Here is a 144179-nt window from a genome sequence, read left to right as displayed (position 1 = left end):
AAAAATGTACTTTCATTTATTTAGTAAATATTTTTTTAACTCTTATTTTTCTTAACTCCATTGTTGGTTAAGGGCTTGTAAGTAAGCATTTCACGGTAAGGTCTACACCGGTTGTATTCAGTGCATGTGACAAATAACTTTTGATTTGATGTTTTGCACTGAGACAGTTGACATAATAAGTTGTGAAGTTGTGTGACAGTGTCTTCTGAGTGTGTGAAAAATAAGGAACTGTGTAACGTGCCTGGGACATTTTTTCTCCCATCAGCTTCCATCACCTGAGTTCCCACTTGTGGACAGAGGATGGTGGACCACACAACGTGTGTATCACACGAGTGGTCAACTTGTCTATCAATATACCCAGTCAGCTTGTCTGTCAAACGTGCAGTTAGCCACTCTCTCACTACAAGCCGCAGGTCTCTTCTCTTTCAGGCCAAGACAAGGCCCATCTGAAAGGGGGGATTAAAACCCAACAGAAGTTCAGCCCTTAATCCTGTTTAATTACAGGTCCATTTGTTTAACAGCTGATTGACAGCGTCCATGCAAATGCAGCTTCTCTTGACAACCACGCGGCTCATTGTGTGAATGCTAACTAGAGCGGTGCTTAAGAGAAGTAGCCCTGTGTGTGCAGAGAGCACAATAACACCGGGGTGAGGAGGAAGAGAATGTCTTCACACTCGTGGAGGGGGTCGTTACCACTAGAGTGGGGGAGCCGTGAATTGATCAGCCTTCAATGGCCACTGAGAGCACTGCGAACATTCCTCTTGGTGAGTGGAGGAGGAACCCAAGCAGCCCCACAGCCAGGTCCACCATTCAACAGGGCCAGTCCAGCATGGTCTGGCTCACTAGTCGTGCCACTAATGAGGAGTCATAAATAACTCTAAAATAACTGAACCTTTTAACTATGTCCAGCCAGGTGATGTCGTTACGGATTTGTTTTAAACTTTGACATTATATATGTTTTAATGTCTGTGAACATGTAACAATTTGACATGTTTGACATTTATTCTAAATGTAAGATAGCATAAATTTGAAGATAACTAACATAAGGACAGTTGACATGCTGGTTGATGTATCTCCAGTTATCTCTAGATTACCATTAACCTTTACTGCCTTTCTTATATAGTATATTGTGCAGGTATATTCCTGATTTTAGGATGAATTATTAGTTCCCCATATGAACTCGATGTCTAGTTCAGAGCCAAAGAAAATGCCTGCTGAGAAAAGGTGGAAGTGATGACTTGAGATTCAACATCATCCTATATCCTGCTTATGGAACTAAGAACAGAGATCTGTAAAAGCCATCGCTGATGATGCTGTTGGTACTCTACATCCCTATGTAAAAGCCCACTCACTGTTGCTTCAGTGTACATAAGGACACAAGGTGATGTTAATAGAGTCAAAGACACAATCATCAAGTCCAAACTTCCACCTCATTCAGTAGCCATGCTCTGCATCATCAGGGATGATGACTCTTCCAAACAGACAGGGTTGTTTCCAGTCTGTTGTGTCTGGCACAGGCTGGCTGACTCTCCAATCGAGTCTACCATCTGCAGTGACAGTGCTCATTTCTCCCATTATTTATTTATACAGTGGATGATAGAGTTGACTGAATATTGCACAAACTGGAAATGTTTTGTGTGGACGGGTCAGAATGGTCTAAATTATGAATTCAAACTAAACTGTTTATCTTGTCCCCTTTGTGATGGAAAGCATGTATTGTGCTGTGTTTGTAAAACAACTACAGTATAATGGAAAGGGCTCCAATGAGAACATACCTTATCACAAACAGTACCTGGTTAGTGGAGAGGAAGGATGAGGACAGAGGTTAAAGATGTGCTGCTGTGTTATTCTTGTCACGTTGTAACTTGTAGCTAGCATTTATATTAAAACTTGCTTTGTTGCTGTGTTAGTGCTGCTGCCAGCCCATTGGGCACTTCATGTTATTTCAATGCGGATAATTGGGAAATATTTGGTTGAGACGTTGATCAATGAGATTACAACCTATTTTCAACACTCAAAATGACAGCCAATAGTTAGTTGAATTTCCAATGTGTAATCACTATGCTTTCATCCATCTAAAAGCACAACTAAATTCCAATGAAAACGATGTCTGATTTTTGGTTTAGTTGTCACCCAAATGTCTGTCACTGCACTTCCAACCATTTAAAAGCACAGCAAAGTTCAAATGGGAGAACAATGTCAGATATTTTGTTTATTTATACAACAGATTAATACATTCTTCTATCACTGTGCTTCATCTGATAGCAGAACCAAATTACCTGGATTGCAGTTGAGATTACATTAATTAAAAGTACAAGGTGCAAGTGATCAATGCCGTTCGAAATTCTGTGTAGATTATTACAGCAGTTGTGAAGATCTCCACAGACCTGCAACGACATATACATGCTATTTTGATCATGCATGATTACATAAGCAGACATTTATATTTACAGTAACCTCAATGTGGCCATGGATGTGTTACTCATTTTAAGGTTGAAAGTTACATTAGCCTTAACTTTAGGCTATTTGTTGTATTTCAAAAATGATATTGAATTGTGTTTGGTTGTCAATGCAACCAAATATCCACATTGGAATAAGATGTATCTGCTGCTTGGATAGTTCCATTTGTGCCACTGACTCTGGCCAATTAGAGCTTGAAATCCTAGGAATATTGTATTGTCTATTTTTTGTTGAATTAAAACAATAGCTGTTGATGACTTTGCAAATGCTATTTGGCCTAAATAGTATCATTGATGGTGAGTGAAAGTATGGTTACATTTCATTTACTCTGTTAAACCTACCCTTCGGATTGATTCTATAGCAACAGCGAATTTATTTCGTTTTTAAGTGGAGAACTCTCAACAATCCTTCTCATGATAACACGTTGGTAAAAGCCAGTGTCATAGCTAAGCAAGGCTGGGCTTGGTTAAAACCCTGGATGGGAGACCAAATGGTAGCTGTAGATAAATCAATTATCCAGTAGGAAGTGCTGCTCTGCATATTGTTTTATTTTTTCTGATAGCGGATTTAACATTTAAACTCTGACGTTGTTTTAAAGGTACAAATTCAACATCTTTTATACATGGTTTGTTTATGTTGAAATTTGGTTACCACGATGACATAATCCTGTGGTTGAAATTTCACCCTCAAAACAACAGTTGATGACTTTTTTCAAATCTAATGTATTTTCCAAGTAAATTCCACGTCAAAATACGTTGACAAGTTAAAACAGTGTTTATTCAACCATTTTTTGCCCAGTGGGAGGGCTCTTCCTCTTATTGGTTGCAGTATGTATTCACATACTTCCCTCCCAATACATTGGGTATAAATTAATTAATCAAAATTGAGTTTTTCCTTTGTTTAATATTTTCCTTTTTTTTTATATACAATGAACCTTTATTTAACTAGACAAGTCAGTTAAGAACAAATTCTTATGTTCAAGCAAGCCTGGATCATATTGTGCAACAGCTGATGAAACTAACACCGTAAAAGTGTGAAACATTTTGATCAGTGTTATTTCCTGATAGTTGCTGGTTGAAAATACAATCAACACAGGACCTTCTAATCGGCAGGTTTCCATGGACAGGAGTTTCAGCTTTCCATGGTGACATCACCATGCGGTAAATGAGTTCATAGACAAATAACAAAGAGTTACAAACCTCTCTGCAAATAACAGCTAGTTTTCAGTTTCCCCTCCCCACTCACACAGTCAAGGCAAAATTCTAGCTTGAGAAATAGTTTTTTGCTAAAAAGCTATTTTTGTCCATTTTATTGGAAATCTATTACAGTAAGGTACTTAATTGTTACCCAGAAATGATTTGATATTGATATAAAAATTGCTTCATTGGGCCTTTAAATTAGGGAGAGCTAGTCTGGCAGAATCTGGTCGATATGGCATATGTACTGTATAATTTTATGAGGAACTTTTAAATATGATCAAGCTCACAGTGATGATTGGACTAGCAATAATCATTGTACGTCAAAAATATTACCCCAAAATATCACACCTCCTAAATCAGTTATCTTCAAAGAGATACTGTATTATTGATCTTGCTACAGTAGTCCATTACTGTCAAGTATATTTGTAGCCCTTGGCAGTTTTAAAAGTATTTGAATACAGAAAGCAGGTGTCTTCTCTCCCTGGGACAATAGACCTGTATGCCATGTGACAGTAGAGGCTGCCAGTGGTATTTTAAGGCCTCATTAGTGGGATTCTTGTTTTAGCTCCTCCTTTTAGCTGTATCTCCCACCTGGTATGGGACTGATTTATGGCATAAGGAGCCCTGTCTGAAACCCAGCTGAAACCGGCTGTGCTTTAGTACTCTCTTATATTTATCTTGGATGTTTTATCTCAAACAATGTGTGGACTTCAAAGCCAACTCACAGGAAAAAACATCCCTTGGAGCCACAGCTTAAAGATTAACCAGTTTCCTGTGTCTGTGCGGTTTTTCAGACGGTAAGATTGCATGATACAGTGGCGGTTATCTCGATGACCAGCTACAAATTTACATTTGGCACCGGACAAAGATTCCTGCTAAATGACAAAAAATAGAAAACAAGTTTCAAAGTACATTTCTCTCAGGAAACCAAGCATTTGGACCTCATCTATTGCCAGTTCGATAGGAAGCCTCCCAAAGTGGTTAGTGTCTGTGTTTCTGTGTCACAGAGTGATGGCTTTGGCTAGAACAGTGCTGACCTATGGCCTCGACTGCACCTCTACTCTTAAGGTGTTAAGGTGAGCCATATCATGCAGCATGTGTGAAGCTGTGCCACATAAAGTTAATCCACAAATGGAACAGCACAACTCAGCAATGCTACAGTACTGTATATGACTTTTAACGGCTAGAGGGTAAGTGTCAGAAAGCAGGTTTCTTAATCCTGCTATGACATCTTTAGCACCATATAGAGTGAGTCTGAGAAGGCGGTGGGCATTGATGTAGCTGTGAGTGACAGTCCCTGCTGGATCCGGGGACACAGTGTGTGACAAGACAGTACTCTTTTTACCCAGCAGCTGTCCTCACAGGGGTACATGTCATTCTGGGGGTATAGGGATGAGGTCTCTGCTGCCCCCAGCATCCCCTCAGTGACAATCTGGTACTCTGCCTGCATGCCTGACAAGGATATAAATCAATCACACAATCATGCAAAGGAATATTGTTAGAAAGGAACACCCCTTGTGATGTTAAATATCAGACACCTCACATCTCTATTAGTTTATCTGGTTGTCAGCAGAAATGTTGTCTGGATCAGTCTTTCACTGGGCAAAATTGTTTAATGGTTAGACAACTTGGTTGTAAAATGTATGAATAAAAACTATTTTCCAATACAGTAACCAGGCCCCATGGCATGTTGTTATGGTGTTATGTTCCATAAATACATTCTTAAGTAAAGTTCCTGAGCATTAAATTGCATATGTGCCATGCTCGCACCCCAGGTCACACCTCCCTACATTTTAGTGCTTCTCTCTTTTGACAAACTAGCTGTCACCTCACCACAAAGATCAGTGCCTCTGTCGGTCACCCCTTCCTGTTGCTCTCCACCCGTTGGTGATTCCAGCATCCTTTGGGAGCTGCTTTTTCTGCTCTCCTCTCATTTTTTTCCTTCATCCTATTCACGTGAGCAGAGATGTTCTTTATGGCTTTTGTTTGGAGAAGCTGGGCTAACCTGTTGTGGTGGAGGACCACCTGCCACCACACATTCTCAGGTTTCCAGAGCTCCCAGTGACTAGGAGAGGGGGGGCAGTGGAGGGGTGGAGGACAGACCTGTCCCAGGGTGCCTCCCCCACATCCATCACTGTCTGACGGACAGAGCTGGACTTCCTCCTTTCCCTCCCATGTAGTACATCAGCCTGGTTTCATCCTGAGCTCATTTTTCACACCCCACAGAGCTGGGGAGGTGCGGGCACTGAGTTTGTGAATGGAGTGCCTTCCCTGGATGAGTGGCTGTCGTCAGCTGCTTCTGACCAGAGGTCGCTTCCTCTGCCTCATTTCTGAGTGGCTGACTGATCTTTATTTGAGGAGTAACAAAGAGATACTGGCTTTAATGAACTCTCAGACCTGGCCTCCAAAGGCATGAGGTCAGTGGAAACATCAAAGCTCCTTCAATAGACTTTAGAACCACCACTGGAACATACACAATGAGTCAGTCATTCCATGATTATCTACAGTTGACTTTATTCATGGTTCAATATTTTAAACTATTATAAATTTGGTGACAGAACTAAATGATGTATTATTATTCCACTAAATTGCTCAGAAACTATTCATGTCCATGGATATAATAAAGGCTTAAAGGCACAGGTAATGGATTTTGACAGAATGTATTTTATTGCCAATGCCTTTATCCTTCAAGTATACCCTGTAATCAAAGTGTGATATGTATTAATCCACTGCACTGTGTGACAATCAATGGTAATTCATCTTTTAACTATCAAAGCCTGCATTTGTGGGGGGATGGAAAAGCCACTGGATGAAAGGTTAAAGGGTTAGGGTTGCAGAGGGAGGGTATATTATGGGAAACTTTTGAAGTTTACCAGTAAACTACCAGAATTTTGGTAACTTTCAAGAATTGTATGTAATTTATCACAAGACATGTAGTGGCCCTTTTGGGTACTTCAGATAATCACAGGTCTGTAATTATCTCTGGCCCACTGTGTGGCCTTATCATATGTAAAACAGATTTTTTTTATATAAAATAGAATGACAAAGCTGTAAAACATTATCCTAAATATAAACCATCAGCTTAGTGAATATCATTGATGTTTAATATGAGGGTTTCAGCATGAAATATCCTTTATATATTTTTTACACACTTTTATTTATTTTATTTATGTCAATATGTCTTTGACGTAAATGTTTTGGCACCAAACCGGTAGCAGTTGTGAAAAAAGTAAATAGTTTGAAGAATTGCAGAGTTAACTGAAAAAAATGCCATTGTTGATTAAATGCTTTTTTTTTATTCATTAGGCTATTTTCTCTTGAACCATATGGTCTATCCACCTGAAACTCATGGACAATATGGACACATACATAAAAATGTATAGTACATATGAATACATTTTTGAAAAAGTTATTCAAGTATAAATGACAAAGTTACGATAGCCATTTAATTACAAAAATTGCTGAAGATTCTGGTAACTTTGGTAAATTACCGGTAGCTTTCCAACCTATGTATAGTTCAAAGAACTAGCTGCTATGTGTGAAAAACAGTTCCACAATTAATAAAGTCCAAACAATATCACATTTGGCTTTAAGTAGTCACACCTGCTATTGAAAATTACAGTACCAGCAAAAAGCAAGCAGAGAGAAAATGATCTGAGATCATTAAACTCCCTGACTGGCGTTCCTCTAGGTGAAGCCTCGAACACCAAACTTTCCAGCCTGTCACTCCATTAGCCACCATATTACTCCCCTCTCCCCTCCTTCAACAGTTCCCTCTATCCCCCAACAACCAAAACCCCCTTGCTAAAGCCTTTTAAGCTCCAACCATTTTAATAAAGTAGAGGGTTTCAATAGACTGCCTCCTTTTTGGGATATGTGAATGGACAAACATCTGGGACTGATCATGATCCCGTAGAGCAAGCCTCTCCACAGTGCAGAGTTGGGAAGTTTTCATATATCACCAGGCTATCTCCACTCAGCTCTCTTCTGCAAAAACCAAACAGGCCTCTCAACCACGCAGATGTATTACTCATTTTTAGCATTTGGGTGTGTGGGGAGTGGGGCTGTAGATGGGGCTCACCAGTTAACAAATGGCCAGGATAAAGAATGGGCACTTGACACCAGCCTCAGTGCATTAGTCAGCCCGGCTAATTGTGCCAGCCTCCTGCCAACCAAGACTGTCTCCATCTGGCCTCTACTAACATTCCTCACTCTACAGGAGTCTGCCCTGCCCTGGCTGGCTGTATCTCCGTAACTATTACATCCTCTACCTTGGCCTGAGAAACACTCACTCCTTTCTTCTCTCTCCCATGCTGCTTAACTGGTCATTTATATCTCCATCTGTGTCTCATCTCTCATCTAACCCAATGGGTTTACCTTACCCTACCCCACCTCTCTGATTCCAACACTGGCTACTTCCATCTCCAACCGATGGAGGAGGACACGCGTCATTAGCTTCCTGAAGAATAGCACTGATTTATATGGATATAAAAATAATAATGAAAACTTGGATGTTGATGAAAGGAGTTCCTGGATGTGAATGTGGGATACAATGTGTCTTTGTTGAGTCAAAATTCAAACAGTATGTCATCCAAACTAAAAAGAAAACATGCATTGGGAGGAATGTTTTGCAAACCTTCATTTTCAAGTTTCATGTTGATACACATTCATAAGCTATACGCTACCTTCATTTCTGTTCAGGCAGGTTCAGGTCGATCCCAGGATTCCTCCCCTAACATTTTTTCCTGCCATTGGAAATGTAATTCAAACAGACGTGGTTGTCTACACCCCCAATCAGCTCCCCACTCACCAAGCTTTTCTATTCAATTATTGAACATTTTCATTCGATTTAAATTAAAACAAGCATAGACCAAATACTGATTCTTGCCTAGTCCTTCTGTTCAATACTATGATTGCTAACTTACGCGATAATCATTGCAATTTTTGAGACTATTACTGTACAATCCACAGCATTAGGAGTGGGGCTCTACATGTACCAAATAGTTTCCAAACTTGTTATCTACAATATTTGGATGGAATGTGCTGTTGGCCCACTGTATCTACTGAGACAGAGATAGTGATGGAAAGCTCATCTAATAGAGTATGTGTGACTCTGTCCCCTTGGGGGATAGACCAACTGAAACAGCAATTACCTTTCCAGGCTTGGCCTGGGTCCCACATAAACTGTTTGTTTTGCACACACTGGGCTTGGTTATCTGGTTGAAGACTATACTAGGAAGAGTGGGTATCTGGTGGAAGACTATACAGGAAAGAGTGGAAATCTGGAGAAGTTCTGCCCCCAGATATAGTGCTTACTATAGCAGCTGCCACAGCCCTGAGGTGACAAATGGTCTTGATTCCTCCCTGATGCACCAAAAATTGATGTGTTTTAGAGAGAAAATACCTAGTGTTATGAAATGGGTTGTTTGGATCCTGGATTATGATTGGTTGATAGCAGGGAGTTATTCACCACAATCCCTGGGTAGGGGAGAGTGGGGTAAATTGAACAACCCTTGTTTCCAGGAAACCAGTCACCAAATTAATAATTTGACCAAATATTTAGGAAGAGGTCATCATTTCATGGAGTCTGTGAAGGAAGAAACCACAAGGAAAAAGTGGTAAGCAAGTTAGGTCCAAAAAACAGATTTTCACCAAGTCAAATTAATTATTATTCATTATTGTGTTAGAGGTTTCATGATGCTTGTATCTAAACCAAAGTAAATACTTTAAAGATTATTCTATACATCAGTTGGGGCCTCTATAAGCTTAAATATGAGGTCCTAAACTTAGCATGAAAGTGGACCCTTGTAGCTCTGTGAACTAATATAGTCAAAATGTTTGCCTTGGGATAAGTTGAGCCAATGTCCATGGGGTAAGTTGAGCCAATAGCCATGGGGGAAGTGTTATGGTGCCGAAGGGGATGGCTGCCGTCTTATCGGCTCTTAACCAATCATGCTATTTTGTTTGTTTTTTCTCGTTGTTCGTAACTTGTTGTTAATGCGAGTGTAGCGAAATGCTTGTGCTTCTAGCTCCGACAGTACAGTAATATCTAACAGGTAATCTAACAATTCCCCAACAACTACCTAATACACAAATCTAAAGGTGTCACACCCTGATCTGTTTCAGCTGTCTTTGTGATTATCTCCACCCCCCTCCATGTGTCGCCCATCTTCCCCATTATCCCCTGTGTATATAGACCTGTGTTCTCTGTTTGTCTGTTTCCAGTTCATTTTGTTCGTGAAACCTACCATTTGTTTCCCTGCTCCTTCCTGTTTTCCTGCTCCTGTTTTCTAGTACTTCCCGGTTTTGACCATTCTGTCTGCCCTGACCCTGAGACTGCCTGCCGTTCTGTACCTTACCCCACCGTTCTGGATTATTGACCCCTGGCTGCCCTGACCCTGAGACTTGCCTGCTGCTCTGGACCCTTAATACCTTCTCTGGATAATTGACCTCTGCCTGCCTTGACCTGTCATTTGCCTGCCCCTGTTGTTAGGAATAAACTTTTGTTTCTTCAACTCTGTCTGCATCTGGGTCATACCTCAAACGTGATAAAAGGGGTGAATGAGAATATGTACATATAAGTATATGGATGAGCGATGGCCTAGCAGCATAAGCAAGGTACAATATATTATATAAAATACAGTATATACATGTGATATGAGTAACGTAAGATATGTAAACATTAAAATGACATTATTTAAAGTGCTATTGTTTAAAGTGACTAGTGATCCATTTATTTAAGTGGCCTGTGATTGGGTCTCAATTTAGGCAGCAGCCTCTCTGAGTTAGTGATTACTGTTTAGCAGTCTGATGGCCTTGAGATAGAAGCTGTTTCAGTCTCGGTCCCAGCTTTGATGCACCTGCACTGACCTCGCCTTCTGGATGATAGCGGTGTGAACAGGCAGTGGCTCGGGTGGTTGTTGTCCTTGATGATCTTTTTGGCCTTCCTGTGACATCGGGTGGTGTAGGTGTCATGGAGGGCAGGTGATTTGCCCCAGGTGATTCTTGTGCAGACCGCACCACCCTCTGGAGAGCCTTGCGGTTAAGGGCAATGCAGTAGCCATACCAGGCTGTGATATAGCCCCACAGGATGCTCTCGATTGTGCATCTGTAAAAGTTTGTCAGGGTTTTGAGTGACAAGCCAAATTTCTTCAGCCTCCTGAGGTTGAAGAGGCACTGTTGCACCTTCTTCACCACACTGTCTGTGTGGGTGGACCATTTCAGTTTGTCTGTGATGTGTACATCGAGGAACTTCACTGCTGTCCCTTCGATGTGAATAGGGGGGTGCTCCCTCTGCTGTTTCCTGAAGTCCATGATCATCTCCTTTGTTTTGTTGACGTTGAGTGGGAGGTTATTTTCCTGGCACCACACTCCCAAAGCCCTCACCTCCTCGTCATTGGTAATCAAGCCTGCTACTGTTGTGTCTTCTGCTAACTTGATGATTGAGTTGGAGGCGTGCGTGGGTGGGTGAAAAGGGAGTACAGGAGGGGGCTGAGCACGCACCCTTGTGGGGTCCCAGTGTTGAGGGTCAGTGAAGTGGAGGTGCTGTTTCCTACCTTCACCACCTGGGGGAGGCCCATCAGAAGTACAGAACCCAATTGCACAGGGTGGGGTTCAGACCCAGGGCCTCCATCTTGATGATGAGCTTGGAGGGTACTATGGTGTTGAATGTTGAGCTATAGTCAATGAACAGCATTCTTACATAGGTATTCCTTTTGTCCAGATGGAATAGGGCAGTGTGCAGTGTGATGGCGATTGCGTCGCCTATGGACCTGTTGGGATGGTATGCAAACTGAAGTGGGTCTAGGGTGGCCGGTAAGGTGGAGGTGATATGATCCTTGACTAGTCTCTCAAAGCACTTCATGATGACAGAAGTGAGTGCTACGGGGCAGTAGTCATTTAGTTCAGTTATCTTTACCTTCTTGGGTACAGGAAAAATGGTAACCATCTTGAAGCATGTGGGGACAGCAGACTGGGATGGGGAGCGATTGAATATGTCCGTAAACACACCAGCCAGCTGGTCTGCACATGCTCTGTAGACGTGGCTAGGGATGCTGTCTGGGCCAGCAGCCTTGTGAGGGTTAACACATTTAAATGTTTTACAGAGAAGGAAAGGAGGGGGGGTGGTGCAGTCCTTGTTTGCGGGTAGCTATGGTGGCACTATATTGTCCTCAAAGCGGGCAAAGAAGGTGTTTAGTTTGTCTGGAAGTGTGACGTTGGTGTATGTGACGTGGCTGGTTTTCTTTTTGTAGTCCGTGATTTCCTGTCGACCCTGCCACATATGTCTCCTGTCTGAGCCATTGAATTGCGACTCCACCTTGTTCCTGTACTGGCATGTTGTTTGTTTGATTGCCTTGCGGAGGGAATAACAACACTGTTTATATTCAGCCATCTCCCAGACCTTTTTCCATGGTTAAATGCGGTGGTTCGCGCTTTCAGTTTTCCGTGAATGCCGCCATCCATTCATGGTTTCTGATTAGTGTAGGTTTTAATAGTCACAGTGGGTACAATATCTCCAATGCACTTCTTTATAAACTCACTCAACGAGTCAGCGTATAGGGCGATGTTGTTCTCTGAGGCTGACCGGAACATATTCCAGTCCGCGTGATCAAAACAATCTTGAAGCTTGGCTTCTGATTGGTCAGACCAGCGTTGAATGGTTCTTGTCACTGGTACATCCTGTTTGAGTTTCTGCCCATAAGACGGTAGGAGCAAGATGGCATCGTCGTCAGATTTGCCGATGGGAGGGCGGGGGAGGGCTTTGTATGCATCGCAGAAGGTAGAGTAGTATTACCCCTGCCCGTAGTGCAATCAATATGCTGATAGAATTTGCATTGTTTGCATTGAATTTGCATTGAATTTCCATTCTCAAATTTGCATTGTTAAAATCCCCAGCTAAAATAAATGCAGCCTCAGGATATATGGTTTCCCATTTACATAGAGTCCAGTCTTGGTGTCTGCTTGAGGGGGAATGTATAACTGACGAGAATTCTCTTGGTAGGTTAAATGGCCGGCATTTGATTGTAAGGAATTCTAGGACGGGTGAGCAGAAGAACTTGAGTTCCTGTATGTTGTTTTGATTACACCATGAGTCATTAATCATGAAGTATACACCCCCGCCCTTCCTCTTCCCAGAGAGGGGGTTATCACTGTCAGTGCGATGCATGGAGAAGCCCGGTGACTGAACCGATTCCGACAACATATGCCGAGAGAGCCATGTTTCCGTGAAACAGAGAATGTTACAATATCTGATATCTCTCTGGAAGGCAACCATTGCTCACATTTCGTCTACCTTGTTGTCAGGAGACTGGACATTGGCGAGTAGTATACTCGGGAGCGGTGGGCGATGTGCACGTCTACGGAGCCTGACCAGGAGGCCGCTCCGTCTGCCCCTTCTGCGGCGCCGTTGTTTTGGGTTGGCTTCTGGAATTAGATCCATTGTCCTGGATGATGAGCCGAACAGAGGATCCACTTCGGGAAAGTCGTATTCCTGGTCTATGTAATGTTGGTATGTTGGTAAGTTGATATTGCTCTTATATCCAATAGTTCTTCCCGGCTGTATGTAATAAGACTTAAGATTTCCTGGGGTAACAATGTAAGGAATAATACATACAAAAAAATACTTAATCATTTCCTTAGAACTCGAAGCGAGGCGACCATCTCTGTCGACGCCATCTATCCAATCCTTGTGAAGATCAGGCGACGAGTGGCTAATCTGGTTTGCCTTCCGTCCGTCCTGCTAGCTAACGTTCAATCACTAGAAAATAAATGGGCTGAACTGAAGGCACGTATAGCCTACCAACAGGACATTAAAAACTGTAAGATCTTATGTTTCACCGAGTAGTGGCTGAATGACGACATTAAGAACATACAGCTTGCGGGTTATACACTCTATCGGCAGGATAGAACAGCAGCCTCTGGTAAGACACGGGGCGGGGGCCTATGCATATATGTAAACAGCTGGTGCACGACATCTAAGGAAGTCTCGAGGTTTTGCTTGCCTGAGGTAGAGTATCTCATGATAAGCTGTATCTACTTAGAGAGTTTTCATTTGTATTTTTCGTAGCTGTCTACATACCACCACAGACCGATGCTGGCACTAAAACTGCACTCAATGAGCTGTATATCGCCATAAGCAAAGATGAAAACGCTCATCAGGGAAATGCAGGGAAACTTAAATCAGTTTTACCTCATTTCTGTCAGCATGTTAAATGCTGTTAAATTAGAGACCACCTTTACTCCACACACAGAGACGCGTGCAAAGCTCTCCCTCGCACTCCATTTCGCAAATCTGACCATAATTCTATCCTCCTGATTACAAGTAAAAATTAAAGCAGGAAGCACCAGTGACTCGGTCTATAAAAAAGTGGGCAGATGAAGCAGATGCTAAACTACAGAACTGTTTTGCTGGAATATGTTCCGGGATTCTTCTAATGACATTGAGGAGTACACCACATCAGTCACTGGCTTTATCAATAAGTGCATTGAGGACATCGTCGCCACAGTGACTGTACGTACGTACCCCAACCAGAAGCCATGGATTACAGGCAACAATCGCACTGAGCTAAAGGGTAAAGCTGCAGTTTTCAAGGAGCAGGACTCTAACCCGGAACCTTATGAGAAATCCCGCTTAGCCCTCCGACGAACCATCGAACAGGCAAAGCTTCAACACATGACTAAGAGTGAATCGTAATACACCAGCTCCGACGCTTGTCGGATGTGGCAGGGCTTGCAAACTATTACAGACTACAAAGTGAAGCACAGCCGAGACCTACCCAGTAACTCGAGTCTACCAGACGAGCTAAATAATTTATATGCTCGAGGCAAGTTACACTGAAACATGCATGAGAGCATCAGCTGTTCCGGACGACTGTGTGATCACACTCTCCGCAACCGATGTGAGTAAGACCTTTAAACAGGTCAACATTCACAAGGCCGCAGGGCCAGACGGATTACCAGGACGTGTACTCAGAGCATGTGCTGACCAACTGGTGAGTGTCTACACTGACATTTTCAACCTCACCCTGTCTGAGTCTGTAATACCAACATGTTTCAAGCAGACCACCACAGTCCCTGTGCCCAAGAACACTAAGGTAACCTGATCACGTCTGTAGCCATGAAATGATTTGAAAGGCTGGTCATAGCTCACATCAACACCATTATCCCAGAAACCCTAGACCCACTCCAATTCACATACTGCCCCAACAGATCCACAGATGATGCAATCTCTATTGCACTCCACACTGCCCTTTCACACCTGGACAAAAGGAAAACCTATGTGAGAATGATATTCCTTGACTACAGCTCAGCGTTCAACACCATAGTGCCCTCAAAGCTCACCACTAAGCTAAGGACCCTGGGACTAAACACCTCCCTCTGCAACTGGATCCTGGACTTCCTGACGGGCCGCTCCCTGGTGGTAAGGGTAGGTAACAACACATCTGCCACGCTGATCCTCAACACAGGGGCCCCTCAGGGGTGCTTGCTCAGTCCCCTCCTGTACTCCCTGTTCACTCATGACTGCATGGCCAGCCACAACTCCAACACCATCATTCAATTTGCTGATGACACAACAGTGGTAGGCCTGATCACTGACAACGATGAGAAAGCCTATAGGGATGAGGTCAGAGACTTGACCGTGTGGTACAAGGACAACAACCTCTCCCTCAACGTGATCAAGACAAAGGAGAAGATTGTGGACTACAGGAAAAGGAGGACGGAGCACGCCCCCATTCTCATCGATGGGGCTGTAGTGTAGCAGGTTGAAAGCTTCAAATTACTTGGCGTCCACATCACCAACAAACTAACATGGTCCAAGCACACCAAGACAGTCGTGAAGACGGAACGACAAAACCCCTCAGGAGACTGAACAGATTTGGCATGGGTCCTGAGATCCTCAAAAGGTTTTACAGCTGCACCATCGAGAGCATCCTGATGGGTTGCATCACTGCCGGGTATGGCAACTGCTCGGCCTCCGACCGCAAGGCACTACAGAGGGTAGTGCATACGGCCCAGTACATCACTGCAGCCAAGCTTCCTGCCATCCAGGACCTCTATACCAGGTGGTGTCAGAGGAAGGCCCTAAAAATTGACTGTTCTCTATGCTACCACACGGCAAACGATACTGGAGCGCCAAGTCTAGGTCCACGAGGCTTCTAAATAGCTTCTAATCCCAAGCCATTAGACTCCTGAACAGCTAATCAAATGGCTACCCAGACTATTTGCATTGCCCCCCCCCCCCCCACCCTCTTCTACGCTGCTGCCACACTCTGTTATTATCTATGCATAGTCACTTTAATAGCTCTACCTACATGTACATGTTACCTCAATTACCTTGACACCGGTGCCCCCGCACATTGACTCTGTACCGGTACCCCCTGCATATACAGGTGAAGTCGGAAGTTTACATACACCTTAGCCAAATACATTTAAACTCAGTTTTTCACAATTCCTGATATTTAATCCTAGTAAAAATGTCCTGTTTTAGGTCAGTTAGGATCACCACTTTATTTTAAGAATGTGAAATGTCAGAATAATATTTGATGTCCTAACCGACTTGCCAAAACTATAGTTTGTTAGCAAGAAATTTGTGGAGTGGTTGAAAAACGAGTTTTAATGACTCCAACCTAAGTGTATGTAAACTTCCAACTTCAACTGTAGCCCCGCTATTGTTATTTACTGCTGTTATTTAATTATTTGTTATTCTTATCTCTTACTTTTTTTGTATTTTATTTAAACTGCATTGTTGGTTAGGGGCTTGTAAGTAAGCATTTCACTGTAAGATCTACACCTGTTGTATTCAGCACATGTGACAAATACGATTTGATTTGATTTGAAGTTGAGCCAATGGTTGAGCTAATGGCAAGTTGAGCAAATGTAAGTGTTTTCTTCTGATGTGTAATGCAAGGCATTATCGCTGGGATGTGAGGTAACAACGGGGCCTTGCCTATGTTAAAAGGGTTTTAAAAAGTACAAAGTGTTTGTTAGGTGTTAAAACTGTGTTAAAAGATGCTTTAAATGATTAAAAGACAGAAAAAGCAATTTTGATTGTGTTTAATTGTGTTTGGGAAATTACGATGGAAATTCAGTACAGAAATTTGTAGAAGGTTTAACTTACTCTGTCCCGTGGCTCTACTTACCCCATACCCCGGGTAAGTTGTGTCTGAAGACCACTTTTTCTGGACAAGCTATGTTTTCAAAATTGTAATGTTTACATGAATTCTGATTATTTCTAGGGATACACAACATCCTGAAATATATGTAGATATCTTTGTTAGAAAGAATACTATATTTCCCTTGACGTAGTAATGCTAAATGTAAAAAATGTCTCAACTTACCCTACTCTCCCCTAATGTGTGCTTCATTCTATATCTAGAAGACTCCTGATATCTCCAGGAGTGATGAGTATAATTTTTGTTTTCTAATACTGTCTATTTGCTAGCTAGGGTGATCTACTTTAAGACCTGCCTGTCTTACCCACATGGTCATGCGCCATCGCAATCTTTGCTCTCCCTCTCCCACTACTCTCTCTTCTATCCCATCGTCTCTCCATTCTGCTAAATCCCTCCTGTCTCCTGATTCTGCCTCTTCAACCCTACTCTCCTCCCTTTCCGCTTCCTATGACCCGCACTGTCCCCTTTCCTCCTGGCCAGCTCGACCCTCCCCTCCTGCTCCATGGCTGGTTGACTCATTGCGATCTTACAGAACAGGGCTGCGGGCAGCTGAGTGAAAATGTAGGAAAACTATACTTCCAGAGGACCTATCATCCTTCCACCCCCTCCTCTCTATCTTCTCTTCCTCTGTATTTGCCACATTCTATCACTCCTCATTCACTCACACAGAACTACCCTACGCCTTGACCTCTTTCTCCACTTTCTCCAGATTAAATCCTGTGACTAGTGAGGTCTGGCCGCCCGACAACATGCCCGCTCGACCCCATCCACTCCTCCCTTCTCCAGACCATCTCTGGAGACCTTTTTCCATTCCTCACTTCCTTCATCAACTCATCCCTGACGACTGGGACCCTCTGGCTTCAAAATGGCCCGAGTCGCTCCTCTCCTCAAGAAAAACAACACTTGACTCCTCTGACGACAAAAACTACAGACCGGTATCCCTTCTTTCTTTTCTTTCCAAAACACTTGAGTGTGCTGTCTCTGACCAACTCTCGCTATCTTTCAACCAATCAAAGAACCTTGACTTGACCCTGGACAACACCCTGTCGTTCTCTGCAAACATCAAAGAAGTGACTCGCTCCTGCAGGTTCATGCTCTACAACATCCGTAGAACATTATCCTACCTGACACAGGAAGCTACGCAGGTCCTAATCGAGGCACTTGTCATCTTCCGTCTGGACTACTGTAACTCGCTATTGGCTGGGCTCCATGCTTTTGCCATCAAACTCCTGCAACTAATCCCGAACGCTGCAGCCCACCTGGTGTTCAACCTTCCCAAGTTCTCCCATGTTACTCGGCTCCTCCGAACACTCCATTGGCTTCCAGTCGAAGCTCACATCCACTACAAGAACATGGTATTTGCCTACTGAGCAGCAAGAGAAACTGCCCCTCCCTACCTTCAGGCTACGCTCAAACCCTACATCCTAACCCGAGCACTTCGTTCTGCCACCTCTAGCCTCTTGGCCCTCCCACCCCTATGGAAGGGCAGCTCGCGCTCAGCCCAGTCCAAGCTTTTCTCTGCCCTGGCACCCCAACTGTGGAACCAGCTTCCCCTTGAAGCTAGGACAGCAGAATCCCTGCCCATCTTCCGAAAACATCTGAAACCCAACCTCTTCAAAGAGTATCTTAAATAATCCCACAGCACCCCTCCTCGCACCCCCTTCTCAACCGATCTGACCCACCCCAACCCCCCCCAAAAAAAGAAAAAGAGAGAAAAGAATTCCTTTCATGAATTAACACTCGCACTTTACCCCTTGTTTTTTTTATTGTTTTACTTTTTACCCCTTATTTCATGATATCCAATTGGTATTACAGTCTTGTCCCATTGCTGCAACTCCCGTACGGACTAAGGAGAGGCGAAGGACAAGAGCCGTGCGTCCCCAGAAACACAACCCAGCCAAGCCGCACTGCTTTTTGACACAATGCCCACTTAACCCAGAAGCCAGCCGCACCAATGTGTCGGAGGAAACATTATACACCGGGCAATTGTGTCAGCGTCCATTGTGCCGCGCCCACAACAAGAGTCACTAGAGCGCGATGGGACACGAACATACCTGCCGGCCAAACCCTCCACTAAGCCGGACGACACTGGGCCAATTGTGCGCCGCCCCATGGCTGCAACAGAGCCTGGACTCGAACCAGGATCTCTAGGGGCACAGCTAGCAATGCGGTGCAGTGCCTTAGACCACTGTGCCACTCAGGAGGCGAATAGATTGTTTTTTAAGGTCGAAATGTGAAATGAATATGGTTGATTTTTAAGGTTGGGGAAAAGTGCAGTGAATACTGCCACTTTATAGGATGTCAAAATAAATGAATGTACTTATGGTTGTTTGTAATTTTGTCTTGCCTTTTAGTCATTATATGTGTTATTTGTTTTTACCATCAAGGACCACTTTGGAAACAAGCATTTTAATGAGTCATTTTAAGTGATATCCTCTGGGTCCACATTGTACATTTTGATGTATATGTCTGTTACCTAAAGATAAATTAAATTAAAGTATGTGAACCCTTTAGAATTACCTGGATTTCTGCATAAATCATAAAAGTCACAACAATAGACAAACACAGTATGCTTAAACTAATAATACACAAACACATGTAATTGTTCATGTCTTTATTGAACACTGTGTAAACATTCACAGTGCAGATTGGAAAAAGTATGTGAACCCTTGGATTTAATAACAGGTTGACCCACCTTTGGCAGAAATAACCTCAATCAAATGTTTTCTGTAGTTGCGGATCAGACCTGCACAACGATCAGGAGGAATTTTTGATCATTCCTCTTTACAAAACTGTTTCAGTTCCGCAATATTCTTGGGATGTCTGGTGTGAACCGCTCTCTTGAGGTCATGCCACATCATCTCAATCGGGTTGAGGTTAGGACTGACTGGGCCACTCCAGAAGGCATATTTTCTTCTGTTCAAGCCATTCTGTTGTTGATTTACCTCAGTCTTTTGGGTTGTTGTCGTGCTGCATCACCTAAATTCTGTTGAGCTTCAATTGTCAGAGATATAGCCTTACATTCTCCTGCAAAATGTCTTGATAAAGTTTGGAATAAGTTTTCCAGCGATCATAGCAAGCTGTCCAGGCCCTGAGGCAGCAAAGCAGCCTCCACCATAGTTTACAGTCGGGATTAGGTTTTGATGTTGGTGTGCTGTGCCTCTTTTTCTCCACACATAGTGTTGTGTGTTCCTTCCAAACAACACAACTTTAGTTTAATTTGTCCACAGAATATTTTGCCAGTACTGCTATGGAACATCCAGGTGCTTTTGCGAACTTCAGACGTGCAGCAATGTTTTTTTTGTTGGATAGCAGTGATTTCTTCCATGGTGTCTTCCCATGAACACAATTCTTGTTTAGTGTTTTACGTACTGTAGACTCGTCAACAGAGATGTTAGCATCTTCCAGAGATTTCTGTAAGTCTTTAGCTGACACTCTAGGATTCTTCTTAACCTCACTGAGCATTCTGCGCTGTGCTCTTGCAGTCATCTTTGCAGGATGGCCACTCCTAGGGAGAGTAGCAACAGTGGTGAATTTTCTCCATTTATAGACAATTTGTCTTATCGTGGACTGACTTTTAGAGATACTTTTGTAACCCTTTCCAGCTTTATGCAAGGCAACAATTATTAAGAGATCTCTATTGTTCGAGGCATGGTTCACATCAGGCAATGCTTCTTGTGAATAGCAAACTCACATTTTGTGAGTGTATTTTATGGGGCAGGCAGCTCTAACCAAAATCTCCAAACTTGTCTCATTGATTCGACTCCGGGTTAGTCGACTCCCGACACCAATTAGCTTTTGGAGAAGTCATTAGCCTTGGCGTTCACATACTCTTTCCAACCTACACTGTGAATTTTTACATGATGTATTCAATATAAACCAGAAAAATACAATACTTTGTGTGTTAGTTTAAGCACACTGTGTTTGTGTATTGTTGGGACTTAGATCAGATCAAATTTTATGTCAAATTTATGCAGAAATCTAGTTAATTCAAAAGGATTCACATACTTTTTCTTGCCACTGTAGGTTGTAATATGGCTTTTTTTCTTGCTTCCTCAGTGATTTTATCCATGCACCGCTACTGTTAATGAAATGTTAGAGAAAGACCCCACTGAACAATTCAGAACATGAATAATCATATTGAATAATGTACTTTCTAACATACGGAAGTTACATTTAATCACTCTGGGCAGTGTGGGTGGGCACCCTACATACTAGAGCGAATGAACGTGACAAGACTGACAGCTTCTCTGAGCCAGGCAAATACATTTATCAGGAACATTAATGGCAATAGACACAAAGGTAAAACAAATAAAAATGCACATAGTTTGCTGTCATTTCAACTCCTTGGTAACCTTTTTTGCTTAGAACTTTGGATAGCAGCCATGCCAATAGAATGGACGACCAGCTCGTTTGGCTAGCAACTTCAGAATCTCAGAATTAACAACAGGCATTTGCCCGGATTATATCGTGAGGGGGAAGGATGAAATAAAATGAATTTACTCATTTAAACAGCCCTTAGTTGGGAGTTATCATACAATAATCCCCAGGTTCTAATGCCTTATTGCTAGCCTAGCCCTGTTTCACTGTAGAGTTTTTATGACTCAAAATATTTCACTCTCACCATTGTGACAGCATAGCTATCACATTGCGCTTTGTTATTTTGTACTTAATGTAATGTTATTTATATCATCTCCGATGCTGCACTCTGCTTTTCATATGAAGGCCAGATTGAATGCATTCATTGTCCTCTGGCAGTACTCTTTTTTCTCCTGTGACAAATCACAAAATATAGTTAAGCTTGAGGAATTTAAATACATTGATTATGTTGCATTAATCGGGGGAAGTCTCGTTCTTTACCATCAGTGAGGGGAGCAACAGTATCCCCTTCTCCTGCCAGCGTTGTTTACTGAGATATAATGGTGCATGCTATGTGCCCGCCCGTACCTGGCTGCTGATGACAGCCTCCTTCCTATACCACCTGGAGCCAGACCATATTTCACAAGTCGGACAGAACCACAATCAATCAGAAACCATCCCCCACTGAGCCTCAGCGCCCTGGAAATATTCCCTAAAAGCTGCAGAAAATTCCTCTTTACTGAACCCCCAATCCCGCTTTGGGCACACATGTTTTCCACTATTGAGAATCTCTCTCCCAATATTCCAGGCTAAACGTAACCCTTGGTAAGGTAACCAAGCCTCTGCTCTGCCTGACAGGAATGCTAAAAGAGATGTGCTTTTCCACGACTAAGATTCCTCCCTCCTGCCACTGCTTTCCCTCGGTACACATATGACTGATCCTTAAATCTTTAAACTGAGACCATCTGTCAAAAGCTGTAAGACTCAATATTCCTGTGCCAGCCAGAATAGCACCATGACGCTCAAAGGCTGGAAAATCCCCTCGAAGGAGCCCCTCGAGTAACAGACAAAGTCTTACCTTTGTGACTAAAAGCCCATACAAGCTAATACCACAACTTTACGGTGTCTCTAAAATCTAAAATCTGTTATTTAAAATCTAACTTGTGGTCGTCTCAGTGACTTTAGCGAATGTATATTTTTCATTTCACTTTTATTTTTCAGTCAAGTTAATTTGGCGGTGATATTTAAAACCAATCACCTTGATTAACATATGGCCCTGGCCTCCACATAATATTACTTAAATTAGATATGCTTTAGGTTGCCTGCCTCCCAGGTGGGTCCATAGAAAGGCAGAGATATTCTCTACTCCTTTTCCAAATACCGGAAATTGTTGTATGCCTAGTGTTGCAGACCAAGTGGTGTTTGCTAATTAGCCGAGCCATTAGTGAATGAAAATAATCATTCCTCAAAGATGTTGGTCAAATTAGACGACATGCTTATGGTCATCTTAAAATCTCTTGCTCAGAGAAACCACACAGAGGGATACAATAAAATGGCTGAGCTGAAATGTCCTGGGGCCTGGAGCCGAAAGCATCTCTGGTGGCAGCCTCGTAAAGCTGGGCATGATTCATCCCTGCCTCAATGCTTCTTTTTTATACAGTACAGTGACACCATGCCAGACAGTGATGCTTATGAAAGCCATGCCGTAGCTAATATGATCATATTGCAGTGTTTTAGTTTCACTGTACAATCTTAAATTTTAAAACATGACAAGCAAGTGTTAAGAGCGTTGTACTTAAAGGTCCTATATTTCTGGGGAAATTAATTCAAGGTCAACCAACGTTTTACTTCACTCCTTTTGTAGTAGGCTTTACTAGTAGGTACAAAGCAATTGACCTCAAACCTTTATAATTGTGTTGTATACAGTAGCTACCATCTATACAGACAGCTCCAACAACCAGAGTGACATAGGCTATTAACCAATTTAGCCAAGATACACAAGCCATAGGCTCCGATGGAGGCATACATCATATCATCTGACAAAATGACATGCTGCTCAGCTCAGCTCAGCCATAGACTGATGTAGCATTCACAGTTAAAACCAACAGGTGGCACTAAAATAACAATATACGGACACCAGTGGCGGTTGGTGACGTTTAAGATGAGGGAGGGTAATCATTATTTTTATGAGCATTGCCTTATTTATATTACAGCATATTGGTTGACTGCCATTCATATTCTATTCACCCAGCTCAATGTATCATCGATAGGTTTAGGGTAATACATACTCAAATTTTCCCTATACCCATCATGAGTTTGCTACAACCTAACTTATGAATAAAAGTTTACAATGTAGGTGCACAGGTCGAGAGAAACATTTGAGTAATCAAGGTTACAGACAGTGACACATTCAATACCGCCTTGCATACACTTGCCTGTATCTAGCTGATCTAGGGTGTAATCATTAGTCCAACAGTTGCAAACGAGAGTTTCTATTGGACAAATTCATGTTTATCCCCGTTTCGTTCAGAGTCGGTGGAATGACTACACCCCTGATCACACACAAACACAGTTCACTTTCATAGCAGCCCCATACAAACGGCATGATCATTTTGCTCATTGTATAATTCCTTCTCGCATCTATGCGCTTTCCTCCTCTCACCTTTTCCCTTTGCATGTGGACTTCAGTGCACAACACATCAGCTCTCTGTGACCAGACAAAAAAACCTTTCCAAGCCATACCTTCATAGCATAATCGCTAACCACTACACACAACCTACATCATAGTCAACATAGCTACTAAACTCAGCAAAAAAATAATCGTCCCTTTTTCAGGACCCTGTCTTTCAAAGATACTTCATAAATATCCAAATAACTTCACAGATCTTCATTGTAAAGTGTTTAAACACTGTTTTCCATGCTGGTTCAATAAACCATAAACAATTTTTATTTATTTTTTATTTCACCTTTATTTAACCAGGAAGGCAACTTGAGAACAAGTTCTCATTTACAATTGTGACCTGGCCAAGATAAAGCAAAGCAGTTCAACACATACAACAACACAGAGTTACACATGGAGTAAAATAAACATACAGTCAATAATACAGTACAAAAATAAGTCTATATACAATGTGAGCAAATGAGGTGAGATGAGGGAGATAAAGGCAAAAAAGGCCATGGTGGCAAAGTAAATACAATATAGCACTGGAATGGTAGATTTGTAGTGGAAGAAAGTGCAAAGTAGAAATAGAAATAATGGGGTGCAAAGGAGCAAAATAAATAAATACAGTAGGGGAAGCGGTAGTTGTTTAGGCTAAATTATAGATGGGCTATGTACAGGTGCAGTGATCTGTAAGCTGCTCTGACAGCTGGTGCTTATAAACACACCCACACAGACATGCACACACACACGCATCGCTTCTAGTTCTTAGGAAATTTTTCCGTATTTAGTTTTTTTATGTATTATTTCATACATTGTTAGCCCAGAAAATGTTATGTGTTATTACATACAGCCGGGAAGAACTATTGGATATCAGAGCGGCGGTACCTCACCAGCACTACCAGCATTACGAACAGGAATAAGACTTTCCCAGGGCAATTGAACTGATTCCAGAGGCCGACCCAAAACAACGCCAGTGAAAAAGGAGCACTCGGAGCGGTCTTCTGGTACGACTTAGGAGGCGCGCACACCACCCACTGCTTCCAAGTATATTACTCGCTAATGTTCAGTCCCTGGATAACAAAGTTGACAAGATCAGGGCAATGATTTCTTTCCAGAGAGACATCAGGGATTGAAACATACTCTGTTTCATGGAAAGCTCTCTTGGGGTATATTGTTGGAGTTGGTCCAGCCATCTGGATTCTCATTTCATCGCGCCAACAGGAATAAACATCTCTCCGGGAAGAAGAAGGGCTGGGTGTATGTTTCATGATTAAACATCATGAGTAATAGTGATAACATACAGGAACTCTGGCCTCCTCCCTGTAGGCTTTCTCATAATTGCTGTTAATCGGGCCTACTACTGTTGGGTTGTCTGCAAACTTGATGATTGAGTTGGAGGCGTGCGAGGCCACCCGGTCATGGGTGAACAGGGAGTACAGGAGCGGGGCTGAGCACGCACCCTTGTGGGGCCCCAGTGTTGAGGATCAGCGAAGTGGAGGTGTTGTTTCCTACCTTCACCACCTGTGGGTGTCCTGTCAGGAAGTCCAGGACCGAGTTGCACAGGGCGGGGTTCAGACCCAGGGCCCCAAGCTTAATGATAAGCTTGGAGGGTACTATGGGGTTGAAGGCTGAGCTATAGTCAATTAAAATCATTCTTATATAGGTATTCCTCTTGTCCAGATGGGATAGGGAAGTGTGCAGTGCGATAGCGATCGTCTGTGGATCGATTGGGAAGGTAAGCACATTGAAGTGGGTCTAGGGTGTCAGGTAAGATGGAGGTGATATGATCCTTGATTAGTCTCTTAAAGCACTTCATGATGACAGAAGTGAGTGCTATCTGTCGATTGTCATTTAGTTCAGTTAGCTTTCCTTTCTTGGGCACAGGAACAATGGTGGACATCTTGAAGCATATGGGGACAGCAGAGATTGAATATGTCTGTAAACACTCCAGCGAGCAGGTCTGCACATGCTCTGAGGATGTGGCTAGGTATGCCGTCTGGGCCGGCAGCCTTGCGAGGGTTAACACGCTTAAATGTCTTGCTCACGTCGGTCACTGAGAACGAGAGCCCATAGTCCTTGGGAGTGGGCAGCGTCGGTGGCACTGTGTTATCCTCAAAGTGTGCGAAGGAGGTGTTTAGCTTGTCCAGGAGTAAGACGTCGGTGTCCAGGACGTGGCTGGTTTTCCCCTTGTGATCCGTGATTCTGTAGACCCTGCCACAAACATCTGAGCCTTTGAATTGCGACTCCACTTTGCGTTTGTACTGACGTTTTGCTTGTTTGATTGCCTTATGGAGGGAATAACTACACTGTTTGTATTCTGCCATATTCCCAGTCATCTTGCCATAGTTAAATGCGGTTGTTCGCGCTTTCAGTTTTGCGTGAATGCTGCCATCTATCCACAGTTTCTGGTTTGGGTAGGTTTTAATAGTCACCGTGGGAACAACATCCCCTATACACTTCCTGATGAACTCAGTCACCGTGTCCGTGTATACATCAATGTTATTCTCAGAGGCTACCCGGAACATATCCCTGTCAACATTCTTGAAGCATGGATTCTGATTGGACATACCAGCGTTGAATTGATCTTAGCACGGTTACTTCCTGTTTGAGTTTCTGCCTATAGGAAGGGAGGAGAAAAATGGAGTCGTGATCTGATATGCCGAAGGGAGGGCATGGGAGGGCCTTGTAGGCATCTTGAAAGGCAGTGGTCTAGTGTTTTTCCAGAGCGAGTACTACAGTCAATGATGTGTTGATAGAACTTCGGTAGTGTTCTCCTCAAATTTGATTTGTTAAAATCCCCAGCTACAATAAATGCAGCCTCAGGATATGTGGTTTCCAGTTTGCATCGGCTTGAAGGGGAATATACACGGCTGTGACTATAACCGAAGAGAATTCTCTTGGGAGGTAATACAGCCGGCATTTGATTGTGAGGTATTCTAGGTTGGGTGAACAAAAGGACTTGAGTTTCTATATGTTATCACAATCACACCATGAGTAGTTAATCATAAAACATACACCACCGCCTTTCTTCTTCTGCGTGATGAACTGAGAACAAAGCTGGGTGTATGGATGGGGACAGTATATCCTGAGAGAGCCATGATTCTGTGAAACAGAGTATGTTACAGTCCCTGATGTCTCTCTGGAAGGAGATCCTCGCCCTGAGCTTGTCTACTTTATTGTCCAGAGACTGAACATTAGCGAGTAATATACTTGGAAGTGGTGAATGGTGTGCACACCTCCTGAGTCGGACTAGAAGTCCACCCCAAATACCTCTTCTCCGCCGGGGGCGTCTTGGAGCTGCCTCTGGGATAAGTTCAATTGCCCTGGGGGTGAGAACAAAGGATCCAATTCGGGAAAGTCATATTCCTGGTCGTAATGCTGGTGAGTTACTGCCACTCTGATATCCAAAAGTTTTTGTCCGGCTGTATTTAATAACACAAAAAACATTCTGGGATAATAATGTAAGAAATAACACACAAAAAAAGAAATACTGCAAAGTTGCTTAGGAGCTAGAAGCAGAGCTGCTATGCCTGTCAGCGCCATTTTATGACTGTGCCATCCTATGACTGGAGTCAGGAATGGCTGCGCGTGTCAACGATTTGAATGGAAAGGAAGAAATGTTTTATGAAGACACTCTTGAAGTACAGCACAGCACTCATCCAGAGTGTCGGTCTGAGAGGACTGCAATTCCACTCCACGGCTCAGATTTAACAAATTGTCTTTTAACCTACCACTTACTGCAAAGGAGGTTTAGCAGTTTAGGGGCAAGAAGATAAAAATGATGATCATACACCACTATCATAATTTCAAATTTTTTCAATAGCACAGAATTTTGTTTGTATGTTTTATTTATACTTCTCTGAGTGTGCGTGCCAAGAGTCGTTCTACATTTCAGTTCGTTCATAACACCCAATTCTTCATGAAGCATACAGTTTTTCCCTTTAAAAACTAAGTAAACCAATGAGAAGGCAACATTAGGGTTCTGGGTAGGTACAATATGGGGTTTGTTATAAATGATTAAAAGCATGTCACCTGATTATTTATGTGAAGCTAGCACCAACGCAAGTACCAATGCATCAGCATCATATTTACAGTATATCGTGTCTACATTACTTATGACATTCAATTGCAGTTAATGTCCCTTTGTAACATTAGCCCTATCTCTACAAGTGACTATAGATATAGCTAGGAATGTCTGGCCATAGAAAAAGCATACAGTAAGAATTTATGTCAAGGCAAACCTACGTATCTCTTCCTTAGCACAGTCAAACCCCAAAAAAGAAGATACAATTTTTCCCTATTCTTGAAAGGTAATTCTGCTTGCAACTGGTGCTCAATATTTTTGTCAGTCCATTACTCTACCACTGTATTCATTGCTTTCATCAAACTAAAGGATACAAAAGGAGGATGCATTCATCAAGGCTATTGTGGAATTACATTATTGCATCTCTTTCAGTTTGATAGAGTCTGAACCCCTCTCTAAAAGATGATGGGCCTTTTAAAAAGTGTCCTCTTACTCAGAGCAAAATCTTTAAAAACGGTTGTTGTTTGCATGTCAGCTGATGACTGATTCAGTCTGAAAGACAGGAAGGCTTTGCGTGCCCTGTGGCACAAACAAAGCATGCTGTAATGTAAACTTGTACTATCGGATTTCCCAGACTGTACCCGTGGGGCTGTTTTTACCCTCAGCTCGCTTTCCTTGGCTGTGCAGTGGTACGTCAAGAGCACAGGCTAATAATACACTGAGCCATTTCTGTGTGGCAACCCACATGAAAGTGTTTTATAGTTTACTATAGAACACTACAGTACTTACTGTAGTATACTGTATAATACTATTCTACACACTGTAGTATCCCTCAATCATGTGTAGTACTTACTATAAAATGTTGTAGTATTCTGTAGAATACTACATAATACTACAGTATTATCCCCAAACAGAAACATTCCCCTCCTCCATATCACAATTTGCGCCACCCATAAGTGAAAAACCTACATGACTATAGACTATATTGTGTTCCTTACAGTGTATAGAAGAGCAGAAGCATTAACTATCCAGTCAGACTTCAGTCCTACCAACCTCATGGAGAGGTCATTGAGAATTTGCTCTTTTAGTATTTCTCCAGTAGGTTTCCTGAGGGAGATAGCATCCACTTCCATGTCAAAGATAATAAAACAAAAACCCTATAGTTAATACTACAGTAATGTCTCCATAACCACTACAGTAAATAATACAGTATACTACAATCCACAAAAACACTACATTAATTACTCTAGTATACCCTTAATACTACAATTATTTTACTACCGTATTTATACTACAGTTAACTGTAAATACTACAATAGACTACAGTAAATATTACAGTATAGTCCGCAAAAACACTACAGTGAACGTTAAATTAAAGTCAGCAAAAGCATTGCAGAGAATACTGTAGTATTTGTGCCATAGTATACTATGACCCACTGCACACATTTAGCTCCAACACGGAGATCATTCAGGGCAGAACACTGCAGCTGTACTTTGAATTAGATCATGGGTTACTTGTCTTTCCTCTACATTTCCCACTTCCTACAGGGGAGGGCAGTTAGACGTGACAGCTCAGGTCACACTGGTTTCTAAACGTAATGTAATTTGGTCAAGTAATGAGCGTACCACAGGAAGTTGGTGGCACCTTAATTGGGGAGGACGGGTTCATGGTAATGGCTGGAGCGGAAGGAGTGGAATGGTATTAAATACATCAAACACATGGTTTCCATGTGTTTGATGCCATTCCATTTGCTCCGCTCAAGACATTATTATGAGCCGTCCTCCTCTCAGCAGCCTCCACTGGAGAGAACCCACATAAAAAACTACTAGTTTACTATAGAATACTACAGTACTTACTATAGAATTCTGTGGGTAAACTGTAGTATACTGTAGAATATTATACTACACACTGTAGTATCCCTCAATCATGTGTAGTACTTGGTATAGAATTTTGTGGTATACCGTAGAATATTATAGTACATAATTCAGTATTATCCACAATAAAGAAATCATGTTTTTGCAGGTTATTTTTCTACAGTAAATACTACAGTATTTTATTTTCATATACCCTGCTACCCCAACCCCGGCCAACAGCTCCGCACCCCCTGCAACTACTTGCCCAAGCCTCTCCAGCTTCTCCTTCACCTAAATCCAGATAGCAGATGTTCTGAAAGAGCTGCAAAACCTGGACCCGTACAAATCAGCTGGGCTAGACAATCTGGCACCCTCTCTTTCTAAACTTATCCGCCGCCATTGTTGCAACCCCTATTACCAGTCTGTTCAACCTCTCTTTCATATCGTCCGAGATCCCTAAAGATTGGAAAGCTGCCACGGTCATCCCCCTCTTGAAAAGGGGGTGACACTCTAGACCCAAACTGTTATAGACAGTCTATAACTATAACAAAAATACTAACCTTGGTCTATAACAAAACCAAGGTTAGCATTTTTGAGGCTGACTGTAAATCAATGATCCATCCTGCCCTGCCTTTCTAAAGTCTTCGAATGCCAAGTTAACAAACAGATGACTGACCATTTCGAATCCCACTGTACCTTCACCGCTGTGCAATCCGGTTTCTGAGCTGGTCACGGGTGCACCTCAGCCACGCTCAAGGTACTAAACGATATCATAACCGCCGTAAATTAAAGACAGTACTGTGCAGCCGTCTTCATTGACCTGGCCAAGGCTTTCAACTCTGTCAATCACCATATTCTTATCGGCAGACTCATCACCAACTACTTCTCAGATAGAGTTCAGTGTGTGAAATCAGAGGGCCTGTTGTCCGGACCTCTGGCAGTGTCTATGGGGGTACCACAGGGTTCAATTCTTGGGCCGACTCTTTTCTCTGTATATATCAATGATGTCGCTCTTGCTGCGGGTGATTCCTTGATACACCTTTACGCAGACGACACCATTCTGTATACATCTGGTCCTTCTTTGGACACTGTGTTAACAAACCTCCAAACAAGCTTCAATGCCATACAGCACTCCTTCCGTGGCCTCCAACTGCTCTTAAACGCTAAACGTAAACGTAAAACCAAATGCTTTTCAACCGATCGCTGCCCGCACCCGCCCGCCCGACTAGCATCACTGCTCTAGACGGTTCTGACTTAGAATATGTGGACAGCTACAAATACCTAGGTGTCTGGCTAGACTGTAAACTCTCCTTCCAGACTCATATTAAACATCTCCAATCCAAAATTCAATCTAGAATCGGCTTCCTATTTCGCAACAAAGCCTCCTTCACTCACTCTGCCAAACATACCCTCGTAAAACTGACTATCCTACCGATCCTCGACTTCGGCGATGTCATTTACAAAATAGCCTCCAACACTCTACTCAGCAAACTGGATGCAGTCTATCACAGTGCCATCCGTTTTGTCACCAAAGCCCCATATACCACCCACCACTGCAACCTGTATTCTCTCGTCGGCTGGCCCTCGCTACATATTCATCGCCAGACCCACTGGCTCCAGGTCATCTATAAGTCCTTGCTAGGTAAAACGCCGCCTTATCGCAGCTCACTGGTCACCATAACAACACCCACCCGTAGCATGCGTTCCAGCAGGTATAACTCACTGGTCATCCCCAAAGCCAACACCACCTTTGGCCGCCTTTCCTTCCAGTTCTCTGCTGCCAATGACTGGAACGAATTGCAAAAATCGCTGAAGTTGGAGATTTATATCTCCCTCACTAACTTCAAGCATCAGCTATCTGAGCAGCTTACCGATCGCTGCAGCTGTACACAGCCCATCTGTAAATCGCCCATTCAATCTACCTACCTCATCCCCATATTGTTTTTATTTACTTTTTTGCTCTTTTGAACACCAGTATTTCTACTTGCACATCATCATCTGCACATCTATCACTCCAGTGTTAATTTGCTAAATTGTAATTACTTCAGTACTATGGCCTATTAATTGCCTTACCTCCTCACGCCATTTGCACACACTGTATATAGACTTTTTCTATTGTGTTATTGACTGTACGTTTGTTTATTCCATGTGTAACTCTGTTGTTGTTTGTGTCGCACTGCTTTGCTTTATCTTGGCCAGGTCGCAGTTGTAAATGAGAACTTGTTCTCAACTGGCCTACCTGGTTAAATAAAGGTGAAATAATAAATAAATAAAAAATCCCCAAAAAAATCCCCTCCCCCATATCCCAATTTGTGCCACCCGTAAGTGAGAAAACAACATGCCAAGTATAGACCATATATTGTGTTCCCTACAGGTTATAGAAATGAGCAGAAGCGCTGAACTCGCCATTCAGAACCCAGTCATACCTACAGGTTATGACAAATTAGCTTATTGAGTATTTCTCCAGTAGGTTTTATCAAGAAGAAATCCCCTCCCCCCACTTCTGTCAAAGCTAATAAAACAAAAACACTTTAGTAAATGCTACTGTATACTACACTACAGTAATTACTATAATACATATAAAAAAAAATTTTACAACAATATTTATACTTTAATAAACTGTAAATACTACTTCAGTAAAGTCCTCAAAATCACTACAGTATTCACTATAGTATTTCTTCATGTGGGTAGGGTTGAATTTTTCAAATTCCTTTTCCAAATTGATTACCTCAGAGCAATCAGAGTGGCGCTCCTGATTCTGATAACTTTGATTTGCAGTACAGAAGCTGTTTTCTCAATCATAATCTGGGGGAATTTATTTTTGGGCAATGCAAATATAAATAAGTTTTAGAACGACACGGGTGTTCAAACCCTTCCCCAACACTTATTTTGATTGGAGTTACTGCATCCCTCATGGCCAGCCATCAAAACAAGATCCTACATATCTGCATATTTAGATATTCATATTCTAACAATTTCAATATTCATGTGGAATTACTTTCATAACTGTTCTCGATGCCAGACTGACAACTCACAAAAGCATTATTTTGGCTACAAATCTGCTATATGAGAACACACGGAATGAAAAGGTTGGAGGATGTCGAGTCAATCGAGAAACTAGCTAAATTATTAATGAATCAAAGCGCCAAACTTCTTTGTTTCCTGAGAGGAGACCCTCCAACAGCCAGACAAAGCCCCTGCTTATGAATGAGCAGTGAGGACTGCCCTATTTTTCCTGGAATGCTGGGGATGGATTTATTGACTTGCTCCCTAAACTGTGAATCACTTCATTAAACTAGACCTTTGGGACTCTGAGGGGGTTCACTTATAAGTCTATTAAGAGAACAGTTCTAATACATATAACTAACAGCATTGACATCTTTATTCTAGCTTTTCGTACTGTATGTGGTGTGTTCCCCTTTTTTTACAGTATGTTTCAGCTGTTTTCATTAAGAAATAGCTATGTATATCCCTGGACACTCAGAATAGCTGTTATGAAGAGCAGAATAAGTACAACACTGCATGGCCTCTCCATCGGAAATGCAACTTCCTTAAACACCCCATAAAATACCCATTCCCCTCCCTTTCTAGCCATGTGTGTGAAACTAACAGACATTTATACAATGATTAAGTAAAGCTCTCTGTCTGCTTAATTAAAAAAAGACATGTTAATAAATATATGTGTGTGGAGAGAATAGAAGCATTATGCATCAAATATCTTTCGTCAAAAGATTCCTCATATATATTCTTTACAAGTAATTGAAGCAGAATGTTTTCCCCTGAGTATACCATTGCAAAACAAACAATTATTGTTATTTGATTCTGCAACATGTTTGAGCCATACATATACTCTACTTTTGAGCCAGAGCCATACATGTACTGTAGTAAGTATTAAGTGTACTGTAGGAAGATATCTTAATTTCACAGTGGGATGTCATGTCGCTATTGACATTTTGCCTTCAATACAGCTTCAATTATATGTTAGAGCAAGTCATTGAGGGGGAACCGTGTTAGATACGTACGTCACTTGAAAAGTAGATAAGTTATGGCATTTTTATTGCAAGGAGAGTGTAAGGGCTGACGTGAGAGAGAGTGGACCAAAACGCAGCAGAGTTAGTGTTCATCATATTTAATTCTTAAACGGAACACTATACAATTACAAAACAAGAAACTGACAGCAAAACAGTCCTGTCAGGTGAAACACAATGACAGAAACAATTACCCACAAAACCCCAACGGAAAAACATGCACTTATGTGTGACTCCCAATCAACAACAACGAACTTCAGCTGTGCCTGATTGGGAGCCACACACGGCCCAAAACAAAGAAATACAAAAACATAGAAAAAGAACATAGAACGCCCACCCAATGTAACACCCTGGCCTAACCAAAATAAAGAACAAAAAACCCCTCTCTAAGGCCAGGGCATTACAGAGAGTGAGTGAGTGAGTGAGTGAGTGAGTGAGTGAGTGAGTGAGTGAGTGAGTGAGTGAGTGAGTGAGTGAGTGAGTGAGTGAGTGAGTGAGTGAGTGAGTGAGTGAGTGAGTGAGTGAGTGAGTGAGTGAGTGAGTGAGTGAGCCAGTGCATGTAGTGATCTTTCTATTTTAACCACAATCTTATCAGAACTCTGGGTGGGAGAGATATGACGGGGTAAATCCCAGGTGCCAGCATTTCTAGAACAATAGATGATTTGAATGGGAAATGATAACACACTGTGTTGTTTTCTGTTTTAGCCTAAATATGTGCCAACGGGGATTTCCAGAGGCTAGTGATTCAGCATCTAATGCCTTCAGCTGGCACACTGTTTTGCCTACTGTATTGTAAATAACAATGTCACCACATGCATGTGTCACTATCTCTTACACGCACATCAACTACACATAGCACACACACAGAGCCACACAGTTTTGGTATGAAATACCAATCTTGTTTGAATTCATAATACTCGAGGCATTGCTGTGTTGAAATGAAATGTATGATACATCTTTCTTATCCCTTCACATTACTCCAACACGTGTGATGTTAGCATACAAAAGCAAAGAGGGAGCTCAGCCTGTATCCACAACTCCAGGTCTCGTTAAAGCCCCTGCGATAACTCTCCTGCCCTCCACAACGACATAAATCTCTGCTTATCTCAGCCCCTGAACAGCAGGCTTTCTCTAAATATCTGCTTTATATTAAGTCACAGCCTTTAAAAAGGAGAACAAAGACTTGTTCAGGTTATAAATAATGCCCAGGGTGAAGCCTTGAGCAGATTTACACTGCTAGACTGGGGGAAGGGATTACCTCTGCCACTCCTCAGCTAGGCTCTAGCCCAGCACTGACCGGCTCTCTCTGTCCAGTTAGACGGATGTCCTAGGGCCACGTAGGGCCAGGCCTGGATCTGGAATGTCTGAGTTCACAGGGTCATTACAGAACCTTCACCCCACATAATCAGGGTCCAGTGATTAACTTCCATCACTCCCCTTTCCCAACAGACACAGCTCAAAACGTAAAGAAAATATTTTGAGCACAGATTATGGCTGTGCTCTATTAAGATTGAAGCATAGTAGGCCTAGTTATCCATTTGTTTGTTTGAACCAAATATTTTTGTTGATTATCACAACTATTTATAGCAGCAGGCATCTTTAAGGAATGTCTTGGGAATTATGATCAATACCCAGCGTTCAAGCAAAACTAAATATTAAATATTTTGTTTCGTTTTCTACTCAGTTTAAACTTCACATGAAATTCCAACCTAAGCATAAAGATAATAACCAACAGTTAAAAAATTGGTTGCGTTTCACAGTCATCAATTTGTAATTACATGTTTAAAATGTCCAATGCTTTGAGATATTTCTTACAGAATAGTATTGCAATAGCTCATTTAGAAAGAAAACAACCTGTGAATGTTTTTCTTAATTTGGTGGTTTCTTCCAGGGCAGTATTACTTTCATCATTAAGGCCTCAAACATTTGACCGCAGTCTGTATTATTCGGCATAAGTAACCCGTGTGCATAGTTTTTTTATTACACATGCCTATGCAGCATAGGGAGATTGTCATTAACCTATTCCCTCTCATCTTTATGGATCGTGAGAAGGAACCCAACAGCAGTCTTAGTGTAAACATTTGTGATGGTCATCTGAACCTGCACAGCACCTTCTGTTACAGTTGGAGATCAGATTACCGTACATTCAATAACGATTTTGCTCAATAATTCTGCTAGTACAGACTTGTGAAATTTGAGTCAGATGACCTCAGCAGTTTGCAATATTCTGTAAAGAAATGAATAATGATATCCAATTTGTATAAATTAACTACTACATTTAAGGACTTTGGTATTGTCCTTAAACAACCTTAGAGGGTAGGGTGTGTTTTTTTGTGTGTCTACGGTCAGTATTTCCTGTTAACATTTCTATCACACTATATACTTATAACAATCCTAGACCAATGATTGTTTTATATTGAGATCTTGGCTTGTGTTAATATATGTATGTTTTATTAAAAGACAGCAGACTTGGTCTGAAAACATCTGTTTCTAGTATGCGTTACCAAAACCTGTCCCTCCAGGTTAAACATTTGATCTTTCTATCTGGGCTGTTAGTCAAGCCTCTCCTGGGACTAGGGTTAGGGTGAGATTAAAGTAGGTTATAGTTTCTCCACAGCGCTTAGTTTACTGAGTCCATACACTGAGTTAATAATCTGCGTTGGAGAGGAGAGGTCCTCGGTGAATTAATATAGTGGACAGTAACAATATAATCTCAAATCAACACTGAACAAAAATATAAACGCAACATGCAACAATGTCAAAGATTTTACTGAGTTACAGTTCATATAAAGAAAATAAATGAATTAATTCGGCCCTAATCTATGGATTTCTCATGACTGGGTATACAGATAGGCATCAGTTGGTCACAAATATCTTAAAAAATAAGTATGGGAGTGGATCAGAAAACCAGTCAGTATCTGGTATGACCACCATTTGCCTCATGCAGTGCGACACATCTCCTTCGAATAGTTGATCAAGGTGTTGATTGTGTCCTGTCCTCTTAAATGGGTCTGCAAAGTTTCTGGATATTGGCAGGAACTGGAATACGCTGTCGAGTACGTGGATCCAGAGCATCCCATACGTGCTCGATGCGTGACATGTCTGGTGAGTAGGCCACAGAAGAACTGGGACATTTTCAGCTTCCAGGAATTGAGTACAGATCCTTGCAACATGTGCATTATCATGCTGAAATATGAGGTGATGGTGGCAGATGAATGGCATGACAATGGGCCTCACAATGTCGTTACGGTATCTCTGTGCATTGAAATTTTCATCGATAAAATGTAATTATGTTCATTGTCCATAGCTTATACCTGCCTTTACCATAACCCCACCGCCACCATGGGGCACTCTGTTCACAACGTTGACACACACCATCTGTCATCTGCCTGGTACAGTTGAAGCCGGGATTCATCCGTGAAGAGCACACTTCTCCAGCAGGCCAGTGCCCATCGAAGGTGAGTATTTGCCCACTGAAGTCGGTTACGACGCCGAACTGCAGTCAGGTCAAAACCCTGGTGGGGACGACAAGCACACAGATGAGCTTCCCTAAGAAGGTTTCTGACAGTTTGTGCAGAAATTCTTTAGTTGTGTTTCATCAGCTGTCCGGCTGGGTGGCTGGTCTTAGATGATCCCGCAGGTGAATAAGCTGGATGTGGAGGTCCTGGGCTGGTGTGGTTGCACGTGGTCTGCGGATGGGAGGCCGGTTGGACATACTGCCAAATTCTCTAAAACAACATTGGAGTCAGCTTATGGTAGAGAAATTAACATTCAATTCTCTGGCAACAGCTCTGGTGGACATTCCTGCAGTCAACATACCAATTGCATGCTCCCTCAAAACTTGAGACATCTGTCTCATTGTGTTGTGTTACAAAACTGCACCTTTAAAATCTTAATGTTATTTGTCACATGCGCAGAATACAACAAGTTACCGTAAAATGCTTACTTACAAGCCCTAAAGCAACAATGCAGTTCAAGAAATAGAGTTAAGAAAATATTTACTAAATAAACTAAAGTAAAAAAATCTAATCAAAAAGTAACACAAGAAAATTCCATAACAATAACAACCTCTCCCTGACCTAACCATGTAGGTCAGGGAGAGGTTGAAAATGTCAGTGAAGACACTTGCCAGTTGGTCCGTGCAAGCTTTGAGAACACGTCTTGGTAATCCGTCTGGCCGCACGGCGTTGTGAATGTTGACCTGATTAAAGGTCTTATTCACATCAGCTATGGAGAGCTGATCACACAGTCGTCCGGAACAGCTTGTGCTCTCATGCATGCTTCAGTGTTGCTTGCCTCGAAATGAGCATAAAAGGGATCAAAAGCATAAAAGGCATCAAAAGTAACTGTCAGTATCTGGTGTGGCCACCATCTGCATTAAGTACTGCAGTGCATCTCCTCCTCATGGACTGCACCAGATTTGCCAGTTCTTGCTGTGAGATGTTACCACACTCTTCCACCAAGGCACCTGCAAGTTCCCGGACATTTCTGGGGGGAATGGCCCTAGCCCTCACCCTCCGATCCAACAGGTCCCAGACATGCTCAATGGGATAGAGATCCGGGCTCTTCGCTGGCCATGGCAGAACACTGACATTCCTGTCTTGCAGGAAATCTGACCCTCCACCTTCAGATCGATCCCGCTCCAGAGCACAGGCCTCGGTGTAACGCTCATTCCTTCAACGATAAATGTGAATCCGACCATCACCCCTGGTGAGACAAAACCGCGACTTGTCAGGGAAGAGCACTTTTTGCCAGTCCTGTCTGTTCCAGCAATAGTGGGTCTGTGCCCATAAGCGACATTGTTGCCGGTGATGTCTGGTGAGGACCTGCCTTACAACAGGCCTACAAGCCCTCAGTCCAGCCTCTCTCAGCCTATTGCGGACAGTCTGAGCACTGATGGGGGGATTGTGCATTCCTGGTGTAACTCGGGCAGTTGTTGTTGCCATACTGTACCTGTCCCACAGGTGTGATGTTCGGATGTACCGATCCTGTGCAGGTGTTGTTACACGTGGTCTGCCACTGCGAGGACGGTCAGCTGTATTTCCTGTCTCCTTGTAGCACTGTCTTAGGCTTCTCACTGTACGGACATTGCAATTTATTGCCCTGGCCACATCTGCAGTCCTCATGCCTCCTTGCAGCATGCCTAAGGCACCTTCACGCAGATGAGCAGGGACCCTGGGCATCTTTCTTTGGTGTTTTTCAGAGTCAGTAGAAAGGCCTCTTTAGTGTCCTAAGTTTTCATAACTGTGACCTTAATTGCCTACCGTCTATAAGCTGTTAGTGTCTTAACGACTGTTCCACAGGTGCATGTTCATTCATTGTTTATGGTTCATTGAACAAGCATGGGAAATAGTGTTTAAACCCTTTACAATGAAGATCTGTGAAGTTATTTGGATTTTTACGAAGTATCATTGAAAGACAGGGTCCTGAAAAAGGGATGTTTTTTCTTTTGCTGAGTTTATGAAATAACACAAATGGAATCATGTAGTATCCAAGAAAATGTTAAATAAACCAAAATATATTTTATATTTGAGATTCTTTAAATAGCCACCCTTTGCCTTGATGACAGCTTTGCACACTGTTTGGCATTCCCTCAACCAAATTCACCTGGAATGCTTTTCCAACAGTCTTGAAGGAGTTCCCACATGTGTTGGGCCATTGTCCTGTTGAAAACAAATGATAGTCCCACTAAGCCCAAACCACATGGGATGGCGTATCGCTGCAAAATGCTGTGGTAGCCGTGCTGTGGTAGCCGTGCCTTGAATTCTAAATAAATCACAGAGTGTCACCAGCAAAGCACCCCCACACCATAACACCTCCTCCTCCATGCTTTACAGGGGAAATACACATGCGGAGATTATCCGTGAGCATTTTCTTGTTTGCTTATGGCATTATACAGCTTGTTGACTATGGTCTTAGTGCCAGCATCGGTTTGTGGTGGTAAATAGACGGCTACAAATAATATAGATGAGAACTCTCTTGGTAGATAATGTGGTCTACTGCTTATATATTATCTGTGTCATCATTTAGCCAGGTCTCAGTGAAACATAAGATTTTACTTTTTTTAATGTCCCATTGGTAGGATAGTCTTAATCATAGATCGACCAGTTTTGTTTTCCAACGAGTGCACGTTGGCCAATAATACGAAGGGTAGGGGTGGTTAACCTACTCGTCTGCAAATTCTTACAAGGCACCCTGCCCTCCCCCCTTTTTTTCTGTTTTTTCTTCATGCAGATGACGGGATTTGGGCCTTGTCTCGACAAAGCAGTATATCCTTCGTGTCGGACTCATTAAAGAAAACATCTTTGTCCAGTTCAAGGTGAGTAATCGCTGTTCTTAAGTCCAAAAGCTCTTTTTGATCATAAGAGACAGTAGCAGCAACATTATGTACACAATGAGTTACAAACAATGCGGGAAAAAAAATAGGACAGTTGGTTAGGAGCCCGTAAATCGGCAGCCATCCTCTCCGGCGTCATTATTAGAGCGACCTTTCATTGTCCCCAACACAAGGTGCACCTGTGTAATGATAATGCTGTTTAATCAGCTTCCTTTTATGCCACATGTCAGGCGGATGGATTATTTTAGCAAAGGAGAGATGCTCACTAACAGGGATCAGACAGAAATAAGCTTTTTGTGCATATGGAACATTTCTGGGATCTTTTATTTCACCTCATGAAACATGGGACCAATACTTTACATGTTGCATTTATACTTTTGTTCAGTATATGTATTTGTAAAATGCATATTTACTCTGTTCCATCTGACTGTGCAATCCACTGTCTCATCAGCCCAGCCAAGCAATTTATAAACTATAAAAAGCATCTAGACATTATCTCACATTTCTTTTAGACTAACATTTAGTTTTCAACAGTGGAGATTTGTAGAAACCTTTCTGTCTGTGTCTCCGGCATTTGTAACATTGTATTAATATTCAAATTCGATCTCCAGCTGTCCCATAGTAATGAACGTGTCGGGAGTCAGGACGAGACAGACAGGCAGGCAGTATTTCTCAGCCAGTCGTATTCATCAATCATTTTTATGGATATATACAAAGAAATGTCAATTGAAAAAAAGTTAAACGAAACAAAAGAGCAGCTAGTTTGCAGTCTTTCCAGCTTATTTTTGAAGTGATTGTGTTAGCTGTGTTGTTGGCTAGCTCCTCTGAACAACAGTCCTGACGAGTGAGCAAATTTTCTATGCCAGGCAAAATCGCGTCTCATTAGCTCATTGTTATGGATGTATCTAAATAAATGTCAGTGGAAAACAAATATAGCAAATGCAAATGCAGCTACTTTGCTGGTATTCTGGCTGCACTTTTTGATGTGACTAAGTTAGCAGTAGTTGGCTAGCTAGCAAGCAAGGGATAAGAACGTTGCCAGGCAGTATGGCAATGGAACATTTAGAATGAACGACAAGGTTGCGTCCATAGATACAGAACAAAAAGACTGAAAGACTAGGTTGCATCTTTAGCAACCGAACCGATAGAACGAACGATCAACCGGCTTGGGTAGCAACCCTAGATGTGTGACGGGACTATATCTTGTGGAAGGATGAAATAGTATGAATAAATACATCAGACATTTTAGATTCTGTATGAGAGGTGGATATATAGTACACTGTCATGGGAATATGGTCAGTAGCTGCCTGTCCAACATGCTGACTCAGATAACGTTCATGTAAAGCATGGCACAGTTCCCTCTAGGGGTGGAACAGAACAGGTTATAACAGGCCAGGACACAGCGCAGGGTAGCAAAGGATTCTCGTATAAACAGCTTTTTGTTTAGACTTATCAGGGATGTGGTGCAAATGTCCTGCAGACATACCACGGGCGTTTCCTGTGTTTCTTCACTGTCAAACTAGCAAGGTCAAATAAGAACCCTAGCGTCTCAGACCGTGTCTCGAGGATAAAGAGGAGGAGAGGCCCATCGTTGCCTCTCTCATGTCAGACTAGTAAATAAAGTAACGTAAACACAAGTTAACCTATGGGAGTGGAGAACTTAAGAGCTCCCACTGTGTGTCCATCCTGGCCTATGGTGCCTAGTGATGAGTGATGGGTGGTTGGGAGGCCTTTTAAAAATATACAGTCCCTTTAGCCAGTTCTGTTGTTCCCTTTACTATCTAAAGATAAACCATAGCCAGCTGCAGACAGGCCAGTCCTGGTCCTAGGGTGCTCTAAGATATTAGACATCAGCTGTGCTAACAACCACACCTCAGAGTGCCGGATGTAATATCCCAGATATCATGTAGAGTTATTTTTAATGGCCAAAGAATACATTTAGGAGGAAATTATGTCCTCACTGAAGGAATGAGAAGGGTTCAGGGATACAGTACAATAGACTCATTTACACTGTGGTAGGAAAACTGAGGGATAAAAACACTCCAACTGTTTTCTTTGTCCCAGTCTCCCTTTAATTCCTGGGGCAGCATATAAAAAGAACACAAAAAACAAATTCACATATGTTTCACACATTCAGTATCAAAGTAGCTGTTATTTTAGTACAGACAATGATAGCAATACAGTGCCTTCAGAAAATATTCAGACCCCTTGACTTTTTCCACTGTTACGTTAGCCTTATTCTAAAATGGATTTAAAAAAAAAATGCGATACACACACAACCCCATAATGACAAAGTGAAAGCAGGTTTAGACATTTTTGCAAATGTATTAAAAATTAAATAACAGATCGCGTATTCAAACCCTTTGCTGTGAGACTTGAAAATGAGCTCAGGTGCAGACTGTCTCCATTAATAATCCTTGAGCTGTTTCTTCAACTTGGAGTCCCCCTGTGGTAAATTCCATTGATTGGACATGATTTGGAAATGTGTACACACACACACACACACACACACACACACACACACACACACACACACACACACACACACACACACACACACACACACACACGTCTCACAGTTGACAGTGCATGTCAGAGCAAAAACCAAGCCATGAGGTTGAAAGAATTGTCCGTAGAGCTCCCAGACAGGATTGTGTTGGCACAGATCTAAAGGGTAACAAAAAAAATATAGATATATTCTGCAGCATTGAAGGTCCAAGAACACAGTTGCATCCATCATTCTGAAATGGAAGAAGTTGTAAACACCAATCGAGGGAGAAGGGCCTTGGTCAGGGAAGTGCCCAAGAACCAGATGGACACTCTGACAGAGCTCTAGAGTTCCTCTGTAGAGATGGGAGAACCTTCCAAAAGGACAACCATCTCTGCAGCACTCCACCAATCAGGCCTTTATGATAGAGCGGCCAGATGGAAGCAACTTCACAGTAAAAGGCACATGACAGCCCGCCTGGAGTTTGCCAAAAGGCACCTAAAGGACTCAGACCATGAGAAACAAGATTCTCTGGTCTGATGAAACCAAGATGTAACTCTTTGGCCTGAATGCGTCACGTTTAGAGGAAACCTGTCACCCTCCCTACAGTGAACAATGGTGATGGCAGCATCATACTGTGAGGATGTTTTTCAGCAGCAGGGACTGGGAGACTAATCAGGATTGAGGCAAAGATGAACGGAGCAAAGTACAGAGAGTGATCCTTGATGAATACCTGTTCCAGAGTGCTCAGGACCTCAGACTGGGGCAAAGGTTCACCTTCCAACAGGACAACGACCTTAAGCACACAGCCAAGACAAAGCAGGAGTTGCTTCGGGACAAGTCTCTGAATGTCCTTGAGGGGCCTAGCCAGAGCCTGGACTTGGACCTGATCGAATATCTCTGGAGACCTGAAAATAGCTGTGCAGCAGTGCTCCCCATTCCACATAAGAGCTTGAGAGGATCTGCAGAGAGTTATGGGAGTAACTCACCAAATACAGCTTGTAGCGTCATACCCAAGAAGACGAGGCTGTAATCGCTGCCAAAAGGTGCTTCAACAAAGTACTGAGTAAAGGGTCTGAATAGGGTCTGGTAGTTTTCCTTTTTGTACATATGTTTCGTCCCCATCTGAACAAATACTAATCTGCTTGGACTGGACGACCAAGAGGTCAAGAGAGAAAAAGCTGGCCCTGTACCAAGGTAAGGTTGCTGTCTCCCTGCGCACATGTGCATTCAACACGGTCCTGATTTCTAATATAAATGCACACATTCAAGTTATAGACCATGTAAGTAGTTCTAGGACCCCTGTGCAAAGCGAGTGCAACAGTATCCGTAGGGTGGATTGGGGAGTAACTGATTACAAAAAAAAAACGAACTTATCCGTTACCAGCAAAAATATTGTAATCAGATTACAGATACTTTTGAAAAACTAGAAGATTACTTCAAGTATTAATTTTGAATTCAGAAAGGATGTTTACGAAAAGAAATAGGGCATGTGCTGTGGGATTATTTAAAATAGTCTTTGAAGAGGTAGGGTTTCAGATGTTTTCGGAAGATGGGCAGGGACTCTGCTGTCCGAGCTTCAGGGGGAAGCTGGTTCCACCATTTTGGTGCCAGGACATTTAAAAGCTTTGACTGGTCTGAGCGGGAGCTGCCCTGCTGTAGGGGTGGGAGAGCCAAGAGGTGACAGAACTGAGTACTCGGGTTGGGGTTTTAGCATAGCCTGAAGGTAGGGAGGGGCAGTTCCTCTTGCTGCTCTGTAGGCAAGTACCATGGTCTTGTAGTGTATGAGAGCTTTGACTGGAAGCCAGTGGAGTGTGCGGAGGAGTGGGGTGACATAGGACAACTTGCGAAGGTTGAACACCTGACAGGCTGCTGCGTTCTGGATAGGTTGCAAGGGTTTTATGGCACACACTGTGACTCCAGCGAGTTGCAGTAGTCCAGATGGGAGATCACAAGTGCCTGGTGTAGGACCGGCAACACTTCCTGTGTGATGAAGGGTTGTACTCTACGGATGTTGTAGAGCATGAACCTGCAGGACTGAGTCACTGGTTTGATGTTTGCAGAGAACAGGGTGTTGTCCAGGGTCAAGTCAAGGTTCTTTGCACTCTGGGAGTGGGACACCATGGAGTTGTCAACTGTGATGGAGGTTTTGGAGCGGGCAGGTCTTCCTCGGGAGGAAGAGCAGCCCCGCCTTGAGCTTAAGGTGGTGTGCCGACATCCAAGTTGAGATATCTGCCAGGCAAGCAAATATATGTGTTGTCACCTTGATGTCAGAATGGGGAAGGAGAAAAGTAGTTGAGTGTCATCCACATAGCAATGACAGGAGAGACCATGTGATGATATGATGGAGCCAAGTTACTTAGATGTATATTGAGAAGAGGGCCTAGAACCGAGCCCAGAGGACACCAATAGTGAGTGTATGTGGTTTAGAGAGATCCTCACCACGTCACTTGGTAGGAGTGGCCTGCCAGGTAGGAGTGGCCTGCCAGGTAGGATGCAATTCAAGAGTGTGCAGAGCCTAGAACGCCCAGGCCTGAGAGGAGGATCTGATGGTTCACGGTGTCAAAGGCAGAGGATAGATCTAGGAGGATGAGAAGAGGAGAGACAGTCCACTTTGTCAGTGCGGAGAGCCTCGGTGACACAGGACAGCAGTCTTGATTGAGCAACAGTCTTGAAGCCTGACTAGTTAGGGTCAAGAAGATTGTTCTGAGAGAGATAGTGAGAGTTGGTCAGAGACAGCACACTCAAGTGTTTTGGAAAGAAAATAAAGGGACACCAGACTAGTTTTTGACATCAGTGTTAATTTCTTAGGGAGGGGAGCGACTCTGGCCATTTTGAAGTCAGAGGGGATGTGTTGAGGAATGGAAGAAGGTCTCCAGCGATGGTCTGGAAAAGGTAGGAACGGATGAGGTCTAGCGGGCATGTTGTCAGGCGGTAGTTGCAGGATTTTATCTGAAGAGAGGGGAGAAAGGGGTCAAGGTTTAGGGTAGTTCTGAGAGTGGAACCAGAGCTCAATAGGCTGAGTGATTGACAGTCGTCCGCAGAGACGAATGAGGGGTGGAGGATTAAGGAGGGAGAAGGTGAAAAATAATTTCCTTGGGTTAGAGGCAGAAGCTTGAAATTTAGAGTGATTGAAAGAGGCTTTCGCAGCGGATACTGAAGAGAAAGTTAGCGAGGAGGGAGTGAATGGATGATAGGTCCTCCTGAAGTTTAGTTTTCCTCCATTTTCACTCAGCAGCCCACAGCTCTGTTCCGTAAGCTCGCAATGAGTCACTCAGCCACAGAGCAGGGATGAACTGGCTGGGAGGAAAGGGAACAGTGCAAGTCATAGGATGCGGAAAGGGAGGAGAGTAGGGTCGAAGAGGCAGAATCAGGAGACAGGAGGGAGAAGGATTCAGCAGAGTGAAGTGATGATAGAAGAGGAGAGAGTAGTGAGAGAGCACATGACCATCTGGGTAGGGGCTGAGTGGGGAGAGAGAGGGAGAGAGAGAGAGAGAGAAAAGGAAACAAAGTAGTGATCAGAGACCTGGATGGGGGTTGCAATGAGATTAGTAGGTGAACATCCTCTAGTAAAGACGAGGTCAAGCATATTGCCTGCCTTGTGAGTGGGAGGGGTCTGGGAAAGAAAGAAATTAAAATCAAAGGCATTGGGAGGTTGAAGTTGCCCAGTACGTTGAGCAGTGAGCCCTCGTCAGGAAATTAACTTATCAAGGCGTCAAGCTCATTGGGGAACTCTAAGGGCAGCTGGTGGGTGATAGACGACAACAATGTTAAGCTTGAGTGGCCAAGTGACAGGAGTAGCAGTGTTCTCTGGGGTGATCCATGTCTCCGTCAGGGCTGAAAGGTCTAGGGACTGGAGGGCAGCATAAACTAAGATGAACTCGACATTCTTGACCGCAGATCGGCAGTTAGAGATGGTGCTGGAGATCAGGAATTCCACATGGGTTGTGTGCGCAAGGTACACTAAATTAGGAGGGTTGCAGCCAAGGTGTGGGAAGTATCTGTAAAGCCTACAGGGATAGGAGCAAACAGGTATAGAAAACAAATACATTGTTGACATAGCTACAAAAGAGCAAAATGAGATCTGAAAATAACTAGATAAAATAGTCATACGAAAGAGTGGTGTTGCGCTTTCCTCTCTTTCCTTTTCGAACAACTCTGCAGCACAACAGTCTACATTTCTGTGAGGAGACCATCACTTGCACCTGTCACTGAGAATGCAGTACAGGGGGAAACGGAAGTACTAACACTAATTGCTAATTGCCTAGCAGCAGTGAAGAGCACACCTCCCGGTACTAATTGCTGATTGAATAGGAGAGGAGAAACCACTCCCCCTCTAATAAAGCTAATGATTATCAAAACAACAGCAGACAGAAATTGCCCTGCCCCTTAATCCTGGTTGATGTGTAAACAATCCACTGCAAGTTTTGACCAGTCAGCAGTTCACACACCAAGTAAGCTACTGGGAAGACAGACAGTGCTTAAATTAGATTGCCTTAGCTAGCAAAAATACAATCCTGGACAACAATCAAGACAAAAAAGTATACCTATCCCTCCTGGAGATATCAGCAGTCCTCTAGCTATAGATTAAAGAATGACCAACTTGAATAAATGACCGGAGGTAAGGACAACAGCAGTGGTGCAGCTTACAGACAATACGGATATCACTTAGGCCTATTATTGATACTGTATCTACATAGCATTTACACTATATATAAAATAGTATGTGGACACCCCTTCAAATTAGTGGATTTGGCTATTTCAGCTACACCCGTTGCTGACAGGTGTATAAAATGGAGCACATAGCCATGCAATCTCCATAGACAAACATTGGCAGTAGAATGGCCTTACTGAAGAGCTCAGTGACTTTCAACATGGCACCGTCATAGGATGCCACCTTTCCAACAAGTCAGTTAGTAAAATGTATGCCCTGCTAGAGCTGCCTCGGTCAACTGAAGTGCTGTTATTGTGAAGTGGAAACGTCTAGGAGCAAAAACAGCTCAGCCACGAAGTGATACGCCACACAAACTCACAGAACTGGACCACCGAGTGCTGAAAAAAAATGTATGTCCTCGGTTGCAACACTCACTACCGAGTTCCAAACGGCCTCTGGAAGCAACGTCACTCAGCACAAGAACTGTTCAACGGGAGCTTCATGAAATGGGTTTCCATGGCCGAGCAGCCGCACACACGCCTAAGATCACCATGCGTAATGCCAAGCGACGGCTGGAGTGGTGTAAAGCTCACCGCGATTGGAATCATTCTCTGGAGTGATGAATCAAGCTTCACCATCTGGCAGTCCGACAGACAAATCTAGGTTTGGCGGATGCCAGGAGACCACTACCTGCCCCAATGCATAATGCCAACTAAAGTTTAGTGGAGGAGGAATAATGGTCTGGAGCTGTTTTTCATGGTTCGTGCTAGGCCCCTCAGTTCCAGTGAAGGGAAATCTTACCGCTACAGCATACAATGACATTCTAGACGATTCTGTGCTTTCAACCTTTTGGCAAAAATTTGAGAAAGGCCCATTCCTGTTTCAGCATGGTGATGCCCCCATGCACAAAGTGAAGTCCATACAGAAATGGTTTGTCGAGATTGCCCGACCTCACTAATGCTCTTGTGGCTTAATGGAAGCAAGTCTAGTGGAAAGCCTTCCCAGAAGAGTGGAGGCTGTTATAGCAGCAAAGGGGGGGACCAACTCCATATTAATGCCCATGATTTTTGGGATGAGATGTTCGACGAGCAGGTTGTCCACATAATTTTGATCATGTAGTGTATGTGAATCACACAGCTGCTCTCAATTATTCAAGCCTTAAGGATTGTGGTGGTTGTGGATGGCTATTCACAAATGTATAGGTGTATTTGAACCCAATAATGTTTGAATTAAAGAAGTGTAGGCTAAGCTGCCTATCAATCATGGTTTTTGCAACACGTGGACAGCCAGTTAAAATTGTGCTCTTGCAACAGCTGCATAGGGGGGGATCTCAGCCTATAGAATACAAGTTTGAGGGAGTTCCGTGATGTTGTGCTCCATACGTACTGTCAACTCATTTAATTTAAGAAGACCACAAAGTAGGGCTTTTTGCTAAATCTAATTTGTGCTGATTCACAAAAAATCTAAATGCCTAATGGACAAAATCGTACACTTTTGATAGACAAATGATCAAGATATCATGGTGTCACCCATAGAGATCCCCAAAAATGTATTCATTATTCCAATTCCTTATTCTATGGTGTCATAAACAAAAACTTAAACAATGGGCCTAAATGCAGCATAGGGCATTCATTTTTCACGTTTTGCAAATAGCACTTTTCGGTAATGCTCAAAGCATGCCATTCCATGAGAGCAGAATATTTTTCCAATTATGTTTTCAAGCAATGAGCCCGATCAATCCTCCATGACAACAAAAACATAAACAACAGAGTAGACTAATAAGTTCTTTGTTTTTGAGTTTGTTCAGGTAAAACAATTTGACTAATTTACAGTATATTTCCAGAGTATTTAATTACTTGGAATGACTGGAAATCTGACAGACTTTGGTTTTAATGTAAATATATATATTCATTGTTTTATTATCTAGATGTCGTTCAATTGGTAATATTAATTTTTGTCTTCTTCTAATGACTCTTAATGAGAAAGTAATCTAAAGGTAACTGAGAGAAATCAGATTACGTTACTGAGTTTGGGTAATCCAAAAGTTACGTTACTGAATACAATTTGGGACAGGTACAGTGCCTTGCAAAAGTATTCATCCCCTTGGTGTTTTTCCTATTTTGTTGCATTACAACCTGTAATTTAAATTGATTTTTATTTGGATTTCATGTAACAGACATACACAAAATAGTAAAAATTGGTGAAGTGAAATGAAAAAAATTACTTGTTTCAAAAAATAAAAAAAATAAGTGGTGAGCGCATATGTATTCACCCACTTTGCTATGAAGCCCCTAAATAAGATCTGGTGCAACCAATTACCTTCAGTCACATAATTAGTTAAATAAAGTCCACCTGTGTGCAATCTAAGTGTCACATGATCTGTCACATGATCTCAGTATATGTACACATGTTCTGAAAGGCCCCAGGGTCTGCAACACCACTAAGCAAGGGGCACCACCAAGCAAGCGGCACCATGAAGACCAACGAGCTCTCCAGATAGGTCAGGGGAAAAGTTGTGGAGAAGTGCAGATCACAGTTGGGTTATAAAAAAAATCATAAACATTGAACATCCCACAGAGCACCATTAAATTCATTATTAAAATATGGAAAGAATATGGCACCACAACAACCCTGCCAAGAGAGGGCAGCCCACCAAAACTCACGGACCATGCAAGGAAGGCATTAAACAGAGAGGCAACAAAGATTACCATGAAGGAGATGCAAAGCTCCACAGCGGAGATTGGAGTATCTGTCCATAGGACCACTTTAAGCCATACACTGCACAGAGCTGGGCTTTACGGAAGAGTGGACAGAATAAAATAAGCAAACACGTTTTGTGTTTGCCAAAAGGCATGTGGGAGACTCCCCAAACATATGGAAGGAGGTACTGTGGTCAGATGAGACTAAAATGTAGCTTTTTGGCCATCAAGGAAAACGCTATGTCTGGCGCCAACCCAACACCTCCCATCACCCCGAGAACAACATCCCACAGTGAAGCATGGGGGTGGCAGCATCATGCTGTGGGGATGTTTTCATCGGGAGGGACTGGGAAACTGGTCAGAATTGAAGGAATGATGGATGGCGCTAAATACAAGGAAATTCTTGAGGGAAACCTGTTTCAGTCTTCCAGAGATTTGAGACTGGAACGGAGGTTCACCTTCCAGTAGGACAATGGCCCTAAGCATACTGCTAAAGCAACACTTGAGTGGTTTAAGGGGGAACATTTAAATGTCTTGGAATGGCCTAGTCAAAGCCCAGACCTCAATCCAATTGAGAATCTGTGTTATGACTTAAAGATTGCTGTACACCAGCGGAACCCATCCATCTTGAAGGAGCTGGAGCAGTTTGCCTTGAAGAATGGGCAATAATCCCAGTGTCTAGATGTGCCAAGCTTATAGACATACCCCAAGAGACTTGCAGCTGTAATTGCTGAAAAGGTGGCACTACAAAGTATTGACTTTGGGGGGCTGAATAGTTATCAAATCAAATCAAATGTATTTATATAGCCCTTCGTACATCAGCTGATATCTCAAAGTGCTGTACAGAAACCCAGCCTAAAACCCCAAACAGCAAGCAATGCATGTGAAAGAAGCACGGTGGCTAGGAAAAACTCCCTAGGAAAAACTCCCTAGAAAGGCCAAAAACCTAGGAAGAAACCTAGAGAGGAACCAGGCTATGAGGGGTGGCCAGTCCTCTTCTGGCTGTGCCGGGTGGATATTATAACAGAACATGGTCAAGATGTTAAAATGTTCATAAATGACCAGCATGGTCAAATAATAAAAATCATAGTAGTTGTCGAGGGTGCAACAAGCACGTCCGGTGAACAGGTCAGGGTTCCATAGCCGCAGGCAGAACAGTTGAAACTGTAGCAGCAGCACGGCCAGGTGGACTGGGGACAGCAAGGAGTCATCATGCCAGGTAGTCCTGAGGCATGGTCCTAGGGCTCAGGTCCTCCGAGAGAAAGAAAGAAAGAGAGAATGAGAATTAGAGAGAGCATAAATACTGGAGGCTGAGACAGGAGGGATCAGGAGACACTGTGGCCCCATCCGATGAAACCCCCGGACAGGGCCAAACAGGCAGGATATAACCCCACCCACTTTGCCAAAGCACAGCCCCCACACCACTAGAGGGATGTCTCCAACCACCAACTTACCGTCCTAAGACAAGGCCGAGTATAGCCCACAAAGATCTCCGCCACGGCACAACCCAAGGGGGGGGCGCCAACCCAGACAGGAAGACCACGTCAGTGACTCAGCCCACTCAAGTGACGCACCCCTCCCATGGACGGCATGGAAGAACACCAGTACGCCAGTGACTCAGCCCCTGTAATAGGGTTAGAGGCAGAGAATCCCAGTGGAGAGAGGGGAACCGGCAAGGCAGAGACAGCAAGGGCGGTTCGTTGCTCCAGCCTTTCCGTTCATCTTCACACTCCTGGGCCAGACTATACTTAATCATAGGACCTACTGAAGAGATAAGTCTTCAGTAAAGACTTAAAGGTTGAGACTGAGTCTTCGTCTCTCACATGGGTAGGCAGACCATTCCATAAAAATGGAGCTCTATAGGAGAAAGCCCTACCTCCAGCCGTTTGCTTAGAAATTCTAGGGACAATTAGGAGGCCTGCGTCTTGTGACCGTAGCGTACGTGTAGGTATGTACGGCAGGACCAAATTGGAAAGATAGGTAGGAGCAAGCCCATGTAATGCTTTGTAGATTAGCAGTAAAACCTTGAAATCAGCCCTTGCCTTAACAGGAAGCCAGTGTAGGGAGGCTAGCACTGGAGTAATATGATCAATTTTTTTGGTTCTAGTCATGGTTCTAGTTATGCACGTTCAAGTTCTGTTTTTTGTCTTATTTCTTGTTTGTTTCACAATAAAAAATATTTAGCATTTTAAAGTGGTAGGCAGTTGTGTAAATCAACTGATACAAATCCTCCAAAAATCTATTTTATTTCCAGGTTGTAAGGCAACAACATAGGATAAATGCCAAGGGGGTGAATACTTTATCAAGCAACTGTAATTAGAAACAGATTACGTAGCCCTCGCTACATATTCGTCGACAAACCCACTGGCTCCAGGTCATCTATAAGTCTTTGCTAGGTAAAGCCCCACCTCATCTCAGCTCACTGGTCTCATTGCAACACCCACCTGTAGCACGCGCTCCAGCAGGTTTATTTCACTGGTCATCCCCAAAGCCAACACCTCCTTTTGGCCTCCTTTCCTTCCAGTTCTCTGCAGCCAATGACTGGAACGAATTGCAAAAATCACTGAAGCTGGAGACTTATATCTCCCTCACTAACTTTAAGCATCAGCTGTCAGAGCAGCTTACCGATCACTGTACCTGTACACAGCCCATCTGTAAATAGCACACCCAACTACCTCATCCCCATATAGTTTTTTTGTTTTTTTTGCTCTTTTGCACCCCAGTATCTCTACTTGCACATCATAATCTGCACATCCATCACTCCAGTGTTAATGCTAAATTGTAATTATTTTGCCACTATGGCCTATTTATTTCCTTATCTCCGTTTGGGTTTTTGACTGTACGTTTGTTTATCCCATGTGTAACTCTGTGTTGTTGTTTTTGTCGCTTTGCTTTGCTTTATCTTGGCTAGGTCACAGTTGTTCTCAACTGGCCTACCTGGTTAAATAAAGGTGAAATAAAATAACAAAATATATTAAAAAAAACATTTAGAAAGTAACCTAACCAACACTGTCTGTAGGCTAGTTTTTGGTTTCATAACATCATTATACATTATGTTTATGGATTACTCTACCCTGTTGGTCAAAAACAAAAACAAAGCATGTGTCTATATAACCCCAATTTTCTTTCCCTACCCATGGCAACCAATGTGTCCTATGCAGACTAGAATTGGCAGTGTTAAAAGAGTAGACTGTTTTGGTCATGGAATACGGTGGCAGGGTTGGATTCAAGTTCAGAGATTTCTTTAGGCTGGTTTGTTGTTGTGCCGACATAGTGAGTGTTGATTGCTGTCCTGAAGCATTTTATTTGGTTGAAAGATTGTTGGAAGCTAGGGGGAAAACTTGGAAGATGTGCTTTTTGCTCAGTGGATTAAAAAACAACTTCCTCCACAACATCTGTTGCAGTGCAGAAACACAGGGGTGCTTAGTGCTGGGTGACCGTGCACAACTCCTACCCATAATGATGTCTTTGTATCATTAGAAAGTGCCTTTGGCTTTCTGTCCAAAACTCTGCTAGGACCATTTCAATGCACACACTTCTCCCCAAGCCGAAAGAGAGTATCATTGTGCAAGAGTATGGCAAGAATTGTAGCCCGGGTTAAAATAAACAACTCTATCCCCAAGCTATTAAACAAACACTTGTGAGTCATGACAACATCAAGTTGCTTGTGAGGTTCAGACCAAGTCTCAAACCCCCCCCCCCCCCCCCCCCCCCCCAATGTTGTTCCTTCTCTAGATATGCGTATAAGGTCTCAAGATTCCCCCAGCCAAAAGTCCAAAGACTAAGGGCCCAAGTGTTGTGCTAGAAATCTAACAGGCAGAAGCAGACCTTTTCTAATTACCCTCCGGTTCCTGACTGCTTACATTACACAAAGTTATTAGTTTGGCCTTAGCAATCAAAGCAAATAAAGAGTCCACACTCTGAAAGACAATCTGTGTTTATTGGCCTTGGTGATGCCGGCATTCCAGCTGGTGGCTCCATCCCGAATCCTGATCCTGCTCCACTGACTTTTAATGACCTCAGCAATGTCATGAGGGCCAACGGTGGAGCCAACGGGCACGCAGACCACTGCAAATGATCCATGAACTAGCCTTATATTCTGGACTAATGTTTCATCAAGCTAAGACACCTCTTTCTACTTTCAAATCAATAAGTCTCATACTGTATATGGGCAGAAAGATGAATAAACAATTAATTGCTGGTGTTTTCACACTCAACATCTGTAAAAACAAAAGGTGTTAAAATATTTTTTTTGGGGGGGTGGCAGTTGCTATGAATCACTCATCGTAGTTGGACCAAATGAAAAATTATACTGGCTTTCATGAGCACCTATTCCCTAGGACTACTCTTTTACATGCGCTAACAGGCCCTGTTGAAGTGAAATGCACTTAAAGTGAACATGTTGGCTAGTGTTACACGTCTCCAAGGTACAGTGGTTTCACAGTGAAGTTGGTTGCGGTGGCCTGGTCATGTTCAGGATTTGGTCTTGGCAAGAAACGAGGCTCCTGGTTTTTAAAGTGCTGGATATCTTACGTGAGAGCATGAGGAGTCGGGTTCAAGAAACCTGCCACAGGGAAAAATCGAACCTGGCAAACGAGGACAAATTATTAAAGGCTCTTTATAAACCAAGCCATGGCCACACACACTCTGACAGCCCAGAAGGAATAGTCCTCTTCTCCTTACAAAGGGCCTGATGTTTAGGTGAGGTCCAACAGGGAAAGGAGAGACATTGAGCATCCGCTCAGCTATGGACACTGAACATGACTCATCCAAATGAAAAAAAACAATGTTCAAGTGTGTCTGCGTGCGCATGTCCGTCCATGGGTGTGTGTGTGGCCGCGCATGCGTGTGAACATATGTGTAGGCAGAGGAGAGAGGAGAGGACACAATGACTTTCAGAGACAGCACCATTGCATGATCCTTCTCTGCCAACGGCCACCCATCATTGGCTGTGACAGGTCCTGACTGTGATGTTGCTGCAGGTGTCTCCTCAGCAGTGCAGCGTCTGGGAGAGGAGCAGGAGGCCTGTCTCCCACAGCCACATCTACAGCATGGAGCTGAGCAGGCCACAGCCTGACTGACTCCGTGCCAGCCAGCACCCCTCCTGTCTGACCTGCCTCCATTACATACAGATGTAGGATCTTAATTTGTTCACCCTATTGCAGGAGAACTGAGGCTTAAAAAGGCTTCTGAAGTTTGTAATTCCCACCGTTAATTATAATCCACATAATAATTCACATTTCCTGTTGCTGCAAGATTATTTTCCTGCTATAGCAAACTGGCTCAAATTAAGATGCTATGTCTATACTGGTAGCAGGCGTTTCCTTCTATGGCAAAACTAAACAGCAGATATGAGAACGTGGACATCCTGAAGGTTGTGAGCTGAGTAATGGAGCCTGGACCAATAGGAGACTGGGAGTGGTTTTAAATTCATGATATGACTGACATGACTAAGATTTACATTGACAACATGACATATAAGTCAAATCTAGTTATGGACTTTGATTTCAGGAAGACTTTGTCACTGTCTGCAAGAGCCTATGGGTGTCCAACTTTACCCTCTCTGAGGCAATATACATATCCACAAACACAAACACCCAGTGCATAGAGAGGGCTGACCTCACCCTAACAAGAAATGCATGCCTCTGGTCTAGTTCTCTTTAAACAGGATGCACGTGGAAACAACGTTTTTTTGCCATTGAGTTTAAATGTCATTGCAAAATGTCCTTAAGCTCAGCTTTCATATTCTTTGGCATTTGCTCTGATACATATGAATAAAGGTATTCCCCACCTGCGGAAATAGTTTGCCTTTTGTTAGTAATATCATTGCACTAAACATCAACAAGAAGCAGTAGTGTCCAATGTGGAAGTAAGCAATTATGAGGCCATAATTAAATGTAAGCACAGTATAATGAGGCCTAGTGTTTGTTTGGTTGCTGTAATCACAAAGACAACCCTCCAGTTCTGCCTACTGGCTCAAAATCCCATGGAGACCAGCCCACTGGCCCTCCCGTTTGTAAGGCTCAAATCAAATAGGCCTGAAATCACCAGTGTCACCACAGAGCCCTCCCTGGAGACTCCAACAGCTCTGAGATCAGTGATAATATCAAACAGAAAAGTGTTCCATTTGGAAAAGGATCTAGGGGAATTCTGCAGTTGCAGGCAGCAGTTTTCTGGGTTCCCTGTATTTTCTAACAAAGCAGTTAACTATCCGAGGTAGTTTTTATTTTTGTTTGTACCTGAACCAGTGGTTGTAAATCTCAATTAACTTACATGCCTGTGCACATGGAGGATAGCAGAAGCAATAATACTACCAACTTGTAATGAAAGTGAGGGTTGGTTTAATCATTTAGCATTTATTCTTACTTAAACAGTTCAATGTACGCATGTGGAGTAACACCTGGGAAAGCATAACGAATAATACAAGGCTTTTTAGAGCATCTCTATACCCATGGATCCTTGCCTGCTAATGAGCAGCTCAGCCCTGAAGCAAGAAGAGTACTAAAAATAGTTTAATGATAGTTTTACTGAAAGATGCTGATTTTACTTTTTACAATATTTATATTGGTTTTGCTTTGTGCAAGTTTAATAGATGAATCGGGCTTTTTCTTCTCAATTATTTTCAAGTTTTGAATGATCCACACTCTTATTGCTGAAAATATTTATCATATTCCACAAGTCTCATGTCTTAAAGGCTCACATTTTACCACGTCCTTATTTGACGAATCAAGTTTGTCACAGGGATGTAATCTGTTTCATCACTAATAAGCTCCATACTCAGATGAAGGCATGAAAGAGGAATGTGTGCTTCTGAGAGAGCCTCATCAAACACAATAGAAGGAAGCCATGCCAGAGAGAGTCTCTCGCGATGTGTGTGTGTCTGTCGCATGTCCCTGGCCAGTCTTGTGTGCGCAGCTCATTAGCATTTCCCATACACTTCCTGGCCCTCAGCTTGGAGAGGCTGCCTGACACATGTAACTGCTGAGGAAGCCACGTTGAGCCCACCCACATGAAAAAATACTACAGTTTACTATAGAATAGTACAGTACTTACTATATAATTCTGTAGTAAACTGTAGTATACTGTAGAATACTATACTACACACTGTAGTATCCCTCAATCATTTGTAGTACTTACTATAGAACAGGGGTCTCTAACAGGTCGATCGCGAGGTACCAGTGGCTTGCAGCACACCTATGACTAGGTCGCCAAACAATTCTGAAAGTACATTCCATTTTCAAGTGTTGCACCGAAAACTGTCATAAACAAATCTCACAAGTATCAAGACACCACAAGCTCCCAGCTACTATCTAATCAACACATTGGGTGTTTCTCAAAATGCATACTACTGGGCTCCAAGCATGCAAATTGGAGCACGGGAGGGTCGGAGTATGAGTCCAAATTAAAGTATGCGAAACGGAGTACGTACGTTTTCAAATGCGTACTCCATTTGTACATATTTTGAAGCATGTATCGATGCAAGCTTCAACGGAAAGTATGCTAAGAAATTTGACACAACCACGTAAAAAATGTCTTGATATCAATGGCGGCCATTATTTGAGCTGAAGCGAGAGAATATACACTTCGACTTAAGAATTACATTTTGCCCATTCACATCTCATTTGTTGCCTGACTACAATAATTTATCTTGATACATTAATAAATACATGCTGTGTTAATTTTGGCATGGTTACCTGCCTACAATACCCACTGTAGTGTGCATAGGTCGTAAGTCAATAGAGCTAACTGGCTAGCTACTACTGTTAACTAGCCAGATAGCCACAAATAATTTTTAGCTAGCTACCCACGAAGAATTGACATCTACCTTGGATAACATTGGATTTAGGTCATTTTTGCCTGTTATACTATCTGGTTAGCTACATTATTAAGATTCACATATAGTAAGCTGATAGTTATGAAGTAAAACGTTTAGTTTGTGTATATCTTGTTTAGTTTCTATTGTTGCCATTGTCCTGACTGGAAGAAGGTTCAGTGAATGGGAGATGCAGCATAAGGTAATACAGTACGGGGAGTGCAAGTGCTTCTCAAATGAAATGTGTTATGCGTTTTCCACACTCTCATACTCAGAAGAACGTACTCAAGAGAACGTCCTCGGAAAATGCATTTGGAGCATGAGAGTGTGGAGCACGGTAATATGCATATTCGGAAATACCCAATATCTTCAAGTTAATTTCCAGCAATATTGACTTTGTCTGTCTGTGTGGTGTGCGCATTTGTCAATCACACCGTGTGTAACCGTGTGTGATAGCCATCTTATGGGTTGACAGAAATACTTTTCCCAAAACCTTCTCAATTAAATGTTAACTGCCAAGTAGGCTTACCTGGCAGAAGAATATCATGAGTAAGAATATCATTTGTATCTATTATTTCTTATTTGCAAACTTTTCCATGAAATGAGTAGCAGCAGTACAGAACAATCGCTAGACCGGCACATTAGACAGCACATTCCGCACTTGCTAGATGGGCCAGATGCGCAGTTAAAAGGGAATTACACTTACAAATGCAAATTTCTTAGTTTTCTTTCAGACCTAAATATTTTTTCTTCTGATGTGATTTAAGCATTGACATTAACATGGACCAGGAACAATTGACATTTTGAGAGTGAATAACTAAAAACATCTAAAACCAGGAAAATTTCAACTCAGAAACCATCATTTGGGAAAATGTCACTGATTTGGGAAAGAAAATCACAGATTTTAAAGGGGCCCCCTTAGAGTTTTTTTATGAACTATTATTTTACCAGGTATATTGATAGAAAACACAGTGCACTACTTTCTCTTGTACACTAAAGACCCAGGGAAGTGTGGCAGAGGAGAAGAGTAGAATGTGCCTATTTGAAAGACATAAAAAAAATGGAACATGTCACAAGCTACTAATTTTTTTAAGTAGCTCTCAAGCTAGTAAAGGTTGGAAACCCCTGCTATAGAATGTTGTAGTATATTGTAGAATACTATAGGGAAAAAACACTAGTAAAATTACAGTAAGGTCCGCAAAAACACTACAGTCCCCCAAAACACTACATTTTAACAATAGTAAATAATATAAAGTATTTAATTTGCATATACCCTTCCCACTCCCCTTCCCCATATCGCAATTTGTGCCACCCATACAGTGTATTCGGAAAGTATTCAGACATTATTCCTTATTCCACATTTTCTTTCGTTACAGCCTTATTCTAAAATGTATTACATAACATGTTTTCCTCATCAATCTACACAAAATAACCCATAATGACATAGTGAAAAGTTGTTTTTAGAAACAGTCCACCTGTGGTAAATTAAATTGATTGGACATGATTTGGAAAGGCACACACCGGTCTATATAAGGTCCCACATATGACAATGCATGTCAGAGCAAAAACCAAGCCATGAAGTCCATGGAATTGTCCGTAGACCTCAGAGACCAGATTGTGTTGAGGCACAGATCTGGGGAAGGGTACCAAAAAATGTCTGCAGCATTGAAGGTTCCCAAGAACACAGTGGCATCCATCTTTCTTAAATGGAAGAAGTTTGGAACCACCAAGACTCTTCCTAGAGCTGGCCACCCAACCAAACTGAGGAATCTGGGGAGAAGGGCCTTGGTCAGGGAGGTGACCAAGAACCCAATGGTCACTCTGACAGAGCTCCAGAGTTCCTCTGTGGAGATGGAAGAACCTTCCAGAAGGACATCCATCTCTGCAGCACTCTACTAATCAGGCCTTTATGGTAGAGTGGCCAGACAGGAAGCCACTCGTCAGTAAAAGGCTTTTGACAGCCCGCTTGGAGTTTGCCAAAAGGCACCTAAAGGACTCAGACCATGAGAAACAAGAATATCTGGTCTGATGAAACCAAGATTGAACTCTTTGGCCTGAATGACATGCCTCATGTCTGGAGGAAACCTGACACCATCCCTATGGTGAAGCATGGTGTTGGCAGCATCATGCTGTGGGGATGTTTTTCAACGGCAGGGACTGGGAGACTAGTCAGGATCAAGGGAAAGATGAATGGAGAAAAGTACAGAGAGATCCTTGATGAAAACCTGCTCCAGAGTGCTCAGGACCTCTGACTGGGGCGAAGGTTCACCTTCCATCAGGACAATGACCCTAAGCACACAGCCAAGAAAATGCAGGAGTGGCTTCGGGACAAGTCTCTGAATGTCCTTGAGTGGCCCAGCCAGAGCCCGGACTTGAACCCGATTGAACATCTCTGGAGAGACCTGAAAATAGCTGTGCAGTGACGCTCCCCATCCAACCTGACAGAGCTTGAGAGGATCTGCAGAAATTCCCCAAATACAGGTGTGCCAAGCTTGTAGCGTCATACCCAAGAGGACTCGAGGCTGTAATCGCTGCTAAAGGTGCTTCAACAAATTAGTGAGTAAAGGGTCTGAATACTTATGTTAATGTTATATTACAACTATTTTTGCTTTGTCATTATGTGGTATTGTGTGTAGATTCATGAGGGGGGGGGGGGGGGGGGGAACTATTTAATCCATTTTAGAATAAGGCTGTAACGTAAAGTATTTCTCCAGTAGGTTTACTCAAGGAGAAGGCCTCCACACAAAAAAACACCATAGTAAATACTACAGTATACTTCAGTCAGCAAAAACATCACAGCATATACTACAGTATACTACAATCTGCAAAAACACTACATTAATTACTATAGTATATACTACAGTTTTGTTTTACTACAGTCGTTATACTATAGTTAACTGTAAATACTACAGTATACTACAGTATTCCACAGTAAATACTGCAGTATTCACTACAGTAATGTCCACAAAAACACTACAGCGAATACTATAGTATTTATACCATTGTATACAGTGGCTTGCGAAAGTATTCACCCCCTATGCATTTTTCCTATTTTGTTGCCTTAAAACTTGGAATGAACATGGATTTTGGGGGGGTATTTGTATCATTTGATTTACACAACATGCCTACCACTTTAAAGATGCAAAATATTTTTATTGTGAAACAATAACAATAATAACACAAAAAAACAGAACTTGAGCATGCATAACTATTCACCCCCCCAAAGTCAATACTTTGTAGAGACACCTTTTGCAGCAATTACAGCTGCAAGTCTCTTGGGGTATGTCTCTATAAACCTGGCACATCTAGACACTGGGATTATTGCCCATTCTTCAAGGCAAAACTGCTCCGGCTCCTTCAAGTTGGATGGGTTCCGTTGGTGTACAGCAATCTACATTTTACATTTTAGTCATTTAGCAGACGCTCTTATCCAGAGCGACTTACAGTAGTGAATGCATACATTTCATTTCATACATTTTTTTTTTTTTCTTTTTTTTTTTTTTCTTTTTTTTGTGCTGGCCCCCCGTGGGAATCGAACCCACAACCCTGGTGTTGCAAACACCATGCTCTACCAACTGAGCTACAGGGAAGGCTAATCTTTCAGTTATAATACAGATTCTCAATTGGATTGAGGTCTGGGCTTTGACTAGGCCATTCCAAGATATTTAAATGTTTCCCCTTAAACCACTCAAGTGTTGTTTTAGCAGTGTGCTTAGGGCTATTGTCCTGCTGGAAGGTGAACCTCCGTCCCAGTCTCAAATCTCTGGAAGACTGAAACAGGTTTCCCTCAAGATTTTCCCTATATTTAGCGCCATCCATCATTCCTTCAATTCTGACCAGTTTCCCAGTCCCTGCCGATGAAAACATCCCCACAGCATGATGCTGCCACCACCATGCTTCACTGTTGGGATGGTGTTCTCAGGGTGATGGGAGGTGTTGGGTTGGCGCCAGATGTAGGGATTTCCTTGATGGCCAAAAAGCTACATTTTAGTCTCATCTGACCAGAGTACCTTCTTCCATATGTTTGGGGAGTCTCCCACATGCCTTTTGGCGAACACCAAACGTGTTTGCTTATTTTGTTCTTTATGCAATGGCTTTTGTCTGTCCACTCTTCCGTAAAGTCCAGCTCTGTGGAGTGTATGGCGTAAAGTGGTCCTATAGACAGATACTATGCAACTCGAAATTGAGCTCAGGTGTGTACTGTTTCCATTGATCATCCTTGAGATGTATCTACAACTTGATTGGAGTCCACCTGAGGTAAATTCAATTGATTGGTCATGATTTGGAAAGGCACCAACCTGTCTATATAAGGTCCCTCAGTTGACAGTGCATGTCAGAGCAAAACCAAGACATGAGGTCTAAGGAATTGTCCGTAGAGCACCGAGACAGTATTGTGTCACAGATCTGGGGAAGGGTACCAAACATTTCTGCAGCATTGAAGGTTCCTCAAGAACACAGTGGCCTCCATCATTCTTAAATGTAAGAAGTTTGGACTCTTCCTAGAGCTGGCTGTCCGACCAAACTGAGCAATTAGGGAAGAAGGGCCTTGGTCAGGGAGGTGACCAAGAATCCGATGGTCACTCTGACAAAGCTCCAGAGTTCCTCTGTGGAGATGGGAGAACCTTTCAGAACGATACTCCAATCTCCGCTGTGGAGCTTTGCAGCTCCTTCAGGGTTATCTTTGTTGCCTCTCTGATTAATGCCCTCTCTTTGCAGGTTTGTTGTGGTGCCATATTCTTTCCATTTTTTATAATGGATTTAATGGTGCTCTGTGGGATGTTCAAAGTTTCTGATATTTATATATATATATCTTTTAATATATTTTTATATTTATATATCTTATTTAGGTGGCTTCATAGCAAAGGGGGTGAATACATATGCACGCACCACTTTTCCGTTTTGAATTCTTTTGAATTTTTTGAAACCTTTTTTAAATTTCACTTCACCAATTTGGACTATTTTCTGTATGTCCATTACATGAAATTCAAATAAAACTCCATTTAAGTTACAGGTTGTAATGCAACAAAATAGGAAAAACGGCAATGGGGATTAATACTTTTGTAAGGCACTGTACTATTGAATTTCTTTCATGTGGGCACCGTTGCACAGTTACATTTCAAAGACCTCAAAGAGGGCGGTGTTTCGTGTGAAACCCCCATGCTATGTTCTTATTGTGTTTCAGAGCCGTGTAATGGAGGCTGCTCTGACTGAGCTAATGGTACAGACTTGGTGCTGTAGCTGCAGGCTTTGCTATTTCAATACTAACTACTCTGCAAAACACTGCCCTGTTTGCCATACACTTAGACTCTCTCTAAAGTGCATTTACTGTATTATGGTGTTATGTGATTTTCACAAGTCTTTTAGGCCATAGATAAGGGCATTATTTTCAGTGAATTGAAAGGAAATTTGCTTTTCTTTTCTTTATTTTGAGCTTGTCGTCCTCCAACCATTGCACTCAAAATGGTAAACGGCTCAGCCTCTGTTTTCCATTTTTCCAGAGAAGGACTGTGTCATTATTCTGTGTTGGCTGGGTGGTGGTGAGACACTGTGAATTTTGTGCTGGCACATTAGTCGTATGAGACAAGAAATGCAGTTTCTCATATTCTGTTGACGTGTCAAATGTACTTGCTTTTTCACATCCAATGAAGCTGAGCTCAAAAAAAGAAATGGATTTATGCTGACATTCTGTTGAAAAACCCACAAACCAATATGACGTGGTGCAGCAGTACATACAGAAGTCCAGAGCCGACCCTGTCAATGAATAAGACGACAGACTAGTTCAGCAAGGAAAGACTGTTACTGCCATCTAAAGGCTCAAAGAGATCAAATCGTTTTTCTTAGCCAATAACTGCTTCAATTAGCTATTTATTTCTGAAGATTTTTATTTTTATGATTAGTTGCCTCTAATTTCACATTTAGCCTTTTAGTTTCCGTAAATGCTTATTTTTATATATCATGGTGTCTCAGGAGTCATTAAGATGGCCTCAAACTTCAGAATGACAGATATTTATTAAGTAGTACTTTAAACTATTTTTACTTTGCACCACTGTATAAAACAATAAGTTACAATGGCCTTACATTAATTAAGAATTGTTGGAAATCATAATATTTTAGAGAAAAAAAAGGTCAGACCTTTTCTCTTTCTTAAGTGTCCACTCTTTCACTTCTGTTATGACTGAAATATGGTCTCTATCATAGGGCCGCTCTTGGAATTTGTACCCTGGCGGTTTATTTAGGGCAGGTTATCTCAGTGTGCAGCGACATAATTCTTAATGGCACAGGGTTGTGTTGCGTGACCCAGGTCACTAGTCCACTACAGACAGTGGGAAGAACTGATAAAATTCTAGGAGGGGTAATGAATTACAGTTTAGGGTAGATGAGTGGCTCCTCTTATGATGTAATTCACCCTAAGTCCCACCTACCTGCCAGGCATTACTCATCATGACCCCTGACCCCTGACCCTTCAACTCTGCTATTCCAAGGCCTGTCAGAGAGAATGTGCTGAGTTGCAAGGAGCCTTATCTGCTAAGCCTGTTGAGTGTTTGTTTAAAGGCATGTCGATGATGATCCGAGAACAGCAAAATGAAAGTAAGAATGTACTGGGATAGTTCTAAAGGTGTTTTTATTTTTCCTCAAACATGCAAATGCTGTGTAGGCCTATACAAGTTCCAATGAATTCATGTTTCAATATGTTAGTAAATTATTTCATTACCATAGACATTTTATTGCACAGTTACTGTAAATTCAAGTATATAATCTAATGTGTTCTAGCTTGACTGTACTGAGTTGTACATTATGTGATACTATTTCCGATTGAGGGAATGAATGTGGATGTTGAGTTAGTTTTTCCTTGCTTCACCACAGCAAAGAAAAGGGTAGCTCTGTTATTCAGCATCCTTTCCCACTTATAGAATGGCACTGGGTGGGGTGCAGCACTGGATAAAAAACTAAAACAATGGCTGCCCATGTTGTGGTTGGCAGGCGGAACACTATCATTATCAAATCATTTATGTGACAACCGCCTGCCATCGACCAACATAGGAAGTATGATGAAAGCTATCATTAATAGAAGACCACAAGATGGTTATTGTTGGCCTTTTTTAGTTACAGAGGAAGTCAGCTTGTCATTGGAGTTGTTTTTTATGAAATGGGATAAATCCTTGTTGGAGATGGAATAAGTCATGTTGTCAGTCATGATGGCTGATACTTCACATAAAATACAATGTATCAGATTGTCTATTTTATAGAATTTGCATTATTACAAAGTGCAAAACAATCCGTTTTGAATTTTGATTAGAGCTTGTCTGCAGTCATACATACAATTTTATAAATCTTCTGTGCACTGGCATCCATCTAACAATTCCCACAACTGTCATTATTGTAATAACTAGATGTTGGCTCCAGGTACTATGGCTGCTGGTCTATCGAGAAACAGCTTGGCAAATGATTCATTTTGCCAAAAGTAAGATAGTTCTGTATTTTTCATGGGGCCGCTCCACACAGCATATTACGAATGTTACGAATGATATATAGGTTTACACTACCACTGTGATTGTATGTATTTGTCCATACATGTTAACTGTTGATAAATATACATCTAGTTTCACAGATACAGTACATTTCTGAGTAGCATATTTCATCGCAGATATTTTAGTGTAGGGTCTTATGTGGATCACACTAGCATTTTCACAGGTGCGGTGTTATCACCTGAGACCTGGAGCCATCACAAATCAAACAGGCAGAGACTGAGAGCTTTGGCCCTCAGAGTATAAGGGCCTGAGGTGATTCACTCCATGGCTCAGCACTCTGGCCTATCACGTTACGCCAGCTCTCCAAACATACCAGGGCCATCTAAGCCTGCCAAAGGAAGTGTTATCTTACCTCACAGTTCAGCAAGTTTGGACTCCTCCACTTTCAGTACCCTCACCATCCCCTTAGCCTTCAGGAGTCTTTAAGGGCTGAATCAGGATCAGCTTCTGAGGGACCTCTGGAAACACAAACCTCTGCGGCAGCTTAGACAGTAATCAGGAGCTGGGCTGAGACTGATACTAGCATTATCCCAGGTAGTGGTGGCTGACCCCTGACCTTGGAGTTTGAGACTGATCATTGGAGCTCTTGGGAGAGGCGTGTATTATTCTAATTGAGAAGCAGAATACTGTTGATCTGCACACACAGGACATTCACGAGTCTTCTTCTCGAGGGATGGATTACTCGGTCCTCACAACTCAGGCAGTCACCCTCTCCATTACACTCAATCCGTGTCCTTCTGACACGCAGAGGGCAAATAACCAATGAATGTCCCCCATGATCTCTCCATCAATGCTCTGCTGTAACCCAAAGCCTATTGACAAACATTAGAGGACTGAATGTTTTCGATATATCTATTGACTGGATGTTCTCAGTGACATGGGAAAGTTATTGATTGTCCACTGATCTGATTCACTGCTATTGGCATTCTCTATTTTGGTTTCTGTCCATTAGTTACCCAATAAATATTTACTTGTTTGTCCAGTAATTTGGCTATGTGTGGTTGTGTGTGGGCCCGAGGTTTGTTATGAGTGAGACCCTTGAGTCTTTAAGAGCAACTTCCTGAGAGAGGGAGTCGACCACCACACTGACGGCAGGAGGCTGCAACAAAACACCCACAGTCTTCCATCATCACCAACCCACTAACCATGTCGCCACAGAAACCAATGAGCCCTTAGCGACAATCAATGGTAATATGGTGAATCAAAACATAGGCCGTCTTTCATCTGGAGTCGTATGCATAAATAAAGAAGTGTGTTCAACCGCAAGTATTCTCAAGAGAGGTGGTTGGTGGCACCTTAATTGGAGAGAATGTGCTAGTGGTAATGGCTGGAGAGGAATAAGTGGAATGGTATCAAATACAACAAACACATCGTTTCCGTGTTTGATGCCATTCCATTTTCTCCGTTCTGGCCATTATTGAGTCACCCTCCCCTCAGCAGCCTCCTGTGACTCAAGTATGTTTATAATCTGGGTTAGATGACATATCTAATGGTAATGACTTAGCCTTCCCACTGGGCACATGCTGGTTGAATAAACGTTGTTTCCACATCATTTCAATGAAATGACATTGAACCAACATGGAATAGACGTTGAATTGACATCTACGCCCAGTGGGTTTACTCTTTATTCCCCAACAACAAAAGATGTTACACAACACCACATCTGACAATGGTGGAGGCGTAAAACCACTACATCATTGTCGCTGTCATTGTTTGATATGGCAGTCGTCTATAAAGAAATAAAAACAACCACAGTAACCTCTTTATAGAGAAAGCACCTCTAAATCGAATCCACTCAAACATCTTAACTAGCGCAGCTAGAGGGTGCCAGATTGAGTTTCATCTATATTAAGCTTTTACTCAGCAATTTAAATGGAAAGGGGGATACCTATATCTTCCACATTTAACCCAACCCCTAAGCAGATAATTACCATCTCATTATTCTCCTTGTCCCCAGTCCAAGGCTCAGGGATTGATAAGATGCCTAATGATAGTACATCAAATCAAACTTTATTTGTCACATGCGCCGAATACAACAAGTGTAGACTTCACCGTGAAATGCTTACTTACAAGCCCTTAACCAACAGTGCAGTTCATGAAGAAGAAAATATTTAGTAGACTAAAATAAAAAAAAGTAACACAATAAGAATAACAATAACGAGGCTATATACAGGGGGCACCGGTACCGAGTCAGTGTGCAGGGGTACAGGCTAGTTGAGGTAATCTGTACATATAGGTGGGGGCGAAGTGACTATGTGTCACGTCCTGACCAGCAGAGGGCGTAATTGTGTTAGTCTTGGTCAGGATGTGGCAGGGGGTTTGTGTTTCTTAAATGTTGTGTGGGTGATTGGACTCCCAATTGAAGGCAGGTGTGTTGAGTTGCCTTTGATTGGGAGTCCTATATAGGAGTGTGTGTTTTTCTTTGGGGTTGTGGGTAGTTGTTTTTGCACTGCGTTTGATAGCCTGCAAAACTGTTGCTGTCTTGTTTATTGTTTTTTTCCTGTGGATGCCTTACTCTTTTGAATTAAAATATGAGTATCCACATTCCCGCTGCGCCTTGGTCCATTCTTGAAGACAACTGTTACACTATGCATAGGTAACAAACAGTTAACGAGTAGCAGCAGTGTACAAAATAATTAATTGTTCAGCAGTCTTATGGCTTGGGGGTAGAAGCTTGGTCCTAGACTTGGCATTACCATTTTTGTGCCTGTATTGTGGCCTTCTGGGAATGTGATGTGGATTCTGTCTAACTAAAGCACATCTCTATCTTTGAATTTCTTCCCAGTGCATAACCGGAATCCTGACCTCCCTGGCTCTGATGTACGATGCTGGCCCTGAGGTTGAAGCAAGCCCGAACAGAACCCTTTTGTTCTGAGTGCATGGCCCCACACCATGGCCTAGCTGGTCATGAAGCTATCAGTGGTAAATATATACACATCTCTCCGGGATCTAGTCGTGGTCTTCCAGACAGCTGATACCGCTGTGATATATTACGGAGCCCAAAGACATATTTACAGCACTCGGTGTCATAGGGAGGCCTCGATGATCATCAAGGACCTCAGGTAGCCGAGCCACGGAGACGGTACAGGTGTATCAGAGCCGAGACCGAGAAACAACAATCTCCAGGCCATCAGACTGATGAACAGCCATCACTAGTCGGCTACCTGCCCGGTACTCTGCCCTGCACCTTGATACTAATGCCCCATCTACAGTATATAGAGTCATTGAATGCTTGGTCACTTCATATTGTGTTTATATACTGTGTATTTACAGTATATACTGTATTCTCGACATAGCTCATCCTAATATACCTACTACTGTACATACCATTGCCTTTCCAAATGATATACTACCTATACACACCACGTATTTGTATTCTGGATACTAACACATGCTCACTCTACTCTAGATTGTAAATTGGACTTGTTCTGTTTTTTCTTGATTTCCTGTTTTGATTATTTGTGTAATTGTATTGTATTTGTGTGACTTCTACTGCACTGTTAGAGCTAGTAACATAAGCATTTCGCTGCAACTGCTATAACACCTGCAAATCTGTGTACGTGACAAATAAACTTTGATTTGATTTGACAAAGGAAACAAAACATGCATTTGTTTTGTGTTTCCACTTCAAACAAACTGTGGTGTTTGAGCTGGAGCGACAAGGGGAGTGAGGAACTGCCCAGCACACTGTGCTTATATCAAAGAAAACTTCCTTCACAACACACCTCCCACCCTGTCACTCATACACACAAACACACACACACACACACACCACAAGAGGTTGGTGACACATTCATTTGAGAGGACAGGCTTCTGATAATGGCTGGAGTGGAATGTGTGGAATGGTATCAAATATATCAAACATGGTTTCCAAGTGTTTAATGCCATCCCATTTGATTCATTCCGGTCATTATAATGAGTCGTACTCCTCTCAGCAGCCTCCTGGGGCACACAGGCATGCACACATGGACGCACACCAACAACAACTTCTGACTTTCTCTTGCCCTCATTGTTTTTAAGAGTGGGGTTGAGTGTCCAAAAAAGCAGCCTTTACAGAGGAGTGAGAGTTCTATTTCATCATGTGGACTAGTGTCAGGAGGATATTGTACAAAGCCATATGCATAAATTACATACTTGAAAAACACAACTAATTCACAAAAAATGCTGTCAGACAACTTTCCCAACCCCCATTAGGTTCTAAAAGGTCAGAGTTGACGTTTCGAGAAGTATTTAGTAGTGTTTTCAAAATATACGCATTACAATGCATATACCGACAGTACTATAACTGTCGTTGTGGCTAAACAGAGAGCAGTTTCATTTTGTCTCATTTGGAATTATTAGAAACTGACAGCATCACCCACTGTAGAATAGGAATGTGTATACTTATTTTGTCATTACAAAATAATAATAGTTGATAACAGGCTTATTGTTACACTCCTTTTAAAAACGTTTTCATAATTGATATGGTTTCTATTGCCCTCTATTGGCTATGAACATGTACATTGTTGTTATAGAATTCCCTTACCAGCAGGGGGAACTGCAAAGCCATTTGTAGACCTCTTCTGTGTTTGCAAACTGCGCATGAGGGCGATGTGTGCAAGTTGGTGGGAGAACAAGGGGGAGTTCTTATAGAACGGCAGCAAAAAAAGCCTCTATTTACATGTTTCTTATGAGTGCATTTCACACTACTTTTGGATTATAATTGGATTTTAAGGCTAATATGAATGTCCTACTTAATATAATGTTTGTGTAATCATTGCAAATCAACTGCATTATAATTAAACACTTCAACTTCAACCAGTAAATTGGCTTTTTGGCTAGCTTTTGCTACAACCTATATCAATGAGCGTTAGCATTGTAGCTAACAATTGCTGCATCCAAAATAGTTATTTTGCAAAGATCAAACCAAATATAATCTTAGCGACTGTTCAAGCAAAAATCAAAACATAATTGTAAGCGTATGAGAACCCTAAAAGGGATTTTGTTTAGAAGTAATAAAAATGTACATCTAGGCTATGTTGAATGGGTGCAGATGGAGATGGCTTTCTTACTGCCGCCAATAGTCGTGCACATCTTTGCGTGACATCAGTGTGTTGTGTACTGGAAAGGTGTCTATAGTACTGGTATGTAGCCTGTCACCATATTGTCTATGGTTCCTTTCCTATGGTTGATTGAAATCATGTAGTATTGCAAGTGGCTTATTAATGGAAGGCAGCATGTGGGATTTCAGTATAGGCAGGCAGAATCCTCATGTGAGATTAACATTTTCCTATAAATCATTGCATTGATGTCAGTTACAGATGTGCACCAATGTTTGGGCAACAGAAGCATATATACTGCCCTGTAGTTCCACTTTCTTTCCACTAATAGAGGTTGAAGCCAGGTGCAGCTATACCATATCTGAATCAGGCATTTCTTGGCCATAGAAATTACAGAGACACCTGGGGCAGCAGGGTAGCCTAGTGGTTAGAGTGTTGGACTAGTAACACGAAAGGTTGCAAGATCAAATCCCTGAGCTGACAAAGTGAGCTGACAAGGTACAAATCTGTTGTTCTGCCCCTGAACAAGGCAGTTAACCCACTGTTCCTAGGCTGTCATTGAAAATAAGAATTTGTTCTTTACTGACTTGCCTAAGAAATGGAAACTGAAGGTTTATAATCATTTATTTTGGTTACCTTCTTAAACTGATTATGTGTGTGTGGTGTGTGTGTGTGTGTGTGTGTGTGTGTGTGTGTGTGTGTGTGTGTGTGTGTGTGTGTGTGTGTGTGTGTGTGTGTGTGTGTGTGTGTGTATTGTAGAAACATGGTAATAATTCCCCTTTGACCTTTGAAACTGGGTAAATGAAAGGGGAACTAGAGTCTCAGATTTCACATGATGCATATGCATCATATTCCACATCCATCACAGGAAAGTTCTGACATCATGGAAGAAGAATTTTCTAATTCCATTTGGGAAATTGACCACAGATGCAGCCTTAAAAAGTACCATATTTCAATGAAGATAAATGTATATCCACTCTTATTATGTTTTTAAGCACAAAATACTGTACTTTCATCTTCTGCTTTCCTTTATAATAACATACATAACCTTTCTGAGCAAGAAGGACTGATTGTGGAATTTACTGCTGGTGTTTTCCAATTGTACAGTAAAATGCAGAATGCATTGGCAGGAATATTAGGATACAACCTATATGTATCTGTTTATTTATTTACCCTTTCAATTTCATATTTACCCTTTTATTTATTTTACCCTTTCAATTATTTGCACATTGTTACAACATTGCCAATAATATAACATTTGAATTTGATTGTTTATTTCCCTTGTTTATTTCCCTTTGGTTTCTTGTCTATTTCACTTGCAAGTGAAATTTGGCAAGTGAAATAGATAATAAACAAAAGTTAAATAAACTATAGAAAAAGAACAGTAAACTTTACACTCACAAAAGTTCCAAAGCAATAGAGACATTTCAAATGTCATATTATGGCTATATATAGTATGGTAACAATGTGCAAATAGTTAAAGTACAAACGGGAAAGTAAATAAACATAAATATGGGTTGTATTTATAATAGTGTTTGTTCTTCTCTGGTTGCCCTTTTCTTGTAGCAACAGGTCACACATCTTGTTGCTGTGATGGCACACTGTGGTATTTCACAGTCCCCAAATCAAAAACAAATTCAAGAAAATGTACAGTATTATATAGAGACATTATTGCATGGAGCTTTGTTCCATCTCAAATTGCTCAAATAAACAGCAAACCTGGTTTCAAAAAACAGACAAAGCAACACCTCACGGCACAACGCCTCACTCGTATTTGACCTAGATAGTTTGTGTGTATGTAGGCTACGTGTGCCTTAAAAAAAAGTGCTGTCCTTGAGCTGTTCTTGTCTATTAATGTTCTGTATTATGTCATGTTTCATGTTTTTTGTGGACCCCAGGAAGAGTAGCTGCTGCTTTTGCAACAGCTGATAGGGATCCTAATAAAATACTAAATACCAAAATAGATATGGGAGTTTATCTCTCTCAATAGCAAGGCTATGCTCACAGAGTCTGTACATAGTCAAAGATTGCCTTAATTTTGGGTCAGTCACAGTAGTCAGGTATTCTGCCACGGTGTACTCTCTGTTTAGAGCCAAAGTAATTATCTTTTTGTTTTCTCATGATTTGGTTGGGTCTAATTGTATTGCTGTCCAGGGGCTCTGTTTGTGTTTGTGAACAGAGCCCCAGGACCAGCTCGCTTAGGGGACTCTTCTCCAGGTTCATCTCTCTGTAGGTGATGGATTTGTTATGGAAGGTTTGGAAATCGCTTCCTTTTAGGTGGTTGTAGAATTTAACTGCTCTTTTCTGGATTTTGATTATCATGTATTGACCTAATTCTAACACTCGGGGCTCCCGAGTGGCGCAGCGGTCTAAGGCACTGCATCTCAGTGTTAGAGGCATTACTACAGACCCTGGTTTGATTCCAGGCTGTATCACAACCGGACGTGATTGGGAGTCCCATAGGGCGGCGCACAATCGGCCCAGCGTTGTCCGGGTTAGGGTTTGGCCGATGTAGGCCGTTATTGTAAATAAGAATTTGTTATTAACTGACTTGCCTAGTTAAATTTAAAGAAATCTGCTCTGCATGCATTATTTGGTATTTTAGGTTGAACACGGTTTCACTCTCAACAACATCTATCTAAAATAATCCCATTGCATTTGTATTGTCTTATTTTGGACCTGCCTTCCTGCCTTTGGGATAACAACTCCCATTGTTAGGGCGGAGACATGAGCATCTTGTCATTATATACAAATCTCCGGATGGATACACAGCCTGCTACTTTAGGTTAGATGCACACATACCACACACAACACAACGATGAGGGACAGAGACAGTTTGTGAAAGTATGCCTTATCTACGTACTTTGAAGAACTAGTAAAATGATTTTGTCAGACAGATCTGCTGCATACTTAGGTAGGCTAGCTAAATAGAATGACTAAAGGCAGTACAGTACAGTAAAGGCAGTACAGTATGGGGAGCACTGTCTGAGTGTAACCGATGTGAAATGGCTAGTTAGTTAGCGGTGGTGCGCGCTAATAGCGTTTCAATCAGTGACGTCACTCGCTCTGAGACTTGAAGTAGGGTTTCCCCTTGCGTTGCAAGGGCCGTGGTTTTTGTGGCGCGATGGGTAACGATGCTTTGTGGGTGTCAGTTGTTGATGAGTGCAAGGGTCCCTGGTTCGAGCCCGGGTTGGGGCGAAGAGAGGGACGGAACCTACACTGTTACATGAGCAGAGATGAGAAAATTACTTTTAAGGAATGAAAAATAATAAAGTCATCACATAAAAACAAAGTAATATACACAACTGAAATATTGTAATATTTTATAATAATTTCCTATTTTTCTATTGATGTCTACCCAATGTGGACCTGATTGAATGTTCACTATTTGGGCTTTTTAAATTTCCATTAAAAAGCTCTAAAATCGTTGAAATGTCATTATTGCGTAACGCTTTAATGTTGAAAAAAATGATCAAGACCGAAATCGAAAAACCTGGATTATTTTTTTCATAATCTCACCGAAACCGAACCAACCTCAAAAAGCACTAATTGCTCAGCACTACTACATATAGTAGTGCACCACCATCACACTGCATTAAAATGTATTGCACAAGTTTATGCTTTACTGGCATGGGGACGATTCTAGATAACATTCAACAGCCAAATTCATGTATCTTCTTTACACCAGTCATCTGTGGCCGACCAGTTATTTAGAAATCACTACTGTGAAACTACAATGGCAGGAGAGGTATCCTCTGTAAAATTACTATGGCATGGCTTCATATACTCAATCTGTGGCCCAAAAAACTATTCCTGGATTTGTGAGGAATGAAGGCTCTTTCACTAGGGAGGCAGGGGGGGAAATAATGTTTGAAAAAAATCCAGGTTAGCGCACTAAAGAAATGTAATAAAGCACGGGCAATGTTTGAAGCAGCACGCCATGTTAAAATGACTAGGGTCTGTAGCTGGCGGGTTACCAGGGCAGATGGTTCTTATTTAACCTTTGATCTTGATGCCAAGGTCTGTCATAAAGAAAGCCCATTCTCCCCATCTGCTGGTGACAAGGTCTCATCTTTAAAGCCTATTTGACAGAAGAGAGGTGAGCCACATGTTCATGTGCATTACAGGGTTAGCTACACTATACAGTCTGATCTCCCATGGATAACATGGCGTTTATACAATAGGCTGTTTTCTGACTTCAGAGACGTGTTGTAAAATGTCTTTGTCCAAATGGTCTGATTTGCGCAGAGCTTGAACATGCATGTCTGTCTCTCCAATCCAGTGGCGATTTTAGCACGTAAATCTTGGTGCAGCAGACTCCCAACATATATTTTGTGATGCATGCCAGCAAAGCCACTACACAACACAACACTAAATAATACATTAATTGCACTATAACGGTGACAAAAAGTTACCAAACTGTTAGGGCCTACATAAAGCTGTCCCAACAGCAGAGTCCCAACAGCAGTCCCAACAGCTGTCCCAACACCTTACCACTGCTACACCTGGCTATCAGCGGAGCCTTGTCTGGCAGCGAAACAGTTCATTCAGCCTCATTTACTGATATGGTTGACTTGCTTAAACAAATGTGGTTTCTACTGACAATTGAGATGTACAAATTATGGCATAAGTGGACGACGAGCGGATAAGAGGCACTCCGCAATTTGGGTTAAGACATAAATGAGCAAGCTAGGACGGACGTAGTCAATATAACAATTTTTTCAGCACTTTTGAAATGTACAGCGACAGAATTCAGAACATGGGCCGTTCTTACAGTATTCTCCCTGTACACCAAGTCAGAACCGTAGGATAAATAAAGGGGGCAGATAAGTAGACAATGAAAGCTCTTGCAATATTCGATGATTACATTTCTCTAAAATAGGTTATAGGCTACATGTGCACCACCAAGTGAGAACAGTATGCTAAACTCCATACCTTCAGGCTCTGATCAGGCCCTACACCCAAACAAGGGCACTGCGTTCATCCACCTCTGGCCTGCTGGCCCCCCTACCTCTGAGGAAGCACAGTTCCCGCTCAGCCCAGTCAAAACTGTTCGCTGCTCTGGCACCCCAATGGTGGAACAAGCTCCCTCACGACGCCAGGACAGCAGAGTCAATCACCACCTTCCGGAGACACCTGAAACCCCACCTCTTTAAGGAATACCTAGGATAGGATAAAGTAATCCTTCTAACCCCCTCCCCCCCTTAAAAGATTTAGATGCACTATTGTAAAGTGGTTGTTCCACTGGATATCATAAGGTGAATGCACCAATTTGTAAGTCGCTCTGGATAAGAGCGTCTGCTAAATGACTTAAATGTAAATGTAAATGTAAATTATGTGGTGGGAAATGGACCTAATTATTAGGGTAAGGCACATGGGCTACTAACAGCTTACTACACAATTTACACTTAGTATTACATTCTTAGCTACCGTATACATGTTACGTTTGTCTGAAGGATGAGACCAAGGTGCAACGTGATAGGCGAACATTTTTCCTTTATTATAATGAACACCGTCAAAACAACAAAATACAAGAACGAACGTAAAGTTCTGCAGGCTACAAAGTAACTAACAAAAACAAGATCCCACAAAAACCCAGTGGGAAAAGGCTGCCTAAATATGTTCCCCAATCAGAGACAACGAATGACAGCTGCCTCTGATTGGCAACCATATCAGGCCAACATAGAAATACGAAACATAGATTATGCCCACCCAAGTCACACCCTGACCTAACAAAATAGTGAATAAAAAAGGCTCTAAGGTCAGGGCGTGACAATACATATCTCCCTGGCATATTACATAATTTATGCAGCAGCACACAATACATTTTTGGACTCACCTTGTTGTGCTGTGCTCACTTGAACAGGAAGGTGGCGCATCAGTCCTTCGTAGGCAAATTTTATCATCAAACTTTGTCATCAAAGAAGGCATTTTCTGGATTTATGGTGCTGGGAACTCTAAAAAAAACAAGGTTGAATCATGAGGACGTCAGTGATCTTCAGGTTAGAGCTCTAGAAAGAGACCAGAGTTCCCGACTTGCAATTCCGAGTTGGATGACTGTTCAAAACGTATTTTCCCAGTCAGAACTCGTTTTTGTCCAAGCTTCCGGTTGTCTTGAACACGGCAGAAGTCATGCTGGATTGACAGCATGGCCAATGTTGAATGTTTATCCTTTTAAGCTTGGAAAAGAGACCCTTAAACCCAGACATAGACCACACACACCCATTGCTTTGCAATGCTTGCAGTTAACCATTGATTCCGTCCAAACCACTCATTGTTAAGTTTGCGATTTCCAACTCGTTGTGTAATGTTTATGTCCAATGGCGGATGAGCACCGATACGTTTTATCTATAATTTCTCTTCATAATTTATTTTCATATGACAAGGATTGAAAGAGATTTGCCAGTAGATTGTTGAGTTGATTCATGATGATGACTGCTAGCTTGCTAGCTAAGATTTTGAAGGTATGATGTTGACATGATCAGTCCAATCAAATCTACTGTAGATATAACGTGATTTGACGTAATTTTATCTGTAGCCAATGACCTTGAGCCTTCTTGGATGGGCACTTCTAATGTAACTCCATGGCAGCACCCAAGGGGCTTGAATTTTCGAGCTATACTCGTAGATTTTGCGGCGACGTAGTGTCCCCATGAGTGACAGAACACTGAGCAAATCATGGCGCAACTAGAGAACATTACCAACCCCTATGCTCCGTATTTTCCGCTGGCTGCCCCACCACCACAGAAAGCACTGAGCTAGACTGAAAGACCTGCATTTTGGAGTTGCCTTACTCAAGAAAGCAAAAAAGAGACCAAGTTTGTATGTGACTTTATTAACTTTATTAACCATTTTTTATATCGTTTGCAAACTGATATGTACTAATGCCAAAATAACATGCAAAATATTTAAAAAAAAATTGGGGTCGCCACTGCTCCAATCAGAATTAGTTCCTATAGGGTAGAGACATGACCATTACAACTGTTTCTGGATGAGGATAGTGCAAACTAAATCAAAATCAGATACAAAACTTTGGGGAGCCTGTGTGAGATTCTGTACTTTTGCTTGAGATACTGTACTGTCAAAATGTCTGCTTGTTACTAGTTAGATATGCCTGCTGAAAACAAAGCAAAAAACTGTTCATACTTCTTATTTTTATTATTCCGCTAACCTCATCACCAGGATCGAATTGCTGGCGCATATTCTGGTAACACTGTGCAATGAAGTGGCACTCGAAAGGAGTGTGTTTAAAATCGAGGCAGGAGAGGGAGCGAGCCTGCTACGGCTGTATTAGATGAAACCATATGATTTTTTGGAAGCCCAATTGATTCTGAGTTCCGGCATATAAAGTCTTCGAGCATATAAAGTCTGTCAAAACTATTTCTAAGATGCGTACTTTCAGATTTTCCGAACTCATGCCCACTTTCGCTGCTTGTGCTTTGAAGTCCACAATGTAGGGGGGAGGTTATACAGGTTATATTAGATGGCGATGGACTGAGAGATCAGTCAATTAAAACCAGTGCTTGTTTTGTTCGCTCCTGCCATAGACTTCCAGTCAAATCCCGTTCTGAGGCGCTGTGAAACCAGACGGTTCGACAGAGAGAGAGCCGGCTGGTGAACTAGATTATTATTCCACTGGAACTTGTAGCATCAAAATCTTAAAAGCTACCAACACCAAAACAACTTTAAAATGTCCAGACAACCACTGGTAGGTGTGCTTGAAAAAACTTTTTTATACTACTTATACTTTTCACACTACAAACATTAGTTGAATAATTTCCAATGCATTCCAGGTGCCATAGACTTGAATGGGAAAAATTCAGGTCACTGCTAGTCTTCGACCATTTAATCTAGAAACACCATCAAACGTTAAAATGTGCAGACAGGTCTGGAATAGTGTGCTTGTATACAGCTTTTTCATACCATTTTTTTTTTTTTTAATTGCATAAAAGCTACATAGGCTTGAATGGGAAGTATTTGAATTCCCACTGCTCTTGAGCCGTTAAAGATACGAACACCAAACAAATGCTTACATGTGCAGACTGACTCAACTTAAATTGCTTGTCAAAAGATTGTTGATGCTATTTATTCATTTTGAACTATAACCGTCTAAAATTAGCATAAAAGTTCCATAGACTTCAAAGGCACAATTTTATTCAACACAGCTTTGTGCTACCATTCCTACTTCATAAACTATAAAGCTCGTCTTATCCCCACTCATTTCAATTGCGGAATGCAGGCTTCAACATTCTAAGCAGAAATCACTGCCATGAAACTCAGAATGTTCAAACTAAAACATATTGTATGTCTTAGTTTGTGACTCACTCTAACCTACTATACTAGCCACTAACCCACTATCATAACTCCACACTTACAAACCACCCAAAATAGGTCACTATAACTAACACATAGCCTATGAAAAACCTATTACTACCATTACTACTACTACCATTACTACTGCCGACACTACCACTACTATTTCACAACTATAAATACTTCAAGACTTGCAAACACACCACATTTACTGAAGTAAATGTAATTTTCTAGTTGTCTATTTGATCCACTTCAGTAACATTAATACACAGCAAGTTATACAAAACATGTCCCTGTTAATTAGCTATACTGTTATTAAAAGCACTTTGCTAATATTAAGTTCATATATAGTTTATGAGACAGTTCTCTACATCACTGATTTAAAGAGAGTCACTTTCATTATTTTTCCAACAGGTGTCACTGTACGGCAAAAAGAAGTGTGCTGAGTTAGGTCAATGGTTGACAGTTACTGAATACCTGATTCACACTATATATATACTGTACTGTATATATTCACACTGTTTTGCCTTTGTTGGACTATGGTGATATTCCTTTACATGAATATCCCAGACTTACACGTACACACTAGAAACACTTTACCATGCTGCTCTAAGATTTTTAACAAACACAAGACCTCTTACACATCACTGTACCTTCTATCAGTTAGCAGCATGGTCATCCTTAAAAATAATAACTGATACATGTTTGTCTATAAGCCATTTATGGCACTACCAGTCAAAAGTTTGGACACAACTACTCATTCAAGGGTTTTTCTTTATTTTTTACTATTTTCTACATCTGGAGAACAACAGTGAAGACATCAAAACTATGAAATAACAGCTATGGAATCATGAAGTAACCAAAAAACTGTTAAACAAATCAAAATATATTTGTTATTTGAGATTCTTCAAAGTAGCCACCCTTTGCCTTGATGACAGATTTGCACACTCTTGGCACTCTCTCAACCAGTTTCACCTGGAATGCTTTTCCAACAGTCTTGAAAGAGTTCCCACATATGCTGAGCACTTGTTGGCTTCTTTTCCTTTACTCTGCGGTCCAACTCATTGGGTTGAGGTTGGGGGATTGGGAGGCCAGGTCATCTGATGCAGCATTCCATCACTCTCCTTCTTGGTCAAATAGCCCCTACACAGACTGGAGTTGTGTTGGGTCATTGTCCTGTTGAAAAACAAATGATAGTCCCACTAAGCGCAAACCAGATGGGATGATGTATCACTGCAGAATGCTGTGGTAGCCATGCTGGTTAAGTGTGCCTTGAATTCTAAATAAATCACAGACAGTGTCACCAGCAAAGCACCTCCACACCATTCCACCTCCTCCTCCATGCTTCACGATGGGAACCACACATGGGGAGAGCATCCATTCACCTACTCTGCATCTTACAAAGACACGGCGGTTGGAACCAAAAATCTCACATTTGGACTCATCAGACCAAAGGACAGATTTCCACCAGTCTAATGTCCATTTCTCATGTTTCCTGGCTCAAGCAAGTCTCTTCTTATTATTGGTGTCCTTTAGTAGTGGTTTCTTTGCAGCAATTTGACCATTTAGGCCTGATTCACTCAGTCTCCTCTGAACAGTTGATGTTGAGATGTGTCTGTTAACTGAACTCTGTGAAGAATCAATTTGGGCTGCGAATGAACTTATCCTCTGCAGCAGAGGTAACTCTGGGTCTTCCTTTCCTGTGGCGGTCTTCAAGAGAGCCGGTTTCATCATGGCGCTTGATGGTTTTTGTGACTGCACTTGAAGAAACTTTCAAAGTTCTTGAAATGTTCCACATTGACTGACCTTCATGTCTTAAAGTAATGATGGACTGTCATTTCTCTTAGCTTATTTGAGCTGTTCTTGCCATAATATGGACTTGGTCTTTTACTAAATAGGGCTATCTTCTATATACCACCCCTACCTTGTCACAACACAAGTGATTGGCTCAAACGCATTAAGATGGAAAGAAATTCCACAAATTAACTTTTATCAAGGCACACCTGTTAATTGAAATCCAAGAGCATGCAAAGCTGTCATCAAGGCAAAGGGTGGCAACTTTGAATAATCTCAAATACAAAATATATTGACATTTGTTAACACTATTTTGGTTACTTCATGATTCCATACGTGTTATTTCATAGTGTTGATGTATTCACTATTATTCTACAATGTAGAAAATAGTAAAATAAAGAAAATCCTTGAATGAGTGGGTGTGTCCAAACTTTTGACTGGGACTGTATATAAGCACTCTACTCACCCTACAGAGTCATGGACATTACCGTCTGAGATCACAGAGCTGTAAATCTCAATGTGACTTCTCTGGTTAAATAAAGTATAAATAAAAAATCTATAAAAATATAAGACTGAGCCGAACCGGCTCTGACATTTTTTCTTTTAACATTGTCCTTTCCAGCATAGTTCCAGCAGCTAAGGTGGATGCGTAACCAGGCCAGCCTAGGCCAGCACTGTTTGGCTCAGCATGGCTTGGCTCAGTTTGCCCTATAGTGTGAATCAGATTGAAATCTACATGTATTATATGAAATGTAAGCAAATACCTTCTGTTATTGCATGTGACAAATGTATATAGCAGCCTAGGATCAGTCTAACAATGAGTAAAACAGATACTTGATAACTTTGGGACAAGAAATAGACTAAATTATACTTAATTATAGAAACTGGTTGCAAGTAATCTTATTTAATCCATTGATTTAGCTAATGGGAGAGTCATTTTGCTTGCATTATTACAGTATATAGTGAGCAACAATTCTAAAACAATCTAATTTGTGCAGTAAAATTGAACTTACTTTCTTGTGGACCTAAGGATGTCTTTACAATGCAAACCTGCATTGCAGAGAAATTAAATTTTTCCAGTGCCAACATAATTCTGAGTGTCTATAGAGATGATTAGTCCTTCTCAATTTATTCATTTAAATGTCATATACATGTATTTTTTGTTTTCAATACAATATAAGGCTTGATCTACATAGTTGTTATGTGCAGGACCATAGAGGTTAGGATTATTGTGAGGATTGATTATTATTATTATTGTGCTATACATATTATGGTTAGTTTTTTTATTTTGTATTATTATTGTGATAAACTTTAGTACTAGTAGCTTAGCCAGGCAGTAGTAGAAGGACTACAGTAGCAATTGATGACAATCAGTACCACTCTAAAATATGGCGAGGGGGGTTTCTCTGTCGGGGAAACACCATCAAAGAAGTGTAAAATGAAATGAACTAACATTTAATGATCTTCTGACCTCACATTTTTGGGTTTGTAGTATATCACCACACTCAACATCATCTAAATCCGTATACCATGGCATATTCTTTTACAACATACGAATTGTCACATTTATCTATAGTCACATTAAATATTTTCTTGCGAACCAGATGATAACGTGGTGTTTAATCTCTATCCTTAAATGCCTCCTGGGGTAAAGCTGTCCAGCGAAAGGAATGAATGAAAGCTGGGGAATGAATGGAGCTTGCGTTAATGGGGATGTAAGAGATGTGGAACCACAGGGGCGACGAAGAGCGCAGGCGCCCCAACCCCCTTCAATTAAAAAATCTCAAGGTTTTCTGTGCAAAACCGAAGATGGCGACAGACTAAACGAGACTATAAAGGAGGGAGAAGATGAGAGGCAAATTTCGCTTTTTTTTCATCAGAAACGGAAGAAAAAATAAGTAATTGTGTCATGTTTGAGGATGACAGATATAGAATAAAGATTTCGTTTTTGTACATACTATGCGTTTCTTGTGTGATGCTGCACCGGTGCTGGAGGTGTCAGTAAGATTTCGCAATATGTTACAATTTTGGGTGTATAGGGAATATTATGCCGGACGTTATCTATTTGCAATGGATCATTGTAAAAATTAGACGCCAGGGTTTGGAGCTGGATTGATTTCTTGACACAACAACTTGGGGAAAATGCTTCCCATCACCATGTTGCAAACGAGGTAGGTGACATTGTTTGGGGGATAGCCTATATTGCAGAGGTGAAAAACCCATCTGAGATCGCTTTTGTCTCCCCCCTAAAATATGATCAGGGGTGCTTGGATGTTTCGAAGGGAAGATGACGCCGTGTTAAAAATCTGTTGTGCACCCAAACAAAACGACAAACCCTGTGCCGATTCCGAGAGGGTACAGAAATGGCGAATGTCTTTGGCATCCCTATTATTTTTCACTGTCCTTCTCTCTGATCACCTCTGGCTGTGTGCTGGAGTTAAACTGAGGTCCAAGGATAGGAGCAACCGCAAAATCTGGAGTAACGCGACTGACGGGGTCCACCCGGCTCTAAATGAGGAGAAAATTGGTATTTTTCTAAGCAATTTCACCAAATCCGCTGCTCCAAGTCCTCATTGCACTGATTCTCATAGCCACCACACTCACCTGGAGTCAGCCTGCACCACGTTGTATCAGCAAAAAACTGGCTTTGGGTCCTCTTTCTCAACTCCATCAACGTTCTCGTCACAGATGTTACTTGATTATTTTAGGAATTTCAGCCTTTCTTTTTGTGATTCTTACACCATCTCCGACTTACTGTTGGGGATGTCAAGCCCAGACAGTTTGAATTGCAGTCTTCAGAACATGGTTTTGGATTTGTTTAGAGGCGGTGGGGATGACGAGGATGTCTGCAGCATCTGTATCCAGGCGTACATGCGGCTGGACCAACACGCTCAGGAAAAATATGAAGAGTTTGACTTCTTCTTTCTCAAGTATTTATCGGAGGATTATTCCGTCCGATCCCACACAGAAGACTGTAAGGTAAGATCAACTTGTACGTCCTGTCATAAGTGCATTTTACCTTGTAATGGCTGTTTTATTCAGCAGGGAGCTATGGGCTGAACGGTAAAAGCTCCTTCGTCTTCAGGCAACAGAAGACACATTTACACACAATAAAAGATTTCAGGTGTCTCATTACACAGACAAAGTACCGTATGCCAAAACAATGCCTCTTATGAATGTTTTCCATTTGAAACAATTTATTTGCTCATTCATGAACAGGCCTGCTGTATGTAAATATTCATACTGAATTCCTGAATAGCCTATGAATATAATAATACATGTGGTTCATGGTTGTATAATATCTACCTATAGTAGATGTTTGTTTCCTTGTGCTTCTACAACAAAAATCATGTTAATAGTGTTTTGTTTTTCATGCCACTTCTCAGCTCTGGTATCTTGCCACCTGTGTGTCGAGCTGTGATGATGTCACCCCTCTGTGCCCTCTCTGGGTTGTCTGGCAGAGTCTTTGATGTTCCACTACCTCACAGCACAGGGATGTCTGTGGTGAGGGGTATCTATGAGTCATATTGGACCACAGTCAGACTCTTTGCCCTGGTTGGTGTTGATAGAGCCATGATGCCTTAGGTGTTTCCCAAGTCTCTAATGAGAGCTCGGGCAACCAGGATTTCCTAAGGCTTTGAAACTACTCTGTTTCCGGGTGGCACATGTGGAGAGAGGTGTCACTGAGCTGTAGCCTATTGACCCACAGGTGTAGGTTTAAGAACAGCCCTGATGATAAGAGAGACAGTGCTTCCAGCAAACAGAAGATGTACGCTACATAGAGCAAAGGTTATATTATCTGATGGTTGTCATAAGGTTTTGACCTATGAATGTTCTAAAAACTTGGAAGGCTGAACTAACATCCATTTAAAAGATTCCATGCAGAAACAACACAGGCAAAAAGGCCACAGGCGCACTCAGGGATTTTCAATGAGTGATGGATTTACTTGTGTATATTAACCAACCGTTATTAGTATGTTATTACACAGGTATAAGAGAAACACTACATTTAAAATATATCTAGTTGAGATGGTCATATTTTGAAAACTTCAGATAACATCCACCTTTTCTTGCTGGCTGCCAAGCCATCCAACACCTTGCAATTTAACAACTTCATGTAATGTTACCTTGTTATCAAATGAAAATGTTAGAAGTTGTCCAGAGTATAATTGATCCCACACATACAGTTAATTCTGCATATGCACTCCCCAGCGGTAGAAGCCACCCCATCCTAAGGCTACTAATTGGTTCCCAGGTGCTGCATATCAAAAACAAGACTGTCTTGAAATTTTGTCTCAAGGTCACCTTTTGTAGAGCACATCGGTTGCCCTTCAAGTGTCAACTAAGAAACACCTGTCCACACAGCACTGCACTGTGCTGAGGTGACATGTGTCATGAGTTTACTCATGTCCCCTGCCCTGTTGTCCCCACTTACATCCTCCATTATGGCATTTTTTTCACAAATGTCCAAAATGCAGAAAAACTATTTTAAATAGAAAAAACATTTGATGTATTCCTGTATTAAAATACCATGATTAGTATTTCAGGAACGTATGTACAGTAAGCCCATTCACTTAATAGAAAGCCACATGGCTTCTGCATTTTACTAGTTAACAAACAAAAGGGTCTATTTCTATGTGAGTAGGGACATGAACTGAAACATTTTGGGCCGGAAGAGGTTGCTGTCAGTGTCAATTAGTTCTCACATGTCTCATCTCCTTTGCTGTGGATATTCTTGTTTATATGATCATACACTGGGCTTATGTTGGTTGTAGAGCTTAAAATATGGAGACGGATAGAAGGTGACAGCCCATACAGGCTAATTCCTCATCTTTCCTCTTATGTAGGCTAGAGATGCTGTTATTTCAGACAGTCTCTCCAGGCCCTTGTCCAAAAGCCTTCCCCTGTTTGACAGAATTGTTGCTCTTTCCAAGGACAAACATTTTGCTCACAGTGTGACCTTACAGATCAGTCTTCTTTGGTGACGGGACACACAGTGTTCCTTCAGGCGTAACTGTTATTGATGGTGTCAACCTCTTGGTGGGGTCAGCTACAGATCATTTTCAGTTATGTTTTAACACTGCTAGTGCCAAGTCGTAGCTCCTCCCTCTAGGATGTAATGTATCCCCTGGTTACTACTTTACACAAATGAATAGACACATTTCATAGGTGCAGTGGATTAGAGTGGGATTGTCACTGTCTAATGCTTGACTCATACACATTTACTCTTAAAACTGCTTTGTGTTTTGTAAAACTACTCTGTCCATACAACTATGAATTGTATAGTTCACATATCTCCAGTTCAGTTTAACCTGTAGGCCTATCCCAGTTGTTTTCCTATTACCATATCGTTATCAGAGTAGAGTGTAGGGCTTGAAGGAGATGTTTGTTACCTTTGATTCTACATACATATTTGCTAAGACCGGTTCTCACTATTTAAAACATTACATGGTCAATTATTTATGATCCCCTTCTGCTGCTGCTACAAAAATGCAGCCAGTAAATACAGCCTAGTAGTGAACACTGTGTCTAATCATAATCAATGTTTAATCACTGTTAATCTTATGTACCATCAGCTTTCTTGTAGGAATAACAGGAGCAGCACCTGTGCACTCTGCTTTTAGATATGATAGTAGTCTACGCTTGTACATTCACCACACCAAGCTGCTTTTCCAGAAAGTAGGGAAAATATTGTAATCTTGAAGCTGCAATATGCAACTTTTTGGGCAACCCAACCAAATTCGCATAGAAATGTAACTTATAGATCTGTCATTCTCATTGAAAGCAAGTTTAAGAAGCGGTAGATCTGTTATATGTTATTTGTATGCTTCCCGTTCTTAAGTTTTGTTTTTGTGTCTTTTACTTTTGGTTTGTACACCAGCTTAAAACAACTGAAAATACAATATTTTTGGTTATGGAAAATAGATTTGACAGTGGTTTAGATGGTACAAGGATTCTCTAGACTATACTTGTTTGTTTTGTCACATAAACTGAAATTAGGCTAACTATTAGAATTGTAGCAACCAGGAAATGGAGGAGCGATTTCAGCATATTGCATCTTTAATGAGTACTGTTTATATTCAACCCATATTAATCCCTTTAACACATTTTCACACACATTTTCAGCAATTTAATGTTTTCAATTATTGGTGTGAATATGTGTACTTACTTATTGCGTTATCAAATATACATCCTTTACATTGAATTAAAATACTCCGAACAGCCACATGGTAATTTGTGGACCAGAGGGCTGTGTTTTGGAAGTAACATGGCTGGCTCAAAGAGAGTGTCAGAGTATGAACCAGCTGACTCACAGCACGCTAGAATATCAATGAGGCAATGAGCTTCCTGAAGAATTTACAACAGGGTTGTCACGTACCCACACCCCTAGTATTATTCCAGACCATTGGCTGCTGATTGGCATCATCTGACCAATAAAAGGGTGCTAACCTGGACCATCTCTTTCATAAGCTTGCGGTCATCCTTCTTTACCACATTCATTGAGTAACAAGCATACTGCATCACATCTGTGCAGTGGATACCTGCGGTATAAGTAGAAACAACATCTTGCATTGGGATACCATGAAATTCCTCCAAAAAGGAAGTCATATTAACACTAATAGTAACATTGCGAATTATGTGCTGCTACAGTCGTTACCCTGATAGTTTTTTATATCTTCCTGAAAGCAGTGAAGCCTACAGGGCCCTACTGCTGATGAGTGATTATGTGCTTGCCTTCACGGAAAGCCATGCTGTCTGCCTGCTTATCACCCTGGTGAATGGGCTCCATCAGCTTTGTAATGTGGCCTCCCTCCGTTGTCCTGGATGGCAATATTATAAATGTGCTCACAGAGGAAAGTGGCACCACAGGGAGAAAGACCGTTTCTAACGTAAACAAAGGGATATTTTATTTATGCAGTTAATCAATTCCGTGCCTAACGTTTGAGGTTTTCAAGTAATATCTGATCTTGAGATTGTGTGTATTTTTTTATTTTGGCTTTGCATTTATATTATTCATTACATTTCATAGTAAAGGGGTTGAATACATATGCACGCACCACTTTTATGTTTGTAATTTCTTAGAATTTTTTGAAACAAGTAATTTTTTTCCTTTCACTTCACTAATTTGGACTATTTTGTGTATATCCATTACATGAAATCCAAATAAAAATATATTTAAATTACAGGTTGTAATGTAACAAAATAGAAAAACGCCAAGGGGGATGAATACTTTTGCAAGGCACTGTATAAAGCTGACCGCCATTGGACTCTGGAGCAGTGGAAACGCTTACTCTAGAGTGATGAATCACGCTTCACCATCTTGTAGTACGACAGACGAATCCGGGTTTGGCGGATGCCAGAAGAACGCTACCTGCTCCAATGCATAGTGCCAACTGTAAAGTTTGGTGAAGGAGGAATTATGGTCTGGGGCTGTTTTGCATGCTTCGGGCTTGGCCTCATAGTTCCAGTGAAGGGAAATCTTAACGCTACAGCATACAATGACATTCTAGATGATTCTGTGCTTCCAACTTCGTGGCAACAGTTTGGTGAAGGCTCTTTCCTGTTTCAGCATGACAATGCCCCCATGCACAAAGCGAGGTCTATACAGAAATGGTTTGTTGAGATCGGTGTGGAAGAACTTGACTGGCCTGCACAGAGCCCTGACCTCAACCCTATCGAACACCTCTGGGATGAATTGGAACGCCGACTGCAAGCCAGGCCTCATCGCCCAACATCAGTGCCCTACCTCACTAATGCTCTTGTGGCTGAATGGAAGCAAGTCCCTGCAGCAATATTACAACAACTAGTGGAAAGCCTTCCCAGAAGAGTGGAGGCTGTTATAGCAGCAAAGGGTTACCAACTCCATATTAATGCCATGATTTTGGAATGAGATGTTCGACGAGCTGGAGTCCACATACTTTTGGTCATGTAGTGTATTTAATAGTATAGTTTGAGGTGTCTTTCTGAAAAAATATTTGTTGGTGCCAAAGGTCAATATTGCTAGTTATAAAAGTTTTATTACACTTTCATTATGCTTGGGCATCATATAAAATCCCTTGTAAAAAAAAAAATGCAGAATTGGAGCAGTTTTATATTCAAAAACAAAATCTTTCTATGAACCAATTTCAATAATTAAATAAGATGAGTTTCAAACAGTTTTGGCATCAGCACTTCAAGTTGAAACAAACTCCAGAGAACACCTGATGACTAATTTACTGTAGAAAACTGACACCTTGCATTTCAATTTGTTGCGCAAGGGCATTTTATTGAGTGAGATTGTATCCATCTGCGTTTATCTTAAGATTTGGCACAAATAACTTTGTATCAAAGGGTGCGAAGATACTTTGACAAATGGAATTATGTCACATTTTTACATTAGAGTGATTCCTCACGAAACCAGGACAAAACGAGACCATGATTTTTTTCACAAGATTTAATCCATAGAATGGTCTTTTGGAGGAAGGATTGTTGACATATATTTGTATCTAAAAGCACAATTGAGAAATAATTCATCAAAGTTAGTATATTTATGACATTATGGTCTCTTGCTACTTTTAGAGTTATGATCCAATTTGTAAACATTACAAACAGTGAACGTGAAATTGGATTCAAAATGCCCTCTGCTGGTGATTTGCAGAATCAGAATGCAATAAAAATAAATCTAATCAAATCAAATTTTATTGGTCACATACACATGGTTAGCAGATGTTAATGCGAGTGTAGTGAAATGCTTGTGCTTCTAGTTCTGATAGTGCAGTAATATCTAACAAGTAATCTAAGAATTCCCCAACAACTACCTAATACACACAAATCTAAAGGGGTGAATGAGAATATGTACACTGCTCAAAAAAATAAAGGGAACACTTAAACAACACATCCTAGATCTGAATGAAAGAAATAATCTTATTAAATACTTTTTTCTTTACATAGTTGAATGTGCTGACAACAAAATCACACAAAAATAATCAATGGAAATCCAATTTATCAACCCATGGAGGTCTGGATTTGGAGTCACACTCAAAATTAAAGTGGAAAACCACACTACAGGCTGATCCAACTTTGATGTAATGTCCTTAAAACAAGTCAAAATGAGGCTCAGTAGTGTGTGTGGCCTCCACGTGCCTGTATGACCTCCCTACAACGCCTGGTCATGCTCCTGATGAGGTGGCGGATGGTCTCCTGAGGGATCTCCTCCCAGACCTGGACTAAAGCATCTACCAACTCCTGGACAGTCTGTGGTGCAACGTGGCGTTGGTGGATGGAGCGAGACATGATGTCCCAGATGTGCTCAATTGGATTCAGGTTTGGGGAACGGGCGGGCCAGTCCATAGCATCAATGCCTTCCTCTTGCAGGAACTGCTGACACACTCCAGCCACATGAGGTCTAGCATTGTCTTGCATTAGGAGGAAGCCAGGGCCAACCGCACCAGCATATGGTCTCACAAGGGGTCTGAGGATCTCATCTCGGTACCTAATGGCAGTCAGGCTACCTCTGGCGAGCACATGGAGGGCTGTGCGGCCCCCCAAAGAAATGCCACCCCACACCATGACTGACCCACCGCCAAACCGGTCATGCTGGAGGATGTTGCAGGCAGCAGAATGTTCTCCACGGCGTCTCCAGACTCTGTCACGTCTGTCACGTGCTCAGTGTGAACCTGCTTTCATCTGTGAAGAGCACAGGGCGCCAGTGGCGAATATGCCAATCTTGGTGTTCTCTGGCAAATGCCAAACGTCCTGCACGGGGTTGGGCTGTAAGCACAACCCCCACATGTGGACGTCGGGCCCTCATACCACCCTCATGGAGTCTGTTTCTGACCGTTTGAGCAGACACATGCAAATTTGTGGCCTGCTGCAGGTCATTTTGCAGGGCTCTGGCAGTGCTTCTCCTGCTCCTCCTTGCACAAAGACGGAGGTAGCGGTCCAGCTGCTGGGTTCTTGCCCTCCTACGGCCTCCTCCACGGCTCCTGATGTACTGGCCTGTCTCCTGGTAGCGCCTCCATGCTCTGGACACTACGCTGACAGACACAGCAAACCTTCGTGCCACAGCTTGCATTGATGTGCCATCCTGGATGAGCTGCACTACCTGAGCCACTTGTGTGGGTTGTAGACTCCGTCTCATGCTACCACTAGAGTGAAAGCACCACCAGCATTCAAAAGTGACCAAAACATCAGCCAGGAAGCATAGGAACTGAGAAGTGGTCTATGGTCCCCACCTGCAGAACCACTCCTTTATTGGGGGTGTCTTGCTAATTGCCTATAATTTCCATGCGTTGTCTATTCCATTTGCACAACAGCATGTGACATTTATTGTCAATCAGTGTTGCTTCCTAAGTGGACAGTTTGATTTCACAGAAGTGTGATTGACTTGGAGTTACATTGTGTTGTTTAGGTGTTCCCTTTATTTTTTTGAGCAGTGTACATTTAAATATATGGATGAGCGATGGCCGAGCAGCATAGGCAAGGTGCAATAGATGGTATAAAATGCAGTATTTACATATGATATGAGTAATGTAAGATATGCAAACATTATTAAAGTGGCATTATTTAAAGTGGCATTGTTTAAAGTCACTGGTGATCCATTTATTAAAGTGTCCAGCAGTCTCTCTGTGTTAGTGATTGCTGTTTAGCAGTCTGATGGCCTTAAGATAGAAGCTGTTTTTCAGTCTCTCGGTCCCAGCTTTGATGCACCTGTACTGACCTCACCTTCTGGATGGTAGAGGTGTGAACAGGCAGTGGCTCGGGTGGTTGTTGTCCTTGGTGATCTTTTTGGCCTTCCTGTGACATTGGGTGCTGTAGGTGTCATGGAGGGCAGGTAGTTTGCCCCCGGTGATGCATTGTGCAGACCACACCATCATCTGGAGAGCATTGTGGTTGAGGGCGGTGCAGTTGCCATACCAGGCTGTGATACAGCCCGACAGGATGCTCTCGATTGTGGATCTGTAAAAGTTTGTCAGGGTTTTGGGTGACAAGCCAAATTTCTTCAGCCTCCTGAGGTTGAATAGGCGCTGTTGCGCCTTCTTCACCACACTGTCTGTGTGGGTGGGCCATTTCAGTTTTTCTGTGATGTGTACACCGAGGAACTTAACATTTTCCCCTTCTCCACTGCTGTCCCTTCGATGTGGATAGGGGGTTGCTCCCTCTGCTGTTTCCTGAAGTCCACGACCATCTCCTTTGTTTTGTGGACGTTGAATGAGAGGTTGTTTTTCTGACACTACACTCCGAATGTCCTCACCTCCTCCCTGTAGGCTGTCTCGTCGTTGTTGGTAATCAAGCCCACTATTGTTGTGTCGTCTGCAAACTTGATGATTGAGTTGGATGCATGCATGGCCATGCAGTCATGGGTGAACAGGGACTACAGGAGGGGACTGAGCACGCACCGTTGTGGGGCCCCAGTGTTGAGGGTCAGCGAAGTGGAGATGTTGTTTCCTTCCTTCACCACCTGGGGGCGGCCCGTCAGAATGTCCAGGACCCAATTGCACAGGGCAGGGTTGAGAACCAGGGCCTCCAGCTTTATGATGAGCTTGGAGGGTACTATGGTGTTGAATGCTGAGCTGTAGTCAATGAACAGCATTCTTACATAGGTATTCCTCTTGTCCAGATGGGATAGGGCAGTGTGCAGTGTGATTGCATTATCTGTGGAGCGGTATGCAAACTGAAGTGGGTCTTGGCTAGCAGGTAAGGTGGAGGTGATATGATCCTTGACTAGTCTCTCAAAGCACTTCATAATGACAGAAGTGAGTGCTACGGGGCGGTAGTCATTTAGTTCAGTTATCTTTGCCGTCTTGGGTACAGAAACAACGGTGGCCATCTTGAAGCATGTGGGGACAGCAGACTGGAATAGAGAGCGATTGAATATGTCTGTAAACACACCAGCCAGCTGGTCTGCGTATGCTCTGAGGACGTGACTAGGGATGCCGTCTGGGCCAGCAGCCTTGCGAGGGTTAACACGTTTAATTGTTTCACTCACGTCGGCCACAGAATAGGAGAGGGGGCGCACTCCATGTTAGCGGGCCATGGTGGTGGCACTGTATTATCCTTAAAGCGGGCAAAGAAGGTGTTTAGTTTGTCTGGAAGCGTGACGTCGGTGTACGTGACGTGGCTGGTTTTCTTTTTGTAGTCCGTGATTTCCTGAAGACCCTGCAACATATGTCTTGTGTCTGAGCCATTGAATTGCGACTCCACTTTGTCCCTGTGCCGGCATTTCGCTTGCTTGATTTCTTGCGGAGGGAATAACTACACTGTTTATATTCAGCCATATTCCCAGACCTCTTTCCATGGTTAAATGCGGTGGTTCACGCTTTCAGTTTTGCGCGAATGCCGCCATCCATCCACGGTTTCTGGTTAGGGTAGGTTTTAATAGTCACAGTGGGTACAACATCTCCAATGTACTTCCTTACTCACTCACCGAGTCAGCATATAGATGTGATTGGTTACATTGTCTACTACAGGGTCCCCCAACTGGCATTTAGGTGATTTTATTTGCCCCCCCCCCCCCCCAAGTTTCAGAGAAAAAAAAGTAATAATATATATTTTTATTGTTGGACATAAAATACTGTAAAAACACCAGCAAATCAGCTCCAAGTCATTTTTATTTTGGAAATATGTTCCAAACTATTCCCACGCATAATAGAGAGATACAGTACCAATCAAAAGTATGGACACTCCTACTCATTCAAGGGGTTTTCTTTATTTGTACTATTTTCTACATTGTTGAATAATAGTGAAGACATCACAACTATGAAATAATACATATGGAATCATGTAGTAACATTTTACTAAATTACTCACGATAAACGTTCACAAAAAGCATAACAATTATTTTAAGAATTATAGATACAGACCTCCTCTATGCACTCGATATGTCCGATTTTAAAATAGCTTTTTGGTGAAAGCACATTTTGCAATATTCTAAGTACATAGCCCAGGCATCACGGGCTCGCTATTTAGACACCCGGCAAGTTTAGCACTCACCATAATCATATTTACTATTATAAAAGTTTGATTACCTTTTGTTGTCTTCGTCAGAATGCACACCCAGGACTGCTACTTCAATAACAAATGTTGGTTTGGTCCAAAATAATCCATTGTTATATCCGAATAGCGGCGTTTTGTTCGTGCGTTCCAGACACTATGCGAAATGGTAAAGAAGTGTCGCGCGCATGGCGCAATTCGTGACAATAAAATTCTAAATATTCCATTACCGTACTTCGAAGCATGTCAACCGCTGTTTAAAATCAATTTTTACGCCATTTTTCTCGTAGAAAAGCGATAATATTCCGACAGGGAATCTCCTTTTCGGCAAACAGGAAAAAATCACAAAGGCGGGGGCGGTCGGGTCACGCGCATAAGCCCAGAGTCCCTTGATCGGCCACTTGAGAAAGGCGATAATGTGTTTCAGCCTGGGGCTGGAATGACGACATTCTGTTTTTTCCCGGGCTCTGAGCGCCTATGGACGACGTGGGAAGTGTCACGTTAGAGCAGAGATCCTTAGTAAAAGATAGAGATGGAAAAGAAGTTCAAGAAATGGTCAGACAGGCCACTTCCTGTAAAGGAATCTCTCAGGTTTTGACCTGCCATTTGAGTTCTGTTATACTCACAGACACCATTCAAACAGTTTTAGAAACTTTAGGGTGTTTTCTATCCATATGTAATAAGTATATGCATATTCTAGTTACTGGGTAGGAGTGGTAACCAGATTAAATCGGGTATGTTTTTTATCCAGCCGTGTCAATACTGCCCCCTAGCCCTAACAGGTTAAATAAAGGTGAAATAAAATAAAAATAAAATAAAAAAACTTTGCATGCACAAGATTTTCAGGATCATGACTCTATTAACCATCATCCTCCCTCCAGAGTTGGCGTGTCCTTTATATGCTTTCAGGTAACACAGGGAAGTTCTTAATTCCCCATTCTCCAATTACCTTGTGTATCAGAGATACCTCTGCTGACTAGTTCGTGTGAACATGTTCCTATAGGGGTTCATTACACAGACTTCATAATGTTAAGTGCCCAATCACACACCATTGTCCTTCCTCCAATAGTCTCTAGTTTCAAATTTCATTGTTTCATTAGTTGTATGTACAGGATACACATGGTATACACCATCCAACGCAATGCTTACTTACAGGTTCCTTCTCAACAATGCAACAACAATAAGAAATAATACAAGATAAGAATACAAACATAATGTAAATGGCTCAGTAGAATAAATATAAAACAGGAAGGCACAATTTATAGTCCAATATTTACATGTGTTTTTGGGAAGGGGGGTTTGGGGGGCAAGTGTTTAAATTGTCTGGTAGCAGCAGTTGTGATGTGTGTGTGTGTGTGTGTGTGTGTGTGTGTGTGTGTGTGTGTGTGTGTGTGTGTGTGTGTGTGTGTGTGTGTGTGTGTGTGTGTGTGTGCGTGCGTGCGTGCGTGCGTGCGTGTGTGTGAGTGTGTGGATGATTGTATAAATGTATAGGTGTGGGTGTGAGTGAGTGTGTGGATGATTGTATAAATGTATAGGTGTGGGTGTGGATGAGTGTGTGGATGATTGTATAAATGTATAGGTGTGGGTGTGAGTGAGTGTGTGGATGATTGTATAAATGTATAGGTGTGAGTGAGTGTGTGGATGATTGTATAAATGTATAGGTGTGGGTGTGAGTGAGTGCATATGTGCTAAGGTGCGGAGAGTCAGTGCAGGTGGTCAGTCCAGTGCAAGTGTTCAGCAGTCTGATGGCTTGTAGGTAGAAACCGTCTCTGAGCCTATTGGCACCATACCTCATGCTCCGATACTGTCTGATTAACAGTAAGGGAGTGAACAGCTCATGGCTGGGGTGTGTGGGGTCCTTGATGATCCTGCGGGCCACCCTCAGGCACCATTTTGAGTAGATGTTCTGAATGGGTGGGAGCACGGTCCCAGTGTTGTACTGGGCCATCTTCACCTCCCGTTGGAGGGCCTTGAGGTCCCAGATGGAGCAATTCCCGTACCAGGCCGTGATGCAACTGGTCAGGACGCTCTCGATGGTGCAGCAGTAGTATTTGGAGAGGACCCGGGGTGTCATGCCGAATTTCTTCAGCCGCCTTAGGAAGTAGAGACGCTGTTGCGCCCTTTTGACAAGAGTGTTAGTGTTGTTGGTCCATGTCAAGTCCTCAGTGATGTGGACACCGAGGAACATAAAATTGCAGACTCTCTACTGCAGTTTCATTGATGTGGATCGGGGCATGTTCCCTCCTCTGCTTCCTGAAGTCAACAATCACGTCCTTTGTTTTGCTGACGTTGAGGGAGAAGTTGTTGTCCTTGCACCACAATGCCAGTTCACTTACCTTCTTCCTATAGGCTGACCACTGCCGACAGTGTGAGACGATCAAACAAATGTTCATGAGGATGTGCTCTGTGATAGGCCACCAGGGATAACATAGTATAGTAATGACCTTCTCTGCCCACAGCTGGTGTAACCCTCACATGGTCTTGGTGTCCTTTCTGATTGGTGCCCACCTGGAAGACCCTGGGGCCTGATTAATAAACTGTGTGTACGTACAAAATATACCCCAAAAATGTGCGTGCGCCAGTTTTCACGCAAATGTTAGCATTTATACAAATTTTACTTGACAAGAGAATGTACTCATCTCCCGCAAACCTTAGACCATGCGGACACACATCTGCTAGTGGTTGAAATATTGTATTGCAAGCTGGCAAGTAAGTGTTTTGTGCAAATGGGCGATATGATGAAAAGCTTATTCATAAAGAATTTGCGAAAAACTGATTTATTTTTAGAATCTAAAATAATTAGACATAGGAATCTTATAATTAGACATACAGTACCAGTCAAAAATGTGGACATACCTACTCATTCAATGGTTTTTCTTTATTTTTACTATTTTCTACATTGTAGAATAATATATTTTATATTTGAGATTCTTCAAAGTACCCACCCTTTGCCTTGATGACAGCTTTGCACACTCTTGGCATTCTCTCAACCAGCTTCATGAGGTAGTCACCTGAAATACATTTCAATTGGCAGCTCTGCCTTGTTAAAGTTTATTTGTGGAATTTCTGTCCTTAAGACGTTTGAACTAATCATTTGTGTTGTGACAAGGTAGAGGTGGTATACAGAAGATAACCCTATTTTTTTAAAGACCAAGTCCATAAAATGGCAAGAACAACTCAAATAAGCAAAGAGAAAAGACAGTCCATCTTTATTTTAAGACAGTGAAGGTCAGTCAATCTGGAAAATATCAAGAACTTTGAAGTTTCTTCAAGTGAAGTCGCAAAAACCATCAAGCCCTATGATGAAACTGGCTCTCATGAGGACCACAACAGGAAAGTAAAATCCAGAGTTACCTCTGCTGCAGAGGATAAGTTCATTGGAGTCACCCGCCTTAGAAATTGCATCCCAAATAAATGCTTCACGGAGTTCAAGTAACAGACACATCTCAACATCAACTGTTCAGAGGAGACTGTGTGAATCAGGCCTTCATGGTCTAATTGCTGCAAAGATACCACTACTAAAGGACACCACTAATAAGAAGAGACTTGCTTTGGCTAAGAAACACGAGCAATGGACATTAGACCTGTGGAAATCTGTCCTTTGGTCTGATGAGTCCAAATTTGAGATTTTTGGTTCCACCATCATGTCTTTATGAGATGCAGAGTAGGTGAACGGATGATCTCTGCATGTGTGGTTCCCACTGTAAAGCATGGAGGAGGAGGTGTGATGGTGTGGGGGTGCTTTGCTTGTGACACTGTCTGTGATTTATTTAGAATTCAAGGCACACTTAACCAGCATGCCTACCACAGCATTCTGCAGCGATACGCCATCCCATCTGGTTTGCGCTTAATGGGACCTCGAGGCTGTGTAAGGGCTATTTGACCAAGAAGGAGAGTGATGGAGTGCTGCATCAGATAACCTGGCCTCCACAATCACCGGTCCTCAACCCAATTGAGATGGTTTGGGATGAGTTGGAACGCAGAGTGAAGGAAATGCAGCCAACAACTGCTCAGCATATGTAGGAAGTCATTCAAGACTGTTGGAAAAGCATTCCAGGTGAAGCTGGTTGAGAGAATGCCAAACGGGTGCAAAGGTATCATCAAGGCAAAGGGTGGCTACTTTGAAGAATATCAAATATAACACTTTTTTGCATTCTACGTTATTCCATGTGTGTTATTTCATAGTTTTGATGTCGTCACTATTGTTCTACTATGTATAAATTAGTAAAAAGTAAAGAAAAGCACTTTAATGAGTAGGCGTGACCTAGTAGCCTCGTAAATAGACAGGCTAAATATATTTCAAGTTTTGCAATATCATAAGCAGCATGGTTTATAATACCGGTATACTGTCGAATTTAACAGCTGATCTATTACATAGAAGTAGGCCTATGTATCAAGTTTCAAGTTTTTATTGTCATGTGCACAAGCACAGTGAACTGTAAGTGCTGTTATTGTGAAGTGGAAACGTCTTGGAGCAACAACATCTCAGGCGCGAAGTGGTAGGTCACACAAGCTCACAGAACGGGACCGCCGAGTGCTAAAGCTCGTAGCGCATAAACGTCTATCCTCGGTTGCAACACTCACTACCGAGTTCCAAACTGCCTCTGGAAGCAACGTCAGCACAAGAACTGTTCGTCGGAAGCTTAATAAAATGGGTTTCCATGGGCGAGCAGCCGCACACAAGCCTAAGATCACCATGCGCAATGCTAAGCGTCAGCTTGATTGGGGTAATGTTTTGCCCCCATTGGACTCTGGAGCAGTGGAAACACGTTCTCTGGAGTGATGAATCACGCTTCACCATCTGGCAGTCCGACGGACCAATCCGGGTTTGGCGGATGCCAGGAGAACGCTACCCGAATGCATAGTGCCAACTGTAAAGTTTGGTGGAGGAGGAATAATGGTCTGGAGCTGTTTTTCATGGTTCAGGCTAGGCCCCTTAGTTCCAGCGAAGGGAAATCTTAACGCTACAGCATACGATGACATTCTAAATGATTCTATACTTCCAACTTTGTGGCAACAGTTTGGGGAAGGCCCTTTCCTGTTTCAGCATGATACAGAGTGAGGTCCATACAGTGTACAAAGCGAGGTCCTTATAGAAAAGATTTGTTGAGATTGGTGTGGAAAATCATGACTGGCCTGCACAGAGTACTGACCTCAACCCTATCGAACACCTTTTGGATGAATTGGAACGTCGATTGCAAGCCAGGTCTAATCGGCCTACATCAATGCCCAACCTCACCTCCAGAAGGCGAGGTCAGTACAGGTGCATCAAAGCTGGGACCGAGAGACTGAAAAACAGCTTCTATCTCAAGGCCATCAAACTGTTAAATAGCCATCACTAGCACATTAGAGGCTGCTGCCTATTACATAGACTTGAAATCACTGGCCACTTTTTTGATTTGGATTTTAATGATCTTGTGGCTGAGTGGAAGTTCCTGCAGCAATGTACCAACATTTAGTGGAAAGCCTTCCCAGAAGAGTGGAGGCTATTATAGCAGCAAAGAGGGGACCAACGCCATATTAATGACCTATATTTTGGAATGAGATGTTCGACATGCAGGTGTCCACACACTTTTAGTCATGTAGTGTATTTGACAGTATGGGTAGGCTACAGTATTGCTGTGCAATAGGAGCGTTTTCTATTTTCTATTTAATCACATAGCCTTTACCAATGCAGGACATATTAACCTAATGCCAATAGTTCCAAATTATACAGCAGATAAAGGGCGTTATTGTCACCATAAAAGGTGATTGGAGGCATTTTCCAGGCAGAGTTTTAATGCTGTTCACTCGCTCACAGTTTTACGACAGGTCTGATTTATAGTAGGAAACATGCATACAGACTGTATGTATGGCGAGTGCCAGGTTTATTAATCTTAATATTTTGTCCGTGCGCAGACTTTTCAGAAATGGCGCAGAAATGTTGTGTAGAATTTACGCAATGGTTACAAATGAGGAACATTTACATTTCACCTTGTCTCCCATGCAGCCCCCCCCTGCTTTAAGGGACATAGTGATCCATCATCTGTCAAGATCATTTTGTTTACTCATAATTTTCTTGCCAAAGCCAATCAGTTTGTTTACAGCTTAAAATCACTTGCAACACTGAATTCTTATGCCCTATTTGTAACTTGAAGCAGTATACTATGACTTCTATGCTGCGACTAATCTGTATGGCAACTAGCGGAATGGACTGAACATGATCCTTTACTATCTCTTTACCATAACCGTTACCAGATTTCATACATTTCATTCTGATTGCAATGACAACTTTTGTCTTCAGCACGTAGTAGAATATTAACACCTGGAGGCTGGATCAACACTTCTGGGGCTCCTGCCCTCTGAACCAGTACTGATAGGAATGTACTGTGGTGGATAACGCACGTCAGGAGAGGACTCACATTTAGCTGATCAATGTAAGCTGTTAATGAATCCAATCACAGGGATGTTTAATGAGATCTATGGGGACTTCAGCATTACAGGTTGACCTGTCACGCTTTAATGTCTTCATATGGCAGCAGTTACATTAGACTGCTTACTCAGATATGAAATGATGTTATATTTTGCCCCAGAGCAGTAACTGTCTGATATTCAGACCACTAGTTCCACCACTGAGGACGTCTGTGTGGGTGCTTGTGTGTGTTTGTCGTTTCTCTGCTACATGGATAGTCCAAAGATCTTGACAATAGTTGTATAACAGTGTAGCTGTGTTAATTTACATGCAAATGTAATTCCCGTTACCATTGTCCAGACACCCCATCTCACATTACTGTGTGGCCTGTGCTCAGCTGCTCCACTCCATGTGAATGGCCCTGGGTAAGTTCTGTCTATGAAACGTCTGCAGTCAGTCAGTGTTGTTATTGTATTCTGTGAGGTGTGGGTGGAAACTGTTTGCATGATCCGTTTCCTCAGTCTTTATTTAGCTGTCCAGGCAGCTGACTGTGTCCAAAGGAAGGGTTGGCAGTTCACAAGCTCCTAGCCTTCCCTCGGGACTCCCGTTCAGGGGAGTCTGCCGTTACCATAGATACGACAGTCCATGACTAGCAACCTTCCTTGTATGATTTAGAGAATAATCACAATTAGAAAGGATTTGTTTAAATTTAAACTAGCCTCTGAAGTGTTTACCGGTAGTGCCCATTTTCAGATATTTAGATACCTCGACTTGGTGCAGATGAGATAAGTGGTGAATGGTGATAGGGATAGGATTGTTCAATTTATTATCAAGAATTGACAGAATTGACATAAATATTACTGTCACATTGATTAGATTGGCACCACTCAATCTGCAATAGTTTTTTTCTGGAAAATGTCTTGGGTGCATTGAGCTTGAAGTTCTATCATGGAGTATAACAGATTTGATTTCCCTCTTTAGAGATAAAGTAGAGTCAATATTAAACATCATCTCACAGTTAAAGGGATACTTCCGGATTTTGGCAATGATGTCCTTTATCTACTTTCCCAGAGTCAGATGAACTACTGGATACCATTTTTATGATTCTGTGTCCAGTATGAAAGAAGTTAGAGGTAGTTTTATGAGCCACTGCTAACTGCCGTTAGCGCAATGACTGGGTATCTGCTAGCATAATAGTCAAATCAAATTGTATTTGTCACATGCTTTGTAAACAAGCAGTGAAATGCTTATGGGCCCTTCCCAACAATGCAAAGAAAAATACAATTGAGAATGAATAGACAAGTAATTAGATGTTATAATATAAGTAATAATAAATACACAATGAGTAATGATAACTTTGCTACATACACGGCATACCAGTACCGAGTCAATATGCAGGTGTACGAGGTAATTGAGGTAGATATATACATATAACTAGGAATAGAGTGACTAGGCAAAAGGATAGATCGTAAACAGTAGCAGCAGCATATGTGATGAGTCAAAAAAGTTAGGTCAAAAAAGGATAAATGCAGATAGTCTAGGTAGCTATTTGGTTAACTTTTTAAAAACGATTGATCAGTCTTTTGGCTTGGGGGTAGAAGCTGTTCAGGGTCCTGTTTGTTCCAGACTTGGTGATCGGTATCGCTTGCCGTGCGGTAACGGAGAGAACAGTATGACTTGGGTGGCTGGAGTCTTTGACCAATTTTTGGGCTTTCCTCTGACACCACCTGGCATAGAGGTCCTGGATGGCAGGGAGCTCGGACCCAGTGATGTACTGGGATGTACACACTACCCTCTGTAGTGCCTTGCGGTCGGATACGAAGCAGTTGCCATACCAAGGGGGTGATGCAGCCAGTCAAGATGCTCTCAATGTTACAATGGTAGAACTTCTTAAGGATCTGAGGGCCCATGCCAAATCTTTTCAGCCTCCTGAGGTGTTCGTGCCCTGGTGTGTTTTGACCATGATAGATCCTTAAGGATGTGGACACCGAGGAACTTGAAACTCTCGACCCGCTCCACTACAGCCCATATTTGCATTTGAGGTTTGGTCCAAAAAAGTTTTGAGGTTGGAGCATAAAAGACACATTTTTATATAAGGAACTGGCAACTTGTAAACATTGAAATTAGGGTAGAACTTCAACTTAAATACATTAACTTAACCTGAGTAACAGGTTCTTACTTGGCCTTCCCTGTGGCTCAGTTGGTAGAGCATGGTGTTTGCAACGCCAGCATGGTGTGTGCAACGCCAGGGTTGTGGGTACGATTCCCACGGGGGGCCAGGACAACAAAATAAATGCATGAAATGAAATGTATGCATTCACTACTGTAAGTCGCTCTGGATAAGAGCGTCTGCTAAATTACTAAAATGTAAAATGTACATCAAACTAATATCATCAAAACTCTGTATACGTTGAAATTGCGTTGATAATTTTACATAGAAACAAACTATCTTTTTCATCCCATGGTTGTAATTATGTTTAATTTTATATTTGATTACAAATATTTGATTTGACCTTGTTTCAATGTTGGTACTAAAATGTTATGTTTGAATCAATGTCATTGTTTCAACGTCATGCCATCAACCTAAATAAAGAGGTACTGTATATTGAAATAAAATGTGAAGCCACAGTCCAACGATTGACTCCTACTGGTATATGAGGGTTAATGCAGTTCAGTAAGAACGAATCCACCATCCAGATGCCTACCTCTATGTACCCTGTTTAGCTTTGGAAACAAGCTGTGTACGTTTCAGCTGAGCAAGTTTCGGCTGAGGTATCATGTCAACACATTTAGACATTGATCAGCTTCCATGCTCATTTGCGAAAACCACCTAAATAACATTGAATAGTTGAGAGTAACTCCTCATTTTTCTTACACAAGCTGTATGTGAAAGTCAATTCTTCTCTCCAATAACCGTGATCCAAATTCCATGACCGTCACAGCCCTACCTGTGCTTATTTTCTATTATGCCTGCTACAAGAAGTTGGTCATTATTAGTGGATGTGAACTTTGCTTGGTTCTGGCTACATGTTTTATGAAAAAGGGCATTTTCATAGAAAGACTTGAAAGCCAGATCAATGACATTTGCAAGCATGTTAAACTATTTTGATCAAATAATTAAATTATTAGTGGGTCTTATGGTTGTGGAAGGCTTATATTTAGCCCTGAATTCATTCGATTATTGCTGACTGTTTGAAATGCAGTGTATTGAGCTTTAATTTGCAACACAGCTTATTTAGAGAAAAACATTTTTTTTAATCGAGATATATATCGTGAATCGCCCATGAATTTGAAAAAAATCTAGATATGATCTTTAGGCCATATCGCCCTGCCCTACATAGAGCCTTCTGGCAGCATTATGGAAAGTCACCCTTCCATCACATTTTTGCCCTTGATGCAATATAGAACATATTATTTTATGCAGCAATGTGCCTTGAGCACGAAGGGAGAATGGTGCTTGTTGTTCACCTCGTGGGCTAATAGCCTACCTATAGCTAGCAAAGTGCGAGCCTGGGGGGTTCTTTCAGTCTGGAAAACTAACAGAAAAGGAGTGAATGCAAAGTGTGTTGAAAAGAGAGGTAAGTTAGCAATTCCACCAAGATTCTATCCACTTCTTCTTTTTGTCCCGTTGTCGCATAGAGATGTACAAAGATCGAAGTTGAATCGGTCTCAATGGCACTGCCCGTGCACTCACAGATGCGATAATGGGATAGACACAATGTTGCGATCTCTATACATGTCTATGCAACAACGGGACAGAATAAGGAACTAAACTTAGATCAAGGGGCAGTGCAGTCAAAACTAGATTTTCCTGTTTTTTTCTATGATATTTCCACTATATGATATCGAAATAACACTGAAATTGTGAAAATGACGATAATGCTCTTTTAGTGTAAAACAGTGGTATTAAAAGTCTGGGTCACGACCCCTAGTTGGGTTGAGGGGGAACTGCAATAGGGTCATACATATACAGTACCAGTCAAAGGGTTGGACACACCTACCCATTCCAGGGTTTTATTTTATTTTTACAATTTTCTACATTGTAGAATAATAGTGAAGACATCAAATCTATGAAATAACATATGGAATCATGTAGTAACCCAAAAAGTGTTAAACAAATCAAAATATATTTTAGATTTTAGATTCTTCAAAGTAACCACCCTTTGCCTTGATGACAGCTTTGCACAGTCTTGGCATTCTCTCAACTAGCTCAGGTGATTGTGGAGGCCAAGTCATCTGATGCAGCACTCCATCACTCTCCTTCTTGGTCAAATAACCCTTACACAGCCTGGAGGGGAATTGGGTCCTTGTCCTGTTGAAAAACAAATGATAGTCCCACAAAGCGCAAACCGGATGCCATGGCGTATAGCTGCAGAATGCTGTGGTAGGCATGCTGGTTAAGCGTACCATAAATTCGAAATAAATCACAGACAGTGTCACCAGCAAAGCACCCCCACACCATCACACCTCCAACTCCATGCTTCACGGTGGGAACCACATATGCAGAGATCATCCATTCACCTACTCTGCGTCTCACAAAGACACGGAGGTTGGAACCAAAAATAACAAATTTGGAATCATCAGACAAAAGGACAGATGTCCACCGGTCTAGTGTCCATTGCTCGTGTTTCTTGGCCAAAGCAAGTCTCCTTTAGTAGTGGTTTCTTTGCAGCGATTCAACCATGAAGGCCTTTGTCACGCAATCTCCTCTGAACAGTTGATGTTGAGATGTGTCTCTTACTTGAACTCTGTGAAGCATTTATTTGGGCTGCAATCTGAGGTGCAGTTAACTCTAATGAACTTATCCTCTGCAGCAGAGGTAACTCTGCGTCTTCCTTTCCTGTGGCGGTCCTCGTGAGAGCCATTTTCATCATTGCTTTTGATGGTTTTTGCGACTGCACTTGAAAAAAAATTCAAAGTTCCTGAAATTTTCCAGATTGACTGACCTTTATATCTTAAAGTAATGATGGACTGTCATTTCTCTTTGCTTATTTAAGTTGTTCTTGCCATAATATGGACTTGGTCTTTTACCAAGTAGGGCTATCTTCTGTATACCACCCCTACCTTGTCACAACACAACTGATCGTCTCAAACGCATTAAGAATGAAAGAAATTCCACAAATTACCTTTTTCCAAGGCACACCTGTTAAATGAAATGTATTCCAGGTAACTACCTCATGAAGCTGGTTGAGAGAATGCCAAGAGTGTGGAAAGCTGTCATCAAGGCAAACGGTGGCTACTTTGAAGAATCTCAAATATAAAATATACTTTATATAACACTTTTTTGGTTACTACATGATTCCATATGTGTTATTTGATAGTTTTGATGTCTTCACTATTATTCTATAATGTAGAACATTTTAAAAATAAAGAAAAACTCTTCAATGAGTAGGTGTGTCCTAACTTTTGACTGGTAGTATATATTGACACACCCTATGTGTTTGAACTTTTACTGAACTTGTCTGATGCTTTAAGTACGCTCTTTGATTAAATAATAAGACACACTAATGACTCGAGGGAGCCAGAGATCAATATAGCCTAACCAGAAGAGCCTCCTTCTCACGCTGCTGCTGGCCTTAGCAGATTCTGCCATTATGCTTCTGAAGTAGCCCGGTAATATGCTACATCAGCGGTCGGCAACCATTTCTATTTGGAGTGCCAATTTATCTTACCATTTCTACCAATCTGCGTGCCAGTTATGATTTTCATATGCATATTTTCATGGAATAGTTTCACTTCATTTAGAATAATATTTGTATTTCAAAATCATTGTGTGTGGTAAATCTACATTCAATCTAAATCTATATGAAAATTATGCAAATCTAAAAGTAACCTATATTGCCATTGCCAAGTATGTAATAATACCCTACATAAATCCAACAAAAAAACATTGCAGCCTACAGGTAGAAAATATCTTGATAAAAATAAATATCCTTTAAATCACATTGGCTACGCATGGCCTGTCTGCAACGATCTTGAAGCATTGTATCAACTATCAACTGAGTCACCCCAAAACTTTCCCAAGCAAACTTCAAACATTGTATAAAATATTCTGGGCCCTCAGTTTCCTGTGCCAGTGAGCTCGAGACAGACACAGGTGTAGGCTATTTGTGGAAGGGATAAGAAGTAATCAGGTATTTTATGACATTTCCACTGGATCAGAGCGTTACATTTTTCTGTTTCATGCCGAGTCGTTATCGAAAGAGAGAGAGCTGGAAATGTTGTTCAAATACTTTGAGGAACTATTGTCATTCTCAATTGATTCTAAAAACAGACTTTGTTTACTTGCTGTTTGAGGTGAAGAAAAATTACTTTGAGAAGCTCCACAGCTCATTAGTGGTGGTGAGTTAAGACAATCAGAAATACTATCAGACATCCCCAAATGGGCACATTCATAGGCCTACAATTGTACGCAGGCCAGGTAGACTAGTCCTACTTCTATATGCGTAATCAGGTGTGAATCCTTACGCAACATAGACAGGAGCGTTTAAAACAAAAGATGATGAATAAACTGACAAAACTCGTAAATGGAATGAAATGAACAAAAACTTGTTTCTCACAAGTGCAGTATAGGTTGTGAGTTCTACAAAACACATGTCCACTCCGACAATGAGAACGGTAAATTACTGTAATAAAAATATATTGAATGTATTAACAGACATGACCATAACCAAACAAACATTGCAGTGTCACGTCCTGACCAGTATAAGGGTTATTTGTTATTGTAGTTTGGTCAGGACGTGGCAGAGGATATTTTGTTTATGTGGTTCGGGGTGGTGTTTTATGTAGTAGGGTGTTTGATTTATTATTTCCGGGTTTTTGGGGTTATGTTCTAGGTTTGTATTTCTATGTGGTCTCTAGTCTTTTGTATTTCTTTGTCTAGTTTAGTGGGGTTGGACTCTCAATTGGAGGCAGGTGTTTTCTAGTTGCCTCTGATTGAGAGTACTATATATGGGTATGTGTTTGGTTAAGTGTTTGTGGGAAATTGTTTCTTGTTTTGCTGAGTGTGCCTGACAAGACTGTTTTGTTGTTCGTGCGGTCTTCATTTTGTTATTTTGGTGTTCTCTTGATTTAAAATAAATTAACAAGATGAGCATCCACATTCCTGCTGCGTTTTGGTCCTCTATCCCCGACAACAACCGTTACATGCAGATTAGAAATTATGTGAATTAATAGGTAAATGTTGGCTACTACTGGTGATGTATCTAATGGGGAATTGATAGACACAGTAAACAATGCACACAATGAAGTTATGAAACAATAAATACCCACAAAATGGCGGGAGAGAGCGCATTCTGGAGAGAGACGTGCCTTATTCATCTGAGCCACAATCCCCATATTCTTGGACCGTGGCCTCCTCAATGGATTAGTTCACTAAGACAGGCACAAATCACACAGGTGTCTCATGTGCCATGACATTTTTTTTTCTATATTGCGGAGTCAAAATGTACTGGTTTGCAGGTTTCATCGTTTGAGGCAAAAATAATACCTAAAGTTAGTGAGCTAGCTAGATAACGATAGCCAACTTTTGGCTAGCTCTAATGGTAGGTACATCAACTGGCGAAAACTAGCCAAGTTAATTTACTTCTGTTGAAACAGGACAAAAAGGCTATAAAACATTTCCATACACACAACAGCACACTCTAATATACTTGTCCTCTTGCTCAGTTGTGCACCGGGGCCTCCCACTCCTCTTTCTATTCTGGTTAGAGACAGTTTGCGCTGTTCTGTGAAGGGAGTAGTACACAGCGTTGTACAAGATCTTCAGTTTCTTGGCAATTTCTCGCATGGAATAGCCTTCTTTTCTCAGAACAAGAATAGACTGACGAGTTTCAGAAGAAAGTCTTTGTTTCTGGCCATTTTGAGCCTGTAATCGAACCCACAAATGCTGATGCTCCAGATACTCAACTAGTCTAAAGAAGGCCAGTTTTATTGCTTCTTTAATCAGAGGAACAGTTTTCAGCTGTGCTAACATAATTGCAGAAGGGTTTTCTAATGATCAATTAGCCTTTTAAAATTATAAACTTGGATTAGCTAACACAACGTGCCATTGGAACACAGGAGTGATGGTTGCTGATAATGGGCCTATGTACACCTATGTAGATATTCCTTAAAAAATCTGCCATTTCCGGCTACAATAGTGATTTAAAACATTAATAATGTCTAGACTGTATTTCTGATCAATTTGTTGTTATTTTAATGGACCAAAAATGTGCTTTTCTTTCAAAAACAAGGACATTTCAAAGCGACCCCAAACTTTTGAATGGTACCGTATGTGAACAGACATTTTCAGTGATGAAATATAGAAAGTCAAGGCACAGATCATCTCTTACTGTTTCTCACCTCTCAGCAATCCTGCGCATAGCGACATCAGAAACTATACCTGACTTCACTGCTCTAGTTAATGCCCATCAGACTTCACTCCTCACACTGAGTAGTTTAAATGTAATGTTGAGCTCTCTCTCTCTTTCTTGTGTTTTTGTGCATACCCGTTAACAAGTGTTCTGTCCGTGGTACTGAATGCACAGTGTACTTTTACCTCCGTGTAGTTCATTGCATGTTTAATAATGAAAATACCTACCAAAAGGATAACATGGATATGGTTTATTTCTGTGCATGTTAAAAAAGTAAAATAAGTAGCATATCTGAATGTGATTTACAGTAGATATATCTGTCAACACAGTCATACACATGATGTATAATCCTGTAATATAATTCTGGCCCGCGATGGCAAAAATATATTCTAATGTGGCCCTCGATGGAAAATAATTGCCCAGGCCTTCTCTAGAGTCTAGATGATCCTATCCACCAATCAGGGCTGTGTATGTATATATATTTACATTTGTATCAACACAATAAAATAAAAAATTAAAGACAGAGATACAAACATTGACATTCATTGTACTGTTGAATGGGATGGCAAACTTAGAGGACAAAACTAAACTTAACTCACACATACAAAAATAATAAATACAAAAATCCTATTAGATGGTACATATTATATGAAGACAGCATATAGTCATTACAAGCAGTGTAGTTAAGCCAAATGTAAATATTGAGTGGAGTACAGCACAGAGTAACAGCAGATCATCAACCCAGTTAAGAAGCTGGACTAGACCATTTATCCAGTATCAGCTGCCATATTTCGTAAAACATTGGACTTCTATTGGAGGTATTGTATCGAATCTTTTCCATATGCATTACATTCCCTACATCCTATAACCACATTTCAAAGGTAGGTACAGTCTCCAATTTCCAAAATTGCAAAATTCGCCTTTTGGCTAATTGAGTACAAAGAGAGACAGCCTTCCCCTCCTGGTTATTCCCATCAACTGTACCAAACAGAGCGATCAATGGGTCTGGGGCTATAATTCTATCAAAGGCTTTAGATAAGTAATAAAAAATGAGAGCCCAGTAAGCATGTAACTTAGGACATGTCTAAAACATGTGGGTCAAAGTCCCCTCCTCCTGCTTGCACCTCTCACACAGTGGTGAGGTGTCCGGGAATATTTTATGCAGTTTAACCTTTGAGTAATGTAACCTGTGTATCACCTTAAACTGTACAAGGTTGTGTCTGGCATTCACTGAACTGTGGTTTATATTCCTGAGAGCTTCTACTGAGGCCTCATCTGAGATTTCTGAACCAAGCTCCTGCTCCCAAGCCATTTTGATAGTGTCTGTGGGTACCTCTATGTGGGCCTGTAGCACATCATACAGTCTAGAGACCGACCCTTTTGAATGGGGTTTGACAAGGATCAGGCTATCTAATGTAGGGTTATTTGACTTAATGCCATACTGTGGATATGTGTCCTTAAGAAATTCCTGATTTGGAGGTATCTGAAAAAATGTGTTGTTGGCATGTTAAACTTACCCTGTAAGTGTTGAAATGAAGCTAAATGACCATCAATGTATAAGTTACCGATTGTTGTGAGCCCCTTCTCCCTCCACTGTGAAAACACCATATCATTCAATGCATGGTGGAATGCATGATTCAGGCAAATTGAGCTGTCAATGTGTTTCCAGATCCTAAGAGTGTGGCAAATGACTGGGTTAGAGTCATAGGTGGCTTTTTTCCACATATGATGGACTATTAACAAGTGCAGGGAGTGAGGAATGTTGACAGGAGGCCTGCTCAATCAAAAGCCATGAAGGCGTATCATTCTGTCGGATCTCAGGTAAACTTTCCCTCCAGAAAGACACAATGTTCAGATTAGCAGCCCAGTAATACCATTTAAAGTGAGGAAGGCCAAAACCCCCCACTAACTTGTACTTGCATAAATTATTCTTTAAAATTCTGGCTGCCTTGTTATCCCATAAGAATGGAATTACTATTGAATCCAGTTTCTTAAAATAGCTTTGTGGTATGACCCGGTGACCCGATCCTGTAGGTTCATGCTCTACAACATTCGCAGAGTACGACCCTGCCTCACACAGGAAGCGGCGCAGGTCCTAATCCAGGCACTTGTCATCTCCCGTCTGGATTACTGCAACTCGTTGTTGGCTGGGCTCCCTGCCTGTGCCATTAAACCCCTACAACTCATCCAGAACGCCGCAGCCCGTCTGGTGTTCAACCTTCCCAAGTTCTCTCACGTCACCCCGCTCCTCCGCTCTCTCCACTGGCTTCCAGTCGAAGCTCGCATCCGCTACAAGACCATGGTGCTTGCCTACGGAGCTGTGAGGGGAACGGCACCTCCGTACCTTCAGGCTCTGATCAGGCCCTACACCCAAACAAGGGCACTGCGTTCATCCACCTCTGGCCTGCTCGCCTCCCTACCTCTGAGGAAGCACAGTTCCCGCTCAGCCCAGTCAAAACTGTTCGCTGCTCTGGCACCCCAATGGTGTAACAAGCTCCCCCACGACGCCAGGACAGCGGAGTCAATCACCACCTTCCGGAGACACCTGAAACCCCACCTCTTTAAGGAATACCTGGGATAGGATAAAGTAATCCTTCTAACCCCCCCTTAAAAGACTTAGATGCACTATTGTAAAGTGGTTGTTCCACTGGATATTATAAGGTGAATGCACCAATTTGTAAGTCGCTCTGGATAAGAGCGTCTGCTAAATGACTTAAATGTAAATGTAATGTATGAAATTGTGTAGACATTGGAAGAGGTAAAGAAACCTGGGTAGGACAACCATTTTAATAGCGTTTATACGACCAACCAAGGAGATCCAAAAATCTATATTATGTTGAAGCTGATCAATTTTCATATCCCAATTCGTTTTCAATAGATGATCAAGTTCTTATCACTACCATGCCAAGGCTTGTGAACTTGTCTATCACTGTTCTAAATGGGGTAGAGTGCAGAAATGTCATATCCACAGGCCGTGATATCGGCATCAATTCGCTTTTTTGCCAGTTTATCTTGTAGCCCGAGAAGGAGCCACATGTATCTATCAAGTTAAGTTGTCGTTGTCTCTAATTGGAGGCCATATTTAAGTGTGTTCGTTTTTCACTTGTGTTTGTAGGTGGTTGTTCCTAGTATAGTCTGTGCACCTTACTGGACTGTTTTCGTCGTTTGTTTGTTTAAGTGTCTTCTCTTTAATAAAGTAAAGAAGATGATCAATATACCCGCTGCATTTTGGTCCACTCCTTACAATGCGAGTGACAACCAGACTGAGTATTTCAATGGCAAAAGGAGGCTCAGGGAAATACATGATAAAATATATTGGAGTTATTTTCATGAAATAAACACACACAGTGATTTATTAGACATACTGTGATGATTTCAAAATACAATTAAAAAGACTGCATGGGGGCTTTAACAAGAACTTCCGACAACAACAGCTGTTTAGTGGACTTGGTGCACCATGTTATTATCAACATCAGGGCTTTTCCTGAAACCTAGCTATCTCCATCTCTAGCTACATGTTGTTGTGTATGGAAATGTCTGATGAATGCCTATTTTCAAATAATGCTGATACTGCTAAAGCACATTAATTACCAGTTCATTACAAACAATACACGTTGAAGAAAATATTATTTTCCTGGAGGCCTGTAAAAAAGAATAGCACTATTGCAAGCAGACATAAGAGAAAGCAGAGAAACGACCCCTGTCTCTGCGCTCATATTTCTGCCCATCGCTCTGAGTGAGTCATCTATTGGCAACTGACAAACCAACAAGGAAGACACAGGGCAAAACTAATCTGTCTCTCTACTCTGGCTGCTGACTGGAAATCTCTCAATAAGGAACTGTAGTATGCTATGGTCTCTCTTCTCAGACCGACACACAGATACCTGTGTGTCACATTAATGTGGATCATGTTTTAATATGCCATTGTGCAAAGCACTGCATTATCCTGTAAGACTGCTCACCCGAGTCATAGACTGTTCTCTCTGCCACCGCACGGCAAGCGGTACCAGAGCGCCAAGTCTAGGTCCAAAAAGGCTTCTTAACAGCTTCTACCCCCAAGCCATAAGACTCCTGAACAGCTAACCAAATGGCTACCCAGACTATTTGCATTGACCCCCCCCCCCCCCCCTATTTTTATGCTGCTGCTACGCTCTGTTTATTATCTATGCGTAGTCACTTTACCTCGACTAACCTGTGCCCCCGAACATTGACTCTGTACCGGTACCCCTATATATACAGTTGAAGTCGGAAGTTTACATACTTCCGACTTCAACATACGAGTCATTAAAACTCGTTCTTCAACCACCACAAATTTCTTGTTAACAAACTATAGTTTTGGCAAGTCGGTTAGGACATCTACTGTGTGCAGGACACAATTCATTTTTCCAACAATTGTTTAGAGACAGATTATTTCACTTATAATTCACTATATCACAATTCCAGCGGGTCAGAAGTTTACATACACTAAGTTGACGGTGCCTTTAAACAGCTTGGAAAATTCCAGAAAATGATGTCATGGCTTTAGAAGCTTCTGATAGGCTAATTGACATCATTTGAGTCAATTGGAGATGTACCTGTGGATGTATTTCAAGACCTACCTTCAAACTCAGTGCCTCTTTGCTTGACATCATGTGAAAATCAAAAGAAATCAGCCAAGACCTCAGAAAACAAATTGTAGACCTCAACAAGTCTGGTTCATCCTTGGGAGCAATTTCCAAATGCCTGAAGGTACCACGTTCATCTGTACAAACAATAGTACGCAAGTATAAACACCATGGGACCATGGAGCCGTCATACTGCTCAGGAAGGAGACGCGTCCTATCTCCTAGAGATGAACGTACTTTGGTGCGAAAAGTGCAAATCAATCCCAGAACAACAGCAAAGGATCTTGTGAAGATGCACTGCATTATATAGAGGAAACACGTACAAAAGTATCTATATCCACAGTAAAACAAGTCCTATATCGACATAACCTGAAAGGCTACTCAGCAAGGAAGAAGCCACTGCTCCAAAACCGGCATAAAAAAGCCAGACTACGGTTTGCAACTGCACATGGCGACAAAGATCGTACTTTTTGGAGAAATGTCCTCTGGTCTGATGAAACAAAAATAGAACTGTTTGGCCATAATGACCATCGTTATGTTTGGAGAAAAAAGGGGGAGTCTTGCAAGCCAAAGAACACTACCCCAACCATGAAGCACGTTGGTGGCAGCATCATGTTGTGGGGGTGCTTTGCCGCAGGAGGGACTAGTGCACTTCACAAAATAGATGGCATCATGAGGCAGGAAAATTATGTGGATATATTGAAGCAACATCTCAAGACATCAGTCAGGAAGTTAAAGCTTGGTCGCAAATGGGTCTTCCAAATGGACAATGACCCCAAGCATACTTCCAAAGTTGTGGCAAAATGGCTTAAGGACAACACAGTCAAGGTATTTGAGTGGCCATCACAAAGCCCTGACCTCAATCCTATAGAACATTTGTGGGCTGAACTAAAAAAGTGTGTGCGAGCAAGGAGGCCTACAAACCTGACTCAGTTACACCAGCTCTGTCAGGAGGAATGGGCCACAATTCACTTAAATTACTGTGGGAAGCTTGTGGAATGCTAACCGAAACGTTTGACCCAAGTTAAACAATTTAAAGGCAATGCTACCATATACTAATTGAGTGTATGTAAACTTCTGACCCACTGGGAATGTGATGAAAGAAATAAAAGCTGAAATAAATCATTTTCTCTACTATTATTCTGACATTTCACATTCTTAAAATAAAGTGGTGATCCTAACTGACCTAAGAGAGGGAATTTTTAATAGGATTAAATCTCAGGAATTGTGAAAAACTTTGAAATGTATTTGTCTAAGGTGTATGTAAACTTCCAACTTCAACTGTAGCCTCGTTACTGTTATTTTATTGTTGCTCTTTAATTTTTGTTCATCTATTTTCTCATTCTTTTCATTTTTATTTATTTATTGTTTCCTTCAGTTTTTTTAATAAATACTTTCTTAACATTTATTTTTTCTTAAAACTGCTTTGTTGGTTAAGGGCTTGTAAGTAAGCATTTCACTGTTGTATTCAGCACGTTTGACAAATAAAATTTGATTTGATTTGAAAATTAGATTTGAGGTAGTATAGTCATACAGGGGGGAAAATTGATCACCTAATGTTATAATGTTCAAGATCATCTCAACGCCGCACAACATGATCTTGTGATCATTTAAAAATCAGAAAAGTTGACCCATCAGAAGGTCCTGATTTTTCTGGCTCATGCCAGTTATTCTCTTTCCAACAATAAGGTGTTCCTTGGTCCAAGTCTCCAGTAAGACTTGGTCTCACTGATTAAGTAGATGTGAAATGTTTAAGACAGCTGTATATTGGCCCATTTCCACCCCATGTATACACAGATAATTGCTTCACCTCACTATTACTCAGAAGGAACCCTGCAGTTGCCGAAGAGCTGCAGGGTAGGCCATTGTCACCTCACCCCTTTAGCTATGAGAATAGATTTGAGAGAGCAAGAGAGAGAGAGCGAGCGATAGAGCTCTTGTAGCAGGACCTTCTATCCCCTTCAGTGATAAGAACCTATATGGGAGAGAGAGAGAGAGAGAGAGCTCTTATAGTCTTCAATAATATATTACTATATCATATAGTATAGCCTTTTGTCCCAAAAGGGACCATATGGGGTAGCTAAGTAGATTCTAGATTGACAATAGGTCATAAATACTGGAAAACAGATCTACTAAAGCTACTGCTGGACAATACTGCGCCATAATATACTTGATAATATCGCTTGTCGATGTCTCAACTGTATTGGACTGAAACTGGACTGTGTTTTGTACCAACTGAGTGTGATCTGAGGTCACATTCGTAGCTGATACTTACTCCAAATGTTTATCTTGGAACAATTGATTTTACTTATCTGTGGTTCAGATAAGTAACCTCCCCTTTGCAACAAGCTATACCTATTGATTAAACAGCAAGCTAGGTGCACCACAGACAAGTGATATGCTTTTTTTCTCATAGCTAAAAGGATAGGAAAAATGCAATTGTAGAAGATTGAATAGGCAATACTATAATAAGCTGTATGTACAGTACATTGAATACAACACACTCACAATACTAGGAATTTCTAAACTTGTTTTGGCAACCTTTGAGGCTTATACTCTTAACTCACTCTCTGCTCACTCTCTGCTGTGCATAATGACAGGTTTTACAGTGTAGTGGCAGGAGTGAAAATCCCATCTGCTCTGAGAGACGTTAAGGCTGTCTGACCGCCTGCTGACTGTATTTATTTGAATTTATTAAGGATCCCCATTAGCTGCTGCCTTGGCAGCAGCTAGTCTTCCTGGGGTCCAGTTATATACAATTTAAAATATTACATGACATTACATTTCATAACACTTTTCACAACACATTGTGTGTACCCTCAGGCCAATACTCTACTATCACATATGTACAATACAAAATGCATTTTATGTGTGTGTAGAGTGTGTGACTTACCATGTGTCTGTGCCTGTGTGTGTCTCTTCACAGTCCCCGCTGTTCCATAGGTGTATTTTTATCTGTTTTTAAATAAAATCTGATTCTACTGCTTGCATCAGTTACCTGATGTGGAATAGAGTTCCATGTAGCCATGGATCTATGTAGTACTGTGCGCCTCCCATAGTCTGTTCTTGACTTGGGGATTGTGAAGAGACCTTTGGTGGCATGTCTTGTGGGTTATGCATGGGTGTCCGAGCTGTGTGCTAGTAGTTTAAACAGACAGCTCGGTGCATTCAGCATGTCAACACTTCTCACAAATTGTTTTTGTGATGAACTCAATCTCTCCTTAACTTTAAGCAATGATAGATTTACATGCATATTACTAATGTTAGCCCTCCGTGTATATTTAAGGGCCAGCCATGCTGCCCTGTTCTGAGCCAATTGTAATTTTCCTTTTAGGCTGCGTTTACACAGGCAGCCCAATTCTGATCTTTTTTTCAACATTGGTCTTTTGACCAATCAGATCAGCTCTGAAAAAGATCTGATGTGATTTGTCAAAAGACCAATTAGTGGTAAAAACATCAGAATTGGTCTGTCTGTGTAAACGCACCCTAAAAGGTTTGTGATTAGATACCTGCTTAACACCATACTTAACGAGGTGATTAAAATGGTGCAGACATACACTATATATACAAAAGTATGTGGACACCCTTTCAAATGAGTGGATTTAGCTATTTCAGCCACACAAGTTGCTGACAGGTGTATAAAATCAAGCAGACAGCCATGCAATCTCCATAGACAAAAATTGGCATTAAAATGACCTTACTGAATAGCTTAGTGACTTTCAATGTGGCACCGTCATAGGATGCCATCTTTCCAACAAGTCAGTTCGTAACATTTCTGCCCTGCTAGAGCTGCTCCGGTCAACTGTAAGTGCTGTTATTGTAAAGTGGAAACGTCTAGGAGCAACAACGGCTCAGCCGCGAAGTGGTAGGCCACACAAGCTCACAGAACGGTACCGCCAAGTGCTGAAGCGCGTAGCAAATAAAAATTGGCTGTCTTCGGTTACAACACTCACTACAGAGTTCCAAACTGCCTCTGGAAGCAGCCATGGAAACCATGGCTCGAGAGCCACATCGGGATTTTGAAATTCAATGGAGGGCCGCATTTTTTGGGGGACCAATTGTTTGTTAAAATTTTCCGGAGCTTCCAGAGTGGCGCAGCGGTCTAAGGCACTGCATCGCAGTGCTTGAGGCATCACTACAGACCCGGGTTTGATCCCAGGCTATGACACAGATGGCCGTGACTGGGAGACCCATGAGGAGGTGCACAATTGACCCAGCGTTGTCCGGGTTAGGAGAGGGTTTGACAGGCCGAGATTTCCTTGTCCCACTACGCTCTAGCGACTCCTGTGGCGGGCCGGGCGCATGCACGCTGACACGGTCGCCAGGTGTACGGTTTTTAATCCGACACATTGGTGCGGCTGGCTCCCGGGTTAAGGGGGCATTGTGTCAAGAAGCAGTGCTGAGTCGTGTTTCGTAGGACGCACGACTCTCGACCTTCGCCTCTCCCAAGTTCGTACGGGAGTTGCAGCGATGGGACAAGACTGTAACTACCAATTGGATACCACGAAAATGGGTAAAAAAAGTACTTTTATTTAAAAAAATAAAAAATAATGTATGTCTCGGCCGGATTGAAGTGCCCGGCGGGCCGTACTTTGCCGTACTTTGCCCCCCCGTTCTAGATAATTCTGTGCTTCCAACTTTGTTGCAACAGTTTGGGGAAGGCCCTTTCCTGTTTCAGCATGACAATGCCCCTGTGCACAAAGTGAGGTCCATACAGAACTGGTTTGTCTAGATCGGTGTGGAAGAACTTGACTGGCCTGCGCAGAGCCCTGACCTCAACCCCATCGGACACCTTTGGGATGAATTGGAACGCAGACTGTGAGCCAGGCCTAATTGCCCAACATCAGTGCCTGACCTCACTAATGCTCTTGTGGCTGAATGGAAGCAAATCCCCTCAGCTATCTTCCAACATCTAGTGGAAAGCCTTCCATGAAGAGTGGAGGCTGTTATAGCAGCAAAGGGGGTTCCAACTTCTTATGCCCATGATTTTGGAATGAGATGTTCGACGAGGTGGTGTCCACATACTTTTGGTCATGTGGTCATGTGGTGTACTTTGCTTTAATTGAATCTGCTCTGGATGCATTCCTCCAGCACCACTTTCAGTCCTGGCCGAATATAGGACCTGCAGCAAATATGACTCATTACATTCTACCGCCACCTTTACATACTAGAAGCTATCTGTATACACAAGACCACCATGACACATTCTTAATGGGCTAACATTAAACACTATGTACATGTACAGGAAGCACACTATGACAGCATGAGAAGTACTGGATGACTGGTAAAAGGCTTATTTTCCCTGTGTCTCTTATGACTTTCTATTGAGCACTTGAAGCATCAGTGATCTCATGCAGTTGACTGTCTCCAGTATGTTAGAGTAGCCCTGTGCTGTACTGTGCTGTGTGTCTGTCTGCGGGGCTAGGCATGGAGCCAACTCATTGGGCTGTGTAAGGACAGCCAGCCAGGTTAGCAGGCCCACATTCAGAGCCAGGCTAACACTCCTTAGTCTGAGACCCACACAAAGCCAGGTTGTCAGGTTAGCTCACTCTGCTCTCCTTGAGTCTTTCACAGAGCACATTCAAAGCTAAGCTAGCGTTTAGCACATCTAGGAGGCAGGCTATCACCTATATGTAGAACATAATTTAATGATTTGGACTTTGGGTTTGTTGATCATAATGTGCTCAATGTCTATTTGACCAACAATTCAATACATCTGATGCTGTTGCTCGGAAAGCCATCTCAATGAATTACACTGCTCTATAACATTATTGATTGCTTTCTGACTGTTACAACTGCTCACATAAAACTCACTAAGGATGGAGGTTGAAGAATGTTTCATTTAAGGTAATGTATTAAGATTGTAGAAGAAAAAAAATGGATTTGTGATTTTTCCCATTTCTAGGAATTATTTTTAATTATTGGATGGTAAACAGGAAATAATTTTTTATTGTCCTGAGACCGAGCAATTCATTTTTGTCCACTCTTATGGACATTGGTTTTTGGTCTGTATCTTTGAGGCCATTCATGACACTGTGGTAATTCATTCCTGTTGTGCCTTTGAGAGGACATTCTGGGCTTTTCAACGATATCACGTGAGGCTGTGACCTGGATAACTTTCTCTTCCTGGTTTTTCACAATTGCTGCCAAACACAATTAGCACATTTTATGGTATAAGAAAGGTTAGTGTGTGTAATTGTGTAATTATATTTTTGGGGGGTTTGATATTCAAATTGTTTACAGTAAGTAAATATCTCAAGAATAGTTTGGTGAGTTGTCAGATCAGTGTAATATTTGTTTCACATTAAATAAGAGCTTTTTTTATAAATGTCCTCTGTAGTGGACATCAGAATGCGCCAACTATGGTTTTAACCTACTGAACCCATTTATTGTAATGTTAAATGTTTCATATTTATTATCAACCAATTCCTTATGTCCACTACATAAAATAAACAATGTATAAAAATATGTGTTCACATTTTATTTTCTTTGTAAAATGTTTTTTTTCCATCCCAAACACTAATGTGATGTGAAACAAATAAAAATAACTTTTTTGCTGGGTGTCAGGTGGATATGACAACTAACAGACATGCTGAATGTGATTTATGGCACCGTGAAACAGGATTTCAGTGTAGCAGGGAGGACATCTGCTGGTGAAAAGAATACTACAGACAACTTTTGCTTAGACTTAAAGACTACTGCAGTATGTCTAACTACACTACAGTGTGCCCAAAGAAGTCAAATCAAAACACACATTTCATAGAACTTCCCATGTCACGCCGTGTGGTCTCTAACTGTGGAGAGGATAGCTGTGTGGAAGATAGGCTCGGTTTTAACAGTGTGTTGTCGACTGACTAGGGATGCCCAGGGCTGACTTTTTAATAGGCCTCATAAAAGGAAGACAGACCCATGATGTCATGAGAAAATCCATGGAAAGGTCGTTAAAAAGCAGACATTTCCTTTGTCTTTTCTGCATCATTATACCCATATTGCTACAGTAGAGTAAAGAGCCCCCTATTAGCTAGAAAAGTAGACTCCATCCAACTGTGTGCAGCACTTAAAGTTGATTCTGTTGTGTTCTTGTTCTCTATGCAGTTTGCTTGGAGCCCACTGAAAAATGCCCTACAGTATGGTAGATCAGCGCTATAGGTCTATGGCGGCATCAATCAAACTGGCCTAGACACAGTGTTGGCAGTGATCTCAGTGGTGGACATAGGTGGCCTTTAAAGTTTACTGTATGTCTCAGTTCATCATTGTGAAGTCAACTTACCCTTGCTAGATTGAAGTTTTCCAGCTGCATCATCCAACATCTCCAAGTTCTAAAATGCTCCAGACGTTTATCCATGTTGAAAAGATAAACGTGTCTTGCGGTCGGGGAGACAGGCAGGTAAGAGGCTAAGGATAAGAAGAGGAAAAATATGTCATTTCAAATCAAATCAAATTGATGGTAGAGGTGGTTAGAATAAATATAGTGTTGGCAAAATAAGTCAAATCAAATTGTATTGGTCTCGTACACATATTTAGCAGGTGTTATCGCAGGTGGAGTGAAATGCTTGTGTTTCTAGCTCCAACAGTGCATTAATACCTAACAGTACAAAACAATACACACAAATCCAAAAACAATACAAAGAAAGAACTTAAGAAATAAGCTTAAGTACTTATAAAAACAAACTATGAACCACATTTGACAGGTTTCAATATCAAAATCGAATCTAAATTAATCAATACCGATTGATTAATTTTATTCTGGGTAAAAAAAATTGTACAGTTTAAAGGTAGAGTCAGCGAAATGACGTTGCATGAGCAGCACCACAGATATTGTGACGAGTAAGATGCAAGACTTCGCTCTCACACAGTCACATATAGTATCTGCGCATGTGCATGGGTTCGCTTCACGCTCTTGCAATGTGGTAGCCACGGAACCAAAACAGTGGAGAGTTTAGCCACGAGCTCCAACACTCTTAGTTATTGCTGAAATTGACCCTCTATGCTGTTTACTTTTGCATTCACGTTAGGGGTACTCAACTACTATTTGAGAAGGTCCGGCCACACACATTTTCTAGGTGACAAATGTCCGGAGGGATACTGTCATTTATCAGCATAGTACATAGAGTTAGATAGAGGACTCATCCTTGTATCTGTGCCATTATATCGTTTTTGACAGCATGGGCAGTAGTCCATTTTCTTCTTCATGATTAGCTAATCCCTCCTGATGACCCGGTTGGACATGACTCAAACAAGGTCTGTAATGAGGTGCGTACTGGCGGCAGAGAAGTCAGGCGCAGGAGAGCGAAAGCTGATTTACAACGGTGTCGTTTAATAAAACATAAACCACCGTCAACAGAGAAATACATGAAATGGGTCAAACAAAACCCGGTAAGAACCAGCATACCGTGCACAAGCACTACAAGAAACAATGACGGACAAGGACATGGGGGGAACAGAGGGTAAATACACAACATGTAATTGATGGAATTGGAACCAGGTGTGATGGAAGACAAGACAAAACCAATGGAAAATGACAAGTGGATCGGCGATGGCTAGAAGGTCGGTGACGTCGAACGCCGCCCGAACAAGGAGAGGGACCAACTTCGGCGGAAGTCGTGACAGTAACCCCCCCCCCCCCTTGACGCGTGGCTACAGCAGAGCATCGACACTGGCCTCGGGGACGACCCAGAGGGCGAGGCGCAGGGCGATCCAGATGAAGACGGTGGAACTCCTGCAGCATTAAAGGGTCCAACACGTCCTTGACCGGAACCCAGCACCTCTCCTCCGGACCATACCCCTCCCACTCCACAAAACACTGAAGGCCCCTCGCCCGACGCCTCGAATCCAGTATGGAGGGAACGGAGTATGCCGGGGCCTCCCCGATGTCCAGAGGGGGCGGAGGAACCTCCTGCACCTCAGACTACTGTAGCGGGCCAGCCACCACTGGCCTGAGGAGAGACACATGGAACGAGGGGTTAATACGGTAATCGGGTGGAAGCTGTAACCTATAACAAACCTCGTTCTCCTCAGGACTTTAAATGGCCCCACAAACCGCGGACCCAGCTTCCGGCACGGCAGGCGGAGGGGCAGGTTTCGGGTCGAGAGCCAGGCCCGATCCCCTGGTGCGAACACCGGGGTCTCACTGCGGTGCCGATCTGCATTCTCCTTTTGTCGCGTCACGGCCTGCTGAAGGTGAACACGGACAGCTTCCCATGTCTCCTCCGCGCGCCTGAACCAGTCGTTCACCGCAGGAACCTCGGTCTGACTCTGATGCCAAGGTGCCAGAACCGGCTGGTACCCCAGTACGCACTAGAAGGGTGAAAGGTTAGTGGAGGAGTGGCGAAGCGAGTTCTGTGCCATCTCGGCACAGGGTACGAACGCCGCCCACTCCCCCGGCCGATCCTGGCAATAGGACCGCAGAAACCTACCCACATCCTGGTTCACTCTCTCCACCTGCCCATTACTCTCGGGGTGAAACCCTGAAGTAAGGCTGATCGAGACCCCCAGACGTTCCATGAACGCCTTCCAGACCCTAGACATGAACTGGGGACCCCGATCAGACACTATAACCTCAGGCACTCCGTAGTGCTGGAAGACGTGTGTAAACAAGGCCTCCGCAGTCTGTAGGGCTGTAGAGAGACCAGGCAGAGGGAGGAGACACCAGGACTTAGAGAAACGATCCACAACGACCAGGATCGCGGTGTTACCCTGTGAGGGAGGAAGATCAGTCAGAAAATCCACCGACAGGTGCGACCAAGGCCGCTGTGGAACGGGTAAGGGGTGTAGCTTACCTCTGGGCAGGTGCCTAGGAGCCTTACACTGGGCGCACACCAAGCAGGAGGAAACATAAACCCTCACATCCTTAGCCAAGGTAGGCCACCAGTACCTCCCGCTCAAGCAGCGCACTGTTCGACCGATCCCAGGATGACCAGAGGAGGGTGACGTGTAGGCCCAATAGATCAACCGGTCACGAACAACAGATGAGACATACAGACGCCCAGCGGGACACTGGACAGGAGCGGGCTCTGCACATAACGTCTGCTCTATGTCCGTGTCCAGAAGTCGTGACAAGGTCACCATGAGGGATCAGCCAATGAAGTTGGAAGTCCCACCCAGTTGACTACACAGGAGACTGCTGAGGAGAGAAAGTCTCATAATAATGGCTGGAACTGAGCAAATGGAATGGCATCAAACATCTGGAAATCTTGTGTTTGATGTATTTGTTACCATTGATGTATTTGTTACCATTCCACTAATTCCGCTACAGTCATTACCACGATCCCTTTCTCCCCAATTAAGGTGCCATCAACCTCCTGTGGTTGACTACAATAAAATGGTGGAAGCACTCAAGGGCGGACAAACTCTATCATTCTTTATGGCGTAGTAACAAATCCCCACCTCGCGACCAACGTTTCCTCTACTTTTCTTCAGCACTGACAAAATTTCAGGTCTGCTGAGTGCAAACTTGAACATTGTGAAAATTCTGTGCAACTATGAGCATTTACTGTGAACACTGAGGCTGTACCCGCTTTAAGTTACAGTTTTAACAGTGGCCAAGTAGGCTGCTGTGGCTATTTGATCATAATGTAGGCCTACCAGGGTGGCCTACCATGAAAACAATGGAGCAAATGCATTCCATAACATTTTAACATGGGAATAGCTGTTCTGTCAGTAGCTGCAAATGTGTGGTGTTCAATGTAGGCCTGCATTCCATAAGACTTTTGGGGGAAAAAACATGCAGGGCTTGATATTAACCTGTTTATCCACTTGTCCTTCAGACAAGGAGGTGACTGAAAATGTTGTTTGATGCAAGAAACCACTTTACAAAATCAAATTAATGTATTTTTTATGTAATATATTTTTTCGGCATATCCAATTGGTAGTTACAGTCTTGTCCCATCAGTGCAACTAAGGTACAGACTCTGGAGAGGCGAAGGTCAAGAGCCGTGCGTCCTCCAAAACACAACCCTGCCAAGTGGCACTGCTTCTTGACACAAAGCCCACTTAACCCGGAAGCCAGCCGCATCAATGTGTCAGAGGAAACACCATACACCTGGCAACCGTGTCAGCATACATGCGCCCGGCCCGCCACAGGAGTCGCTAGAGCGCAATGGGACAAGGACATCCCGGCCGGCCAAACCCTCCCCTAACCCGGATGACGTTGGGCCAATTGTGCATTGCCTCATTGGTCTCCTGGTCACGGCCGGCTGCGATACAGCCCGGTATCAAACCAGGATCTGTAGTAATGCAGCTAGCACTGCAATGCAGTGCCTTAGATTGCTGTGCCACTCGGGAGGCTCACAAAATAAAATTCATTATTATTCCCATACCATAATTAGAGCGAAACAGACAAATGATGCTGCCCTTTGCCTGTTGGCTACTTAGCTTATTCAAGATTGCCTCAAAATACAACACTGCCCCTTTAAGACATTAAAAAAGCTCTTTACCTTACTCGCTTTTCAAAAATGGCAAGAAATGCACACATTTTGTGCTCTTGTAGGAAGCAATCACTACCCCATTGTTGACTAGAGTTAGCAATAACTGGGCTAATAATTCACTAACTAGCAAAGAATATTAACAAATGTGTGCACAGGTGGCTACATGCAGCACTCGCTTTGATATCAAAACAAGCACATCTACTCACGACCGCTCATGCTATAAACATAGTCCAGTTCAAAGTGAATGGCACAGATCCATATATGGCAATAGCTATTTGCATATAGGCCTACTGCAGCTCTGATTGGTTATGGGCACTCTCTCAAAGAACACTTACAGAACACTTGGGTGCGTTCAGTTTGATTAAACGTTTGTACGTTGAGTGACTGTTTATTTCCCCAAAACATTCTTCAACGTTCTTCAACAGACTTTGAGGTATGTTTGCTCTGTTTGGTGGATGTGGCAGGGAGTGGCTTAAAGCAATGAGTAATGTATTTAAAGGGCAGAGGTGCATGTAAAATCCTTATATATGCACAACCCAACCTCTCCCTGTTTTTCAACTGGCTATTCAGAACAGCACCGTTTCTGTTTAATTGAACATTGCACATCATTTTTTTTGTACTGAACGCAGCCCTGGCAGAGCTAGGTAGAAATACATGGGCCATGTTTTGTACGAAAAGTTTTGGAACGTTGAAGATAGAAATGCTATGAATAGAGTCGAGGTGATTCTTTATTCTACATAGCATATCTCTATCTGAACATAACAAAACGTTGTGTCCTGCTGAACACACCCCTGGTGCCACTCTCGGGCTAAACCACAATGAGCAGGGGTGCAACTGGTAACTTATTTTACCCAACACAGAGGCTATACAATGTCTAAACCAGACATAGCACAATTTTCACAGGCCTTTCTCAAACAAACTGTTTTATACACTTTCTATACAATAGATCTCAATAAACTAATAATAAATATGGTATGAAAGTGACTTGTCGTTTTCCAGGAAGTTGCCTTGTAGTTTTTACACTGATATAATTGTAAATATCTAAAATGACCATGTTTTCACAAATTTTGTGAAATAATTGTGACGCCCAAAATTAGGGCAGACGGAAGAGGAAGCGAAAAATCCCACTCCCTCATTTTTTCTGGTTCATATACAGTCAATGAACTAAGCAGACCAGATCTACAGAGAGGGGAAAAAAGTATTTGATTTTTCGCTTCCTCTTCCGTCGCTGCCCTAATTTTGGGCGTGACAATTATTTCACAAAATTTTCTGATTTTGTACGTTTGCCCACTGAAAAAGAAATGATCACTCTATAATTTTAATGGTAGGTTTATTTGAACAGTGAGAGACAGAATAACAACAACAAAAAAATCCAGAAAAACATGTCAAAAATGTTATACAATTATTTGCATTTTAATGAGGGAAATAAGTATTTGACCCCTCTGCAAAACATGACTTAGTACTTGGTGGCAAAACCCTTGTTGGCAATCACAGAGGTCAGATGTTTCTTGTAGTTGGCCACCAGGTTTGCACACATCTCAGGAGGGATTTTGTCCCACTCCTCTTTGCAGATCTTCTCCAAGTCAAAAAGGTTTCGAGGCTGACGTTTGGCAACTCGAACCTTCAGCTCCCTCCACAGATTTTCTATGGGATTAAGATCTGGAGACTGGCTAGCCACTCCAGGACCTTAATGTGCTTCTTCTTGAGCCACTCCTTTGTTGCCTTGGCCGTGTGTTTTGGGTCATTGTCATGCTGGAATACACATTTTCAATGCCCTGGCTGAGGGAAGGAGCTTCTCACCCAAGATTTGACGGTACATGGCCCCATCCATCGTCCCTTTGATGCGGTGAAGTTGTCCTGTCCCCTTAGCAGAAAAACACCCCCAAAGCATAATGTTTCCACCTCCATGTTTGACGGTGGGGATGGTATTCTTGGGGTCATAGGCAGCATATCTCCTCCTCCAAACACGGCGAGTTGAGTTGATGCCAAAGAGCTCCATTTTGGTCTCATCTGACCACAACACTTTCACCCAGTTGTCCTCTGAATCATTCAGATGTTCATTGGCAAACTTCAGACGGGCATGTATATGTGCTTTCTTGAGCAGGGGGACCGCTGCAGGATTTCAGTATTTCACGGCGTAGTGTGTTATCAATTGTTTTCTTGGTGACTATGGTCCCAGCTGCCTTGAGATCATTGACAAGATCCTCCCGTGTAGTTCTGGGCTGATTCCTCACCGTTCTCATGATCATTGTAACTCCACGAGGTGAGATCTTGCATGGAGCCCCAGGCCGAGGGAGATTGACAGTTCTTTTGTGGTTCTTCCATTTGCGAATAATTGCACCAACTGTTGTCACCTTCTCACCAAGCTGCTTGGCGATGGTCTTGTAGTCCATTCCAGCCTTGTGTAGGTCTACAATCTTGTCCCTGACATCCTTTGAGAGCTCTTTGGTCTTGGCCATGGTGGAGAGTTTGGAATCTGATTGATTGATTGCTTCTGTGGACAGATGTCTTTTATACAGGTAACAAACGGAGATTAGGAGCACTCCCTTTAAGAGTGTGCTCCTAATCTCAGCTCATTACCTGTATAAAAGACACCTGGGAGCCAGAAATCCTTCTGATTGAGAGGGGTACAAATACTTATTTCCCTCATTAAAATGCAAATCAATTTATAACATTTTTGACATGCGTTTTTCTTGATTTTGTTGTTGTTATTCTGCCTCTCACTGTTCAAATAAACCTACCATTAAAATTATAGACTGATAATTTCTTTGTCAGTGGGCAAACGTACAAAATCAGCAGGGGATCAAATACTTTTTTTTCCTCACTGTACAGTAGCTGCTATCGCATTGGTGTCTATGGGGACTTTCATAGCGTACTGTGACAATTTTTGTTCAATGGTAAACGGCCTGAGTGGGACATCTTCATTTTTCCATCATCTTTGACTTGAGGACAGGACAAAATGACAGAACCCCTGGGGAAAAGGAGTGTGAGTGTCTCATGCATCCGATGGTGTACAACCACACGTGCGCGGCCGCGTCTCGTATCGAGAGTGAACAAGCGGACCCCAGAGAGGTGGCAACAAACACATGACGAAGTAAGCACTCAAAATAAGTGCACCGATGGCATATTTCCACAAAGCCCAGTATTTTAACCAAAAGGCTCAGACTTTTCTGTTTCCATCTCCGCAGGCCAGCACCGTGTCTCAGTGGGCCATGCTCGTAGCGGACCTGCTCTGACTTAGGGCCAAGCCCAGGCCACTGATACTTTTCAGCGTGTATTTACATAACAGTGGCTAACTGAACATGAGTTAACACCTTCTTCTTCTATGGTATATTGGCGATCGCACAATTTAATGTGCATCCCGCCACCTACTGTGCGGGATGGAAACAAAATTGCCAAAAACGGTAACAAACTACCATAAAACTACCAAACTACAAAAAGAAAAAAATCCAACAATTTTTCTGTTAAAAAAGAAAACTAATCTATCCCTACACAGGCTCAAGGGGAACCTGGAAGGGCGGGTCTTCCAGCACCAGTACCCCTTGCAGGTCTTTAGATGTAAAATCCTTAAGTCCCAAAAACTTTTCTCCCGCCGTCACACTAATCTCCAGTTTCTTAGACTTCGTTGAAACTTGTGCCGTACGGTTTATAACTGTGGCAATGAATGCCACAAAATCCACCAAGGTATCTTTTGACTGGCAGCAAATATTTACTACAGGCTGTGGTGCATTGACTACCATATCTTCACTAGCATCACTTGTTTTCTCAATTATTTTAATAGCCACCGCATAGGAGATTCGATTGACCGCTCTAACTTTTGCCACCTCAATCTTCTTCACCCTTACAGGGAACTCCAGGAACTCGTGATCATGATCCCCACCACAATTGCAACACTCACTGTCATCCTTCTACACATTGTTGTTCCGTATACTCTGTCCATCTGCACACACTGGGAACATGGCCAAATCCTTTACAATTTTTACACTGGAATGGTTTGGGGACAAAAGCTCAAAATCTTACATAACCAAGCTTCACATGTGTAGGCATTTGCTCTTTATCAAAAAACAACAGGACCAACAGACTTTCTTCTTTTTCTCCATTCACCCAGCGGGTCAGGCGCCGGCACCAACCACACCAGCATTCTCTTCAGGGATTCAACCTGAACATCCGATGTCACCCCGAGATGACTCCTTTGACGGGTGCTCTACTCCAAAGTTCATAAGACAAAACTTCTGTTTTCCGGATTCTTTTGAGGCTCAGTGCAATCTTGCTCTGTTCTTCAGCAATACAATTAATCTAACGAAGACCTCTCCTGGTCACTCTGACAGACTTTTCCCAGCGCATACTTTACATTTTTTTTTTATTTTTTTTTTACATTTAACCTTTATTTAACTAGGCAAGTCGGTTAAGAACAAATTCTTATTTACAATGATGGCCTAACCTGGCCAAACCCAGATGACGCTGGGCCAATTGTGCGCTGCCCTATGGGACTTCCAATCACGGCCGGATGTGATACAGCCTGGATTCAAACCAGGGACTGTAGTGACACCTCTTGCACTGAGTGCCTTAGACCTTACTTCACCATGTGACACTTCAAACGGGTCTCCCACATATGCATCCTTACTCAACAAATGCATCCCAACAAGAAGTGATTCATTATCATTCATACACGTATCCTCCACTCCAATTTTAGATAAATGAAGGAAATAACTACAGTCACCTATAGTTGACTACCGATAACTGGTATTTCATAGCCACACACGTGTTTAAAATCAGTAACTAAATTGGGGAACTTCATAATTTACTATAGAGCAAGGGAGAGCAGGGTTTTCATTTGGCCGCGAGTGTTATGCGCGCACAGGCATGCCAGTCGCCATCTTTGATTGCTGTGTGCAGTGAAACTGAATTGTCCCCAATTCAACCGTGTACAAGTGAGTCTTAGTACAGATTGCAGACACTACACTGATGCAATGGCATCGCAAGAGGAGGATGAATTAGCTTTGAATTTAATCCCAGATTAAGATTGAATGAATCAGTGTTCGCTGGAGGTTCATTGATTAAACCTAAAATCAATGTATCCCTACCATCACTGGTTCCTTTCTCTGCCAGCTACCATGCACTAGGCTTATTATACACTGAGTGTACAAAACGTTATGAACACCTTCCTAAAATTTAGTTGCACCCCCCCGGTACACAACTGAGCAAGAGGACAAGTACATTAGAGTGTCTAGTTTGAGAAACCAACGCCTCACAAGTCCTCAACTGGCAGCTTAATGAAATAGTACCCGCAAAACACCAGTCTCAATGTCAACAGTGGAGAGGCGACTCCGGGATGCTGGCGTTCTAGGCAGAGTTGCAAAGAAAAAGCCTCATCTCAGACTGACCAATAAAAATAAAAGATTAAGACGGGCAAAAGAACACAGACACTGGTCAGAGGAACTCTGCCTAGAAGGCCAAAAAACTTGACAGAGCTTGTAGAATTTTAAAAAGAGTAATGTGCAAATATTGTACATTCCAGGTGTGAAAAGTTCTTAGACTTAGCCAGAAAGACTCACAGTTGTAATCACTGCCAAAGGTGATTCTAACATGTAATGACTCAGGGGTTTGAATACTTATGTAAATAAGATATATTAGTGTTTTATTTTTCATACATTTTTTACAAACATTGGAATTTTTCTTCACATAGATTTTTCTTCAATTTTTCCAAAGCAATTTACAGTCATGTGTGCATACATTTTACTTACAGGTGGTCCCAAGGATCAAACCCACTATCCTGGCGTTGCAAGCAAAAATTGTGTAAGAATGGATTAGATATCTTGTGCAGTAGGCTACACCATTATTATTCTATTCACTGGTCTAATCGCCTCATCTCTCGCAAGTATTTAATTTTGTATTGCAGGATTAGTATTGTGTTGCAATAGGTTGTACATACAAAACAGCCTCTAGCTCTTTTTTTTCTTACTCTGCTCAAGTGTCTTGTAAAACATGATGTTTGATAACATCTTATGTTACAGAGTCACCTTCTATGGCGTTAACTTATTTAATCAGATGGGTTCAGTTCTCTGAGCCCCCTTGTTCATGTGGATGTTGATGAGTTCCTTGATGGTCTTTGTCATTCTGGAAACACAATTCCAGTGTACCATCTGTCAGCAACATACTGCAGGTTAATGTGTATGGAAATGTAGTCAGGGAATTCCTGTCTCGTCCCTGTCTCTCTCAGGAGTGAGTGGGGCTTGTAATTGAAAGATGAACCGAGAAAGCATGCAGAGGGAGACACAGAACATTGGACAAAGTTGTAATATACTGTAGTGTTTAATGTATTGTGTCGTAATTGTGCAAGAAAATAATTGAGTATCTGTACTTAGATTTGTGTCGCAGCAGACATCTTCATCCTTTACAATGTTTACTCTTGGTGGGGCTGACTCGTCTTCAGAATTGTATTGTTTTATTTTACCAGGTAAGTTGACTGAGAACACATTCCCATTTACAGCAACGACCTGGGGAATAGTTACAGGGTAGAGGAGGGGGATGAATGAGCCAATTGGAAACTGTTGATGGTTAGGTGACCATGATGGTACGAGGGACAGAAATGTACCACACTTACTCATACGATAAGTGCCATGGGATCTTTAGTGACAACAGAGAGTCAGGACACCCGTTTTAACGTCCCATCCAGAAGACGGCACGCTACACAGGGCAATGTCTCCAATCACTGCCCTGGGGCGTTGGGATATTTGTTTTAGAGCAGAGGAAAGAGTGCCTCCTACTAGCCGTCCAACACCACTTCCAGCAGCATCTAGTCTCCCATCTAGGGACCGACCAGTACCTACCCTTATCCTGTTGTGAATAAAGCAAAGACAGGTTGTAGTGTGTAGTGATGGGAGGCTGACCACATGATCAATAGAATGGCTGTGAAAAGCTCTGGCTCATCCTGCTGCCATGACAGCGGTAGCCCTTGGCTCCACAGCAGAGCGAGGTGAAGAAACTGCTGTGGTCCTCTGTCTACATCACTGCTGCCCTGTTTCCTGTGCCTCTGTCTGTGGAGGGCTGCTGCTGCTGCCTTGCTCATATTAACATCTATATTTATCTCTCTTACTTAATCAAACACAGGGCCTGGTGGAGAGCTTCCTGAGTAGGATGAAGATGTACCCTGGCTTTCCTTAAGCTACATTGTACTGTACTCACTGTAGTTCACTGGCCCTATACAGTGCTTGTCTTACAGTGATTTACAGTGTGCATTACCACAGTGGCTGACCCAGTAAATTTCACTATAGGGTTCCATGACTACAGCCCTGAATAAAATCAAGTTTATTGGTCGCGTTCAAATTTGCAGGTATTATAGCAGCTGCAGTGAAATGCTTGTGTTACTAGCTCCAACAGCGCAGTAGAGTGTCTTGTGTTACTAGCTCCAACAGTGAAGTAAAATGTCTTGTGTTACTAGCTCCAACAGTGCAGTAAAATGTCTTGTGTTACTAGCTCCAACAGTGCAGTAAAATGTCTTGTGTTACTAGCTCCAACAGTACAGTAGAATGTCTTGTGTTACTAGCTCCAACAGTACAGTAGAATGTCTTGTGTTACTAGCTCCAACAGTACAGTAGAATGTCTTGTGTTACTAGCTCCAACAGTACAGTAGAATGTCTTCTGTTACTAGCTCCAACAGTACAATAGAATATATTGTGTTACTAGCTCCAACAGACACTAGTGTCTTGTGTTACTAGCTCCAACAGTGCAGTAGAATGTCTTGTGTTACTAGCTCCAACAGTGCAGTGGAATGTCTTGTGTTACTAGCTCCAACAGTACAGTAGAATGTCTTGTGTTACTAGCTCCAACAGTGCAGTAGAATGTCTTGTGTTACAAGCTCCAACAGTGCAGTAGAATGTCTCACAAATACTCAATAATCAAAACAAGAAATCAAGAAATGACTGAACAAGTCCAAGTAACTATCCAGAGTAGATTGTATTAGTGAGCATGTGTCAGAAAGAACCCAGAATATAAATATGTGGTGTGTATAGACAGTATATCATTTGGAAAGAAAATGGTATGTACAGTAGTACAGTGCCTTGCAAAAGTATTCATCCCCCTTGGCGTTTTTCCTATTTTGTTGCATTACAACCTGTAATTTAAATGGATTTTATTTGGATTTCATGTAATCGACATACACAAAATAGTCCAAATTGGTGAAGTGAAATGAAAAATATAACATGTTTTAAAAAAAAAAAAAGGAAACGTGGTGCGTGCATATGTATTCACCCCTTTGCTATGAAGCCCCTAAATAAGATCTAGTGCAACCAATTACCTTCAGAAGTCACATAATTAGTTAAATACAGTCCACCTGTGTGCAATCTAAGTGTCACATGATCTGTCACATGATCTCAGTATATATATACACCTGTTCTGAAAGGCACCAGAGTGTGCAACACCACTAAGCAAGGGGCACCACCAAGCAACCGGCAAAATGAAGACCAAGGAGCTCTCCAAACAGGTCAGGACAAGTTGTGGAGAAGTACAGATCAGAGTTGGGTTATAAAAAAATATCAGAAACTTTGAACATCCCACGGAGCACCATTAAATCCATTATTAAAAAATGGAAAGAATATGGCACCACAACAAACCTGCCAAGAGAGCACCAGCCACCAAAACTCACAGACCAGGCAAGGAGGGAATTAATCAGAGAGGCAACAAAGAGAACAAGGAGTATCTGTCCATAGGACCACTTTAAGCTATACACTCGACGGAGCTGGACTTTACGGAAAAGTAGCCAGACAAAAGCCATTGCTAAAATACAAAATAAGCAAACACGTTTGGTATTTGCCAAAAGGCATGTGGGAGACTCCCCAAACATATGGAAGAAGGCACTCTGGTTCGATTAGACTAAAATGTAGCTTTTTGGCCATCAAGGAAAACACTATGTCTGGCGCAAATCCAACACCTCTCATCACCCCGAGAACAATATCCCCACAGTGAAGCATGGTGGTGGCAGCATCATGCTGTGGGGATGTTTTTCATCTGCAGGGACTGGGAAACTGATCAGAATTGAAGGAATGATGGATGGTGCTAAATACAGGGAAATTCTTGAGGGAAATCTGTTTCAGTTTTCCAGAGATTTGAGACTGGGATGTAGGTTCACCTTCCGGCAGGACAATGGCCCTAAGCATACTGCTAAAGCAACACTCGAGTGGTTTAAGGGGAAACATTTAAATGTCTTGGAATGGCCTAGTCAAAGCCCAGACCTCAATCCAATTGAGAATCTGTGTTATGACTTAAAGATTTCTGTACACCAGCGGAACCCATCCAACTTGAAGGAGCTGGAGCAGTTTGCCTTGAAGAATGGGCAAAAATCCCAGTGTCTAGATGTGCCAAGTTTATAGAGACATACCCCAAGAGACTTCCAGCTGTAATTGCTGCAAAAGGTGGCTCTACAAAGTATTGACTTTGGGGGGGGTGAATAGTTATGCACGCTCAAGTTCAATTTTTTGTCTTATTTCTTGTTTGTTTCACAATAAAAAATATTTTGCATCTTTAAAGTGGTAGGCATGTTGTGTAAATCAAATGATACAAACCCCCCAAAATTCCATGTTAATTCCAGTTTTTAAGGCAACAAAATAGGAAAAATGCCAAGGGGGGGTAATACTTCCGCAAGCCGCTGTAGGTATATTAGGGTGAGCTATCTCGAGAATAAAGTATATACATACGCACATACGGTGATTAAGCAACATTATATAAACAGAATATGAAGTGACCAGAATTCAATGACTCTATATACATGGGGCATTAATATCAAGGCGCAGGGCAGAGTCCTGGGCAGGTAGCCAACTACTGTAGTGATGGCTGTTCAACAGTCTGATGGCCTGGAGATGGCCTTGACAAAGTGTATACTGGGTTGGCTTTGTTTTGGCAAAGTTTTCTATCGCTGTAGTCAGCCCAATTTGTATCATCTGTCCCCTTATAGAGGATTCACTATAGCTACCCATTGCCACCTCAGCAGAAAATAGATGTTTGTTGTAGCTGCTGCCCTAATACTGTAGAAATGGTTTTAATGTCCATCAATTAGCCTCAATTACACTGCAATGACAAAAACCTGCTGTGTGTGAAAGCTGCCAGGCGCTGTGCTCTTCTCTTGCAGTCAGTCTACAAAGCCTGGTTATGCTCAGAATACTTCAACGCCACCCAGAGCCAGTGTCAACACAGGATTCCCTGCAAGCAATATTGTCTGGAGGTCCAGACCATGTGCCCCTTTGTGTTACCAGACAATGACGACTTGGTCTACGGAGGACTATCCAGTTTCATCTGTACAGGTACAGTATGATTGGTGCCTTGAGTGACATTTAGTCGTTTTTGTTGTTACCGTTTTTCTCTCAAGCTCATGTATTTTCACAGAAACTGTGGGTCGATTCCACACCAGGAAGACCTGAAAATATTTTGGATATCTCAGATTGTTATATAACTAGCTCCTTGTTCTATCTGTGCCCGTAGTTGACAGCAGCTGCCATTACTGCAGCAACGGAAAATCTGTTGTCCGGATCCTTTTGAGGCTCACTGCAATCTTCCTCTGTTTTTCAGAAATGCAATGAATCAAAATAAGACCACTCCTGGTCACTGACAGACTCCACTTTTCCCAGCGCATACTAACCATTTTTGACACCTCAAACAGGTCTCCCACATATGCATCCTTATTCAACAAACGCATCCCAACAAGAAGCGATTCATACACATATCCTCCACTACAATTTTAGAAAATGTACTTTTTGTTCCAGTTTTTGATTCTACTGTTGTCCATTCAGAACATTCGTCTACACCAATTTTTCTCACCAACTTTGCTTGATTCGAACTCATCATCCACTTCCGCCATCTTTCCCAAGCACACCCTACTATAGGCCTTTCTCTCGCATGAGGGGGGAGTCAAGTTATGGAGGACTTTCTGGGACTACTGTTTCTGTTTTTTCGCTGCTGTGGTAATGGCAGCTGCTGTCAACTACGGGCACAGATAGAACAAGGAGCTAGTTCTAAAAACAATTTGCTACGGGTGCATCAAAACGATTTATCCGGTAAAAAATAAATGTTAGTCTTTCTTCTAAATTAAGCTAGAGCCGCAAAAGCCGCAAAAAAACAAAGCATAGCTCATGCCTTTCAAGCAACTTTTTTCAAATCATCACTAGAGTCACATCATGCAATGTATTAAAAATCTAAACATATAGCCCAATGTTTGTAGAACAACTAAAGTTACATTAATAACTCTAAAGCATATAGGAGTACTTGCGTCCCACCTGGCCAACATCCGGTGAAATTGCAGAGCGCGAAATTCAAACTACAGAATTATAAATATTTAACTTTCATAAAATGACAAGTGTAATACATCAAAATAAAGCTTAACTTCTTGTTAATCCAGCCTCTGTGTCAGATTTCAGAAAGGCTTTACGGCGAAAGCACACCATGCGATTATCTGAGGACAAGCATGAAAAACATATTTCAACCAGGCAGGTGCGCCACGCAAGTCAGAAATAGCGATATAATAAATGCCTTACCTTTGATGATCTTCTTCTGTTGGCACTCCAAAAGGTCCCAGATACATCACAAATGGTCCTTTTGTTCGAGAATGTCCTTCTTTATATCCATAAAAACTCAGTTTAGCTGGCGCGCTTCAGTCAATAATTCACCCAGTTTCCCTCCATCAAAATGCATACAAAATGAATCCCAAACGTTACTAATAAACTTTTCCAAACAAGTCAAACAACGTTTATAATCAAACCTTAGGTACCCTAATACATAAATAAACGATAAAATTTAAGATGGAGAATCGTTATTGTCTTTACTCACAGACATACTCACAGACATAATTTTAACAGTTTTAGAAACTTTAGAGTGTTTTCTATCCAAATCTACCAATTATATGCATATCCTAGCTTCTGGGCCTGAGTAACAGGAAGTTTACTTTGGGCATGCTTTTCATCCGGACGTGAAAATACTGCCCCCTACCCAAGAGAGGTTAACCGCTGAACACAGAATTGCCCCATGTGCGCACTCCCTCAAATCATTTGGAGAAAATATCCTTTCTATTTTATTCAGCTTTGTTCAACTGTATTCTTCATACTATAAAATAATGCTGTGTAATTCTAAGCAAATCTTGTCTGCTAAATGAACTAGTGTAACCCAAAGCCATTTGGCATAGCCAGATCAGGACCTAACATAAGGACAACTCAGAGTATGCTATTCTGTTCTTCTGAAATAGACTACATTTTCTTCATATCATGCTTCTTTAGACCTGTCTAAAATAAATAATGGATTTATTGTGAAGGTGTAGGCTATATTTCATGGATTTATTATACTTTTTAAAATCTAGATGTTCCAAAGATCTGCATCAGTGGCTTGTACTGTAGGCTATGTTTGGAAGCCAGGAGATGCCAAATGTGTTTATATTAATTGTCGTTGCACGGAGGAGCAGCGCTCAATCACTTTTTTCAATTTGAGAATACACGGATCTGGTAAAAATATTTAGTTGAAATGTATTCGGATAAATTATCAATAAATTGTATTTAATTACCTCAAAAATTCCAAGAAAAACACAAGTTGGTCCAACTTCTTTAACATCATTTTGCGATCCTGGCGCTGTCCTTTCAGCACCACGAAGGGCGCCTAATAATCTAATAGTCATACTCATCACTTATTATTGTTATTACAAATAGAAGATTATCACTTCTCACAATGGTGCTCATTTAGTAAAGTTAGAACAAAGCGGAATCAATGTCTCACAAGATCACATAACTAACCATTTGCATTTTACATAACAGAACTGAATATAGTACCATAGCATAGTAGGCCTATAACGTTACTGTTAAATCAAAAACACTTCCTAATTTCTAATTACATTTTAGGATGGTTAGCTGGTTAGTAAAAACAAATGATAATGTGCTAAATCTCAACAGAGCTTTGATTGAAACAAAATACAAGAAAAGCTAATAGTTTGTTAACACCATCTGCTCTAATTTGATAACCAAACAGTAATTAAATAAGATCTACATGAATATTCCCATGGAAATGATTCAGATCAATCAAATGATTAGCATGGAGATGCAGTTTGGATGTTTCACCGGTAAAACGTGAAGAATGATGATGAAGAATGATGATGGCCTATTTTGAAATTAGGTAGCCTACTTTTTGAGTTATGATCAATGTTGTGAGCACCACCAACACAATGAATGTAAAAATGGATTCAAAGGGAACTCCCTCTGCTGGTGATTTGCAATACAAGGTTATAACATTTACAGAATTACAGGAAATGATTTACAGAAAAGACAGAAATGCCAGTGGTGGAGGTGTTTCTGTTTTATATTCAGAACCCCATTCCTGTAATGATTACAGAGGATCTCATGTTAAATACTATTGAAGTAATATGGCTACAGGTTAATCTGCCTCACCTAAACCCCATTCTTGTGGGAAGCTACTATAGACCACCAAGTGCTAACAGTCAGTATCTGGATAACATGTGTGAAATGCTTGATAATGTTTGTTATATCAACAGAGAGGTATATTTTCTGGGTGTTTTAATATTGACTGGCTTTCATCAAGCTGCCCACTCAAGAAAAATCTTCACTAGTACCTGCAACCTGGTTCAGGTTATCAGTCAACCTACCAGAGTAGTTACAAACAGCACAGGAATGAAATCATTAACATGTACTGATCACATCTTTACTCATGCTTGAAAGCGGTATCCAGATGCAGTGACCACAATATAATAGCCATATCTAGGAAAACCAAAGTTCCAAAGCCTGTGCCTAATATAGTGTATAAGAGGTCATACAATACGTTTTGTAGTGATTCCTATGTTGTTCATGTAAAGAATATCTGTTGGTCCGTGGTATGTAATGAGGAGCAACCAGACGTTGCACTTGACACATTTATGAAATTGCTCATCCTAGTTACTAATAAGTATGCACCTGTAACAGTGTAGGTTCCGTCCCTCTCTTCGCCCCAGCCTGGGACCCTTGCACACATCAACAACTGACACCCACGAAGCATCGTTACCCATCGCGCCACGGCCCTTGCAACACAAGGGGAAACCCTACTTCAAGTCTCAGAGCGAGTGACGTCACTGATTGAAATGCTATTAGCGCGCACCACCGCTAACTAACTAGCCATTTCACATCGGTTACACTCACCCCCCCTTTGACCTCCTCCTTTTCCGCAGCAACCAATGATCCGGGTCAACAGCATCAATGTAACAGTGTAGGTTCCGTCCCTCTCTTCGCCCTAACCTGGGCTCGAACCAGGGACCCTTGCACACATCAACAACTGACACCCACGAAGCATCGTTACCCATCGCGCCACAAAAGCCCCTTGCAACGCAAGGGGAAACCCTACTTCAAGTCTCAGAGCGAGTGACGTCACTGATTGAAATGCTATTAGCGCGCACCACCACTAACTAACTAGCCATTTCACATCGGTTACACACCCATTAAGAAAATTACTGTAAAAACTGTTCAATCCCCATGGATTGATGAGGAATTGAAAAATTGTATGGTTGAGAGGGATGAGGCATGCCTAATAAAAAAAATATTAGGAATGCCTAATAAGTCTGGCTGCACAACCGATTATTAAATGTACTGCAAATTGAGAAATCATGTGACTAAACTGAATAAAAAGAATAAGAAACTACAGTATCAAACAAAGATAAATGACATAACGAATTATAGTAAAAAGCTTTGGAGCACCTTCAATGAAATTTGGGGAAGTAAGGCAAACTCAGCTCCATCATTCATTGAATCAGATGGCTTATTCATTACAAAACGGACTGATATTGCCAACTACTTTAATTATTTTTTTCATTGGCAAGATTAGCAAACTTAGGCATGACATGCCAGCAACAAACGCTGACACTACACATCCAAGTATTTCTGACCAAATTATGAAACACAAGAATTGTAATTTTGAATTCCGTATTGTTGAGTATAGAAGAGGTGAAAAAATGATTGTTGTCTATCAACAATGACAAGCCACCGGAGTCTGACATCTTGGATGGAAAATGACTGAGGATAATAGCGGACGATATTGCCACATCTTCAATTTAAGCCTACTAGAAAGTGTGTGCCCTCAATTCTGGAGGGAAGTAAAAGTCATTCCGCTACCTAAGAATAGTAAAGCGCCCTTTACTGGCTCAAATAGCAGACCAATCAGCCTGTTACCAACCCTTAGTAAAGTTTTGGAAAAAATAGTGTTTGACCAAGTACAATGCTATTTTACAGTAAACAAATTGACAACAGACTTTCAGCACGCTTATAGGGAAGGACATTCAACAAGCACAGCACTTACACAAATGACTGATGATTGGCTGAGAGAAATTGATAATAAAAAGATTGTGGGGGCTGTTTGTTCAACTTCAGTGCGGCTTTTGCATTATCGATCATAGTCTGCTGGTGGAAAAACATGTGTTACAGCTTTACACCACCAATATATTGTAAATAAAGAGTTACCTGTCTAACAGGACACAGAGGGTGTTCTTTAATGGAAGCCTCTCCAACATAATCCAGGTAGTGATGGTTGCTGATAATGGGCCTCCGTATGCCAATGTAGATATTCCATGAAAAATCAGCTGTTTCCTGCTACAATAGTCATTTACAACATTAACAATGTCTCCACTGTATTTCTGATCAATTTGATGTTATTTTAATGGACAAAAAAATAGCTTTTTGTTCAAAAACAAGGACATTTCTAAGTGACCCCAAACTTTTGAACGGTAGTGTATCAAATCAAAGTTTATTTGTCACGTGCGCCGAATACAACAGGTGTAGACTTTACAGTGAAATTCTTACTTACAGGCTCTAACCAATAGTGCAAAAAAGGTATTAGGTGAACAATAGGTAAGTAAAGAAATAAAACAACCGTAAAAAGACAGTGAAAAATAACAGTAGCGAGGCTATAAAAGTAGCAAGGCTACATACAGACACCGGTTAGTCAGGCTGATTGAGGTAGTATGTACATGTAGATATGGTTAAAGTATGGGTAATGTCTTCAAAAATATTGTATTCCAAATGAAAAATAAGCCAAATCCTTTTGAGATATTCATATTAATATTTTTAATGTTTAATAAATTAATGTGAAAAATTCTATTACAGAATCTAGACCGACTCCATAGTTTAGAAAACAAGATGTTGTCTGTATGTGTCACGCCCTGACCAGGTGAACTCGGGTATATTGGGTCAGGGTGTGTCATGTTAGGTATTTTTCATTGGTTTGTGTTTGGTTTACGTTTTAGCCTTGTGTAGGCTCTAGGTGGGTTATTTCTATGTTGAGTTCTGTCGATTCCCAATCAGAGACAGCTGTCGCTAATTGTCTCTGATTGGGATCACATTTAAGTTGCTGTTTTCCCCACGCTGTTTGTGGGGTGTTGTCTCTTTGTTTGAGCACGTAACGTATCTGCATTTTTCTTGATTTTTGTGTACATGTTTAATTCCAGTGTGTTGAATAAACATGTGTTCGCTCCCAGCTGCGTTTTGGTCCGCTTCCTCGTCACCAGGCGACGAACGTTACAGTATGATGTACGGATCGTAGTACACACCTTCAATTTTTCTACATTTTGTTGTGATACAGCCAGAATTTTAAATGTAGTAATCAAGATTTTTTGTCACTGGGCGCCACACAATAACCCATAATGTCGAAGTGGAATTATGTTTTTCAAAATGTTTACTAATTAAAAAGCTGAAATGTCTTGAGTCGATAAGTATTCAACTCCTTTGTTATGGCAAGCCTATGCAAGTTCCGAAATACAAAAGTCACATAATAAGTTGCATGGACTCACTCTGTGTGCAGTAATAGTGTTTAACATTATTTTTGCATGACTACCCTCCTCTCTGTACCACACACATACAATTATCTGTAAGGTCCCTTAGTCGGGCAGTGAATTTAAAATATAGATTCAACCACTAAGACCAGGGAGGTTTTTCAATGGCTCGCAAAGAAGGGCACCTATTGATAGATGTTTTTTTTTAAGCAGATATTGAATATCCCTTTGAGCATAGTGAAGTTATTCATTACACTTTTGATGGTGTATCAATACGCCGAGTCCCTACAAAGATACAGATGTCCTTCCTAACTCAGTTGACAGAGAGGAAGGATACTGCTCAGGGATTTTACCATAAGACCAATGAGTTAATGGCTGTGATAGTAGAAAACTGAGGATGGATCAACAACATTGTAGTTACTCCACAATACTAACCTAATTGACAGAGTGAAAGAAGAAAACCAGTACAGAATAACAAATATTCCAAACATGCATTCTGTTTGCAATAGGCACTAAAGTAAAACTGAAAAAAATGTGGAAAAGAAATTAACTTTTCGTCCTCAATACAAGGTGTTATGTTTGGGGCAAATTCAATTCAACACATTACTGAGTACCACTCTCCATATTTTCCAGCATAGAGGTGGCTGCATCATATTATGGGCATGCTTGTAATCATTAAGAACTGGGGAGTTTTTCAGGATAGATGTAACGGTTGTCTTCGTGAAGAGAGGACCAAGGCGCAGCGGGTTGCGTGCTCAACATTATAATTTATTAAATGTGAACACCAAAAAAACAATAAACAAAGACACAACGACAAGAAACAGTTTTGCAGGCTACACCAACGCAATGCAAAAACAACTACCCACAATTAACAAACAAAAGCACATCCCTATATATAGGTCTCTCAATCAAAGGCAACTACAAACACCTGCCTTCAATTAAGAGTCCAACACCCAATTACCTAACATAGAAATTACTAAACTAGAAAGAACATAGAAATACAAAAACATAGAACATAACCCAAAACCCGGAAATAATAAATCAAACACCCTTCTAAACAAACCACCACCCCGAACCACATAAAACAAATACCCTCTGCCACGTCCTGACCAAACTACAATCACAAATAACCCCTATACTGGTCAGGACGTGACAATAGAAAAGAAATGGAATGGAGCACATGCAAAATCCCAGAGGAAAACCTGGTTCAGTCTGCTTTCCACCAGACACTGGTATATGAATTTACCTTTCAGCAGGACAATAACGTAAAACACAAGTTGCTTACCAAGAAGGCAGTGAATGTTCCTGAGTGGCCATGTTACAGTTTTTACTTAAATCTACATGACAATCTATGGCAAGACATGAAAAGGGTTTTCTAGCAATGGTCAACAACCAATTTGACAGAGCTTGAAGAATTTTGAAAAAAATAATGGACAAATGTTGCACAGTCCAGGTGTGGAAAGCTTTTAGCCAGAAAGACTCACTGCTGTAACCGCTGCTTCTACAAAGTATTGACTCAAGGGAGTGAATATTTATGTAAATGTCATATTTCTGTATTTCATTTTCAAAAAATGTGCAACAATTTCCAAAAATAAATATTCACTTTGTATTGTTTGTAGATTGGTAAAAAAAAAATGTTTTATTTAATCAGTTTTTAATTCAGGCTGTTAATAAACAACAAAATGTGGAATAAGTCAAGGAGTATGAATACTTTCTGAAGGCACTGTATAGGTCTAGAAAGGGCCTATAATGGCCACTTTCATCATTACTTTCCAAAAAATGTTCATACAAATGTGAAAAGCAGGTCAAACATCATTCCTTCCAGTGAAGTTTCTATGTGAGAATTGCCAGAACATTCTGAGATACCCAAAATATTTTCGGGCTTTCCTGGGGTGGAATCGCCTGGTATCTTGTTGTTTGTTGTCATCTGATAAACTAATCTAGAGCTGAATTATGTTTCTTCTCTGTGTGTGATGCAGGGCTACTAGAAAACCATTTAACCAATGCAGACCCAGAGTGTTGTGATGTCAGATGGAGTGGCTGTGACCCCTCTGTGGGGGCGGCGTGCGCCCTGACACAGCTTCCAGGGTCGTCGTCATGGCAGCGGCGCAGCTCCCCTCCCGTGTCAGCTGCATCGCGGCTTTGCAGCAGCAGACTAAGACTGTGTGTTCTGGTCCTCATCCTGCTGCACACTGTCGTCTCCTTCTCCACTGTCCAGAGCAGTGGCGCTGTGGGCCTGGAGACCATGGTACCCCTACCCCTGGAGGAGAGCTCTGCCCGAGAGGAGTGACTGATTATGAACAAGAGTTTCTACTGTTCCCTGCCTCCAGTCTACAGAGACCCCTTCCTTCACAGTACCTGAGGAGTGAGGCGTTTATAACCCTCTCTCTCCATCCAGTCCCCTCCACAGGACATCAGGAATGAGGAGGTTATACACCGCTCCAGGGCAGGCTACAGGTCGGTATACCTCCTCACCCTCCACCACACTGGAGGAGTGGAGAAGCACGGGCCCTCCCCTACCTCGACACAGAGAGGTATGGAGGTGGATGAGGTTTCGAAACTGAGAACCAGACATGTCTCACATGTAAGGAGGACATGAAAGGGCATAGGGAAAGAGAGGCGGGTCTCCTATCATGCCAGGGCCCAGAGGAAGGGTCGATTTTATAACTGAAAGCTGTATGCTGTTTCTGAGAAGGGTTTGGGTACAAATGGCCTTTTTTAAGTTTTATCACTATATTTAATGAGTTGAGTGATGGTTTTGGGGATTTATGTATGAGGTTGGGTGTTGAGTTTATGTGAACTGCACAGTGGGGAAAAGTATGAGTTGTCGGCTCATATGCTATTTTTTTTTAATCTGGTGTGTGTGTGTGTGTGTGTGTGTGTGTGTGTGTGTGGTGTGTGTGTGTGTGTGTGTGTGTGTGTGTGTGTGTGTGTGTGTGTGTGTGTGTGTGTGTGTGTGTGTGTGGGGGAATACAGTGAAGAAGTCAGCAATATAATATATATGACCCAACACAAATCAGATGACCATTACATCTTCCAAGCTAACAGAATACGCACAACAAATACTTTGTTTGGCTCAGAGTAAATATTATTCTTATTCTCAGTACCACTACCCTCATTATCATACACCAAGTAGAATCAGTTCATGCAAGTATTGGATTACAGATCCTAATCAAAGGTAAACCATGTTGTTTTTGATAGATGTCAGAAGTACACTACTAATGCTGTGGAGGAACA

The 144179-nt window shown here is 41.9% G+C and overlaps 1 protein-coding gene across 1 annotated transcript; it reads left to right on the top strand.

Annotated features, from left to right (window-relative positions):
- Positions 1-82214: 82214 nt before the first annotated feature.
- LOC106603305 (NALCN channel auxiliary factor 2) lies at positions 82215-143851 on the top strand. Its single transcript, XM_014196819.3, has 3 exons — positions 82215-83403; positions 134295-134466; positions 142922-143851. Exons 1-3 carry the CDS (start codon positions 82678-82680, stop codon positions 143230-143232), a joined length of 1209 nt encoding a protein of 402 aa, XP_014052294.1. The 5' UTR covers positions 82215-82677; the 3' UTR covers positions 143233-143851.
- The last annotated feature ends 328 nt before the right edge of the window (positions 143852-144179 follow it).

This window comes from Salmo salar, chromosome 04 (assembly GCF_965601325.2).
Source record: "Salmo salar chromosome 04, fSalSal1, whole genome shotgun sequence".
Lineage (NCBI taxonomy): Eukaryota > Metazoa > Chordata > Actinopteri > Salmoniformes > Salmonidae > Salmo > Salmo salar.
The sequence above is the reverse complement of the archived record's forward strand: the minus strand, read 5'-3'. Positions and strand labels throughout refer to the sequence as shown.

Bases quoted from the DNA above. Each gene is read 5' to 3' on its own strand.
- LOC106603305 (XM_014196819.3), top strand. From the start codon at position 82,678: ATGATCAGGGGTGCTTGGATGTTTCGAAGGGAAGATGACGCCGTGTTA. The intron at 83,404-134,294 runs GTAAGATCAACT...CTTCTCTTGCAG, and splicing joins CCCACACAGAAGACTGTAAG to TCAGTCTACAAAGCCTGGTT. The intron at 134,467-142,921 runs GTACAGTATGAT...TGTGTGATGCAG, and splicing joins ATCCAGTTTCATCTGTACAG to GGCTACTAGAAAACCATTTA.